The sequence below is a fragment of the Gymnoscopelus braueri genome (assembly GCF_963280865.1).
Source record: "Gymnoscopelus braueri genome assembly, chromosome: 3".
In the NCBI taxonomy this organism is placed as follows: Eukaryota; Metazoa; Chordata; class Actinopteri; order Myctophiformes; family Myctophidae; genus Gymnoscopelus; species Gymnoscopelus braueri.
Window position 1 is genome coordinate 54,076,148 of NC_137612.1, and position 144,179 is coordinate 54,220,326.

The window sequence follows — 144,179 nt, forward strand, 5'->3', positions numbered from 1 at the left end:
ATTGGTTGGGTAGCTTGTCAATCAAGAGCGGGGGCGGGGAATGAATGCTATTGGTTGTGTAGCTTGTCAATCAAATCATCCCACCCCTCCTAGAACATACCCGACTTTATCGTCAATTTTAAAATAAATGCGACCATAATTTACCAAAACGCATTATGATTGAAAGAAGACTTTAAACTAGTGACTGGAAGCATAGTATTTATGACTATGTTTATTAAGGTAAGAAAATCAAGTCTAAAGTTCGGCAAAAACCCACCCACAGAAGTCTTTCTGACACCAGCAGGGGTAAAACAACGAACCTACAGGCCACTTTCACTTCCTATGGACTCAGTTTCAAAGCAGGAAGCTGGGCCCTTGAACTCCTGAATATATAACATGTAACAAAACAGGAAGTGAACTCGACTAACAGACATGACATAGATCGCAACACGTGAGGGAGACTTAAATAGTGGTGGACCAAACCAATGAATACACACAGGGGAGGACAGCACTTAGAACGACCTAAAATCAACCACACAATTCCCAATCCCCCCCTCTCAATCAAGTCTCTTGGTATGGTCCTCTGCATAAAGCTGTCTCCACCCACGGCCCCATCTTTTGCCATTCCAGGGACAAAGAGCAAAAGCATTTGTACGACTTTACACAGTGCATATTCTCAATTAACAATACCAAACTAACTAGTTGTGTTTATGTATTAAGATTACTGCCAATACTAGACGTTAGAGTGAATGCAAATGGCAGTGTGAGTTTGAAGACTCTTATCTCAATGTGTGGCTGTGGTCACAGCCATCACAGTCAGCATCATGTTTATCAACATTATAACCTCTGGCGTGGTTCCCAACCTGAAAAAAATGCTCGTGGCCCAGGCCACTTTCGAACGCTTTCCAGATTTTCCAAATGGGCCCTGATCCGGAAAAGGTTGGGGAACCACTGATCCAGAATGGTGATGACACTGGACATTACATGTGGCACTTGTGCATGAAAACAACCTAGACAACAGATGTACAGGGCTAAAATTAACAGTAAACCAGCCATGTAAGCCAGCCAGGTCTGTAAGAGTGAATGGTTAAGATGTTACCATGGTTCCTCTCATTAATACCCCAAAGTTAATCCCTGAGCTCAAAACCAGCGGGACGCTGATGCAGGATGATCAGCCCGGGCCAAGATAATGCCAATCATAGCCGTGCATCCCCCCAGAGCGCTGAGCCAGGGGCCCAGTGTGCGTTTACTGGCTAATGAACTCCCTGGTACTGGCAGCAGCTGCTGACTGCTGATAAAGGCAGAAAGGAGCAGTTGTGGGAAAAGTACTCACTTTTTTTTTTTTACTTCAGTAATGCATTGCAATGTAGAAATACCCTGTTACGAGTGAAAGTCCGGAATTCAAAATTGGCTTGAGTAAAACAAAGTACAAAAGTATTGGAATCAAAATGTATACTGCTAAATGCCTAAACTGTACCAGTACCAAAAGTAGAAAGTACTCATGCAGAATGTTTCATTTCACAACTTTTCAAATGTATAGAAATCTTGTGGTTAGTGTATGTTTTGTGATAATAATGAAAACAAATTCAGCGTAGCGATAGTTCATGTAGACATCACTCTCGACTTTTTTTTTTATCGATTAGTCACCGCATGGAGACTTGAATTCTTATGTTTTTGTTTTTGTCGCATTCCTAGGCCAATAATTTGATGACCAGCGGACCGGTAGGCAGCGGTTCCGGAAGGAGACACAAAGGAGACTCTTTGTGTCTCCTACCGAAACCGCTGCCGGTCATCAAATTATTGGCTTAGGAATGCGACAAAAACAAAAACATATCCATGAATTTAAGTCTCTATGGGGTGAGTAATCGTTAGGAAAAAAATCATTTTGGAGGTGAACTATCCCTTTAAAGGTGCACTAAACATTCAGCCACTAGATGTCACACTTTTGACTGTTTCCCTATCATCATTAAAAGGCAGCATTTCATGTAGTCTGCAGTATCGTGACGCGATGACTACCTTACTTGTATGTTGGGTAAAGTACCTTACAACTAAATCAGATGGATAATGGATAATGCTTAAAGGACCACTTCACTCATTTTAGCACAATTTCTGTGTACTTGCTCTGTGTCTCAGAGGAGGGCTGTGGACAGTTCAGAAACCTGCCTACCAGTGACATCATTGACGTCATACTTTTTCTTTCTTTTTTATCAATGCAAAAACAAGGCTCCTATTTAAGCATGCTAACTTTCCAAGAAGAGAAAGGCTGCAGTTTGTTTCTTTTAGTATCAGAATCCCTATTGATGATGTCGTTGGTAGGCAGGTTTCTGAACTGTCCACAGCCCACCAATGAGAAGAAGCAGAGTGAGTAGATGGAAATTGTATTATATTGAGCATTAGTGAGGACCAGTTATGTGAAGATAAGGTTGGAAATGGGTGAAGTGCTCCTTTAAGGCTTTCTAAGGTTAAGGAAAGACCCACGGGCTGCTGGGTTCATTCATACTAATGAGCCCAAAGTGGAGAAAAGGTTGAGGGATTACCCGAGTAGAATGCATGTAGATCCACTGTCCGGGGAAAATGTGTCTGGCTAAATGGACTCATGAGACCATTAGGCATTTGCTTCAAGTAAAATGTTGAATACATTTGGAATTTGGATGATGGAAATTGCACTTATATTTACAAGCATAATAACCACTTTCGCACCTTATGCTTAACCTCATGTAGTGTAACTGCTGGTCTTATGCTATAGAATATTGTCACCGTCGGGCAGAAACCTCTTATCTCCATATTATAACTGTTTATGTTTTTTTCGACAATTAACGCCCTACTTGATCATACTACAGCGTTGCACAAAAGCATCAAAGGTAGATTTGCAAGGTCGAAAACGTGGCGACGCTTTTTGAGCTTGTAGATCTGCTACTTTTGCTATTTTTGAATTTACTTACTTTTTGGATTTGAATCCTGAAAAGTAACAGTTTTGGACATCGGTTTGCACCCGACAGAGACGATATGTATAGCTATCTTGATCTCTTTTAATGTTCCCTGCTCTCCCTCTCCCTGACCACTGGCTAAAACTAACAAATAACGGAAACTAGAATTGACAAAACATTTTAGTGAAATACTATACTGAAACTGTACTGTGAGTTTACAAAACTAACTAAAAGTAATTAAAAACATAGAGAAAATGTCCTTCGTTTTAAGTCATGCTTGTAGAGCGACAATTTTCACTGAGTTTTTTTTAAATCTCACCCCGGCTAACCCAGATCAAAATGAAAAACGAAAACGAATACTTACACTACAACTAAAACTAATACAAACTAAACTCAAACTAGGCCTTTACACAAAACAAAAGTTAAACTAAACCCCTCCGATGTGGAGGTGGACTATACACACAAGTTGGTGCTGATCACTGTGATGTTTTGTGAGATTAGCTACATGCTGACACAAAAATTTCACATATTACATACACACAGTACATCATTTACTTACATACATACATACTAGGGCTAGGCAACATATCAATATATCAATATGATGATGATATGAGACTAGGGGCCCTATTTTTGCCGGTGCCTTACCCGTTCACATTACCCGCTGCCCGTGAATTACGCACAAGCAGTGGTGGAAAAAGTACTCCAATTCTTTACTTAAGTAAAAGTACCAATACTGCAATTTAGATATACTCTGTTACAAGTAAAAGTCCAGAATTCAAAATGTACTTGAGTAAAAGTACAAAAGTATTAGTATCAAAATGTACTTAAAGTACCAAAAGTAAAAGTACTAAAATGTTTAAAAATAGCAGATCTACAAGCTCACAACGCGTCGCATCGCGACGCGTTGTGATCTTGTAGATCTGCTATTTTCAAATAGCCTAGGTATAAAATGGGGCTAAAGCGGTTAATGTATGTTTTATAATGTAATAATTTATATCTGCGAAGTAACTAGTAACTAAAGTTTTCAAGTAATTGTAGTGGAGTAAAAGTACAATATTTGCCTCTGAGATGTAGTGGAGTAGAAGTAAAATTATTGGAAATTGGAAATACTCTAGTAAAGTACAAATACCTCAAAATTGTACTTAAGTACAGTACTTAAGTAAATGTACTTAGTTACTTTCCACCACTGCGCACAAGGGAGCTGGCACTGTCCCTAAACAGAGTGAGCAGACAAAATTGGAATTGTAACACTATGAAATTTAAGCTGATAAATGGGTACTCTCTCTATCTGATTGGATGCAACTGGTGACACACCTGAAAATGTATTTTCTGTTTGGAGAGATGGGGAGACACCTGTTACTGAACAATCTATAACAATGACAACTAATACATAACTGAACCTTTTGAACAAAAACCTTTGTTTTAACAAAAGACTAAAGAATATCACTTACAGCACATATAAGCCTTATTTTATACCTTCAAAAATCGTCAAAAATCTAAAACAAATAGCGAATAGCTCAACCGTTCTGAGCCTGTGGATCTATTTAAAAACAATCTTTAAAAAATGTAAAAGAAGATGTATGTTATCATCATAATACTTCCATACTGCCCAGCCCATCCCATACATACAAAGAAATACAAAATTAAAAAGGCCTTTAATATGGTTGAAGTATCCATTTGACTCCAAATTTGGGCATGGTTTTAGCTCCATCCGAGCCCGAATGACTTCCATTATAAAATAATGCAAAACAAAATGTGGAAAATTGCATGCAGGTATCTTCCTTGGCCCACTGACACGACAGAACTGTGGCAGAGATTGGTGCAGCGGTGCTGCGAGATTAGTGAGGTCCTCTTTGTTTCCAGCCATCCACTACTTGCCAGACACTGCTCTTCTTGTTCCCCGATGGAATCATCTCGGCCAAATTGAGACTGGTTCGGAAAAGCTGTCTCAAAGGCTCAGGATCAATAGCCTGTTTGCGCAAGACTCTGAGACATTTCTCTTCCAGCTCCTGAATGGTTAGCTTAAGAGACACCTTCATCTCCAGGATCTCAATCCCCACTGTTTGAATCTGTTCCTCCAGATCTGTAATCCAATGCTCCGTGAAGCTGGACTTTAGATACAAAATCCGGTTCTTTTTCACCAGCTTACTTTTCTCCGTCTTCACAGTCATGTCCTTCATGGCCTTCTCTGTCCTGAACTTGTCTTTCTTAGCTTTACGTTCCTCCTTCCTTCCTTCCTCGTTGCTCCTCATTTGGGTCCTCAGCTCGCTCTGCTGGCACTGGATTTTCACGTTCCGCACTATCCATTTCTCCTCATCTGCCTTGAACTCCGCCTTGAGGAGGTCCATGTGGTCATTGTGCTCTTTTTTCATTTGCGTCTGTTCGTCCTGGCTCTTCATCATCTCCTCGATCTCGCCCTCTGCGATAATGAGTCTCGCGTTGAAGGTCACGCGATCCGCTTTCATCTTAACCCGCTCCCCCTCCCAGTTCCTCTCCTTTCTCTCAATCTCATTCCTGTAGCGCTGCTCCAACATCTCCCGCTCCATCCCTATCTGATTGTCTTTTAACTGCATCTCGTGGCAGAGGAGTTTCTCCACCTCCTTTCTGCTGGCTTTCTCCTTTTCCATGGAGGTCTTGGCCTTGTCCACTTTGTAAATGAGTTCATCGTGCTTCTTATCGACGGGCAGCTGTGCCTTGATGGCGTCAGCGAGCCTCTTCTGAAGGTCGTCGCCATGTAACTGGTGGTCCTTGTAATTGCCTTCGAGGGCCTTGACCGCCTGGTTCTGTTCGTCGTCGTCCCTCTCCAGCTGATGGAACTCGCGTAGCGACGCCTGCCATGATATTCGCTCCTGTGTGATCACATGATCGCTCATTATTGTCTGGTCTCCTGCTTATTCAAGACTGCACGGCTCACAATGGCTCATAGGTCGCTCAATCCTATTTCTAATTGAATGACGGGATTGTCGCGGAACTGGCGTATATAAACGTAAATGAGGGCAGCTCATACGTCACAACGTTGTTGTCAGAACGGGGAAGTGACGTAAGCCTGCTCTCATGTATAGTATAGGCCATTGGTTCTCAAAGTAGGGTCCGGGGACCCCCAGGGGTCCTTAGGGAGTTCCAGGGGGTCCCCAGCAAAATGTGTAAATATAGCATCAAAATAATTGTAACCACTTTAACCTTTTATGCTTTGGATATTCAAAAATAGCAGATCTACAAGCTCATAGCGCGGCACTCAAAATCGTGAATATGTGTTGAACCTTTGAATATATATATATTTTCAGGCAAACATTTGTAACTCAAATCTTTGCTTCTGGGGATTCCTGGAACTAAATATTCTGAGACGGGGGTCCGTCCGGAAAGTAACTAAGTACATATACTCAAGTGCTGTACTTGCGTACAGTTTTGTAGTACTTTTACTTTGAGCATGTCCATTTTTCATTCAATACTTTATACCTCTACTCCATTACATCTTAGAGGCAAATATGTACTGTACCTTTACTCCACTACGATTTATTTGAAAACTTTAGTTACAAGCTTCTTTGTAGGCTTCGGTTATTAATAGAAAACCGTACTTGAGCACAGTACATGATTAAATGAACTTAGTGAACTTCCACCACTGCCTATATATACTGCATGAGAGCAGGCTTACGTACATCACCTGTCATGGCGTTCTGACAACAGCGATGTGACGTATGACCTGCCCTCATTTATATACGTTTATATACAGCAGCTCAGTGACAATCACATCGTTTATTTAGAAATAGGGTTGAGTTTCAAATCTCTGTGAGCCGTGCAGACTTGTGAGCCGTGCAGACTTGAGTAAGCAGGAGACCAGACAATAATGAGCGATTACATCATTTCACAGGAGCGAATATCATGGCAGGCGTCATTACGCGAGTTCCATCAGCTGGAGAGGGACGAGGCCGTACAGGACAAGGCGGTCGAGGTCCTTGAAAATGAATACAGTACGATACAGTTACACGGCGAAGAGCTTCAGAAGAAGCTCAATGACGCCTTGAAAGCACAGCTGCCCGTGGACCAGGCGCATGAAGAACTCTCGTACAAGGTGGACAGGGCCAAGATCTCCATGGAGAAGGAGGAAGCCAACAGAAAGGATACGGAGAATAAACTCCGCAAGGAAATGCTGTACAAAGACAACATGATATCGACGCAGCGGGAGCTGATGGAGCAGCGCCTCAAGAACGAGATAGAGAGACAGGAGAAGTTGTGGGAGCGGGAGCGACTGCGGATGAGAATAGAAAACGAGACCAACAGCGAGAGACTCATTATCGCGGAGAAAGAGATCAAGGAGATGGAGAAGAGCCAGGACGAACAGGAGCACATGAAAAAAGAGCACTTTGACCAAATGGTCCGCCTCAAGGCGGAGTTCAAGGTAGACGAGGAGAAATGTAGAGTGGAGAACGATCAGATCCAGTGCCAGCAGACCCAGCTGAGGACTGAAACGAGGAGCCGAGAGAAGAGCTGGGCAGAGGATCGTAAAGCTAAGCAAGACAAGTTCAGGACAGAGATGGCCATGAAGGAGATGAACTGGAAGAATGTGAGACATAAGCTGCTTAAAAAGAACCGGACTTTGGCTCTAAAGTCCAGCTTCACAGAGCATTGGATTAAAGATCTGGAGGAACAGATTCGAACCATAGGGAGTGAGATCCTGGAGATGAAGAAATCTCTGACGGTGAACATACAGGTGCTGGAGGAGAAATGTCTCGTGATCTTGCGCGATCAGGCCGCCGATCCTGAGCAAGTGAAACAGATTTTCCGAACCAACCTCAGTTTGGGCGACATGATGCCATCGGCGAACAGGAAGAACAGTGTCTGGAGAGTAGTGGATGGCTGGAAATAAAGAGTTGTATGTTTTTCACAGACAACTTTGTTTTCCCCTCAGCGCCAAAGTTCTTGTGCACGCTCCGGTACTGTGGTTCTGAATGTAGGGTCTTGGGACCCCCAGGCAGGGTTGCCAGATCTGCTTATTATAATTTCCCTGCAAGATTTGATTTGAAAATAGCCGATCTACATCACAACAAGTCGCATCGCGACGCGTTGTGAGCTTGTAGATCTGCTATTTTCAAATAGCTGATGTATATGTTAAAGTGCTCATGTGGCTCATAGTCGCTTCTTTTGGGCTGGTTTTCCTATACCTGGTTGCTTGTTTCTCTCGCAGAATCTGGCAACACTGCCCCCAGGTGTCTTTGAGAGGTAAATGATTGATGGTTAGGACCAAATGGTCCCTTAAAGGTCTGTAAATCTGAGAGTGTACAAATGGAATCGAATGCACCTGTTGTGAATTTATAATTTCCTTTATTGAGAGATTATTGATTAGACGTTATTGGTGAATCTGTTGTTATTGGCTACAGGGCAACGTGCTACGTTTATGTTCATGTTTAGCCTATAAAGGATCCCTGTTACAGACACATGAATGAGCCTCTAGTCTTCCTGGAGTCCTGAACAAAGAAAATACAATACAGACATACAAGTAAAAATACATATCAAAGTATAAAAACAATATACAAGTAAAAACACAAATTAAAGTATAAAAACAATCAAAACAATTAATACAAAAAGACAAATTAACATTGTAAAAATCTAATAAAAAAGTCTAGTCAAATACAAACAAAATACACAATGACAGCTAAGTACTTGACAAGTTACTTGGCAAGATATCTCATAAAGTTTTTTTTTCAGGGTGCTACAAGAGCGCTGCAATCTCAGTTTTTTTTCAGGGCGCTACACAGTGCTACAGGATGCTACAGGGTGCTACTCGGTGCTACACGGTGCTACAGGGTGCTACACGGTGCTAGGCCTACAGGGTGCAACAAAGAAATATCCCCTTGAGCCCTATTTAACCCTTCCATTGTGTTTGGGTCAAATCTGACCTTTTTTTGTTTAGATATGCAAACAGTAACTTTGACTTTTTCTTATACAACAAGACTTCAAGATATACTCAGACACAGCTATTTTAACACAAAAGAAATTGTCACCATTTGAGTAAATTCTGAAGGTATCTTTAAAAAAAAAAGAAGGTAACTACTGTGGTGTGTTACGGTTCAAATATGACCCGGCAGATAATATTAGAACATTGTAGGTTGCTCCGTGGATCAGATTTGGGGAAACCTTCCCCCACAGTGTTGAAGTTAGAGGTAGGTGCCAGTGCTTTGGGAGCTGGTGCTGTTCTGCTGCAGAAGGATGCTTAGTTGGGACTGCAGCTTTTAGGCACGGTGCCTGTGCATACAGTGGTGGAAGTACCCCAGTGGTTCTCAAACTTTTTCATGTCAAGGACCCCCAAAATGATATGTATTTGGCCGCGGACCCCCATCTTGAATATTTAGTTCCAGGGACCCCCAGAAGCAAAGATTTGAGTTACAATTGTTCGCTTAAAAAATAGATTTAAAGGTTTGCACAAATGTTCACGATTTTTCAAAAATAGCAGATCTACAAGCTCATAGTGCGGCACTCGGTACCGTGCTATGAGCTTGTATATCTGCTATTTTTGAATAGCCAAAGTATAAAAGGTTAATTTATTGTGATGCTATATTAACACATTTTGCTGGGGACCCCCTGGAACGCCCCCCCCCCCAAGGACCCCTGGGGGTCCCCGGACCCCACTTTGAGAACCAATGCTTTACTCAAGTAAAAGTAGCAATACCACTATATAAAAATACTCTGTTATTACAATTTAAAAGTACAAAAGTAATGGCATCATCAAAATGCTTAAAATAGCTGTGTCTGAGAGGATATCATGAAGTCTTGTTCTATAAGGAAAAGTAAATGCTACTTTTTGCGACTCTCTCAGGGCCTAATTCACCATATGGGCTCTTTAGGGGATGGGTGGGGTTTTTTGGGTAAGATCAAGGAAGAGGTGTGTGTGTGTGTGTGTGTGTGTGTGTGTGTGTGTGTGTGTGTGTGTGTGTGTGTGTGTGTGTGTGTGTGTGTGTGTGTGTGTGTGTGTGTGTGTGTGTGTGTGTGTGTGTGTGTGTGTGTGTGTGTGTGTGTGTTGTGTTGTGTTGTGTTGTCAGTGTGAGTGCGGTGTGTGTGCAATAAATGGACACACTGAATTAGTAGTAGAGCAATGAAATCAATATTGTCTGTCTGTCTGTCTGTCTGTCTGTCTGTCTGTCTGTCTGTCTGTCTGTCTGTCTGTCTGTCTGTCTGTCTGTCTGAATAATGAGTCTGAAACATGAAATGTGGAACATTTGAAATGGTCTGAAAACTTTCCTTAGCACTGTACGAAATGAAATGTAGGCCTAGCTATATTTGGATCAGTATTTTAGCCTAGTTATGTTTATAGGTTGATCTGGGAGCATACTACTATTTGTTGCATGGTCAAATCTTCTCACAGCTTGACATGATACAGACATGATACTATTACTGAACATTACACTGACATGATACCGACCATGATATTGACAAGATAATGACAAGATAGCCTACTGACATGATACTGACCATGATCCTGACCATGATACTGACAAAGAGTTACTGACCATGACATTTGGCCACCTTGACGACCTTGCAGGATTATGCAAAGGCTAAAATGTAACTTGGATAGCATGTTATGTAACAGATGCCAGGTCATTGTTGGCCTGGCATCCTATAGTGTGTATAGTTTCAATGTAGGCTGATGATAGGTTCTTGGTTTACGTATGTATTAGTTATTATTATATTATTGGTTTACTATGTATTACTTTATCATTAAATTACTATTTTTATGCATTTGGTGTATTATGATGTATTATGATGTAATATCTTGTGTCCGTGTTTACTGTAAATCGCTCTGGACTAAGAGAGTCTGCTAAATGCCTAAACTGTAAACTGTAAACTGCAATATTGACATGATACCGACCATGATACTGGCATGATACTGACAAGACACTGACAGTGATACTGACAAGAGATACTGACCATGATATTGACATGATACCGACCATGATACTGTCATGATACTGACAAGATACTGACAGTGCTACTGACAAGAGTTACTGACCATGATACTGACAAGAGATACTGACCACGCCTTTACTTTAAAAAGGAAAACTTATAATGACCATATACTTTTACCACCTGATAGAGCTTATAGAGACCTTAAAAATGACAATATAAAAGTCAGTTTAGCCAAAAATGTCACATACACCCTTTGTGCTCCAAGCCCTCAATAGCCTATAGGGTCTTGCATGTGCAGTCTTGCACATTTACTTTTCAATAAACTGGAGATTAGAAAAGACAAGACTGGAAATGTTTGTCGGAGTACTAATATTAAATTGCATTTAATTGGTTCACTGGGATGGATGCCTAAAATATGTGCACTTGGCAGGACAAGACTGACTTTGCATACCTTGTAAGTTTGGCTTTCAATAAATGCTGTTATGATCAACATCCTAGCAGGACCAAGCAACTTAGATGATATCTGCAACAAGCTCCATTGACAGCTTGGATTTTGTTTATAAAACATAAAATTAAATAAATAAATAATCATAAACTGTGTGTTTGAGTTTGGAAACACTTTAGTGTTAGTTAAACTCAAATCATTCAATGCAATAATTTACTCACATGTTTTACTTAAGTAAAAGTATCAATACTGCATTGTGAGCTTGTAGATCGGCTATTTTCAAATGGAAATATATACTGAAGTGGTTAGTGTGTTTAGTAATAATAATCAAAATCTACAAACAAGTAACTAGTAGCTAACATTTTCAAATAATTGTAGTGGAGTAAAAGTACAATATTTGCCTCTGAGATGTAGTGGAGAAGAAGTAAAAGTATTGAATATTGGAAATACTCCAGTAAAGTAAAAAATACCTCAAAATTGTACTTTAGTACAGTAGCCTACTTGAGTACATGTACTTAGTTACTTTCCACCACTGAATCATTTGGGAGTCCTTGGTCCTCCTTGGTTGGTCCTCCTTGACATGAGAACGTTTTAGAAGAACCACTCACTGCCTTGCATTGGAAGACCACAGGTTGCGTCCAAGTCCTAACCTACCCCATGTCCTAACCTAACCTACCCCCCTACCCCCCCCCCCCCCTCTCTCTCTTTCTTCTTTTGTACATATTTTTCACTCATAAGGATAAGGATAATTCCTTTTAACAGGTCGTTCATGAAAGTCCTTGCGGTCTTGTTTCCAATGAGAACCTGATGAGCAATCATCATACCAGTAACCTGTAAACTGATTGTATGACATTCTGTATAGTAGTGTGTATATCTGTCTGTCTCTTATATGTCATCATGATTTGTTTGCATGGGGTTCTCATCTTAAACAAGCTCAGTGCTTAATGAGTTTTCCAGTTTAGTAGACCTTGTATTGTGAACTTGTACTTCCATGTACTGTTATGTACTGTCTGTGCTCATGTCTTACTAAATAAAGTACATCAATCATGCCAGTAGGTGGCGCTATGCCCTTTAAAAGCAAAAACAAATCAAGGTGGCGGGGCCAGTGTTGCCATGTTTGCTTATTATAAGCGACTTTGGGCTGTTTTTTCTGTTGCTTGTAAATATTGATACTCACAGTTTTTTTATTTATTTCTTTTTTCAAGTGTTGTTGCTTTGGACCCCCAAATGATATTATGTATCTGAAAATATTTTGTGCCAGAGACCCTATACAAGATTTGTGTAGTTAAAATGTCTTTTGAAACTATAAACAGTTTTTGACTCTAAGCAAGTGAAGTGGTAAAACTGCTTGCTTCTTTTGGGCTTGATTTCAATTCATCAGAGGTGTAAAGTAACTAAGTACATTTACTCAAGTACTGTACTTAAGTACAATTTTGAGGTATTTTTTTAGTTTTTAAATTCTTCAGTACTTTTACTTCTACTCCACTACATCAGAGACAGCCTGTAAAAGTACAATAGCCTATTGTACTTTTACCCCACTACAGTTATTTGAAAACTTTAGAGTTACTTTGTAGATTTTGATTATTATTACAAAGCACAGCCTACATCAAGTAACCCTATACATTTTGGCCATTTGAAAATAGCCGATCTAGTACAAGCTCACAACGCGTCGCATCTGCTATTTTCAAAAGATTTTCATACATCTTATACATTTGAAACCTGTGAAATGGGAAAATGTACTTAAAGTACCAAACGTAAAAGTACTCATTATGCAGAATTTCTGCATAATGAGTACTTTTACTTTTGGTATTTTAAGTACATTTTGATACCAATACTTTTGCACTTTTACTCACATTACATTTTCACAGTTTCTACATTTCAGTATTAATACTTTTAAATGCTTAAATTGAAACTCAAATTGAATGCTTTTTCCACCACTGGTTTTCATAGGCCTGGTTGCTTATTTCTCTCGCACACTCTGGCGACACAAAAAAAAAAATACAACCAACCACTGAAGAAGAAGAGCACTGTTTCCGGCGGAAACGGCAGTGCAGTGTTTTTCTGTAGTCATCGTTGGCGCTAACAGCTAGCATAGCAGCACGAAGAGAGAGAGAAAGAGACAACTTTCAGCACAAAGAAAGAGATATTTTTGTAGTTTTTTTTTTGTCGCATATAACCTACTATAAGACTTGTTAAAGTCGTCGACATGCCGCAGGAGAACCTAGAAGAGGAGGGTCTGCCCAAGAACCCAGACCTGAGGATAGCCCAGCTGAAGTTCCTCCTCACCATGGAGGGACACAAGCAGGACGTCTCAGTGAAGACCGAGCTCATGGACTCCATCAAAGTCAACAGTAATACTTCACTCCAATGATCCATTAATAACATCTAACCTGTGTTAGATTGTAGCTGTTTGTGTGTGTGATCAGATCATCAGGGGTGGGTTGGGGGAGATGAAGGAAACGTGGGCCTCTTTACATGTTAGTCTTGTTAGCTGATGCAAAACGTCAGTTGATGTCAGGTTTATCCGAATAAAAATAGCTAGATTGGGGTATTTTTATTTTGTAGCCTTGGATCAAGACCATCATAGACTCTATAAAATACATTTATGATTGATCGTCCTGATCCAAGGCTACCGGTATAATCTTTTTGGGACATTTGTACACTGTCAGAGTTATGGGGGTTCTTGAAATTAAAAGGTTTGAGAACCAATGATCTAGGAATAAATAACTATTCCACTAATAATTGTTAAAGTGCAGCTACAAGTTAGTCAAATAATAATGTAAATAGTACAGTAAGAGTATAAAACAGTAGTGCAACATCAACTGGAGCATTCAAAATATGATTGTTAGACATGATACTGGTCTGTACTGTACAGTATGTGTACTGAAACTCTGATCAAAACAGCCATTCTTGTTACTTTCTCTAGTTAACTTGTCTTATATTTTGTAATAAACATGAAGATTAAACTATCATTTAACTGGGGAGTCCCTGTACCTCATGTTGAGAACCACTGGTCTCTAACAGATGGATATAGTATATCGTTAGCCTCGTAGCATAATTACCTAACTCATACTTTTAAGGTTTTCAGGAGAGACAAAACTATCTTCCTTTGCTGAAGTCATGTTTATCTGCCTTTTATTTATTGCTGCCTAACTTTACTCTACTAACACTGCTGATTCACCCTGCCTTATTGCCTATGTTAACTTCTCAGCCTATCAGCATGCTTGTTACATTCCAAAATGACTATCTAACAAGCATTCTGATTGGCTAGTTTGGACATAGGCAATAAGGCACAATGAAGCAGCAGTGTTAGTTAGGAGAGTAGAGCTAGGCAAAAATGTCAATTTGGCCAAAAAGTGACTTAGGCAATTATGCTATGAGGCTAACGATATGTCAGGTGGAATGGAAACTTTGTCTGTCCAAAACTGTTACATTTCAGGAAATGGGGGTTTTAAAAGAACCTGTGTGTTCCTATGGATAGAATGTAGTTGTTATTTAGTCACAAGCTTTTGTTGTTACTTTTGATTGGTCCAATATTCATACTATTTAAAGACGGACTTTAACTTTAAAAAAAATCAGATCTACACGCTCACAATGTGTTGTGGTGCGACACGTTGTGAACTTGTAGATCGGCTACTTTTGCGCGACACTCTTGTACGTAGAAGTATGTATTATTACATATCGATACCTTTATTGATCCCAAGGGGGAAATTCGCCAGAGACAGCACAGCAGTATAAGTTACAGATAAAAGGCGAAGAAGTACAATAGGTGCAGAAGAATATCGTCACTCACAATATAGACGCCAAAGATAAAAAAAACACAAGCAGTAGAAATATGCCAGACAGCGTCAACAATTTAGAGATGTACGATACAAATGTTTCCTTACCGATTCCGATAATTCCCATAACTTGCGTGTCGGTCCGAAGTACCGACCGATCCGATACCAGTGAGTAATTAAAAAAAATATAGGACAGTGGTTCTCAAAGTGGGGTCCAGGGACCATCTGGGGTCCTTGTGGGGATTCTAAATGGACCCTTACAGGTTTGTAACTCTGAGAGTGTACAAATGGAACCACTTGGTTCCATTTGTACACTCTCAGAGTTATGGAGGTCCTTGAAATTAAAAGGTTTGAGAACCACTGATCGAGGAATATTAAAAAAAAAAACATTAATAATTGTTAAAGTGCAGCTACAAGTTATTAAATACAAATGAAAACAGTACAGTGAGAGTATAAAACAGTCTTACAACATCAACTGAAGCAATCAGAATATGACTGTAAATGATGATAAATAAATGTGATAAATGACATGGTATCAGAATGGCATAGACTGGCATACTCGCCGATACCAGCATTTTAGGCAGTATGGGCAGCCTTTCCGATACTGGCAATCGTTATCGGAACGACTCTAAACAAAATGGTCTTTGTTCTGTGGCGTGTGTGTGCTTTAGACATGGCTCCCTACTATGAGGTCCTGTGCAAGGACCTGAAGTGGACGCTGGACGGCGACCTGCTCAGTAAGATGAAGAAGGCCAACGAAGAGGAGCTCAAACGCCTAGACGCGGTCCTGGAGGACGCCGAGGAGAGTCTGGGCGAGAGCGAGATCCGAGACGCCATGATGGCCAAAGCCGAGTATCTCATCCGCATTGGAGACAAGGTAAGAAATAGTACTATTATGGTCAACGCCCCCATGTGCAAGTTCAGAGCAATTCGCTCTATGCACAGCAGCCTTATTGGAAAGAAATTGGGCCTCTTCCTTCACAGGTTTTACTAATGATACTAATTCTCTGGCTCTGTTCCATTTAGTGTAGCACAGTGGACCCCCATAACTCTGAGAGTTACGGGTCCATTTGGTTCCATTTGTACACTCTCAGAGGGTCCCTGGACCCACTGGTGTAGCAGTGTTTCCAGTGAGCCAACATGCATGTTGGCTCAGAATGCATGTTACATGCACAATATCAGCACCCTGACTCTGTTTGATCAGAATGGAACAGAGCCTTCATTAGTATCATTGGTAACTCCTGTGCAGGAAGTATGGAAGAGGCCCAATTTCTTTCCTATAAGTCTGCTGTGCATAGAGCCTATTGGTCAAATCACTGAGGGGAAAATGCGGTTTCCAGACTGACAGAGGTTTCTTCATTTTATCTTTATTTTATGATAGGATGGGATTGTAGGATCATCTTCATATTATAGAAGGGTATTTGAAAGCAGTATGATTAAAGCAGTTGTTCTCATACCTTTTTTCATGACAAGGACCCCCTAGCAACTTGGTTAATAAAACTTCTAGAGCCCGTCATCTCAAACCGATGGCAGACTTTGTTTTGGTCCGAACCCAATATTTGCAGAGCCCTAGCCCAACGATGTATTGACTGACATTTTAGTCACAATATCAATTCTTAATCATTTATAAACGTGCCCTTAAAGGAGAATTCCGGACATTTTAAGTGTTATCTTTGATGTGTCGTTACTCACCTACCGACGTAAACAGTGGCATTGTTTATTTCCAGATATTCCCCTGTCGTCATATTTTCAACCTCCTCCGTTGTCATAATGGGAGCGCGTGTCATAGGGAAATTCGTCTATTATAACCGATGCAAAGTTATTTTTTTCTCTACTACTACTCATTGTGGAGTCTGATGATAGTCAAACATGCAGTGAAAGTTCCTGAGAGGCTACCGCTAATGACGAACGAGCTAACGCTAGTTGCTTGTTTCTCTCCCAGAACCTGGCAACTTGGTGTTGCCATGTTGAGAAACAAGCAACTAGCGTTAGCTCGTTCGTCATTAGCGGTAGCCTCAGGAACTTTCACTGCATGTTTGACTATCATCAGACTCCACAATGAGTAGTAGTAGAGAAAAAAATTACTTTGCATCGGTTATAATAGACGAATTTCCCTATGACACGCGCTCCCATTATGACAACGGAGGAGGTTGAAAATATGACGACAGGGGAATATCTGGAAATAAACAATGCCACTGTTTACGTCGGTAGGTGAGTAACGACACATCAAAGATAACACTTAAAATGTCCGGAATTCTCCTTTAATTGAAGTTTTTCAGAAATGGAACATTAAAAAATGGCCAGGTCTTTTGATTTTTTTTTGAAAATGTTCACATATAGATTGAAAGTGGTTAAAAATCAGGACATATCGGCTGCATAATGCTGCCTATACGAATGTCGTCAAATAATGGCTGATATTTCGATCTACATGCAACTACTGCACGGTCCAGACCAGCAGCTTCTAGAAATGCTCCAAATTATGTTTAGAGGCTTCCTGTATGTAGCACTAGCATTTTTTTTACAGCAGCCGTGCTGACGGAGATGTTCTTGTCCTTGCTGTGTGCTTCCACAGGAGGGAGCTCTGACAGCCTTCAGGAAGACCTATGACAAGACGGTGGCCCTGGGCCACAGACTAGACATTGTCTTCTACCTGCTGAGGATCGGCCTGTTCTACATGGACAGTGACCTTATCACACGCAACTCTGAAAAAGCAAAAAGGTAAAATAAAAAGTCTGAACCTGGCAGTGGTGGAAAAAGTACTTGCTTGTTTTACTTAAGTAAAAGTATCAATACTGCAATGTATTGTACAAAATTGTACTTAAGTACAGTACTTGAGTAAATGTACTTAGTTACTTTACACCACTGGAACCTGGCATTTATTTTCACACCCAAAATGTACTTGGTGAGCAGACGGCAAACGTCATCATCATCTGGGTCGGACTGGATCCTCGCTTATGGCCTTCTTCCACCGGGAACGGTCCATGGCCACCTCAATGGTCGATGCCAAGTGCTTTCATGTCAGCCAACACTGTCATCTGCCAGGTCTTCTTAGGCCAGCCAGTGGGTCGAACTTAAATCGACATTACTTTCTTCACCCAGTCATTCTCTTCCTTCCTTCCTACGTGTCCGCGCCATCGCGGTCAGCCTCTCCCCAACACATCCACTATGGCCTCCACTCCACTCCCATCCTCTGTCTCTGCTCTAGCGCTCATCGTTCTCTCCCTCAGTGACACACACCGCACATCCCATATGATCGTCCTCAATCTCCGCTCTGTTCTGCTATTTTTGATGCTTTTGTTTGACGCTGTAGTATGATCAAGTAGGGGCATGAAAAACACCAAAAAGTTAAAACATTGGTGCGAATAGGTTTCTGCCCGACGTCATGCATTTTACAATATACACTATTTAGAATAGGTTAAATGCATTGACTGCACATTTATAGCTAAAAATTGCATTGACTGCACATTATTAGAATATAGTTTCTTATGTATATCGTCGCTGTCCAGTGGGAATCAGCTAGCTCCATTTTTATTTTTATTTTCATAAATCAACGCTATTGAACACCCTTTACGAACTCCACTGATGCGTGTGACCGCAGTGCACACAGAGGAGAGGAGGAGCTCTGCTGCGTGTGGATGATAAACAAACTAACTTTAACGAGGCAGGGTTTTTTCTCCGTAGTCTGTTAAAACTATGCACTGCAGTGTACCTGTTCATCAAGCTTAGCACTGACGCTATATATAAGTGTCATGAAGCATCAGGGCATTAATTCACACGTTGTGATGCATTGGAGCTTGGAGATCCATTGTTGGCTTAGCCCCAGCCCCCATTTGAAACCTCTCCCTCCGCTGTGATTGGAGCTATTGTCAGGCGTCAGCTGTTCGGACAAAACTCCTAACTCCACTTGAGCTGGATTTGGGTAAAGTGGTGATGATATCACTTTACATGCATGCAAGTATCTGACAATATATATATTTTTTAAATATAAGGCTTTCTTCATTTCCTGAAAAACATATATTTTGTTTTTTCATTTCCTGAAAAACATATATTTTGTTTTTTCATTTCCTGAAAAATGAGCGTTTTGGAGTTAGCTGATTCCTGCCGGACAGTAGAGATATATCTGTCTGATGTATTGTTGCTGTGTTGTCGTTTGTTATGCTGTTAAAGGGGAATTTTGGACTAAAGTTTTCTTACCTTTTCTATGACGTTATGATATCTTAGGATGAATGGTACAGTAGAAAAATTTCATAACTCCACCCCTGAGCCGCCACAGCTTAAAAGGTGCGCGGATAGGCCTTAGGTTAGATCACATATTTTAATAGCTTTTTTTTGATTTATTTTTTATGAGATCTGACGTTCATAGTGACAGAACACTATGCAACCAAAAAAAAAAAAAAAAAAAAAAAACAGAAGTCTCGCTAGACGAGATTGAAATCTCGAGATTTCAATCTCGTCTAGCGAGACTTCTGTTTTTTTTTTTCTTTTTTTTTTTTTTGGGACAGTGTTCTGTCACTATGAACGTCAGATCTCACCAAAAAAATATTTAAAAAAAGCTATTAAAATATGTTGAAGAGGATCACAATTGAAATGAGCCGTCTGGCCTTATTGTGTTTTCATCCTCTGTGATACAATGACGGTATGTCGGAAAGTGCTTTTATGTCGCCAAATCAATCAATCAATACGTTAATGCGAGTGTGACAGTACATGTACGTGTAGAACGAGTGTCTCTGGGTGTTTTTTGTTGTTGAAAACACGCTCTTGTTTTGTTCCCCCTCCCAGTCTGATTGAAGAGGGTGGCGACTGGGACCGGAGGAACCGCCTGAAGGTCTACCAGGGCCTGTACTGCGTGGCCATCCGGGACTTCAAGCAGGCGGCCGAGCTCTTCCTGGACACCGTCTCCACCTTCACCTCCTACGAGCTGATGGACTACAAGACCTTCGTCACCTACACGGTCTACGTCTGCATGATCGCCCTCAAGAGGCCCGACCTCCGGGAAAAGGTTAGGCCACGAAGACGGTGCAGTTTTGACATTTTGACGTCTCGTTGTGACGGATAGTCTCGTTCTACCCGTGTGTCAGCTTAGAGTTGTCAGCGGATCATGACATTTTACTTGACGATTAATTGCCAGTCACACAAATAAGTGCGATTTAACAATGTAATTGTGTTTTTTTTTGGCATTGAACGTTGGAACATGAAAGTTACATTTTCTGTTTGGCTTTTAGGCTTTGTAAACAAATCGCACAGGGAAGATATGACGCATAACTTGAATATTACAAAGAATTGACTGACGATGATCAATACCAATAATACAAATAATACTGTGGCCAAAATAGGCCATAATATTTAATAATTTAAATTAAAAAAAATTAAAAAAAAGTTGTGAGCTTGTAAATCAGCTATGTCTGCAATTAATTGAAAACGTTTGAATATGTATGAATGCTTGTTTTTTCAACATGGAAACGCAATGAGACGATTATGTAATAACTGACAGGCCTATCGTCGTGTCAGATTGTCTGTGTGTCGGCTGGCAGTGTGTAACGTTCTCTCTCTCTCTCTCTCTCTCTCTCTCACACCCAGGTCATTAAGGGAGCAGAGATCCTGGAGGTGCTCCACGGCCTGCCTGCCATTCGCCAGTACCTCTTCTCTCTGTACGAGTGCCGTTACTCTGTGTTCTTCCAGTCTCTGGGTGAGCAGCACGGTTTCCTTTTCACTGGCAAAAAAGCTTCTCAACCCCATCGCCACAACGCAAACCATCCTTTATTACTGGTTGTTCCTTTTGTTCCGGTCTCCTCGACACATTTATTTAGAGAAGAATTTGCTAGTCATGTTATACAGTTGTTTATGTTATTGTTCACGTATGCTATGTATGTAGATCCGCTCGTGCATCTGCTATTTTTGAATAATCTTTAAAAAAAATAACCCCCCCCTTTTCTTCTGGGGGGTCCCCGGCACAAAACCTTTTTCAGATTCAAATACATATCAATTTGGGGGTCCTTTGGCACAAAAAAAGTTTGAGAACCACTGATTTAGACAGACACTAGGTTTGATATTTATCTAGTATTCTGGTAACTTGGTAGCACTTAACCCATTCAGACCGGGAACGCATCTCTGTCATTTTTAGATCCCTTTGACTAATCAAAAATAGCTTGTAGCTTGTAGATCTGCTATTTTTGAAAAATATATTCTTTAAAGCAAACTTTTGTAACTCAAATCTTTGCTTCTGGGGGTGCCTGGAACAACATATTTTGAGATGGGGGTCCGCGGCTAAATACATATTATTTTGGGTGGTCCTTGACATGAAAAAGTTTGAGGACCACTGATATTGCAACATAAGTTAAAAAAAATAAATAACTGTTGTTTAAAAGACATTTGTAGAATCCCCCAGAAGCAAAGATTTGAGTTACAAATGTTTGCTTTAAAAAACATATCTTCAAAGATTTGCACAATTTTTTCAAAATGTTTCAAAAATTGCAGATCTACAAGCTCGTAGCGCGGCACTCAGTGCTATGAGCTTGTAGATCTGCTATTTTTGAATAGCCCAAAGAAATCTTAAAATGACACCGATGCATCCCCGGTCTTAATGGGTTAAATGGTTCTCTTTGCACTCTGTATTGAGCATTGTTTTATGCGGCGCTGTAGCCACGGTGGAACAGGAGATGAAGAAGGACTGGCTGTTTGCCCCTCATTACCGCTACTACGTGAGGGAGATGAGGATCCAGGCCTACGGCCAGCTGCTGGAGTCCTACCGCTCCCTGACCCTGGGCTACATGGCCGAGGCCTTCGGGGTCAGCACAGAGTTCATAGACCAGTACGTCTTCCACACACACACACACACACACACACACACACACACACACACTAGAACCCGACCGATAGTGGTGGAAAAAGTTCTCAAATTCTTTACTTAAGTAAAATATACTGCAATATAGAAATACTCTGTCATAAGTAAAAGTCCAAAAGTATTGGCATCAAAATGTTCTTAAAGTACCAAAAGTAAAAGTATAAAAATATTTGAAGAGGATCTACAAGCTCACTACAAGATCTACAAGCTCACAACGCGCCGCGAGCTTGTAGATCTGCTATTTTCAAATAGCCTACTGTATGTATAAAATAGGGCTAAGGTGTTTAATGTATGTTTTATAATGTAATCATTTATATCTGAAAAGTAACTAGTAACTAAAGTTTTCAAATAATTGTAGTGGAGAAATTGGAAATACTCAAGTAAGTACAAATACCTCCGAATTGTACTTAAGTACAGTACTTTGAAGTGGTCAAACTAGCAATGTGTTCGGAAGCATCTTCAATAAAACCCTAATGGTCTCGGTCTCGAATATTTGGTAAAAGCAAAGGTTAAAGCCTCAGTCTGTGATGTATTCACCTGGTATGTAGAACAGCAGGAACAATAATGACTAAAGCATCATAATTTTACATATTATGTTAAACAAAACTAGTGGGGGGGGGCTCCTTTCACACTGTTTCACAGATCACACATTAGGACTTGGCCATACGAAATATTTCAGTCATGAGATTTTATTTTTGCTTTAATACATGCGCCATCGGTATCGGCAGTTATACAGCTGTTCAACCACTTTCATTCTTTCTTGTCCTTTTGGGGCATATAGTTCTTGGTGAAAATGTTCATTTTTCAAAAATGCTAAAAGAAATTGCAGATATACAGGCTCACTGTAGATCGGCTATTTGTGAACATTTTGGAATAGGGCTTAAGTGTTCAATTTAATTAGTTTCTGATTAACTTTTAAGAATGTATTTTATTTAAAGTTTCTGGCATCGGTCATGCTCTAACACACAAAATCTCATGCCAGGTGCATGGTAAAACTGATATAAATGCGTGCTGCCAGTGTCACTGCATGACGGAGACCCACTTAAGCTTAGAACACTCCAAATGGCTCACTAGGTGGATGATAGAATCCGTGGCTATTCGTTTGGTCAGTGTTCTTTTTTGCACTAAGTAAAGTTGTATGTTTCCACTCTGTCCCTAGGGAACTGTCCCGATTCATCGCCGCTGGTCGTCTCCATTGCAAAATTGACAAAGTCAACGAGATCGTGGAAACCAACAGGTAAATTAAGCCTCTTTTCTTTTCTTTCTTACGACCTACATTTTTTAGACACTCAGTCAATCAGGTTAAGCAGATTTCCTAACTGTTGCCGTTTTCCTCCCTAGACCTGACAGTAAGAATTGGCAGTACCAGGAGACCATTAAGAAGGGAGATCTGCTCCTCAACAGAGTCCAGAAGCTGTCACGAGTCATCAACATGTAAACCCCCTGAGGCGTGGCCTCTTTTTCTTGTACTCATCCAAGTTTGTCTGAAATAAAGTGAACCTTATGTTGTGTATATAATAAAAAAAATGTTTTCTCTGGACATGTTTTTATTCAAGTCTTTTAAACTCTCTGCAAGCTGCCCCGTTATATGATCTAAAGCAGTGGTTCTTAAAGTGGGGTCCAGGGAACCCCAGGGGTCCTTGAAGTGGTTCCAGGGGGTACCCACTCCCCAGTCAAATGATTGATGGTCAGGAACCAAATGGAACCAATTTGGTTCAATTGACCATGGGGGTCAATGGCCTAACGCCATTACAGTAGGCTAACCCTAACCCTCAACAGTGGGATAAAATCAATATGGTAACGTCTTATGCAAATGCGCCATGCGGTGGAATGTAAACGAATCGCTAGTGCAGTCTGGATCTGTCATGACCTTCATGGATGAACTTCAACCTGGTGTTTGCACTTTCTCCACTTTTGACCCGTTCATTCATCTACATACACTTTCGGATTTCAAATATAAAGTTTTTGACCCTGGCGAGGGTGGGAGTTGAAAGTGTGACTTCTGCTTGAAATGTGGCTGCTCTATCCATAGCTCAGTCAGAAGAGCTCTTGACTTCAGACCACAAGATCATGGGATCGAATTCCAGCACAGAAACCTTGGTATCTGAGCAATCTGGCTCTCACAGGTCTACTATCTTTTTTCGCCTTTATCATAAACGTTGCTGGACAATAGAGGAAATGCATAATGTATTAAATAATATAAAGGTAATATCAAATACATTGTAAAAAATGAGACATGACGCTTTATTAGCAAGACAGTCTTTTATTATAGTATTCCTCATTTTGCTGGTTTCCCCTGAAACCCCTTTACTGTTACAGAGTAGAACTGCGTTAGAATCTTTGCTGATGATGTGGCCATAGCTGAATGGTTAGTGAGCCTGCCTGCCTGACAAGCCATAAATCCCATGTTTGATCCCAGGCCTCAGAAATATGTCAGTGTCCCTGAACAAGACACTTAAAAGAATAGTTCACCCAAAAAATACTTATTTTCTATCAATTACACACTCCATGAAGCCTTCAATTCATTCAATCCTGAGCACAGACTCAGACATATTGGTTGGATGCATGGTGCATATAATAGGCTATTGCATTGTAGATTAGTAGGCGATAATTCCAATATTCACTATACACTCATGTTTAAGCCTAACTGAATTATATATTTATGGACTTGTATATAAATTGTATATATGTTTGGACGACTTGTGCATTTAATTTGTCGGCAATACTTTGCCACGCTTTCTCCCTGGATCAATTTTTTGTGGCCGTGTTTCCTTTCTTGCTTATTATACATTTTACTTCCTCGTATGATTCCGGGGAGACATCAAATTTCTCTTTTGGGTCTTGGGTCAAGACCCAGGTTCCCGGGGAGACATCAAATTTCTCTTTTGGGTCTTGAGTCTTGGGACTCAAGACCCAAAAGAGAAATTTGCCATCACCTGTACTCGTAGGGGAATCTCGCCTGCCCTAAATGTAATTCCTGGGAACGCCACTGTTCCATGAGCTGCTGCAGTGCTGCTGTTCAGCCAAAGAGAAGAACGCCGCTCTGGTTTTGGGCTCCATGATTGGTCAAGTTCAAGGATTCTGCTATCGACTTTCATGGTCTTTTATAGGAATACGTGAAACCTGGCTTTACCATCCTAGCTCGACAAAGTCGCTCCTTTTCAGCCTGGCTTGGCGTTCATGGAACGGAATAAACCAGGCTGTACGGACCAGACTTTGTCAAACCTGGATTTGACTTAAATCCAGGCTTATTTAATTCTCCTTTCGTGTAATAGGCCCCCGGTAACACAGTCCTGTGTTGCACACACTAGTCCGTCACAGAATAAGGTGTCCAGGGGCTGTACTGCCCATCACAACATTCTTTATACTCATGCCTCTGCCATCATTCTAGGCAATAGTCTAAAAGTATGATGGCACCTTACATTGTATTTCAAAGGCCAAATCCCTCTCCCACACCACTGTCATCTGTATGACAGGGCAGGTCTGCCTTCATTATCACATTGCTTTTTCATTGGAAACCAAACTCATAACAGTTGTTCCCAGAACCTGACCAGTTTTTTTTATATCTTTATCCACACAGAATTTTACTTGATTGTATAAATGAGTCATTTGTTTTAAATTTGTTTCAATCCCTGCTTGTTGGTTCCTTGGCCAGGGCTAGCTTGTAAAAGGTAACTGTAATCATCAAAAGGGACTTACCTGGTTGGAACAGAAAAAAAGGAAAACATTAAATTGGAGAAAAGAGGCAGAGACATAATTTCATATAAATAGCAGTATAAATTATTTTTTTTATTTACAGAAACTTGTTACAAAACAAATAGACTATACAATCTTTCTTTAAATATTAAGTAATTCTAACCTAACCTGTTTTGTTCATGAATTACATAGCAGCCAATACATAAAAGTCCAGCTGATCAAAATTATTTTTGATAATGTATACAAAAAAAAAGAAAAAAAATCTATACACGCTTTTACATTATATGAATGGATTTCTTTTCCTCCCAGAAGCAAGCTCTGTTCTTTCACTTTTAACATTCCAAGTCTATGGTGCTTAACTTCGCAATGTTTCCATGTGCATGGAAACGAGATGCAAAGATGTCAGTGGAATCTGAGGGTAAACAAAACACTTTGATTGAACATTTTACGTACAAATCATAGTAAACCAAGGGGCTTAAGCTGCACACCTAGGCCTACAAAAAACCTTTTGATGTAATAATGTCTGGAAAACATTGATAATCCAAACTATGAAAAAAGAAAAAAAAACGTTTTAACTAGTGTTTTATACCGGGCAGCTGACAAGCTCTCAGGTTTTTCTTTTTACCACATTTAGGGTTCATAGGCAGATTTGAAAAGCAAGCTTCCTAAACATTCAAGTAAGGTGAAACTTAACCCAAACACACTGTCCTCAAAACAGTCAGGGTGAAACAAATTCAGGCACTTTCTTATTTAATTATTTCTTTAAAAGCTGCAAACTATTTCCTTATAAGCTGTGATTCAAATGACTAATGTTTGGCAACGATGATGCAAGCGGTTTTCACTGTTTCCAAGTGTTCCTCTTCCTTGCAATGATGATTGCTTCAAGTCCCTTCAGCCTTTACAAAAAAAAGGAAATAAGTGCTTCAATCACGAAATGGGGTTTAAGGTCTTCCATCTAGAAAGATTATATGATTGAAGAGTTCACGGAAAATTTGTTAAACAAACGGGCACAGCTTTTAAGCCTGCATAACATTTTAGAATCACAGGCAAATTGGGTCACAAAGATTTTTTTTTTGTGTGTCGATTCATAGGCAACGTAAAAGGTATTGAGAAAGCACACGAGTGAGACCTTGACTTGAAGTGAATAAAGGTATCTTCTGTCAGACACATGCTACAGTGGCAACACTTCACCTTTTTTGTTTCGTTTTTTTCCTTATAAGGTTCCCAGTACACAATTCATGAGATGCTTCAACGTTTACTTATAGGCGTATTGCATTATATAGACTTGGCAGTGAACCACTTCAAATAATCAAGCCTTTTGACTCGTCATCTTGTTTACTAAATAAATAATAATGACTTTTCAATTGTACCAAAAATCCATGTGTACGAAAATGCCTGTGCAAAAATACATATCTCAATATGTACAATTTGTTAACAAAATATGTATTCTGAAATAGGGATACTTCAATACTTGTTTGATAAATAAGCTACGAGGAGGGGGGGGGGGGGAAAGAAGATACAAAAAGAAAATAGTCTCCTCCGCTCCCAACACTATCTGACATCAGTGGAGGTTCAGCGAAACAACAGGTGTCACCTAAAGTATAAACATTCCCTGTGAAGTTATCACCATGAATCTCGCACCAAAAACCCAACACCCGAACACATGTCAGCGAGAAGAAAACTCGGAAGTGATGGGGGAAGTATTGCCAGATTTAAGAGAAAAAGGAATACGAGAGTAAAATGTCGGGCTTTCCTTCCCTTGTGACCAAAAATCTCCCATCACACACCGGCGGCGTCATATTCTGATGGGACATGGAAACCTTTGACAGCCAAAGCTGGAGTAGTGGTTACACCTGCAACGAGGGTTTGGGAAGCTAATAAGCGGCCTTTGGCTAGCGTTGTGGGGAAACTAAGCACTGCCTGTGGAGCAAGTATTTATTTAGTGCTGTTCACAGTTGCGGGGTAGGTCTACTGTGGCTGTCCTTTTTGCACACGGAAAGAAAACATTCAGGAAATAAACAGGTGTACTCAATACCAAACGATCTCTCGGAATAAAGATTCAATTGAATGAATGGGCACGTCAGGTGTCCTGTTTCACATTTGCATGCACGACTGACTGTCTTCGCCAAATCTACAAAGACTCTTTGTAGTTCAGTGTAAAAAGCTCATAAGAAAAAACATAAAAAGGTTAACACTTGCATAATTATTTGGGGTCAGAAAGAATCGACTGGATCCGTGCCTCGCGGCTCGTCTCTGGCTACCGTACGTAACCTGAGGTTACTTAGAAATGTCACTAGGAGGAGGAGGAGGCGTTGGACTAATGGAGAAGGGAAACGACAGGGCAATAGTGTGGGTTCAAACGTAGTGACCGTCAACTCCGACCGCTGCCCGCTCCCTCCAAGGCTTAGGAAATCAGGCGTTGGGGGCGTCAATAAGGTTTAGAGTTTCCAGTAGTCCAGCAGAATCTGACATAAGAAAAAAAAAGTCGTACACGTGCACACATTCTCTCACACACACACACACACACACACACACACACACACACACACGGAAGAGATCGGGCTTGTTGGCTCCCCAGTTACTCAGTGTCACGGTGGCTTCCTTTTCGGTGGGGCTTTGCACTGGCCCTTTACCTGAACCCTATCAACTCTGAACGAACCACAGGTTACAAATCCCATGGCTGCTGCTGCCGCCATCGTTGCTCCTCCTTCCAAACCGGACGGGAAGACCTGTCAGAGAGCATCAGGACAACACTGAGATGGGCAGGGTGCTGGCTTACTCCATCAGACCCCCCCCCCCCCGGGCACAAACGCCTGCCGTTTTCCTCACACGGAAGGTGGCCCCTGAACCCCACCCCACCCCCCTACACTCACATGGCTTTGGGAGAAAATAAGTTTCAATGACCACGACAAAGTTGACGTAACTGGGCTGTCCAGATCATCTCCACCCTGAGGATCGTGGGAAGCTGAAAGCAACGCAGATTTTGTTTCTAGAAGGCCTCGTGCAGTCTGGAGCAGCGCGCCGGCTGCCCCCCTCCTCCTCCTCCTCTCTGTCTGCCCACCGGTTCCACACGCAGAACCCCAACACCGCTGTCAGGGACGGGCCTTTGGCTGGGGAGGGGAGAGAGGAACGCAAATGGGTGTTAAAAGCGATCCAGCAATCCAACTCTATGCTGTCAAAAATAGGCCTTACTATAGTGTCATGAATAGAGCCCGACCGGCCTTTATTTAACCCATTAAGACCAGAAGAAGCCGATTCAACAAATGTCTTCTAAATCGCAACAGTATTCTGAAAAAACGTATGTTTCCATGTCAGTGGTGCCCAAACTATTTCATGTAAAGGACCCCCAAAACGATATGAATTTGGCCGCGGACCCCCATCTCAAAATATTTTGTTCCAGGGACCCCCCCCAGAAGCAAGGAATTGTGTTAAAAAAAAATCGTGGCTGATCTACAAACTTGCAACGCACAAGAATGAACATTATTCTTTTCTTTGGAATGTATAAAATTATTAAATATGTCAGTAATTTCTTTATATATTTATTATATAGTTACTTGTCATATCTGCCCTGTGCAATTTTTTATGGTAATCTAGGACTCTCATCAGTCCAGCTGATTTTCATAAAAAAGTCATCAGAAATGTGAGAAAAGCCAAAAACCCACCTGATGTATGTGAGAGTTGTTGGGGAGCCCCGGGGTCCCCGGAACGCTCCGGCCATGCTTCCCGTGGATGTTGTTGATGGCGGGCGACTTGGTCACCTTGGGCCTGCCTGGGCCTGGTCCCGTTCCTCCGCCACCACCTCCCCCCGGCACCCCTCCTCCTCCTCCACCACCCGCGCTGCCGATGCCGCTGGAGGCCGGCGAGCTCTTGCGCTTCTTGCCCTCCAAGCGGCCGTCGGACGACGAGGTGTGGTGGCCGAAGCCGCCGGCGTTGTGGTGGTCCGACAGCGACTGGTGGTGGACGAACGGCCCCAGGGAGAGGGTGGAGTCGCTGCTGTTCATCACCACGCTCATGCGCTTGATGGACTCGGCCGGGCTGGCGGAGGGGGGCCCGCGGGCCGGCGGCGGGCCCGAGGAGCCGCCGCCGCCTCCCGCCGGCCCCCCCGCCGAGGAGGCCTCCGCCTTCAGACTGAGCGAGTTGGTCCGCACGGTGGGGCCGCAGTTCAGCCCCACGCTGTGGACCCCGCTGTGAGAGGAGGACAGCGAGGAGGCGGAGGCGGAGGCGAGCGGGCCGTGGTGGTAGGAGGTGCTCCCTGAGCTGCTGACGGCCGCGCAGTTCTTCTTGAAGGAGGAGGAGTAGTTGGCGTTCGACGAAGACAACGACTCGGCGGCGCCGTGGGACGAGGAGAGGAGGGAGCTGTTCTTCCTCTTCTTCCCCGAGCTGAAGCTAGTGGTGCTGCTACTGTTGTTGGTGTTGTTGGGCCCGCCGGTAGAGTTGGGGGTGACGGGGGCAGAGGAGCTCTCCCTGGGCCTGAAGGAGGACGACTTGTTGGTAGTGCTGCTGCTAGAGGTGGAGCGGGACTTGAGCGCCCGGCCCGAGGCGGCGACGGAGGGAGCGGACGACGAGGAGGAGTGGGCTGAAGGCATCTGCGGCGACGAAGACACTTGTCGGGCCTGCGCGGTGCCGTAGGCCAGCTGCTGCTCGGCCCCGCCCTGTGGGGAGCCGCGGGTGTTTAAGGTGGTCCCGTAGGAGAGCCCAGACTTGCCCTCGTAGGATTGGCTGTTGTAGGGGGGCTGGGGCGGCGGGGTGGCAGGGGGCCCCAGGAAGCCCGAGGAGGGAGTGCTACCGTGGGAGTTTGTGCTTGTCCTATGGGCCGGTGCGACGGAGGAGGAAGAGGAGTTCTCCAAGGCCAAAGGGATTTTCCTACAAATATAAATGATCAGTTTTAACTATGATCACCCATCACGGTCTGATGAGCTAACAAAACGGGTCACATATCGTTGCTGTCAGACAGAAACCTCTCCATATTTTTAGTAAATTAACGCCCTACTTGATCATACTACAGCGTCACACAAAAATATCAAAAGTAGCAGATCTGCAAGCTCGAAACGCGGCTCGAAACACGGCTCGAAGCGACACGCTTCGAGCTTGTTGATCTGCTGCTTTTGATATTTTTGAATTTCAATCCTGAAAAGTATCGGTTTTGGCCATATGAGGGGTTTCCACCCGACAGAGACTATATGCAATATCAACACAATGGCCATTAACTCTTAAAACTGCCAGGGTTTTAAAAAAAATAGTACTCAAAAACTGCCAGCAGTTTACATGGTAAAACATAGGAAAAATGTTATTTATTTCTCCGTTTATTTTTTAACATTGAAGTGAATGGAGCAGCAACTTTTTGGAAAATGCTATCTCCTGGTTCTTTGTGAAGAACGGAAAAACGAAAAAACCAAAAAAATTAAGAATTTTCGATTTTTTTTATTTAGTTTTTTATTTATTTAAAAAAAAAACGTTTATAAACGTTTTTGGCAGGCAGAGAGTTAAGAAAAAAATTTAACACCTTTAGCAGTGGCACATGGCATTTCTTGCCGTCCGTCAAGATCAAAAGAAGCCACCCTAGAGTCATTCCAGACTAATACAAATCTACCCCCCACCCACACACACACAAATAATCAGTTGCACAAGATAAAGAGATCTTGATAATTGAGCCAGAAAATACGTACTTCCACATTTGAGAGTTGACATGCTTGTCCATCATGGCGGTCAGTGCACATCGCATCCGGTCCCAGCGACGGTCAAACGAGTAGCAGCTTCTGCCAAACAGTCGACTTCCGAAGGTACAGTACTGGAGGAACAGAGTCCAGGTGTTTAGTCTGCCGTTTTATCTGAGCTTTAGCCCATTCAATCCGGGAAACGCATCAGTCTCATTTTAGATTTCTTTGGCTATTCAAAAATAGTAGATCTACAAGCGAACGGCATAATATCAGTGGTTCTCAAACTTTTTTTTATGTCAAGGACCCCCAAAATGATATGCATTTGGCCGTAGACCCCCCTCCCAAGATATGTTGTTCCAGGGACCCCCCAGAAGCAAAGATTAAAACATAGCAGATCTACAAACTATGAGCTTGTATATCTGCTATTTTTGAACAGCCAAATAATGGTTAAAGTAGTTACACAGATGCGTTCCTGATTTTAATGTGTTAATACAATTATTATCTACATATATCTACATTACATTTGAAATTATTATCTACATACATCTACATTACATTTGAAATGACAATTCAGGAACTGGAACTCAGAACTTCAATTTACATTTTCCTGCTATTTATTTTCAGTAGCAGGAAATTACTGCTTCATGCATGAGCTTTGAAGAAGGTTGCGGTCCTTAAAATCAAAGCCTAGTCCCTGAAGAAATGCATTAAAAACAGACCACTTGTGCTGCTAGTTCTGTGTGTGATGAGAGGGTTGGATTCATCTCCTCCTCCTCTTTGTCTGTGTAATGACCAGGAAACAGTTACTCCAACATTACTGTTGGTGACGTAAGCTGCGATTGCAACTTGGCCAAGGACACAGGATGAACTTGTCTCTCTACCGTTACACTGGCTAGTTTGACAAATGCTAATAATTGTTGTGTACCTTACTACCTTTATGCAAAACCAACCTACGCTATGCAGAAATCTGAAATCAATGCTGGTTAGCCAATTAGTGGTTTAAGCAGAAAATAAGTACGTAGTCCAGTAATGATGTCACTCGACCTCACACTAATTGCAACAAAAACAAACTGATTTAGTGTCATATATATGTATGTCCTGTATAAGAGGGAAAAGCTTACGAAAGCTGCATTTAAGTGGCCCGTTCAGAACAGGCATATGTCCAACGGGCACAATTCACAGATTGAATGTAACAACAAAGAGTTACTGAGGCAAACATGACGCATGTGACAAAAATATATAGCCTACTATAGTTATTTTTTTTATATTGATGCACTTTAGGATTGGCTAAGTGATGAAACATTTGCAACTCAAATCTTTGCTTCTTCTGGGGGATTCTCCAAATCCTGATGTTGCTATAATATCAGTGGTTCTCAAACCTTTTTCATGGCAAGGGCCCCCAAAATTATATTTATTTGGCCACGGACCCCCATCTCAAAATATTTTGTTTGAGATAAAAAGATTTGAATAAAAAAAATGTTAGCTTAGAACATATATATTCAAAGACTTGCACAAATCTTCACGATTTTTCCAAAAATAGCAGATCTACAAGCTCATAGCGCCGCACTTGGTGCCGCGCTATGAGCTTGTAGATCTGAGCTTGAATAGCCAAAGAAATCTAAAGTGACACGGATGCGTTCCCGGACTGAATGGGGTAAACAGCCAAGTGTTTGCATCATGACTGGTTGACTTACCGCTGCCGGCCGTGGGTGATAACCTGAATAGTGGCAGTCCAGTTTGTCCGAGCCCTCCTCCCGCTCCTCGTTCTCCCCCTCGTCGCTGGAGGGACGGGAGAAGCCGTCGGGGGCAGCCGGGGGATGGTGCGTCGACTCGTGGACCAACGAGGGGTCTCCGGGCGGACCGCCGCCTCCGTGACTGCTGTTTAGTCTGACAAGAGTGGAGAGGGAAAAGAGGTATGATGAGGATTAGTCACCTGACGTACTGCAGGTCATTCAGATTGAGCCTTGGGACAAGACTGACAAGAGATTTCTACTAGCATTTGTATTATCGCTGTCTGTCTTGGTCGACACGGCCAACATATCCACTGTACGTTCCATGTTTAATGGTCCTACAAATCCATCGTTACATGAACATTAAGTGCTTACCCTTAAGTCACGGATGTTACCCATCAAAACGGGCCACTTGTGTTCTGAGATATTCTATATTGTTCGATAAAGAAGTCGGTATAAACGGTGCCTGAATTTCACTGTAAGTCGGTATTACACCGACGGGATTTAAATGCTACTGGATTTTAAGCGGTCAGATGGGTGGGCATGCATTTTCTGAGCACGTTTATTGTAGTGATCAATCAATTGATTGTGTTCTGGTTTGGATCAATTGGAGCCATTTGTTTTTCAATATCACAATGCGTTCAAAAATAGATATCTAAAATAATTGCGATTAGGCGATTATGTAATAATCGTGACAGCCCTAGCTGTGTGAATATTTATAGCTCCCGTACCATCATCATCACCTGGAAACCATTCTGAAACTCACTGTTCAGCTGTGATATTTTCTTTCCCTTGTACTTAACCTGTCTATGTTGCAATTATTCCCATGAGCGACACACACACACACACAGACTGTAGAGGATTGAGCTGGGTTATTCCAGAATGCTTGGATATCTCTCACAGCCTAATTACATTTTGAAAGGCGCTGAATGTTGCCGTAGTATTCTGTAAAATGTTTTGCATGTTAACACTAACATTAAGCACCTTGTCGAGGCTGTGGGCTTGACGAGTCACGCACAGTGGGTGGTTATTTAATTGCAGTCTATTAATTTCTTAAAGGTTCAGGACGCCCTGACCCTGTTTCATCAGAAGACACAGTGAGTGGAGTGGGGACTAGGGAAATATACAGTATTTACACTCGACACAGACAGAAAGGTTGTATGGAGTAAGATGAGAATTCTGATAAAGACTAAAACTAAAAGCAGGTGCAGGTGTGAAAATAATCAAGATTCCGCAACGACTTTTTACAGCCCAACAGACACTGTAAGAACAGTGAAACCACGGGCCATCGATAACATAGCAATAGCAAACGTATCCAGTGAGCAAATATGTAATGAGTTGCGGCAAATATTTCTTTTCAAACCCAGGAACAACAAGAAACAAGAAACAAGAAAACTGCAGATTTCGCTGCCAAAAATAGCAACAAGCTACCAATGCACAAAACTATGAAGACATTGTCTTATATTATTGTTCCACATCACAAGCAACCAATTTATATGTTAACATCTAAAAGCCAAAGTGGTTTTGGGGTTCATCCCCATTTAAGTACACAGCATCCTGCCAGTGCAATAGGCTACAGAAGGTGGTAGGGTGAGATAGCGGCATTGAGAGCATCCTGACACTAACTGCCATACAGATACACCATTCGTACCAAAACACAGAAGACAGTTGACTGGCAGTCAATGACTGGCTGGTGGCTGCTATTTATATGTTTTTAAAAAATCACTACATAATGTTATATCATTGCCCTAAATGGCAATATACTAACAAGGAAAGGATGATTAAAATATCATTATTACACGGCTTGGTTGAATGCTCGATTCTGATTGGTCAGTCATCGGTCATCATTTCTGGATAATGACCGATGAGCTCTATAACGGGCCACTGTGTAATCTGAGACTCAGAGCACCTGCTCGTGCCAACCTGCGCTGCTTGGTTTTATGCTTTATCCAACATAACAGCCATGTAAACAAACAACCAATGTCATTTACAACTAAACGTTGCTCTCAAGAATCTTTTTGAAAACATTTGAAGTGAGAAATAGACGATGCAATAACCGAAAAGTGATTGTATTTGATCCACTGCACTTCCTTGTTTATCGTGGCACAACAACGGGGGAATACCAAAACGCTCGCCCCAAAACACAGTCGCCCCGGGGCAAATCCGGCGGTATTACAGGCAAATCGGTGGTATGTAGAATGGGGGGCGAGTGTGTTTTGGGGCGAGTTTTCCGGTTACCTTGGAATACTGTCATTTGTTTTTGCGAACTTGTCCGCCCAGCCCAATACTTATGGAATACTTACATTGCTGTAAGCAAGGAAATACTTCGTTTTGTTGTTACTTTTGGGTAAATGTATTAAGTAGCCGTGTAATAAGTGGGATAATGCATGGGGAGGTGGTCATTATTGAAATTTAAAGCCCTTCAGGGTGATTATGCACCTCATTATCCCTTGCTTATGTGTGTATTAGCCTTGATGACCATCTTGACTCTGTATCAGAAATGACTTTGGACAGGTGGAAAACTTTAATTAAACTTGTGAGTGACGCATTACTTTACCTGAGTTACATCTTCTGATAGTTGTACTTGAATGTTGACGTGAAATAATAACCCTGTTTAGTGGCGTATAAGGCTCATTTGCCAGGGATCCTTTTAACGTTGGTCCCAAATTCAGTGTGAACAAGGGGTTAAGCTGCTACACATCGTCAACAGAGGACGAAGAGGTCCTTACCGTGGAAGACCGGAGTTGTGAGGTTTGGGCTTTCCGAGTGGCAAAGGCTTAGTGGCTTCCGGTGCAGGGCCGTTGCCGTGGGCCACCTGGTGGGGCTCGTGGGCAGAGGAGAGGCGGGGCGAGGGGTGGGGGTCCCTGAGAGCGGGGGTGGGCTGCTGGGAATGGGGGTGGTGGATCTCCCGGTCCCGTTCCCGGGCTCTGTTCTTGTGCTCGGCCAGCAGCGTGTCAAAGCGCTTCCTCCGCCCCGGCACCGCCCTCCGCTGGCTTAAGGAATGTGTCTGTGGGGGGGGGGGGTAGAGGTAAACACTTAGTAGAGGTCAAGATCAAGTGCATGCGTAGCTGTAGAGCGTTTTACCGCCAAATCTATGTTAGGACTGATTCTGGATCAGCACTATGGGCGTGTCTCAAAAGCTGAATGTTGAACGGTGATATCGTGGGACGAAACTAGTGATACTTTAATGTAATTAACTACCATGCTCATTTGATTTAAAAACAGGCCTTCCCGGCAGCAAAGGCTGTAGTGTTGATTTCGTCGACTAAAACTATGCCGAAAAATGATTGTCGACTACCTTTTTTCAATGACGAAAACGAAATAAAAACGAAAGCCACGATGATTAAAACTAAGACTAAATATACTGACAATTTCGTCAACAAATAAAAACTAAAAGGTTAGTAAGGGACTAGTGGAGAAGAAATCCAGTAGAACTAAAAGACAAGTACTTTTATGTTCGGTTGCGCTCCGGTGTTGCGCTCTGAAAATAGCAGATTTACAAGCTCACAACGCGTTGTGACCTTGTAGATCGTCTATTTTGAGCATGCAACTAAGTGTAAAATCAGGCATTACGGCGCGATCAAGGCACCGCCAAAACACATTTTAGTCTACTATATCAACTGTAGTGTAGTTGTATTTAGTCGACTATAATCTTATGATAATTAGTCGACTAAAACTGGACTAAAAGTAAAACATTTCAGATGACTAAAATATGACTAAAACTAAATGGAATTTTATTCAAAAGACTGACTAAAACGAAATCAAAATGTTTTGTCAAAATGGACACTTAAATGAATGGAGAGAGGAAACCTCTTCAGACCCAACATGGCTGACAACAGTTACACGGAGGTACCCAGGGGATACCTCACATTGGGTACCTGGTGTCCTTCAAGAAGGTACCACATGTGGCGGGAGTCAAGACAAAGATAAATTGAGCTTGTAGATCTGCTATTTAAAATTTAAAAAAATCATGAACATTTTGTGCATATCTTTGAATATATATTTTTTACATTTGTAACTCAAATCTTTGCTTCTGGAGATTCTACAAATGTCTTCTAAATCCTACCATTTTTTAAAAACTTATGTCGCTATAATCAGTGGTTCTCAATTCGGCCACGGACCCCCATCTCATAATGTTTTGTTCCAGGGACCCCCAGAAGTAAAGATTTGAGTTGAAAAGGTTGAAGAGAGTTTTAAAGATTTGCACACATTTTCAAGATATTAAAAAAATAGCAGATCTACAGCTTGTAGATCTGCTATTTTTGAATAGCCAAAGTATAAAATAATGGTTTAAGTTGCATTCCCGGTTTGAATGGGCTACGTTGCTCTTTTAAGCTTCAAACGGTGAGGCCTCATGCAGAGAGAAGGAACGGGCCCCGTTACCTTGCATGTGAGGGATCTTGTGCATGGTTTCCGAGCCGTCATATCCACAACGCCACAGTGGATATCTGGATTGAACTCGCGTTCTGATGGTGAAGGGCAGAAGAGAGAGAGAGCACGAGATTGAGCAAGGTGGGAGGGACAATGTAATGAACAGGCATTGCAACATATCTGCTGTCCCTATACACACACACACACACAACCTGATGCTCAGCAAGGACTTTGGATATGAGCTTTTAACCACTTGAACCCCAGCATCACTATTTTCTGGGGGGGGGGGGGTAGAAGAGCGGTTATGGTCTTCTACCATAACCGCTGCCGGTCATCAAATTATTGGCTTAGGAATGCGACACAAAATATATATACATCCATGAATTCAAGTCTCCATGGGGTGACTAATCGATAGAAAAAAAGTCAAAAAATTGTGGTGGTTCTGAGCTTCTAATTGAGCAAATATTTCATTTTGGACTGGAAAATGTCATCATGTGATGCAACATAAAAAAGTGCTCCTCGGAGCACAGGTCTCCGCTAGGTCAGGTAGGTTAGTGTGGGCCAGCAATGTTCCTACAACAAGCGAAAAAAATTGTGACAAATTTGGGGCAGAGGTTCTGAATTGGCATCCAGGGAGTGTGTGTGTGTGCACGGTTTCGCTGCGATCAAGCTCTGGACAGACAGACTTTCGGCCTGGCAGAGACAATGACGAAAAGGAAAAAAAAAAGATAACAGCAGATAACAAAACGAGACGATGTGCGATCCTCTCCGTCTAACCTGACAGTCTCTTGTAGAGGTGACGTCTGCTACTGGCGTTGCTGTCCTGCTTCTTGTCCGACAGGACCGACGAGAGGTGGCCCTTGCCGTTGGGGATCTGGCCCGGGGCCAGCACAGGAGGCTTTGGTATGGAGGGACAGTTAAGGCCTGGCTTGAGGGCTGAGGATGAGGAGGTGGTGGAGGAGGTGGTGGAGTTGGGGGCGGTAGTGTTGGAGCTCACAGTGGTGCTGGAGGCGGGCGTGGAGGAGGCGGTGGCGGCAGAGGCGGGGGCTGAGGGAGCCTGCGCCAGCTTGGCCGACATGTCCGACTTCAGGTGCATCTTCTCCACCTTGACGGCTGGGGTGAGGCTGGAGAGAGAGAGAGAGAGGCAGGAGGATACGTTGCCGTTATGTGATGTTTGTAGCAGATCGGGATTCAAAAAATGTTGTGTGGGCAGATGCTGAATGCCAGATAGGACCAAACCAAGGTGTTTTACAGTTCCCTTGACGGGGGATTCAAATTTCAAGTCTACATCTGGAAGGCCAGCGAGAGCTGAGGGATTAACACATTCCCTGCCAATCACGTAAATCTATGTTTTTTTTTTCCCCCCACACAGAACAAACCAGGATATAACGTGATCCAAAGATGTACTGCTCCATTCACTTCCTGGTTGAAGTATTTGGGAAATATTCTGTATCTCGGCTCCTGTGTTTTAGTATGTATTTTTGGCGAGTATTTTCAACGGCGTATAACAAGCCAACGGGAGTTTTCTGGAAAAACTTATGTTGCTATATCAGTGGTGCTCAAACTTTTTCATGTCAAGGACCACCCAAAATTGGGTGCATTTGGCTGCGGACCTGCATCTCAAAATATGTTGTTCCCAGGGAACCACAGAAGCAAAGTAAAACATTTTTGCAGATCTACAAGATAAACTTGTAGATCTGCTATTTTTGAATAGCTCAAGTATAAAATAATGGATAAAGTTATCCATTAGTGGCATCTGTGTCTTAAAATGACACAGACGCTTTCCAGTTTAAGCGGCAGAGGAGATCTAACCCAGGGAACGAAAACACAGAAAAGTGCAGTGACTGAGGGATTTCGGAGACAGGACAGAAGGCCTAAGTTCAACACTAGCCACAGCAAAGCAATGCTGCTCCGGGCGTTTTGGTGTTCGTTTTTAAAGTCGACGCAGCTTTGCATGGAGCAACGTACATCTTGCCGTCTTGCTGCAGCACCCTGAAGGGGGGGAAGTGGGTCCTTCGCTGGATGCCTGGCAGCTTCTCTTTGGCTGGTTTGAGGAGTTTGGAGTTGGAGGGGGTCGCCGCGGTGGAGCCGGCCGTGGAAGGTGGTCGTCCCTGGACCCCTCCTCCTCCGGCCTGGACCCCAGAGGACCCCGTGCTCAACCCGGGCCCGGCCCCGAGGCCACTGCTGCGGTTCCGGGCTGACAGAGGGAAGGGTGAGGCGGAGGGTGGCTTGATGGCCGAGCTGTGTCTTCTCTCTGCGGAGACGGGGGAGAAGAATGAAAACAAACTGTTTACAACCAGTGGGGTTACTTAAGTAAAAGTATCAATACTGCAATATAGAAGTACTCTGTTACAAGTGAAAGTCTGGAATTCAAAATGTACTTGAGTAAAAAGTACAAAAGTATTGGTATCAAAATGTACTTAAAGTACCAAAAGTAAAAGTACTAAAATATTTGAAAATAGCAGATCTACAAGCTCACAACGCGTCGCGATGTGACGCGTTGTGAGCTTGTAGATCGGCTATTTTCAAATAGCCTAGGTATAAAATAGGGCTAAAGTGGTTAATGTATGTAATGTATATCATAATTGATCTGAAAAGTAACTAGTAACTAGTAAAAAATAATTGTAGTGGAGTAAAAGTGCAATATTTTCCTCTGAGATGTAGTGGAGTGGAAGTAAATTACAAATACCTCAAAATTTTACATAAGTACAGTACTTAAGTAAATGTACTTAGTTACTTTCCACCACTGAGTACAACCATTTTAAAAACGCCGAATGGGACAAAAAAAAGCCAAGGACACAAAAAGCGGCAAAAAAGCCAACACTCAAACTACTGGACAAACAATACTAAGATACTAAATTAAAATATCAAAATACTGTTTAAAACGGTTCATGATAACAAATAAATGAGGTGGGGGGCCCAAGGATACGACAGATGGGAGGATGCCACTCACGAGAGACATAGCAGAGCTAAGGAGAGAGCCGCTTGCAACCCTCGGGGCAGGCCACCAGGGGGACGAATTTAGCTGAGACCAATTAAAATTTCGGTGGAGCCATGATTTTAGGTCAGCTTTAAACTTGAATGGGGAGTTTAGAACTTTCAGGGCTGTTGGTAGAGCATTCCACTTGAACAGGTTATATTTGAAAGATCATTCAAAGTATTATGTAAATTTGGATGAAATCAATATCAATGTGAACCGTCAGTCAGACGAACACCGAGACAGATAAAGGTTGCCTCAACAAAAGCGGGTTGCCTCAACAACAAATAAGTACAAAGGATTTGCAATCCAATCCAAACTCAGAAAGAACTAGCCCTTGGGGTTGAGAGCTTGATTTTCTGTCTGAGCCATTTGAGTAGAGCAGCCACTGTAGAAAGTGATGCAAGTCAACACTTGGAAAGCTTAGGACAACACCGAATTGAGAAAGGACAGACAGAAATAGCATCCAAGGTGATACGGGGCCAATTGCTCTCATTCAAAACGTGATATCTTTTACCCGCCCTTGGAAAAATATGGAAGCACAGCAACGGCTTGCAGCGTCACCAGACATGGGCCGTTGTTGTGAGTCGACAGGAGGGACAATAGATAAGTCAGGTTTTAACCACTTAAAACTATTCTTAGTAAAACGGACCGAGTTGCAATTGTACTTGGTACACTTTTTTCCCCGCTCTACACCACATTTCTTCGGAGATCGGAGCTTGGTAGATCTGCTATTTTCGCAGAACATTTCCCCCCAGAATAGGCATGCTGGGGCTCAAGTGGTCAAGGTAACCATTAAGCCTAATGTATGCTTCAGTGCATGATTGTGTCTTGATAGAATTAACAGATTTTCAACAGAAAAACATGACAAGGTCATGTCACAGCATTTAGTCGAGGTATTATACGTTTATGTAACTAGGTTGCCCAGACTAGGTAAGCCAAGCTTAAATGGCATTGGCACACACATGATTTCACGCTATTCAGCTGCCTAGACGAGGTATGCAAAGCAAAGCTTAAATAAAACAGGCACAAATGATTTCACACGGTTTTCTGTCGTCATACTCTCTCCACCAGCCACGCCTGCGAAAACAGGGACAACAGACAAGATATTCATGTCCAGAATGGCGATTTAAGAAACACATTGTGTCAAAGTTTGTCTTGTTCTTGTTCAAAACCACTGCAGCTTCCATGGGAGCCTTGAACCTTGGCCAGAGAACAATGACTAGATTAAGTGGACCTCGTCTTGTGTCATCGGTGGGTCACACTGACACACAGGCATCAGCCACTTCTGTTGCTCTGACTAGATGTGGGGAGAGAGAGAGAGGTCTGTTGGCACTAATCCCCAAGTAACCAGTGCTGGAATAGGCTCTACGCACAGCAGCCATATTGGAAAGAAATTGGGCCTCTTCTTACTTCCTTCACATGTGTTACCAATGACACTAATGAAGACTTTGTTCCATTCTGTTACACCAGTGGTTCTTAAAGTGTGGTCCAGGTACCCTCATGGTTCCTTAGGGGGTTCCAAATGGCCGCTTGCGGGTGTGTAACTCTGAGAGTGTACAAATGGAACCAAATGGACCCGTAAGGGTCCATTTGGTTCCATTTGTACACGCTCGGAGTAATGGGGGTCCTTGAAATTAAAATGTTTGAGAAACACTGTGCAACACTAAATGGAACAGAGCCTTCATTAGTATAACTGGTAACACCTGTGAAGGAAGAAAGGAAGAGGCCCAATTTCTTCCAATATGGCTGAAGCTCATTTGCAGGTCAGCTCCTATTAATGGCCCAGCAGATGTCACTATTTCACCTTCTAAAAGGGCAGCCGGCTGCAGAACAACATACTCTCAATAGAAGTGAACAAGGTTTTGGCCGGACTTTTACACTTGATTGCGTTCACTTTCTAGGGCTTCTACTGGTTCTACCGAGTGAAGACCCGCCCTCGCTGCGTTCGCAGCCAATAGCAGTCGTTGATTATTAGCAGGGTTGCCAGTTCTGCTCATTATAATTTCCCCGCAAGATTTTATTTGAAAATAGCCGATCTACAAGCTCACAACGCGTAGCGATGCGACGCGTTGTGAGCTTGTAGATCTGCCATTTTCAAATAGCTGATGTATATTGTTTAAGTGCTCATGTGGCCCATAGTCGCTTCTTTTGGGCTGGTTTTCCCAGACCTGGTTGCTGTGTTTCTCTCACAGAATCTGGCAACACTGGGGGGGGGGGGTGGCAGTTAGTCATGTAAAAGACTCCTCTTTACTCTACGACACAAATGAACCAGACTTTAGAGTGTAAAACATCAAAGGGATGAATGCGACTAGTGAATTTGTGAGCACACGCCTCGGGATCGCTCGCCGATCATAGCCGAAAGAGTGCAATTATTTATTTTGTGGGTACTAGCGACTGGCGGGAGTCAGCAGGTGTAGGGCCGGGACGGTATGGAATGTCTATTACCGCGGTGAAAAAAGCAATGTATCAGGGTGGTTAAGCCCATGATACAGCCAAGTGTAAAGACGAGTAATTTTATAGACTCTTCTTTACACTACCACACAAAATGAACCAAACTTTAGTGTAAAACATCAAAGGGATGAATGCGACTAGTGAATTTGTGAGGATACGCCTCGGGATCGCGCGTTGATCCTAGTCAAAGGAGTGTAATTATTTATGTTGTGGGTAGCATCTGGTGGGAAGACAGAAAGTGGAAGCCCCTCCATGCAAGCGCGGCGAGGTATGGGCCTACTTAGGTGAAACTTTGCGGTGTACACACACACACTCCTATACTTCCTAACCCTTCTCCACCAGTCCATTAACCCATTAAGACCAGGAACACATCTGTGATGGTTTTTTTTTCTTTGGCTATTTTTTTTTTTAAACATGAAAATGTTTGAATATATATATAATTAAAGCGAACATTTGTAACTCAAATCTTTGCTCCTGCAGGATTCTACAAATGTCTTCTAAATCCTAAAAAAAAAAAGTTAACTTATGTTACTATATAGTGGTTCTCAAACTTTTTCATGTCAAGGACCCCCAAAATTATATGTATTTGGCCGCAGACCCCCCCCCCCCCCCATCTCAATATTTTGAGAAAGGGACCCCCCCCCCCCTAGAAGCAAAGATTTGAGTTTAAAATGTTCGCTTTAAAAATATATATACATATTCAAAGATTTTCACACATTTTCAAGATTTTTAAAAAAATAGCAGATCTAAAAGCTCATAGCGCGGCACTTTTGAATAGCCCAAAGAAATCTAATATGATACAGATGCGTTCCCGGATTGAATGGGTTAAGTGCCTTTCCACCAGACTCTCGTTCCTACCAGACTGGTGTGCTTTTGAGGCCACCGGTTCCCCAACTCTTTTCCATTTTACAACCTATCCAAATCGTGGCGCAACACTCCACTTCTCCCCTCTCTCTCTCTCAATCCCCACTCCCTCCTTAGCAGCAGAACTAGTGATGTGTCGCTCATGATCGATTCGTTAAAAAGAACTAGTTCATTTGCCGTGAATGTGAACGAGCTCGTTCACTTTCTGAAACCGTTACGTTCACGCGCGACGTGAAAAAAAAACGCTCCCGCAATGGTGTTTTACACACATTATAAAACATACATTAACCACTTTAGCCCTATTTTATACCTAGGCTATTTGAAAATAGCAGATCTACAAGCTCACAACGCGTCGCATGATCGCGACGCGTTGTGAGCTTGTAGATCGGCTATTTTCAAATATGTTAGTACTTTTACTTCTTTAAGTATATTTTGATGCCAATACTTCTGTACTTTTACTCGAGTAAATTTTGAACACTAGAAAATAGCGCTACTGAACGAGAACGAATCATTTGAACGAATCATTGCCGTGAACGTGAACAAAATCGTTCGTTCACTGAAATGAACCTTTTTTCCCACCACTAAGCAGAACACCCTGAGGCCTCTCTCTCTCTCTCTCTCCCTCTCTCTCTCCCTCACAGTCTAGTCCCAGCAGTTGTCAACAGCACGCCTGCATGCAAACTCACACCAGGAAAGCCCAGCGTGACGCAATCTCCGCACAATGCTCTGCCAAACCCAGAGGGGGCAGCGAGCCCAATTCCAGTGGTCCTGGAAGTGGTATTAATCCATTAAGACCGGGGAACGCATCCGTGTCCTTTTAGATTTGAACCACTTTCACCATTATTTTATACTTTGGCTATTCAAAAATGGCAGATCTATAAGCTATGAGCTTGTAGATCTATTTTTTTAAAATGTGTGCAAATCTTTGAATATATATGTTTTTTTAAAGCAATTTGTTTTACTAAAATATTTGCTTCTAGGGGGGTCCCTGGAACAAAATATTTTGAGATGGGGGGTCCGCAGCCAAATACATATCATTTTGGGGCTCTTTGACATGAAAAAGTTGGAGAACCACTGACATTAAAGCAACATAGGGTTTTCAGAAAGCCGTTTTTTTTGCTGGATTTAGAAGACATTTGTAGAATCCCCCCAGAAGCAAAGGATTGAGTTACAAATGTTGCACATATGTTCACGATTTCTCCCAAAAATAGCAGATCTACAAGCTCGTAGCGCGGCACTTGGTGCCACGCTACGAGCTTGTAGATCTGCTATTTTTGAAGAGCCAAATAAATCGGAAAATGACAGATTCTTTCCCGGTCTAAACGGGTTAAAAGACGATGGAGAGAGATAGAGGGGGGTTGTAGAAGGAATAGGAGGAGTCTTGTTGTTCCCATTCATGCAGTCAAATAAACAGTTGGCTTGACACTATATGGGGAATCCCTGGCAATGGGAGGGACAGAAAGAGAGGGAAATGATACAGTATTGTAACTGGAGACTCTGGAGTGACAAGAGGACTTGAATGTGGATCTTACTAGACCCGTCAGAATTATCACCTAGTCGCAATAATGTGAGATAATCAACATTTTTGTGCATCATAATCATTTGCAAGTAGATTTTTTTTTAACATTTCCCCCCACAAAATAGCAGAAACAGCAGATCTACAAGCCGCAATGCTATTTCTTTGTATATTCAAGTCACTTATCTGCCCTGTGCAACTTTTGTTTACGATGCCTAAAAGCCAAACAGAAATGTATCTCTATTTTGTCTGTCGGGTGGAAACCTCATATGTCCAAAACTGTTACTTTTCAGGATTGAACAGTAGCAGTCAGATCTACAAGCTCAAAACGCGTCGCTTCGTGTCATTGAAAATCTGTTTAGGACTGATTAACCGATATTGCATATACTTTTATTTAACTCGTGCAACAAACTGGCAGTGACACATGCTAGCCCTATTTGAGCTTTTTTTTTTTTTTTCCAAAGGGACCGTCTGCAGCTCTCAGACTAGATGTAACACATTCATTAGTTCTATAAGTGCTTCATTCCAATAGGGGATGCATGCTATTTTCTGCTACCACAGCACAGTGACAGCTGAACCATCCAGGATGGTTCCGTATGGAGGTTGATCCAACTTGGTCCAGAGCTACAATATTCATATTAACTTCCTCTATCACAGATCCAATGTTGCAACGAACGGCTTATGGGGTAAACGTATTCTAAACCCCCGAAATGAAAGGCTTTGTTCTTAAACCGTAGCTGAGAGAGAAGACGACTAGGAAACCACAAGGCAGTGGAAAAGGAAAACATTTCCAGAAAGACAGATGACTGTTTTAACTGCACTTGATCGCTGTCCATCTTGTAGGCTGACTGTCTGTAATAAGATGGTTGGTTTAATTTGCTGCGTTCCAAGTACTGACACCAGTTAACCCATTAAGACCTGAGGCCGATAAAAAAAAAAAAATCTAAATCCTAACGCTTAAAAAAAAAAGTATATTCAAAGATTTGCACACATATTCACGATTTTACAAAAAATTGCAGATCTACAAGCTCATGGCGCGGCACCGAGTGCCGCGCTATGAGCTTGTATATCTGCTATTTTTGAATAGCCTAAAGAAATCAAAAAATGACACAGATGCGTTCCCGGTCTTACAGGGTTAAGCTACATATAATGATACAGTTGCCGTGTCCAAGCGAGACTTGGGACGTGCAATACTTTATTAAAGGTAGGGTCAGAGATATTTTTTGGTTAAAACAAAAAGTATTTTGTTAAAAGGTTAAATCACTATATTCTGATAGTAATCATTGCCAGAGTGTTTGTTCAGTAACAGGAGTCTCCCCAGCTCTTTAATAAACAGAAAATATTTTTTTTGGTAGGTGTCAAAATCTCAGCCAATCAGGAGAAAGTACCAATTTTTAAGCTTCATTTTTATAGTGTTCCAGTTAAAAAATGTTCTGCTCATTTCTTTGTGTCATCACTTCAAATTTCACTTGTTTAATATATCCTGATTGAGTTCTCTATCCTTATTGGATGTATTTTATGTTTAATAAAGAGCTGGAGAGACAAGGAGACTCCTTTTACTGAACAAATACAAAGCTCTATAGCAATGAGTACTATCAGAATATATAGCTATTTAACACTTATTTTAACCAAAGAAAATCACTTACCCTACCTTTAATTTGAGTAAATATGATTTCACAGTACTATCGCTCGCACATCACGGCAAACACTCCAAGGGTACCCGTTTACAAAGAAAACTCCCAAACACCCATCCCAGGTCACGGCTGCGTCTGAACGCGGCGGTAACCTGCCGTGCGCTAATCTGCGATATGCCCATCCAATATACACCTTACTGAAAACATGGCACTAGCAGTCCACACATGTTATTCATCTCCATTGTCAAGGTCATGAATGTTACGCTTATTAGCGTTTTCATGATTTATTGATTTATACTGGTTGGGGTTGTTTACAATGCTCTGCAAACTTTGCCTGCGGCAGATCCAACTCAAGGAACACGTAATTCAAAAAATTTGTGCTTGTGTATGTGTGCAGTCCAGGCACAGTACGCCTGTGTGAGCCGCGAGGTAGACAAGTCTTTGTTCAACAGCTTCAGAAAATGAATGCATAAAACAACGGCAAGCGCTCGCAGCTTTTCCCAGACTCCGGTGGGCTGTCGACCCAGCTGGGAGGCTGCCCCGAGCTGAGAAGCTTCAAGCACAAAGACCTCGAGCAGGTCGATGGACGGGGGGGGTTGTTTCGCGCCGCAAAAAAACACGGTGGAATGAATCGAACAGAGACGACGCCGAAATCTCCCATCATAGCACAGCACGGCACTGCACTGCATGGCGTCTTCTCATGGTGACATCTGAGAGAAGAGCGGGGGAGAGGGTGTGCGTGAAATAAATAAATAAAAACATGGCGGCAGCAGCACACAAGAGGGGGCTCCTACTGCGCTTAGCTGCATAGTGTCTGTAGTGTACCTGCCAGGGAGACGAGCGCACTGTAGGGCTACTTCAACTCTGGCCATCAGCAAGATACCTACAGTACGGTGTACAAGATATCCATGCTTTATCTTTGCTGTTAATCTGGCGACAGTCACACCATTTTAATTGATATCAATTAACCCATTAAAACCCGAGGCTGATGCTACAAAGGCCTTCTAAAATCAGTAGTTCTCAGTGGCAAGGACCCCCAAAATGATATGTAGCCTATTTGGCCACGGACCCCCACCCCCCCCCCCCCAAAAAAAATTGCAGCTGTACAAGCTTGTAGATCTGCTGTTTTTGAGAACCACTGTTCTAAACCACTGTTCTAAAGCCTAAGAGTTTTCTGAAAACGTATGTTGCTACATATATAAGCTAAAATCTTAAATGACACTGATGCTTTCCCGGTATTAATGGGTTAAGTAGGGCTGGGCGTTGCCAAAGTGGGAGATTTTCTTTAACCCATTAAGACCTGAGGCAGATTCAAAACATTTTCTAAATCCTAACAGTTTTTTTAAACGATTTTTCAAAAATAGCAGATCTACAAGCCAGAGGTCGCGTTAGTCCGATAATTGCCGGTTTTGACCGATTTTTTATGACAATGACCGGAAAAAATAAACCTCTTCGGACATCCTGACCGGTTGATAATGACACGGCAGTTCATTAATTATCACCGCAAATTAGGCACATTATAAATCCTCTGCTTTGCAAGCTCTCACGCGCTCGCTCTCTCGCTCTTTCTCTCTCTCTCTCTCTCTCTTAACAGCGTGCGTGTGTTTCTGGGAGAGAGAGAGAGAGGTAGAAAGAAATTGTGTGTCACACGCTGATAAGTGACACCTATTTCCTGTTAACAATAACCAGTGTAAAATGTGCTGCATTGGGCGGTAAATGGGAGACACTTTATTGTGAAGGTACAACAGGAAGAAGAGAGTTGTTGTTGCTGCTGCGTAGTTGTTGCTGCTGCTGCGTAGAAACTGCGGTCTCGGCAGTCAGACAGAGACCGCGGTCCGGTTACAAGTTACATTATATAAAGTTGTGTATTTAACAGTCAGTCACACACAAGTTGTGTCATTTAGAGTTAGAATATGTCACAGATACTAGGCTACTACAAGGGCACTTGTGAGTAAAGCAAGTTGCTCTACTACAGTTTAACATGATGAAACATCCAACACAGATGCGTAAATACTCTCCACAACAGCTATAGGCTACTGCAACTATGGCATCGAGGTGAAACATGACGTTAATCATAATCGTGGACCTATTTTTAACTCTTATGAGGTGGACACGTTAAAACGTTACCACTTTGAACTGAATAGCTCTATGAGGAGACGACAAGATTCTCACAACTCATCAACTTTCCCACGGCTGTCCCAACTAGACTGGACGGCATCCACTGTCTAACTATACAGTATAACCTCCTGTGAGTGAGTAGTGGTCTATAATTTATTGCCCTAACAGGTCAGCTGATCCACGTTAGGATTAATCTGAAATGCCCATTTTTGTGCAGTGCCCTTTGATTAGAAAATGCATTCAAACGCAATTGATTATTGAGAAACCATTACGCACGCAGCATGCGCAAATGGTAGTGTATGTAATTAATGTATTTGTGTAAGATGACCCTGCTATTTAAAATGTGTATATTATGATGGTTCATGTTCAAATAGCTCAATCCAAAAAATAATGCTGTAGGCCTAAGTGTTAGGCTGTATTTACGCACCTGCTTGTCATTAATGCATAAAAGTTATTATGACCGTTATTTTTATGTCCGATAAATTTGAATCCTTCCGGACATTGGGACCGGCAGATTAAAATCCTAGCGCGACCCCTGCTACAAGCTCATAGCGCGGCACCGAGAGCTTGTATATCTGCTATTTTGGAATAGCTAAAGAATTCTAAAATGACACAGATGCGTTCCAGGTCCCAATGGGTTAAATATGATAAGCAGATTGAGAAGACCGCCTACCGATAAATGTCACAATCTCTGTATGAGTAATCACATGTCAACATGTCTAGTTGACAGTGGCTCAGGAGGTAGAGCGGCTGCTTTGAGAATCGGAGGCTTCCCGGATCAATCCTCAGCCGTCCCCTGGGGTTCGTGTCTAAGAGTCCTTGAGCAAGACACTGAACACTGGAATTTTGGCTCCGAGTGCCACAGCCAAAATTCTTTGTAAAAAAGAAGTGCTTAGGAGCCGAGATACAGCCTTTTTCAGTAAGAAGTTAAACAAAGAGTGAATGGAGAAGCAAATATTCAAATCATCATATCTTGGGTTCTGAACATGTTTTTTTTTACATTTTAGACGTCCAGTGGCACTCGGGGCTTATATCACGTCGGACGTTTTAGACGTCCAGTGGCACTGAATGAGTTAAGAAGAGAAACGCCACAGACGTTCTTCTGCTGTGCATTACATGTGTTAAAGGGCCGACCTGATTTCCCGGACATTTTCCAGAGTTCATATCAACCCCCCCATCTTAAAATATGTTGTTCCACGGAGCCCCCAGTAGCAAAGGTTTGAGTAAAATATTTTCGCTTAAAAAAATTTAGATTCAAAGACTTGCACACATTTTCAAAAATAGCAGATCTACAAGCTCATAGTGCCGCACTATGAACTTGTAGATCTGCTATTTTTGAATAGCCACAGTATAAAATAATGGTTAAAAAGGTTACACAGCTGCGTTCCCGGTTTGAATGGGTTAAAGATTCCTCGCGGCTTTCTTTCGGGAGGTACCCTCATACACCAAGGCCATTGCTCCTATGCTGCGGTTATCATTCCACTTGGGATGTACAATCCCTGTGGCAAATATTGAAATTCAATCTGATGACTGCAGGTCTCGTCCAGATGTCATGTCATCCGTGATTTGGATTGATCAGGCCAGAGGTATCCTATCCTATTTGGAGTGCTCTGCTATGTGCTGTTGACAGTTGACACAGTGGCGGTGATGATGATGACAGCCCTGCTGGGAGCCGTGCGCTGCTGTGCTTCCCTCTAGTGGCACACCCGGAGAACAGTTACTACCGTTTAGGCCGCAGGAAATGACTCCACACTCGTCTACAAACAATCGAGTAAATAAATACTTGAAGCTGCGTCTAGGAGGTGAAAAACAAAACAAAAACAAAACCAATGTGGGATATGGCTGAATGAGTGCTAAAATGCTCTCAGACTCGGGGCCTTGTCAAGAGTGCAGTCGTACATGAATGAACTTGCAACAATTCAGCAGGAACAAAATCAAACCGCTCCATGAAGACGGGGTCCTAGACAATTCCCACTGAATACAAACATGCCTACATAAAACCATCACCCTGTCTAACCTGCCTCCTTGCCCTCACTCAAACAAGCTGTGGAGGGAACAGACGGCTAATTGCTCCGTGGTGGCATCTCCGTGAAAGTTTGACCAAGTTGGATGAGAGGGGGGGGGGGGGGGTATATCAAACGTCAAAGTTTTTAACGAGATCCACAGCAAACGGATCCCTCGACTCACAAGATACATAATTCATCAAAAGCTCTCCGGTCAAAGCTGTCTGTTTAACTAGGCTCACATCCTGAGAACACGACCCCCCCCCCCCCACCCTCTCCCCACCTCCCAAATAAGTTTTACATCACTAGAGAGAGCCGACTACTTAGGGAAAGCGTTGCGTGATAAAGCAGTGCATTAGCAGGCGGCGGGCGCATGCACAAGCGCGCAAGACTTCGATAAATCAAACATTAACAGGAGAATTGTAAACACACGCAAGGCAAACGGAGCGGACCACGCCCACCACGCCCCTGGGTTATTGCAGAGAGACAAGTGTTGGGAGAATGGAACGGAGGTCAAAAATACACCCCTGGGTGTGCTAATGTGTTCAATTTTACCACACACACAACTCTGAGAGTTGAGCACACATTCCCCCCTTCCCTTCATTGATCTAACGTCTCTGTCCTGAGGCTCGGCTCTCCTCCCCTCCAGTCAGCGATAAAATGTAAAACTATTAAACCAAACCGTGTCAGCTCTCACGGACAGCGTTTGCATGAGTGATGGAAAGACAACTGCAAGTGTGTGCACACACTTCAGCGTGTGTGTGTGTGTGTGTGTGTGTGTGTGTGTGTGTGTGTGAGAGAGAGAAAGAGGTGTGCACTGCACGCATGTTTGTGTATGCATGGATTAAAGCAAAAATTAAATGTCACGACTGAAATAATTTTGTTAGGCCTAATAAGCCATTTGTGAAACAGCGAGAAAGGAGCACCCCCACACAAACTAGCGCTGTGTTTCATCAACAATTAGCACAATATGTAGAATGGTGGTGTTTTGCCATACAGCCAACCAGCTAAAGAAATTGCAGATCGATGCTCAAGTCGGCCATACCAGCCCTGACGAAAAAGGAGTAATTTTGTGTTTTAAAACAAAATGCCAGACTCCAGAGGGTTTTAACCTTTTGCTTTTATAAAATATCTGAGATCATTAGGATTTTCTAGAAGATTGAACATGCATTCTATTGCTAGTTTGACGAATAACCGAAAATAGGCTGATCTACAAGCTTACAACACGTCTAAGTTTGGTGCATGACTTCTACGGAATCCAAATGACGGAAATCAGTCGTGGTGACTGAGAACTTAAATCCATGTGTGTGTGTGTGTGTGTGTGTGTGTGTGTGTGTGTGTGTGTGGGGGGGGTTCAGCCGTAACAGATCTGCAAGCTCGCAAGAGCTTGTAGAGCAGAGTCATCCTGGGATAAGTATAACTCGGGCTTTAGTGTGAGTGTGAGAGACTTACCGTAGTGTGCCTGGAAGGCCTGGGGCTTGACTACCTGACTGCAATGGCTGCACATCACCAGGAAGAAGTCGTCTTGCGCGGGGCACTGGCCAAATATGGGCATGTCTGTACGCACAGGGACAGAACATAGAGCAGAGAGGGGCAGTGGTCAGGGAGAGGCAAATAAAACGAAGCCCACATTCAACCTGGTGTTTGTTTCACTTCTCGGGCTTTGAATTTTTTTTTATAAAAATGCTGTTGGCGTATACAAGATTATTATACACATGTACACATGATGATGCTCTTATAATTTCTTATAATTTTGCACTCTTGATTTAATCATTATTTTGTTGTTATTATCTATGCTGCTGCATTGTCTGAAGGAGGCAAAACTAAAATAAGTTTTACTCTTATGTACCTGAACACAAGACGTCACGAAACAATAAAGTACAAACTTGAACTGCTCTCGTCATTCACTGCCACAATTAGGACGCATGATCTCAAGCTGGTGAAGGTGCACTTGACTTTGGCCATGCCCAGGCCAGTATACAGAATAGTCATCAGCCAGTGTGTTAACAAATACAGCAAAGTAAGCGTGACACAATTCGACACCATTTCAAAGGAAATACATGCAGGATTAAGATCAACTGACGGTGAACCAAGTGCACACATTTTGCACACATTTTTTGTTTACAAAACAATTGAGACTGTACGCGCATCTGCCGGTTGCATGTTATCAATTGCCAACATATTCCCAAACCTGTTGTTTTGAGGAGGGCTGTTTCGGTTCGTTCACCGTCCTGTGTGTGTGTGAGAGGCTGGTGAGGCGCTCCCGAGCGAGACACTGGGCGAGCAGTGCCGTGGAGCTGTTGTGGAGCCCAGTGTGTCTCACGGCTAATCACAGTGACTGGAGGCAAGGTTTTGACGGCTGTTTTTTTGTTTTCTAGTTTTTCACTATTAAATTGTTACACACAACAGAAACTAAGGAGTAGATAGGAGAGTTTGGAGGCCAACGATTCAGGAGTCCCGAGTTGGTGTTGGCTAGACCGCACTCACAGTTAAGTTAACATCTTAAGCCTTCTTCCACCAAACGTTTGTATGAATGCGCACTGTGATTCTCAACCTGGTTCTCAACCTTTTCAGGCTGTGACCCCTCAAAATAATCATATTCTAACTGGGGACCTTCCCACCCTGATAAGCACGAGTTGAGGCATTACATTTTTGTTCGACTCGGTTCCACCGATAAATATTGTGAAAATAGCCGATCTACAAGCTCACAACGCCGCGCGTTGCGAGGCGTTGTGAGCTTGTAGATCTGCTATTTTCTGGGGACCCCCCAAAAATCATGTGGGGGTCCCAACCCACAGGTTGGGAACCACTGTGATAAGGGATCTACACACACACGAATGCAGGGCACTGCCATGTCCCTTTTCAGAGAGAGAACGTGACCTGCTGTTGATAAGGAAAGCATCCAGCCAGCAAGCCAAAGGTTACCCACAGTCAGAGAATAAATGTCTCTCTTTTCACCACTATAAGAGCTTAAAATGAATGAATGAATACGCTTTTGTTTACGCGTCTCATCTTACGACCCAAAAGCACAATTATTAAACGTTACATTCACTCAATAACTGAAAGTTGCCTGGTAAAAACTGTTTTAGATAGGAAAACATTTAAATATTCAACAAAAAGAGCCAACATAAATGTCACCTATTATGTTCTCTTCATTTGCCTATTCCAAGCATTCTCTAGTCAGCAAATGCAAATACCATGTGTACCAAAAAGCCATTTAAAAGATGTTTCCACCTCCCAGTTTGATCCCCAGCTCCTCCTGGCTTTGTGCCCGAGTGTCCTTGAGCAAGACACTGAACCCCCAAGTGCTCAAGTGAGCACAGATTGGTGCCTTCACTGCCTTGAATGATTTCCTCCACTGTCGGTGTGTCAATGTGTGTTTGAAGGGATGAATGTAATGTGCTTTGGATAAATGCTCTATATAAATGCACCATCTACCATTTAACTCATTGACCCATTCAATCCGGGTACGCATCTGTGTCATTTTAGTAATTTTTTATACTTTGGCTATTCAAAAATAGCAGATCTACAAGCTTGTAGATCTGCTATATTTTGAACAAATGTATATTTATTTATGTATTTTATATGTATTTTATTTATATATATATATATATATATATATATATATATATATATATATATATATATATATATATATATATATATATATATATATATATATATATATATATATATATATATATATATATATATATATTCTTTTAAAGGAGAATACCGGACAAATTAAGTGTTGTCTTTGATGTCTCGTTACTCACCTACCGACGTGAAAAGTGGCGTTCTTTTTACCATAGATTCCCCTGTCGTCATTTTTTAAACCCCCTCCGTTGTCATAATGGGAGCGCGTGGGTTAGGGAGATTCGTCTATTATAACCGATGCAAAGTTGTTTTTTTCTCTACTGCTAGTCTGCTGTTAGCTACTGCTAACACTTAATTTGTCCGGTATTCTCCTTTAAAGCAAACATTTTTAACTCAAAGTCTTTGCTTCTGGGGGTCCCTGGAACTATATTTTGAGATGGGGTCTGCGGCCAAATACATATATTTTTTGTTGTTTGGTTGCTTTATCAGTGGTGCTCCAACTTTTTCATGTAAAGGACCCCAAAAAATTATGTAATTTTTGGCCGCAGACCCCATCTCAAAATATGTTGTTCCAGGGACCCCCCAGAAGCAAAGATTGGAGTAACACATTTTCACTTAAAGAAATATATATATATATATATTCAAAGATTTTCACAAATAGAAGATCGAGTACTGCGCTAGGAGCTTGTATATCTGCTATTTTTAACACATTGATTGCCTAGATCGAGTCAACTCGTTTTTAGAATCCATCGCTTGATTGCCTAGATCGAGTTAACTCGTTTTTACATTTTTTGGGGAAAATTCCACAAGGGGCGACCTAACACAGCTTTGGAATGATCGATCGTCTCTCAGAGAAGAACAATGTGGATGTGACGTCATTCCAAAAAACGTCACTTCCATCCGCCCCAATGATGGGATTTTCAGAAAAACGGCTGTAACTCAGTTTCTTTTTTTTCCATTGAAAACCACCCGTTTTCAGCGGACCAAAGCTCCAAAATGGCGGATCGCGGTTGGAAACTTGTTGTTCCCATGGATACACAGATCCTTCCGTCTACTCACAGGAAACTTTTTCCGTGTGTTTTTTTTACACAATGTCGGTTCCACGGCGTTTCAAATATCATCGGATTGAGGTAATTATACGCCGGCACGGGGATAGAAAACTATGTTTAATATCTTGGCAGTCAATGTGTTAAATAGCCAAAGAAATCTAAAATGACACAGATGCTTTCCCGATTTCACCTTCTGGTACAACCTTGTTAGTCATATTCATGTGAATGAGGCGGCTGTCAGCAGATTCCTTTCCACTGGGTGACAACAAACACAAACAAAAACAATCTGAGGATAATGCCGCCTTTCACCAGAATGTCATCAAAATTGATCCTGGAGCACAGAACCCGCAACCACCTAATTAAGGAGGCCAATTAAGAGATTGCCTAGAGCTGTGTGATTAGACAAGTGGAGGAGAGTCCCTCTCCAAGCACACACACACTCTCCACTGAGGCAGTCAAGGGTCCTTCAGACATCATCGGTGGAATCTGGAGGGGTTGAGGGCCATTAGCCCGAGGAGGCCATTAGAAAAAGGGCCCAACTGGTGGGTTCTCTTTGTGGGAGATCTTATACAGTCTCGTGTGGAAGGAGCGACGACTCGAGCCCCACTGCTACTTGACACGTGTCAAGTGTCTCAGACTCAAGAGTTAAAACCACTTAAAGGGGTAGTTCACCCCCCAAATAACTTTTTTTCTATTGATTACTCACCCCATGGAGCCTTGAATTCATGGATATTTTTTTGTTTTTGTCGCATTCCTTCCTTTATTATTTGATTATAATAAATTTAGCCCCATTGATTCCGGTAGGAGACACAAATGCATTTGTGTCTCCTACCGGAATCAATGGGGACACATTTATTATAATCAAATTATTGGCTTAGGAATGTGACAAAAACAAAAAAATATCTATGAATTCAAGGCTCCAGATGGTCAGTAATCAATAGAAAAAAAGTTATTTTGGGGGTGAACTACCCCTTTAAGCCCCATTCTATACTTCACTAGTTTGGTGATGTGCGAAAATAGCCGATCTGTAGATCTGAAATAGTAGATCTGCTATTTCAGAATTGTTTTGCCTATAATGACAAGCCCAAAATAGGGACGCCAGGTTTAAAAAGGCTTTATTTTCACATCTATTGGGATCGGCCGCAGGGAAAGGCAAATGTCTTCGGTTAATGGACAAAGGGGGTAATAAATCATGATGGGGTTGAGTGGGGATGCACACAGACAGAACTTGATGCACATACAGTAGCTGAGAGTCTGCCTGTTCTGTAAAGAGAAGTGGTATGGAGGAGCGGTGAACGCCGCGCAACAATGCCTGTTTTACGTGGTTTAAGCTTACAATTAAAGCAGAGGCTGGAATCTGCTTCCCAAGTTCTGTCCAACTTTTGGCATTACACGTGTGTAAAAGTGTAACGTGCGTCCCATTTTTACACTTTCAGAGTTAACACTCAGCTTTGTACTTTGCCTACAAGTGGGGGGGGGGGCACAAATGTCCAAAGGTTTATTCGTTATATTGAAGTTCGGATGTTAATTAAAGGGTTCAGACATTTGCTTATTATTATTTTTGTAATTGTCTCATGCCTTGCACTACTCCATTCTGCACTTTTCCAGCCAACAGGTTTAGAGAGGATAAGGAAACGGTCTGTGTGTACATAGGGCTGTCACGATTACAAATTTAAGTTGACGCTTAATTGTCACTCAAATAATTGCGATTAACGATTTAATTGTGTGTTTGGCATTGAACATTGGAACATATGAAGCATTTTTTTAGGCTTCGTACTCAAATTGCACAGGGGCAGATTTGACAGATACATTTTATACATGTAAAAAAGCAGAAATAGCTGATCCACAAGCTTACGAGTCACGAAGTGACGGGGTTGTGAGCTTGTAGATCTGCTATTTTTAATATTTGAAAATGTGTGAAAATATTCCAACATGGAAACGATTATGACGATTATGCAATAATAATTGCGATTAGCTCAAATAATTGCGATTAGACGATGATGTAATGATCGTGGCAGGCCTATGTGTGCGTGCATATGTATGTACGTTGTGCAAATTACCAGATACAGTAGGCGAGCTCTAGGCCAGATCTGAGCACAGAGCAGTAAATAGAAACTAGAAAGGCTTTCCACAAATACTGCGGGATGATCAACACAAGTTAAAGTTTAATGTTCAGGATATATATCCCGGAGCGGTTGGCAGATTCAATCGAAGGAGTATAGGAGGTGGAATAACGTGGATTAACTTATCATACTATCAAGGGGGATTTAGCATAGACCGCAAGTTAGCTTGGCATCACTAGCAGTGTTGAGCTGGCCATAGCTGAATGGGTAGAGAGCCCGCCTAGGAAGCAGGAGGCGATCAGGTTCGATTCCCGGCACTGGCAATGTGTCGAGGCGTCCCTGTCCCTGAACAAGACACTTAAGCCCTAAGTGCCCCCTACCCCCGCGCTCAAATCTGACCACTTGGGCAGCAATCAGCTGCGTGAAGCTGAAAATTACAATTCCCCTGCAGGATCAAATAGGTCAAATTCTTCTAATTATTAGTGCTGCCAACGACAGGGCAGCTACATTAAAAGACGACAAACGGTGAACATTAACCCTTTAAGACCTGAGGCGATTCTTTAAAAAAAAAAAAAAATCCTATTCCTAACAGTTTTTTGGAAAAAAAAACAAAACACGATTTTTCAAAAATAGCAGAACTACAAGCTCGTAGCGCGGCACTCGGTGCCGCGCTATGAGCTTGTATATCTGCTATTTTTTAATAGCCAAAGAAATCTAAAGTGACACAGATGCGTTCCAGGTCTTAATGGGTTAAATGATGCTTATGACGAGGGAAATTTCTCCATACGGTCAGTTATTTCCATCATCAAAGAACATGGGACTCCTCCGTCACAGACCCGATATGTCCACAGAGACAGCCCACGTCACAATGTATGTCGAGTTAGCCTCTACCCCCGGGCTACTCCGGGACCGTAACGGATACGCTCCATTCACCGAGTGGCTGCCGCGACCATATGCTACCATCATAACGGCACGATGTCACCTGCCCCAAAAACATTTTTTAAACTAAGTTTTGAAGGTCAATTAAAAAAATCCACCAAATGATCAAACCCTAATAAATGGCTTCGGGGCCAGCCCTACCCTATCCTACCCACAACAAGCAAACCCTAATTATGCTGAGATGCAAACTTCTTTTTTTTTCTTTGGAAGTGTGTCCTCAATTAACTCAATGCTTCTCCCAGTTCCCTCTCTGAAACGCACTGGGATCCCAATGAGCGGACACGGGTTTCCTGGCAAAAGAAATCAGCAGGAGGGGTCAAAACCAAACTCACTCCTAGCTGCTACTGTTGTTCACTGTGGGCTGTTCCTTCTAACGGGGCTCTCTGGGCAAAAAAAAAAAAAGAGGAAAAAAAAGAGGCCTCTGCACTCTGCATTCAGTGCACTGGCACCCACTGTACCGCTGAAATGGCCTGACTTGAAAAGTGGTAGAACGCCATTGTGACGTGTGTGTGTGTGTGTGTGTGGGGGGGGGGGGGGGAATTCTCACTCTCCCCATTTTCGTCTTGTGCGGAGGAGATGAAAAGAGAAAGAGAGGAAGTCGAGGCACACAGGAGAGATAGAGAATGAGAATTGGGGGGGGGGGGTACATAAGCAAGCAGGGAGAGCGAGAAAGCGATGAAGGAAACATGAAGGAAAAACCCAAAGCAGGAATGGGTGAAAGAAACGGAGCAAAGATACAGGCCCGGGCCAGACAAAGAGAGCGCAGAGTGGAAGACCTGTGCACAAGGAGAGAGAGCATAAAGCCTGTATGAGACAGAACGAGAGTCCAGTTAATTTCTGCGTCCTCATCCGTGGCAGTGATGAATGATCTAGGTGCAGCAGTAGCAGCTCTGGCTGCTTCTCAGTAGCACACAGGCTGGCTGTACACACACACACACACACACACACACAGGCCAGCAGAATCTGACCTGCGGCTGACATTGGCACCACGCTTACCCAGCTAATGTGACTTTGACTCCTGCCACTGTAAAATTATAAAGTGAGCCTGATCTCGAGGAAGGAATGAATTAGCTGCTGGTCACGTTCACACGATGAGCTGTGTGAGTACGTGGTGTGTGTGTGTTTGTGTATTTGCGTGTGTGCTGGAATGGCTGTTATACCAGGGGAGATATCTGGTGGTGAGTCACGGCAAAGACATGTAGTCATCCACTCGTAATACCCGCGCTCCATACCGATTCTTAAACAGCCAGACAGAGCGATGAATAATGTTGTAAGGGAGAACATGCTGAGGCCACAAGGAGCAAACGGGGAGAGAATGAACTCAGCGACACGGATGACAGTACTGTGGAGAAGCAGTCAGGTAGCTGGAAGGGAGCTGTGAGTCGCTGCCTGGGACTGCAAGAGACATTACATTACAGCCTTGAATCTAAAGTGACCCATCAGTCTCTCCGCCTTCTGCTGAAAGCCATTCCCCTTGACCTGAAGACAAACATTCTGTCCATTTTCTAAAAGCATTATTGCTTCAACGTGAAACAAGAAAACAGACTTTTACTGTAATCCTTCCTGACATTCTGTATTGAACCAACTGCACGTCTATTGTTTGCCAATAAACATGTGAATACTACGAGTTTACATTCTTGCGGTCATGGGAAACCTTAGAGGCACCAATTATTTGCTACTGTACGTAAATTGCGCAATAGCCTCACTGTGTGTGTACACACAAGCCCCATTGTTAGCCAATGCACCGTTACATGCGTGCCCTGACAGGCAGACATCCCTACAGTGCAACATCGCCCCGTACAGAAGGAAAGTAAAGGCTGGACGCACATTGATGACATCACAGGTGTGGGTCCTTTCATGGCTGTTCTATGTGCCATTTTGCCAACCCGACTCTTCCATGTATTTCCAGAAGGGTTCAAATGGAAACCAAAGAATGTAATTCAAGCTAACATTTTGATGTAACCCCCCCCAAAAAAACACATTTGGTCCATCCTGTCAAACACTGAATACATTTGAGGCCCAAGACCAGATGATGCATTTGAACAATTTTCTCACTCACTCACAAACTAAATTTTTTTTCTAAATAACTTTCTAAATTCTTGCCGGCAAGGAATACTAAAACATGTATTTGACGGCATACATCAAAATCCATTTACTGTATCCAACCATGAGATGTTACATCTCACAGTGTAGTAATGTTGTGTTTACTAGTCAACTGCTTTCCCGGTTTTAATGGGTTAAAAGCCAGGTGGCGTGTGCGTGATGTTGTTGTAGGTTGGTTTCAGCTTATGACGCATGCTGCGTGACACCCTCTTGTTTTCTTACATCACTAGCAGCGTTTTGAATTTCAATGCCCAATAAGGCAGGAATAAATAAACAAATCTAATATATTATGTAGGCATTTAGCAGACGATCTTTATCCAGAGTGACTTATGTAAACGCATACATCAAAATGCAGAGGGACAGTGTAGTGCCTCAGTAAACTAGGATCACAGGTAAACCAAGAACCTAGCAATAGCATCAGTCAATATACCAAAGTACAAACATTATAATCTGTACATTGAACTTGAAACAATAGCAACTTATTAGGATACCAGGTAAATAATGAACCTGGCATCTGCCGAAATAACATGCCATCTAAACTACATTTTAACCTTTGCATAAGTCTGCATGTTCGTCAAGACTAGGTCAAGTGCTACGGGCCAAGGTGGAGTCTGAAGAGTTGAGTCTTCAGATTACGGCGGAAAATTGGGAGTCAATCTGCAGTTCTAACGGCAATGGGGATGTTTGTTCTACATTTTGGGAGCCAGAGGGAGAAGAGTCTGGGACGTGTGTCCATGTAATAGTATAATATACTATCAATATGAGGTTATATCAAGAAAAAGATCAGTCCTGTCACATTGCAAATGGTGTAATCATCATTCATTCCCTCCCTATCGATGCAACATGTTAGCTTGTAAATCAGCTCAGCGGCAAACAATAAACCTGGGATCTGTGGTTAGATTGGAGTGCAACAACACACAGGCACTTTGGGTAGTCAACAGGTAATACGCATTCATACAATTTTACATTTAATATCCATAACTACCATGCATAACTTGTGCCAAATCAGATTTCTCATGCAGAGGAAAATGAGTGTTGAGGATATCTCATGCTTGGGCCGTGGGGTCAAAATGTAAGAACATCAGCTCATGTCATCGTAAGAAATACACCCATTTCTCCAAAGTCATATTCACATAGTTTATAAGAATCAGAATTTCTACTCCCCCATATTCCCCATGTCCATTTATCAATGGAAGCAGTGGTGTGTTCTAGTTTTTTTTTCAAATGGATGAAATGGTTAGTAGAGGGCTACGCTTTTTCCCCCAAAAAATCGGCACGTCACACTACGTATATAGCGTAACATGGTAGAACACACCACTGAATGGAGGCATTGATGAAGGAAAGAACACTACAATGGCTTTCCTTTAGGGTTAGGAGAGATGCAATAGAGTGGCAGTGCTTTTTAACGGTCTAATATTAGCAACGATGTTGTCAAAACTGGTATAATGTAGGCCTATCTATGGCCAACCACACATACAGCAACACCCCAAATGCCGTTAATAGAACAACAACAGTAGGTCATTGTTACACTTAGGCCAAGTCTGGACTGGGGAGAGTTTAAGTTGTTGCCATTAAACTTGTTTTGGTTCCAGAGAAAATAATAATAATCAAGTAAATGAACAGAATAATAAGCTACCATTTAATTGACTGTGGCTCCTTGTTGAAGTCAATTCACGATTCAATAAACTGGGATATTGGCATCTCAATCATTAATCCAATCTGTGTGTGTGTGTGTGTGTGTGTGTGTGTGTGTGTGTGTGTGTGTGTGTGTGTGTGTGTGTGTGTGTGTGTGTGTGTGTGTGTGTGTGTGTGTGTGTCATACTTGTGTAGATATGTGAGAACCACCAGATTAAAAAAATACGCCTTGTTGGGTTAGAAAATAAAAGAACTCACCTTCTCTGTACAGACGCATGGCTTCTCGATCTTTCCCGAGGTCTTTCAAACTTTCCTCCGAATCAGCAGCACCTATAAAAACGAGCAGTGGTGGAAGAAGTAGTCACATTTTGTACTCAAGTAAAAGTACCAATACCACAGTGTAGAAATAATAGTCCGGTATTCAAAATTGACTCAAGTAAAAGTACAAAAGTATTCTCATCAAAATGTACTCAAAAGTACCGAAAGTAAAAGTACTCATTATGCAAAATGTCCCATTTCACAAGTTTTCGAAATGTATAAAAAATCTTTTGATAATGGCAGATCTACAAGCTCACAAGAACACATTGTGAGCTTGTAGATCGGCTATTTTCAAATAGCCCAGTTAGATAGGGATGAAGTGGTTAATGCATGTTTTGTAATAAGAATAAGAATCTACAAAGTAACAAGTAACTTATGTTTTCAAATAATTGCAGTGGAGTAAAAAAGTACAATATTTGCCTCTGAGACGTAGTGGAGTAGAAGTAAAAGTACTGAAAAATTAAAATACTCCAGTAAAGTAAAGATTCTTCAGATTTGTACTTAAGTAGAGTACTTGAGTACAGGTACTTAGTTACTTTCCACCACTGATAAAAAGAAAACGAGGCAATCCAGTCAGTCAGCAGCACTTCAGATAAATAGTTGCACTTGCTTTGCCTTGATCGCCTGACTCGTGCTGTTGCTACCAGTAGCAGTTTCTTCATATCCCCATTCCCCCCCCCCCCTCAAAAACTGCATGCAATGAAATCGGGGGGCTATTAAACCAAAACAAAAAAAAAGCCCCAGCGCCAACAAACAGATCCGATCACGCTGTCTCGCCGGGGGTAAAAAAAAAAAAAATCGGGATCGCGGCGATCGGAGCGGGTTTTTCGCAACTCACCGTCGTTGCCGTGGAGTTTGGCGGCGTCGACCCAGTTGCTCCAAGGCTGTCCCAGCATTATCTCTGGACTAGGCAGCGCCGATCGCCGCTCCGCAACAGTCGCCATTGCTGTGGAGCTGCTGCCTAGTGGTGGTGGTGCTGCTCCTCCTCCTCCTCCTCCTCCTTCTCCTCCTCCTCCTCCCCGCTGGATGTGCTGCTGTAGCTGGAGCTGCTGCTTGAGCTGCTGCTGCCCCCTGCTGGTGGCCAAGGCCGACGACACTCTGCTGCTGCTGCGCTGCTGCTGCTGCTGCTCCCCCCTGACGTCATCATCGGCCCTTTCCGACATTCTTTCCGCTACAAAATGTAACAAAACAAGGAGTCTGTCAGCGCGGGGGGGCTATTCTTTTTTTCACTTTTTTAAAAATGACTATTATTTATTTATTTATTTGCGCGCGGGGCAACTGCTTTTTTTTTTTTTTTTTTGCGTAGGGGCTTTTCTTCTATGTGAAGCAAGCAAGCCGCCGACGCATAAAAATCACCGATCTACAAGCAAAGCACCCCCCCCCCCCCCCTCCACACACACGGCACCGTCCTACGACGGAGGAGTAGTAGTAGGCTCATCAGGACATGGATTCATTCATTCATTGACCCAGCCACACGCATGTCCCCCCCCCCCCCCAATCAGTGGTTCTTTAACTTTTTCAGGTCAAGGACAACCCAAATGAACAAGATGTTCTGCAATTGACCCCCATATTAAAACATGTACAAAAGTAAGAACTAATGTAAAAGCTATATGTGTTTCAATTTTGGGAGTTACATGGAATAGCCTTAGTGATGGGTTGAAGCTGTGTACATCTCAGGGGAGATTTTAAAAAGTTAAATAATAATTCAGGAGTAGTTTTGAGTAAAACATTTTCCCTTTTATCTTGCAGCATATTTTAATAAAATAACATTTTTAATTAAAATTAATTTTAAAATGCATTTGTTTAAAAGTATTGTAAGAGATAGGCAAAGGCAAAGAATAAGCATTGTGCTTCAGCCTATTCCTTTTTTCGTTCGTTGAATTTGAACGTTGTTGTAAGTCCACACAAGTGTGTTTTGATTTGTTTTAAACAAAGACAGAAAATAAACCATTCATTCATTCAATATTCCAAACTGTTCTTTCAATATCTTTTGAAAATAGCATGCTCATTTAAAATAGCCAATGCATATTGGGTTAAAGTGGTTTAACTGATGTTAAGTTTACAAGGCAGCTTCTCAATCTCAATGTGTGTAACACTGTCATATGATACAACAGAGTAGGCTCTATAAAGGCTTCAGGAGAGGCAGATTGGGCACCTAAACATTGTGGGCTCCTTAATGTTAAATTGTTTATTTCTTTCCCAAAATAAAAAAACAAATAAAACATTTGGGAAATGGTCTGAAGTAATGTAAAGTATCCATAATTTGAACATGCTTGAACATTTGACATTTAATGCCATGACCACCCCCCGCAACAACAAAAACACTCAACGTGTGGCCAGGCAAAAGAGGACCGTTCCCAGTCTGCTCTGTCACAGTAGATTACAAGGCAGCTTATGGTGCCGAGCTGTTGACACAAGCGGGGAGTGTTTGTGTGTCTGTGTGTTGGGGTCTTTCTATCCCTCCCAACCCGCCCAGCCCACCCGGTTGCATTCTGTACATTCTGAACAATCACAGATAGTACCGAGATAAAACGTTGAGAGGGGGAAGGCAAGTGTTCGGCACTTTGCTCACCTTTCAATTTACATTCCGGGAACTATAATGATGCTAAATATAGGTCATTACCCAACAAGTGCAAGTAGCCACGAATATGCATGTTATAAAATCTCTATCTGCAGATTTGTGTCACAATTTCGCAATTACAACTCAAAATGAAAGTTCATGTTTGGCAATGTCTTGAGGCTTTGGAATGCATCTAGGTGAAATGTGCAATTGAGACAATTTTAGACAGTAGGCGATAATTATTATTTAGTGTAAGAACTGCATTATGCAGTGTCTAGAGACCTTTATTTTGGAACATTCCTGCATATGCCAGCATGTAAAAGAACAATATTTATGAAAACATTGGTCAGTCATGTGCCATTATAATCCAAACAAAAACAGACATTTATTGTTACTCTGTTAGTGTTGGATTAAACGGGTTGGAACAATAAGTAATTATGTATTGATATGATTTAACCAGATCTACTCCCACAAGGAAGATCATAGATAGAAATGAACTGCTGTCCTGTAATTGCAAGGTCGACTTTCATTTTGTTTGTTTTTCATGTGATACTGATATCAGGAATCTTAAGTCTCACCCCTAAACTGTCTTGACAAATACATAAAACCTAGATGTCAAGAAACATGGGTAATTCCCAGTGAGAGAAATTAAGGCATATGGTTTTGCTCAAAATATTAATTGTAACAAAACAATTACCATAACATAATCGTAGACATTCTCAGCACACTTGATTGTTACATTATCTTAACCTTGTACTTATCTATGTTGTTTTTCTTTTAGTAACTTACTATCAGTTCATCATTCATTCACTGTTCTTTTCACCCAGAGCAATGTGTCTTAACAAAACAAGAAAGTCACTTGATGCGTTCTCAGAAACTGGCAACATCAGATGTTGCGTTTAGGATATCTCCCTACTTCAGTGACAATAAATGTGATGTTACATTGTTTGACATCCTGTGCGAGTCCAAATTGAAGAGACCGCTGGTCTGTCAACTTCAAATGTACAGTTGACACTGTCAAACCCTAAAACCGAGTATTATTTTAACTCTGAAAGTGTATGTAAATTAAATAACCCGCACACCAACTTCACTTACATAATAAGAACTTTTATTAAGGCAATGTTTCGGTTATGGACTTTCTTCAGGCATTGAGCAGGCCTGGCCTGGCCTGAAACAAACCCGCTCTGAATTGTAAAGAAGAAGAAAAAAAGCAGCAACAGAAAAGAAAATAAATCTTCCGTTACTTTTGTCACCACTTATTCTGCCAAGTGCCAACTCATGCCTGAAGAAGGTCCATGACCGAAATGCTGCCTTAATAAAAGTTGTCCTTATTGTGCAAGTGAAGACGGTTTGCAGGTCATTTAATTTTATTCTATACATCTGATGCACCCGTCCCTGAGCTGATCAGGAGTGCATGACTTTGCTTCAACTCTGATTGTGTGAAAGTGTCCAAATGGACATTCAGGATTGCAATTGTGTGGGAATCTTGGTGTTGCCTTTGAACCTGAAGTAAATGTCCAAATACAAGGTAAGGAAGGTTGTCCATTTCGGTTTCATGTTTTCTTTTCCAGAATAAGAGTCCTCATGAATAAAACAAAACTACTTTCTTCTGGTGACATATAAACAGTTGAATATGCCTTTATTTACTCTCATCTTGGTTATTGCAGCTCCTTGTAAACAGGTCAGAAATGGATCCATCCATGCCAACTACAGCAGAAAGGCTTTTAACTTTAATCACGCAACATGAACACGCCACCTTAATTTGTGCATCTTTACACTGCCTGTTCCACTTCTATCAGTTTTTTCCTTCTCATTTTCAGTGTAGCCCTTTTATTTTCTCTTTTATTGCAAATATAACATGCAATGACTATTACTCTTTGAGATATGGGTAACAAAGCAGTTGGAATGGCACATAATTCACAAATAAAACACCAACATTACTGTTACCTAAAGCAGGCCAAATGAACAGGCCTAGATTTGATTGAATGAAAAGCAACACATTCTAAAAGTCCCACAGATAACATGTAATATCCACAGTGTAGCCACAGTCATGTAATAACCAAAACTATCTGAACTCCAGCGTGACAGCATTCATAACAATTCATGTACACACGTACGTACGGTATATGTTTTGTTTTAGTAGCCCCACATGTATAGTGAATGTCTGATATTGACCGATTGCTGAATGTGTATCAACATGACTTTTTTTTCCTTCTCCCCTTTCCTGATGATTACAAAACAGAGAAAAAAATATACCTCCTTAGAAATAATAAACTACTTGGAGTAATGAATGCTGTTAAAGGATGATATATAGTGAAGGAAAGAAAAAGTAAATAATATACATCACTATGGATGGCCAATTTAAAATATTAGATCAAAAAGGCTGATGCGACGCATGGTGATGCAATGGTTTTGAGCTTATAGATATAGCTATTTTAGAAATTTGTTGTACAACGAAGTACATAGGGCTTAAGTTGTTAAAGGATAAGGCCGGCACACATTTTTTCCTTCTTTTTCTCAATGTAACCTACAAAAAGACCAAAACCTATAATGCATTTCTCCTATTTATAATTATGGCCCATCTACCCAACCCCAGGTATAGCTTATATCACCAATCAACTCCACTGTTGACCAAACAAAGACATAATCCCTTTCCAATCACTAGCCATCAATAGTAAGTCACTAAAGTATGTGCCCTACAAATCACACTGCTGCGGTGAAGCTGCACTACAGAAAAGGTGCACATAGCATCGTCTTCACATTGACAAATTGGCTGCTTGTGAGCATGTCAAGTGCAGCGGAGTTCTGAGATGGGGGCGTGGCCAAAGTGGGACTCCACTATGAACCAACGCGATTGGTTCATACTGGATTGTCCCGATCCCGATTCGTCGTACAGATTTTCAACCGAGCAACACCTGCCTTCGAAAGCGTCACCAGACCCTGAATGCTAGGCAAAGGATTCAGGGGGTGGAGCCAGGCTAAGGTAGGCCTACATGTGCAGGCGCACATGTCTGTGTGTGTGGTACTGGCCACGCTGAGACAGACTGTTCACGCTCCCTTTGCCACATGAACTTAACTTCCTCCGTGAAAGTTTAAGAAACTTTCATCGTGACAATAGCGAAAAGTTAATCTATGTAAGGAAACTGTCGCAATACATAAGAAACGGTGGCTCTCAACAGCCTGTGGGTGGAACGGTGTGGTGGATGGCTGGATTCATCTTGCCGTTGGTAAGAAAAAATATCACATCTAATACCCCACAAGTATTGTTGACTTCAACCTGCAAGTGAGAAACTCAAAGTGGGCAAGTTGAGGCACAGCTGTTAAACTGGGGGAAACAATCAATTGATCAGCCCCAATGTGTTTGAGGTTCTGACACAAAAGCACGTCAGAGAAAACGAAGATGTAGTACACAAAACACCCGAATCACAACAATAAATCAGTGGAGTTTTTCAACATAAGAGGAAGAGAATTGCAGGGCCAACCTTGGTGGCCAGTTCCAATGGCTACTGGAGCTGTGTGAAGAGGTGCGTATATTTTCCTCTCGGGTGCACAGTTTGACTCGAGTGTAATATTGCTCCTCTTATCAAAAACGCTCTAATATAGCCATTCAATTTAGTTTGTTCAGTGCATGTATGTTTTTAGATAGGTGAGTCATGAAGGAGGGGGGGGTCACGAGCCATGGCAAAGTCTTTTTGGGGGGTCTCCAGTCAAAAAGGTTGAGAACCACTTGTAGCTAAATCCCAATACAAAAGTTTCTGCCTCCTCTGTTTATGGACCACCCTAAAACGCTGTCACATCATTGAGTCGTTTCAGGAAATTCCTGCAATTCCTGCATTCATCATTATGCAGACTAAAGAAACCGTTTGTTTGCTTATTGTTTAGTTTTTTTTAACAATACCGTTCTATGACTTCTGAATATGAGCTATATCTGGTTTGGCTAGAGGGAAAATTTTTTTTGGTCTTGGTCTTTTCTTTGAGTCTAAATGACGATATAAATTAAATTACGCCGGACGTATCCTGTAACAAATCCACATAGAACTTTCTGTTCAAATGTTATCAAATTCTGTACCAAAGTCAAATATCACTTTTTGCCAGATTGCAAACTTGTGTAAATAAGCACACATTTCTCTTAATTCTCCCATGACTACAGAATACGTCTGGTAGTGTATGTATGGTATTAAGCCTGGCTGGGAATAGTAGCGCAGTTTGTTGTAAGCTCATACCTTGTCAAACAAACGTGAAAAAGGGAACTCAGTCTCAACTCAATCAGCCGATCCTCATCAGTTTGGGTGATTGCTGGCTGCCACACAAGCTGGTGAGAAAAATCTGGACACACACACACACAGGAGATGAGTCAGTATCAGTTTTATTGTTTTTGTAGTTCTTCTTGACACGAGTCAATAAGCGTTTAGGCTGTCTGTCTAGGCTTTCCCTGGGTCCGCTCGTGGAGGCTTTGGACCTCAGCTCACTACTTATGGAGGTCCTCGCCGCTGCACATTAATCCAATCCAATAAGCACTATCCTTGGTTAACCACTCACTCCCGCAGCTCAGTAATCCCTTCCACAGATTGGGAGCTGGGGACAGCAACAACACCAGTGAAACCGTTTAGCCTTTTCATCATTATTCTTTGGTGTTTGTAACTGGCACGTATTCAGAGAACCGGCCAAGGAAATCATATCATCAAGCACAGCACATAAGCAACCTTTGAATTTGCTTAGTTAATCAGGGTGCATATTAACAATGACAACTTCATTTGAATGCTTGTTCAAATCTTAATAAACACATTTGTCACAAGGTTTGTAGATTATGCCAAAAGGGCCCAGTTTTCTTGTGGCTCGGGCCTCGGACTGGTTCTGGTTCCCTCCAAATTTGACAAAGTTGAACTTGAACTTTTCCTCAATTGCCATTTTCTACCTTTTTTATCCTTTTACCCCACATGAATTATTGTAGAGAATCATCTGACTGCATAAAATATCTCAGCCCATGGGCTCAAACTTGTAATAAACCTAAGTTAGCAAATAGTTACATTAAGTATAAAAAAAGACATGTCACACGTCATGTGTACACATTCAATTACACGAAAATAAACTCTGCATTATAGTTAAATTAATGATATTAGCATATTAGAAAGGGTGTATATGTATTCACAGAAAATACATGTTGACATTGACAACCCGAGTACATACTAGGTCTACGTTGCATAAAATAGCTACGTATGCACCCTTAAAATACACACGGGCATATTTGAAAACCAGATCAATCAGAGAACCCTTGTGAACTTGCTAATTCTGCCTTGGATGGTGCTGGAGTCAACCAGGACTAAACCTGTGTGATATTCAAATTCATGTCACATCACGTGCACCTTTCAGTTTTAAGCAGTGAAGATAACGGTACTGTTGAGGTTATTGACATTTAAGGTCTTAAGTGACGCAGACTAGATATAGATAACTGCTTTTAAAAGATGTCATTAAAAAGGAGGACAAAAAAGGGCAATCAGCCGGACAGTTTGCAGTCTAATTGAACAGCATATCATCATAACAAAAGGTAACATTTCGCTTAATGCATTATAATATAATCAACATAGGCCAAGTTAAAGCCTTTACACAAATGGGTAAAAGGAACACCACACACAGTCATAATATAAGTCAAATGAAGAGGTCTACTGTTTGTTTACAGCACAGCAGCACAGCTTTACACTGTGTGCAACAACCATAGACACAGTGTCAAACTTGATAAGTGTATGCAAAACACTCATTGCATGGCCTGCATTTTATTCCAACGTGCATTGCACTGATGTACCAAGAAAATCGAGGAAAAAAAGCAATCACCAAAGAAAGGGTGATCACAGACATCATAGACTTTGGCACCAACAACATGCACTAACTTGACAGGTCAGGCTAGGCTAGGCTAGGCTAGGCTAGGTTAGCTTAGCTAGATAGCCCACCAACATTAGCAACCAAAGGTAGCAGCAACAAGCAAGCCAGACACAGCCAGAGCTAGTCTTGTGTTGGACTAGCAATGCAGCAAGCAGAACCTTTTTCCCCCCAACGCCCCTAAACATGAAGCAAAACAACACATAAAACACGTGACAACCGTAAAAACACAAAGCTACTCATGAACACACATGTTCAACAGATGTGAAATAGGAATATTATGTTTTTAAAACAACTAAGTTCCTGCTTAGAATGTGGTGGGAAAAAAAATGTTGACTGTCACTTAACTTGGAAGGGAGAGAGGAGTGGCTAAATTAGCTTGTTGGGGCTAAAGCCAGAGTTATACTTCCACCGTGGGGACGGTGTTGCGCGCCGCTAAAATAGCAGATCCACAAGCCTCCCACAAGCTCGCGAAGCGAGCTTGTGGGAGCTTGTGGATCTGCTATTTTTCGGCCATGTCTGTTTCAACGGGGGTTAGCGATGGGAAAGCTAGCCTAGGCTGGCTAAAAAAGAAAATCCCACACAGCAACCCCAACCCAACAACACGTCATGAAGAGTCAGTCATCTTTGAAATAAATGAAGTTTATTCACCTCTTTCTTACCGGGGGGACGGCGGTGGGAGGATGATGTTGTGACAGGCCGGTGTGCGCTTGCTGGATGTGTGGCGGCCGTTATAAAAGAGAGCGAGGAGGCTCGGATCGGATGCACTGACTGGTGGGGTTCAGTTCCAGTGCTGCTTGCTGGTGGTGGTGACTGCTGTGGAGGTCTTCTCACCCAGGAGCGGCCATGTCTGTTTACCGCACGGCATTCTGGGTGGAGAGGCCATGATACGTCACTTGCCTGGGTGAGGGAGGGAGGGAGGAAGTTTTTTTCAAACGTTTTTTTTTTAAATATAAAATTATTCCTACTGTATGCTGAATTCATTTGTGAATAAATAAATTATTAATATTAGCTGGCGTCGTCCTACTTTGCACGTTTTTGTTTTGTAGTATGATTCATGTAATAAATATAAAGCCCATGATGTTTGATCTTAGGTCGGAGGACCCAAAAATAAATAAATAACAACAACAATTATTATTATTATTATTATTATTACCCTTATTATTATTATTATTATTATTATTATTATTATTATTATTATTATTATTATTATTATTATTATTATTATATTTTTAATATCACAATATTTTTGACAGATTTTACTTTGACAACTCTCTTCTACGATTAATATAAAAACCCAATTGATGAATTAGCTACTAGGAAGGTAAATTGGAGAGCTTTGTGGACTTCTCTCAGGTCAAACAGAACATGGGTCTACTGTATGTTTGGCTCTAGTCTAGTTAGAGCAGTGGTCCTGTGGCCTGGAAGGATTTTGTGCCATCGACACCCAATCAGTGGTGGTAAAAGGGTAACCGGAAGACTCACCCCAATTCCCAAAACACACTCGCCCCCATTTGTTTTCGCGGGCCAGCGGTTCTTGTATTCTTGTATTTGTTTTACTTAGGATATGGTTAGAAATCAGGGTTGCCAGATCGGAATGACAGTTTCCAGCCCAAGCAGCCCTTAAAACCAGCCCATTGCAATAAAAACCAGCCCACATGCACTCTCATGCACGCGCGCGCAGCGCGCGTGCATGAGAGTGCATGTTCGCGCTATTTATCCCAGCCCAATGAGTTTTAAAATAGCCCAATTGGGCGGAAAACCGCCCAATCTGGCAACACTGTTAGAAATATAAGTTTAGGTTTAGCCATAGTTTTACTAAGTTTAGGAATAAGGCTAGGTTAAGAGAGTTACGTCACTAGCATAGACTCCCATTGTAAGAATGGAATGCGGAAATGCTCTGTCTACGATATATCAGTGAGGAAGTTCCAATGTTTGGAACTGCAGCCACTTTGCGGCAAGATCAAAGCGTGACGTGACTCTCTCTTATACAACTCTGGGGTTAGCCATAGTTTTACTGAGGTAAAATAAATTTAAGAATAAGGCTAGGTTTAGGCATAGTCCTGGGTTCGATTCCCGCCGGGGACGCTGGGGACGCTGTGGGCGCTGGAGGCGTGTTCTCTCCTCCGCGTCATCAGTGCCCATACCCTAGGTGGGGTTGGCGAAAGGGCCTTTCTGTGTGGAGTTTGCATGTTCTCCCCGTGTCTCCTAGGGTAGGTACCCTCACAAAAAACATGCAGTAATACTGGTCTCTATACTGGCTCCCAGTCAGCCGGGTCGCCTGATGGAGGGAATAAATAAAGCGATAGCCAGAACTTCAAAGTCCTTCTGGTACTTTTAATCATATGCACGGACAACAGCATACACAGACGCGTTTCGGCGTCAAGCCTTCCTCAGCGTGTATGGCAATGTAAACATTAGGGACAGTTAAATAGACAAAAAAATCGGTCAGTCTAAAAAAGGCTTGTTCATAGGCCTCATCATAAATGAGGATTACAAGCTTAGGCATAGCAGGCACTGGGTGAAAAATGTTGGGGGAAAAAAAAAGGTTTTACTGAGGTTTACGTTTAGGAATACCAGGTGAATACCGCCGGATTTCCCCCGGGGCGACTGTGTTTTGGGGTAAGCGTTTTAGTATTCCTTTCACTCACATTTTTTACTTATAAAAGTATCAATACTGCAATGTAGAAATACTCTGTTACAAATAAAAGTTCTAGAATTCAAAATTTGCTTGACTAAAAGTACAAATGTATCAAAATATACTTTAAGTACCAATAGTAAAAGTACCCATTATGCAGAATGTCCCATTTCACAGGTCTCATAATCGGCCTCAAACTCTTTTGAAAATAGCAGATCTACAAGTTCACGACGCGTCAAGATGCGACAAGTTGTGAGCTTGTAGATCGGCTATTTTCAAATAGCCAAAGTTTAAATAGGGCTGAAGAGGTTAATGTATGTTAATGTACGTTTTGTAATAATAATCAAAATCTACAAAGTAACTAATAGGCTAACTCAAGTTTTCTAATAAATGTAGTGGAGTAAAAAGTACAAAATGTTTCCTCTGAGATGTAGGCTAGTGGAGTAGAAGTAAAAGTATAAACAATTGGAAATACTTGTATGTATATAGGGGTTAAAGTGATTTTGATACTATTTAAACACATTTTTCTGGGGACCACCTGGAACCCCCTCGAGGACCCCTGGGGGTCCCCACTCCCCAGGCCCCACTTTGAGAACCACTGAGTTAGATAGAGGAGGGGCCACCATGCCCTCTTCCTGTTGTTTATTATTACGTTTATGAAATGAATTAACACAATATAGTTGTTTTCAGTGAAAAGTAAGTACATTTTACTCAAGTACTGTACTTAAGTCAAATGTTTATTTTTACTTTACTTGAGTATTTCCAATTTTCAGTACTTTTACTTCTACTCCACTACGTCTCAGAGGCAAATATTGTACTTTTACCCCACTACAATTATTTGAAAACTTTAGTTATTACTAGTTACTTTGCAGATTTTGATTATTATTACATAAACATACATTAACCACTTCAGCCCTACATACATTTCAGCCATTTGAAAAATAGCTCACAAGCTTGTAGATCTGTTATATTTTCAAAGGATTTTTATGCATTTTACACATTTGAAAACTTGTGAAATGGGACATTCCGCGTAATGAGTAGACTACTTTCCACTTTTGGTACTTTAAGTACATTTTGATAACGATACTTTTGTACCTTTACTCAAGTACCTTTTGAATTCCGGACATTTACTTGTAACAGCGTATTTCTACATTGCAGTATTGATACTTTCACTTTAGTAAAAATGTGAGTAAGCCTACTTCTTCCACCACTGGTTGTTTTGTTTGTTTTGTTTTATTTCATATAATCTCCGGTTCTACACTCAGTCCAGTTGGCGGCGGTAATGCCCTTAATAGCTGGTTTACAAACGTTCAATATGAACACCAAAGAAGAAGAAGAAGAAGAACTTCCTGTTAACTCTATGGTTGTTTCAATAAAGTTTATTTTTAGTGTTGCCATGTGGGCTTATTATAAGCAACTTTGGGCTTCTTTTTCTGCGAAGTTGCTTGTAAAAATTGATAGTTGCGGGTTGTGTTTTTTTGGGCTTGTTTCTAAGTAAAGTAAGTAAGTAAGTCTAAGTGACGCGTAGCTGCTTATTTGGGCTTGTGACTGTTTCTTAATGTTGTTTAAACCAGTGGTTCTCAAACATTTTCATGTCAAGGAGCCCCAAATTAATATATATTTCTATATCTCTAAAACCGATCAGAAAATGTTTTGTGCCAGAGATCGCCTTACCAGATTTGTGTTGTTGAAATGTTTCAATAAAAATATTCCACATTTCTCAAAATGTTTTTTTTTTTTAAACAGCAGATCTACAAGCTCCCAACTTGTCCCATCGCTACGCGTTGTAATAGATACGATGTGCTGTATTCAAAGCTCTCATGTGGCTGCTTCTTTTGGGCTTGTTTCTCTCGCAAAACCTGGCAACACTGTTTATTTTATTTGCATTGCTTTGTTGCTGCAGACTAACCATGGGAGCTGTGACAGACGGTAAGAGACATCATGGTGGATTTATTATAGTTTAATCCCTAACTGTCTGTAGAGAAACGTGACGAGGGTCATGTTGAGCACACTGTGGACGATACACGAAGCAGAGACACGTTATTAGGGTTTTAATGAACGTTTAGCTAAAGCTAAAGTGACCATGCTAGGTGGCTAACGTTAGCCTAGCAGGGTGTAGGAGTGAGCACGTAAATATTGCCAGTGGTGGAAAAAAGTACTCATGTTTTTTTACTTAAGTAAAAGTATCAATACTGCGATTTAGAAACACTCTGTTACAAGTAAAAGTCTGGAATTCAAAATGTGCTTGGGTAAAAGTACAAAAGTATTGGTATCAAAATGTGTTTTCAGTACCAAAAGTAGAAAGTACTCGTTATGCATTTCACAAGTTTTCAAATGTATAAAAATCGTTTGAAAATAGCAGATCTACAAGCTCACAATGTGTGAGCCATTGTGAGGAAATATGTATGTTGAAGTGGTTAATGTATGTTTTGTAATAATAATCAAAATCTACAAAGTAACTAGTAATTAAAGTTTAAAAATAATTGTAGTGGAGTAAAAAGTACAATATTTGTCTCTGAGATGTTGTGGAGTAGGAGTAAAAGTACAGAAAATTGGAAACACTCCAGTAAGAATACCTCAAAATTGTACTTAAGTACTGTACTTGAGTAAATCTACTTAGTTACTTTAGTTTACACCACTGATTATTTGCACATTTGACATTTAAGGCGTAATATTTCTACAGTTGCTACAAATGGCTACAAAACCTGTGGCTAGCCAGTAATTATGGGCATAAACAAGAAGTTGGAGGGTAAATGTAGGTCTGATAATGATGTAGCGTGTGCATGTTCACATCATGTTCACTTTACATGACTTCAGGATATTTTCCAAATTATTAGGAAAAAGTAGCCAATTTACCATTGAGGTGACCATGATGTTTAAGTGTCCACCCCTCCTGTATCCGTACCTGCTTGCCTTTTATTTGACGTCCATCGTTTTGTTCACCTTCTGTCGAGGAGGTGAAGTCATTCATTGTTCTCCTTCTTGTCTAGATGAAGTGATCAGAAAGCGTCTCCTCATTGACGGCGATGGAGCTGGGGACGACCGACGCATCAATGTCCTCCTGAAGAGCTTCACCAAATGGTGCAACTCACCCGGGACCCCGGAGGAAGGGTAAACATTGGAGACCCTTTGAATTAGGGATGGGACGATAATCGCTATTATCGTTTATCGTGATTTAAAAAAAACACTCACAATAATGGTATCGCGGAGGTTTAAATGTATCGTGAAATTGTCCTCCTCCAGCTTTTGTTGAGCTGCAAATTCAGTCCCACTTAAACCCTCTATACTTGATAAAAACGGGCCTGTGAAGAGTGCATTTGGTACGCTCTTATTTCACTCTACACAACTCGATTTGCCAAAAATAGCCGATCTACAAGCTCACAACTAGGGGTGTAACGATACGTTTTAACAACGATTCGATACGTATCACGATACTTGGTTGTCGATACGATACATGAACGATACAGGTTAATTTAGAACGATACGATACGTTTCGATTCAGCGATTTAGTCGATACGATACATGAACGATACAGGACAGGTTAATTTAGAACGATACGATTCCATTCAATGATTTAAAATCGATATAGTAACTATTTATTTACCCAAAAATTCTGTGTGAAAAATAAATACCTGGATACTGGATATAAACCCCTCTTTCTCTTTTTTTCTTCTTAAAAGTACTTAGTATTGATATAATTGATTATTTGCATTGCAGAACGATTCGATACGATTATTTGCATTGCAAAACGATTCGATACGATTCAAAGTCAAACGATACGATATTTAGCTGTTTGCATATCGATATAGTAGATCGTTGAAAATTCAAAACGATGCATCGATGCAGTTACTGTATCGTTACAGGCCTACTCACAACGCATTGTGAGCTTGTAGATCGGCTATTTTTGGCGAAAGTTCCCTCCCGAATGGGGGTTCAAGTGGTTAACAAAAGTGGCATTTTAAGTTTTAACCCATTTAGACCTGAGGCCGATTCCAAAAACGCCTTCTAAATCCTGATCTACGTTTTCTGAAAAACGTATGTTGCTACATACTGTACATAGCAACAGGAACCCCAAAAGGGGTTCCCGTCCTGAAAAGTATAGTTACAAATACCGGTTCCAGCCCACAATGGGTTAAGCATATTTTCATGATCGCGATAATATCGCTAAGCACAATAATGTTTGCCACAATAATCGTGACATGTCATTTTCATACCGTCCCATCCCTGCTTTGAATACTTAGTTATTTTCTCGCGGACATACAAAACGAGCGGTCAATAATATTAACAGAAAGAACCACATTGACCTAACCCTCCTAACGTGCCATGGTGTCTGATGTGCTACATGGTTCATATCGTTGCTGTCGGGCAGAAACCTCATATTTCAACTTTTTTGTTTGTTTTTGTAAAAGCTTGTAGAGCAAAAGCTACTTGTGTACTTTTGTGGTGTTTCTAATGTACCTTTTATCGAAAGGATAAACCCCTTGAGATGTATCATCTCGTTTTCGAAAAGAGTACAGTAAACGGACCAATAGGACAATACATCCATGCATACACAGACAAATGCAAAACAAAAGCCCTCCTGTAACTAGCCACTCCCACCCCACATAATCGTTCACAAAATGACAAACGTCATGCAAGAACAGACCGTTACATTATGCAAGCACATGCAGTAACATGCAATAACATACCCATGTCTGTGGGTTTTATGTATATATTGAACCACTGAAAAATATGAACAAGGGCTTGTGACTAAATAATAACTACTTTTGAACCATTGGAACACAGGCCGTTTTGGATATACAAGGTTTCCACCTGACGGCAACGATATCCTGCATGGTTGAACTGCTTCAGAAAGTCTGGAAAGCTTGTATGCCTCCTTTTAATATGTCGCCATCCCGAAAGGATTTCTTGTGTTTAGCAAGAATGTGACACACACATGATAGGAGGCTGTAGTGGTCGAATTAACTTTACCACCAGCTTTGTGATAACAGACCGCACAGTTGTTAAGGATGAGGCATACATTTTCCATTTATTATGGGAAAGAAAGTATCTTCCCATTTTGCATGCAGTATGTCTTCTGTCTCTTGGTGTCACCCGAACTCACTTCCCGATCTCATTCTCAAAACCTGTCTTGTCTCATTAACCGTGGTTTAAAAGGTAGCCTAGTAGGCTACAGTACTTACAGGTTACAGTTCACAATGGACCATTTGATATGCAATAAATGCAGTCGGGGCCAGGGCCATTCCTACCTTAATTTATGCTATGCCATTCAGCAGCTTTTGTCAGAGGGTATAAATAGTTGTTTTTGAATTAAAAACTCAAAACTCGGACATAAGGGCGGCTGTTCTACAAATTTTGTTTGTGAATATTTATATAGTGCGGACTGGGAAAAGCTGTAAATCTGGGTGGGCTACAAATGGATAAATGAACACTGACGATTTGTATCATGTGTTTATGTATGTGCAGGTTCACGCAACACCAGAGGATGCTCGGCACGTTAGCCCAGTGTGAGTTCTCCATGGGGAAGACATTGATGGTTTATGACATGAACCTTCGCGAAATGGAGAATTACGAGAAAATATACACAAATATAGGTGGGTTAACAGCTCGTCTATATAGTTTGACTTGTCATACTCTACACACACACACACACACACACACACACACACACACACACAACTCATTTAGAACTCAATTGAAACGTGTATATGAATGAATTGTAATTATCCTGTGTCAATGAATATGGAGAAGTTGATGTGTGCTTGCCTTTAAACACAATGTAACGTTCTCTCACCACCCTCTGTTTACACGCTATAGAAGAAAACATCACATCTGCACACGACAAGATATCAGAATGCAAGAAGGAGATTCAGAGGGCAAAAAGAATACGAAAGAATCGCCAAGGTGAGACGAGCATGGCAGCTTGACAACAACCTCTATCGATATTTAGGGATGACTGTCTACACAGAATTTGATTAATATCCAGTAGTAGTGCCTATATAATAACCAAGTGGTAAAGGCAAATTATAGAACTGACAGATAAGTTAATTCAATTATTTTACGGCAACGCAGCTTTGAAATCCAGGAAAAGACAACACTTATGCCATATCACAATTTTGATAATCCCAGACGATAATCTAGGCCTGTCACAGTTATTGCATAATCGCCTAATCGCAATTTCTTGAGATAATTGCAATTTCTTTTGCATAATCGTCATCATTTCCATATTAAAAAAAATAGTGGAAATATTAGATTGACAAGCTCAAAACGTGTTGAAATGCGATGCGCTTTGAGCTTGTAGATCGGCTATTTCTACTATTAATGTTTTTTGTGAAAGTATAAAATTATTAAATATGTAAATTATTTGTCATATCTGCCCTGTGCAACTTTAGTTTACGAAGCCTAAAAGCCAAACAGAAATGTAAGTTTTATTCATAATGTTCCAATGTTCAACAACACAAACACAATTAAATCGCTATTATTTGAGTGACAATTAATCGTCAAGTAAAATGTCACAATCGTGACAGCCCCACGATAATCTAGTCTCATATCACAATATTGATATTGCCCAACCCTACATCCACTCGTGCAAAGTTCTGAATGAAATCATTTACAGTGCTTTACAGTTCACTGTTAAGGTCTTTACACACCGGGGCGATTTTTTTCATGCGAATAATATGTTTTTTTAAAAAACCTTATAAAGTCAATGCAAGCTTCCACACCAGTTTCGCGGAGCGAAAAAAAGTATTTTAATTATTCGGAACGAGTCCGAATTTTGTGTATATTCGCATATTCGCCGGTGTGTAACCACCTTTACAGTGGTGGCACCACGCGCACTAATATTTTCATTTGGTGATTAAATTGTAATGAATACCTCTCTTTTCCAGAATATGACGCTCTGGCCAAGGTTATTCAGCAGCACCCAGATCGACATGAAACACTAAAGTGAGTTTACCTCCGGCAGATGGGATGGGTTTTGGACATTTTTAGGAATGATGCCTGAACTTCTTGTTTGATTTTGTTCTCCCCACAGGCAGTTGGAGGCACTTGACAAGGAACTTCAGCAGCTTTCCAACATCAAAGAGAATGTGGACGCGAAGGTAGGGCCAAATGCGTGTGTTTCCCTTCAAGTCCAACTAGTTAAGTTGGTGTTAAGCTGGTAAATGTGATATATTTTCTCTCTCTTTTCCCCATTCAGTTGGAGTTGAGGAAGAAACAGTTCCATGTACTTCTTAGTACCATCCAGGAACTACAACAGACATTGGAGAGTGAGTAAACGGCAACACAATATCCCATCCGCATGATTAAGTCTGCCCCCCCCCCAGCAGAAACGGGCATTAATCACAGATTCACCGTAATAGCAATTCTCCTCTTGTGTCAAATAAAATAATGCTGAAATAAGGCAAAATCAATAGACTATAGTGCGGCTGCGTGTACAATTAGGTGATCAATGTTATTATAACTTAATGGATTCAAGCCGTCATGGAGCGATTCTTTAAAATGTTTTCTAAATCCTAACAGTTTAAAAAAAAAAAAAAAATCAAAAACGCTATGAGCTTGTATATCTGCTATTTTTTGAATAGCCAAAGAAATCTAAAGTGACACAGATGCGTTCCAGGTCTAAATGGGTTAACCCATCAAGACCTGAGGCCGATACTACAAATGCCTTCTAAATCCTCCCATCTGAAAATATGTTGTGTCAGGGAGCCCCAGAAGAGAAGATTTGTGTTAAAAAAAAATCTAATTAAAAGAAAAATCAAACACTTGCATGATTTTTCAAAAATAGCAGATGTACAAGCTCGCTGTGAGCTTGTATATCTGCTATTTTTTGAGAACCACTGTTTTAAACCACTGTTCTAAATCTAGAGTTTTCTGAAAAACTTATGTTGGTGTATACTGTAGCTAAAATCTAAAATGACACTGATGCTTCCACGGATATAATGGGTTAAAGCAGCCGTTTGGAACTTATTTCAATGAATAAAACATTATTTTAACCATATAAATTACCAATCTGTGTGGAGGACAGAAGTATGTTAATATATACTGTAACGAGCACATCTGCAGTGGGTTGGAAATGGTCTGCCTCTCTCCAAAGAAAGAAGGAGACATTTTGATCCTGGTGTCGGTAGGACTAGGACACCTACTGGGTGACGAGTAGCCACAAACCCATTTAATTTACCAACACATTTTGCAGAAGTGACTTGGTCAATTCACTATTTTGCACTTTCTGTTTGGATGCTAAGCTACATATAATTTTCTCAGTACTTGCACTTTGTGCAGTGACAATAATGTTGAATCTAATCTAATATAGTCCATTCCAGGCAGTGGAAACGGGTCTGGTTTTGGGACATTATTCACTTTGTGCTGATCTGCACTAAATCTATCAATTCTGTCTGGCTTGGGGACCAGCAGGAATTTAGAAGCCTAGCTTGACGATGTTATGCGCGAATGTTATTTTGGAATCCAAACATTTTCACTTTTCCAGAGATTTTAAAAAGTCGTCTCATTGACTGCGTGGCCCCCGATATCATTATAATTTTGGCATACAGTGACACAAGTGAGAAAAGGTAATTCAAAGTTTCAATCAGACTTATCATGACTTGCCGCGAGCAGCAGTGAACTGAGCAGTACATTTACCCCTCAAATAGCTTGCTGTGTCTCATTTTATTGGTTGAGTCCCGACCCGACTGCTACTTGGAATACTGCAATTATGATTCCAACATGGATGAGAAGAGCTAAACTAACTATTAATGTGGAAATGGGCTTTGCTGTTCAGATGCTTGTTCTCTATTCCTGCTGCTATTTCAAATGCACAATAATCCACTGTTCAGTGACAAAACAACCGCGGGTCCTTAAAAATTATTAAAAGTTTGTAAAATAAAGTCAGGGTAATTATGGTCTTAAGTTAAATGTACTGCAATTTTGCTGTAGGTATAGAAGTTTCAGACAGTATTTTTAATGGGGAAGTGGAGTTCTGCTTTTTAGTTTTAAGTAATAATTGTTATGATGTAAGGATAGTATGACCTATTATATGCCTTGCTATTAATTGTTTTGTGTTCTATTTTCTAGATGATGAGAAATCGGACAGTGATGAAAACAACCAGGAAGCCCCCATGGAGAATGGTGAATGAATGTGTGGCAGAACTCCATGGAACAAATCAGGACCTTTTAAATGATAAATTTTTGTCCGTTTGTTTTTATATCATGTCATGTGTATTTTTTTCTGAATAAAGTTAATGCATACTAATGTGCTTGTTTTGATATAAGTGGTGAGATATGCCATTCTCATGGTACGATTACATTATTTGTGAAACACTGGTGTTTTTAGGGAATTGATTTACAGACTTCACGTTGTCATAGAAGACATGATCCTGCACCCACATCTATAAAATGTGTAAAAGTAAAACTGTAGTGTGGGGTGATGCTGTTTCACAGATTGGGACTAGACCTATTTGAACATTTCAGTCTGGAGGTAGGTTATATTTTGCTGTAAATCCATGGACAGTCTCTCAACCCCACCGCTGTTAACCACTTAAACCCTATGGTTGACCGGAGTACCTCAGGGCTCTATACCAGTGTATTTTCTGTTATTGTGGGGAAAGCATTCGCTGAGAATAGCCAATTGACAATCTGCTATTTTCTGCGAAAGCTTTCCCCACAATAAGGATGCTGGGGTTTAAGTGGTTAATGCCTCCATTGCAGACCTCAAGGCAATCTAATGTGTTCACTTCCTGTGACAATATAAAGTGTAAAAAAGTTAATGTTATGACTGAGTACATTTTACACATTCAGTTAATGATTTTGCTGTGTAGCTTCAGTGTTGCTGTTTGAAATCTAACAACAAATTAGACCCTGATTATATAGGTCTTCAAAAGGCTACATGAGACAGAAATGGTTTACTCAAGACACAAGGCCTACCATTCAAACGGTTATTGCCACATGGTAGTATTTATACCCTTTATCATTGACGAAAAACCCTTCATTGCCAAATTACATTGAAAAAGACAGGGACCATTAGAGTGTCCTTATGCTGGTTTGCCATCTGTGATGGATGGCCCTTCAAGGTCAAGTTGATGTGTTATCATTACAACTTCTGAGGCTATATGTGTGGCCCTGACCTCTTTAACCACATGACAATCATCTAGCATCCCTATCAAACATCTAGTTAAAAATAGAGGAACCTTTAACGATGACGGATCTACAAGCTTAAAAGGTTGTGAGCTTCTAAGTCAGATATTTCTGCTATTTGATGTACAACACATTATGTAGGGTTAAGTATGTAGTGGTTAATGGAGGTGAGTTAAGTAGAAAAGGATTGTTACTGTTTTTCAGTTCTCAGCTCTACAAATTAGATGCACACTGGTGCTGTGCCACCCATGCACCGAAAATGGCAGATTTCAAGCTCACAAATGGAAGGGTATGTTTTTGTTTTCACAAACTGATTGTCAATTGGTGTCACGTTCTACTATGGTTATTGATGCTGATGCTGTGCAGTCTTTGCTGTTGTGTCCTCTCTCATCATTCTCATGTCTTCTGTAGCAGTGGTCTCCAGTGATTGCAGTTAAAAAATGATATTTACAATGAATCCATATAGCAAATACTTGTGTCACCTGTTTCACAGACAGTGGTGTGTCCATTGCCCAAGGTTTCACACTAGGGATGGTTGAATGGTGCAAAGATATTGCAGTAGCCATGAATACACCACCAGGTGGCATCTGTTCTCAATCTAAGTTCTATCACAGCACCACCAACATACAGTTGCCTGTCATCTGCTGCTCTGAATAACACAGCTCAACTAGACCAGACAATGAAGGATTATATAGAAGCTATTATAATCTTAGTTTCTGGTTTGTTTTCAAGTGGCCGATTTATTGATTGATTGATTCATTGATTGTGAATAACGTATTCATAATTCAAATTCACACAATCCAGAAAGTGCACAAGTATGTCAAGTTTGTTCACATGTGTTCGTATTTTCTTGTCCATAGAGATGCTAAGTAGGCCTTTAAGCACTTATTAATGTATTACACATGTTAACCTGTTGTTGACTGGGACATGGGTTCATGTCAGCTCTGATCTTGTAGGCCTACTTGTCACTTTGGATAGGAGCATGTGCTAAATGCCTATAAATTGTTAATCTGTTTATATATATATATATATATATATATATATATATATATATATATATATATATATATATATATATATATATATATATATATATATATATTATATATAATATATATATTATATATATATATATATATATATATAATATATATTATATATATGAAATAAGGGCATCCCTGTATTAAACTACTAGGGCATCGTTATTTTAGTCTGTAGGCTTACAACCTGTTAATTTGACTAGGCTATTTAATGGAAGCAGCCTAGTTTTAGCTTTCTTTTCTCCCTGACAAGACATGACAATTAAGTTTCAATAAAACTGTTCCAGTGAAATCCAGAGAAACGAAAGTGAAACTTAGGAAGCCTATTTAAACGGCGTCTAACCCACAGAGTGTACCATTGCTGTTGCGCATCTGTGATGATCAGTTCTGGTTTTTTAATAGATTGATCATTCTTTATAATTATAACCAATAAACCGTCGATCATCATGAACATCCTAAACGATCATTTCGAGGAGAAGGTGCGTCCCTGCATAGACCTCATTGATTCTCTTCGCTCCCTGGGTGTGGAGAAGGACCTCGCGCTTCCAGCTATCGCCGTGATAGGAGACCAAAGCTCCGGGAAGAGTTCTGTGCTGGAGGCGCTGTCCGGAGTGGCTTTACCCAGAGGAAGTGGTAAATGACCCCTTATAGTCCATGAGCCAGACATGATTTCATTATCTAAAGAGTGGGCAAAACCATACCTATATTAAATTGTTCATAGGGTCAATACGAGTAAATAAATATATGATAACCTCTCCACAGGAGCAGCTTTTTCATGGTTATCACACATTTTGTTATTTTCCCCATACGTACAAGACAGGTGAAAAAATTACAAAATTTAAAAAGGAGTTATCATAATGAAACTTCCTGAGTTGATTACTTACATGAAGACAATGATTTATCGTATAACAAGTTTTCTGAAATTGTATATTTAAATATGCAAATTAGGCATTTAGTCCATGAGCCAGAGCCCCAAAATTGAGCCAGATATTGAATATTCCCTCGTTAAAAACCTTTGACTCCAACATCTTAACAAAATGAAATAAGTATGTTGACTCTGGCTTTGTCCAATGTTCCAATGTTGATTCTGGAAAGTTATGCAAATGTGGGCATATTTTCCTAATGCCTAATTTGCATATTTAAATATACAATTTCAGAAAACTTGTAATACGATAAATCATTGTCTTCATGTAAGTAATCAACTCAGGAAGTTTCATTATGATCTTTTTTATTTTATTTAATTTTTTGACCTGTCTTGTACGTATGGGGAAAATAACAAAATGTGTGATAACCATGAAAAAGCTGCTTCTGTGGAAAGGTTATCATATATTTATTTACTCGTATTGACCCTATGAACAATTTAATATAGGTTTCGTTTTGCCCACTCTTTCGATAATCATTGCTCAATTTTGGGGCTCTGGCTCATGGACTATTATACAATCTTTGCACTACAAACTAGAACAAGTGCTCCTCGGACTCGGAGCACAGGTCTCCGCCAGGTCAGGTGGTTATTGTGGGCCAGCAATGTTCGGAATATGCCTAGTCACGTATATTTTGTAGTAATATTAAAAAAATGTTTGAAATAAGTCGGCCTCATCCTGGTGGCGCTATAAAAGACAGATGTGAAAAATGCTGGTCAAAGGTTCTTCCTAGTGTGCATACAAACTCAAAGTTTTACGCAGATCGGTGCAGTTATAGGTAAAAACACGAATCGGTTACAGCGCCACCATGGGGCTGATTTAAAAATGTTCTTCCTCGGCCTCCCTAGTGGGAATGTGTGTGCAAAATTGCATGGAAATCAAACGCTGTGTTCACGATTTGAGGCATTTTGTTCAAAACGGAGCATCCTGCAAAATGTGGAAGCCAATCTTAGCCAATCAGGATGGAATATGAAAAATCTGAAAGACCTGTTTAGTGGCCCTCATTTATCAACGCAGTGCAGCCCAAATAATGGGCGTACGGCGAGATCACCGCACCTTTCGGCATTTATCAATATATCCTGCAGTGGGCTTCATCCTACCTACCGTACGCTGAAATCTCACGTCTGGTCACGAGCAGTTGTTGACTTTGGCTGCGCCCGTATTTCCATCCTAGACCTGCGGAGCATCATTGTCTGACTGTCTGACAGGCATCTGGACACATATATCCACTCCAAAATGTATATCTACACTATAAAATAATCCCTGTGAAAATATAACATTTTATAAAGTAATTTAAACAAACTGAATTAACAGTCATTCAGATAAGATTGCAGATCTGGCTGCATTGAAAATAGCAGATCTACAAGCTCACAAGCGTTGCATCGCGACGCATTGTGAGCTTGTAGATCTGCTATTTTCAAAATATACGAGCGCTTTTGCGTCGCGGTCGGGACTCCCGACCATCTTTTCATGGACAGTGAGGTCTACAAACTTACAGTAGCTTGTCCTATGGTATGGACAGGGCTGGATTAAATGTTTCATGACGTTCAGTTTTACCACACATTAAAAGTCTTTGTCATGGTCCTTCAAACGTGTATAGAAAGTTTTAACAAAAAATTCCACTCCATTGATCCATGGCAGGTGTTTTTCTCTCACATTTCTAAAGCTTTTTCAACTGCAATGAAAAAAGAAATCTTTGCCTGCGGGTGTCGCTGGTGAGGGATTTTGCCTGTCAATCATCGCCTCTGCTCCGCCCCCCTCAAAGGAAAGGATAGGGGAGGGGAGGGGCGAGGAGGAGAGTGGGCGGGATTAATCGGCTGTGACCTCACTGCCGAAGGGCCAAGGTCAGATTACTTTTCAGCCTAATTATTCAGAAAACCCCAGACCACAGAAAATCCACTGAATGTTCAAAGTTCAGATTTTTTGGGTGTAATTGAGGTCATAAAACCCCCAAAACATAAAAATTAAAACAAGTGAAAATGAATGTATGGAGTTATGTCATAGAGAGTTATATAGGCTACAACCTGGCTGGGTTAAGGATATAAACCTGACGCTCCAATCTCTTATAACGTGGGTGGCGGCACGGGATCACTGCAGTCTGCAGACCGCCCGAGTCTCATGGGGAATATAGCCTACATGACTGCTTTAGTGTAACTCGAACGCGCACTGCTCGGTATGGGGTAAATAAATATACAAACGTATTCCATTCATGGCGATGTGATTGGTATCATAATATGTCATTCATGTAGGCTACAAGCCTACGTGACTGACAAAGATTGTACAGACACAGTTGGGCGTGTGTGTGTGTGTGTGTGTGTGTGTGTGTGTGTGTGTGTGAGTGAGAGAGAGAGAAAGAGAGAGATAGAGAGAGAGAGAGAGAGAGAGAGAGAGAGAGAGGCGTGTGTGCATGTGTGCGTGCGTGTGTGTGTGTGTGTGTGTGTGTGTGTGTGTGTGTGTGTGACTTGACAGGCAGCGAGGCGAGGCGAGCCGGCGAAACTCTTTCTTTGGTCGTATTCTGGTTCTTCATGTCGTAAAATCGGGGTGTTTCGAGAATATTTAAGGGCGTGATATTTAAATGACGCTCGTTTTCAGACGTGAGATTTATCAAGGCTGGGACCAAATGTACGCTCGGATCGGCTGTGTAGGATTCGTTGATAAATGTGACTTCGACGTTGGCGTACGGCCGAATATATGGAAAAATATACGACGGTTTATACGCTCCGTTGATAAATGAGACCTCATTTATCAACGGAGCGTATAAACCGGCGTATATTTTTCCATATATTCGTCACACACGCATGCACACGTCTCTCTCTCTCTCTCTCTCTCTCTCTCTCTCTCTCTCTCTCTCTCTCTCTCTCTCTCTCTCTCTCTCTCTCTCTCTCTCTCTCTCACATCGCCATGAATGGAATACGTTTGTATATTTATTTACCCCATACCAAGCAGTGCGCGTTCGAGTTACACTAAAGCAGTCATGTAGGCTATATTCCCCATGAGACTCGGGCGGTCTGCAGACTGCAGTGATCCCGTGCCGCCACCCACGTTATAAGAGATTGGAGCGTCAGGTTTATATCCTTAACCCAGCCAGGTTGTAGCCTATATAACTCTCTATGACATAACTCCATACCATAGGACAAGCTACTGTAAGTTTGTAGACCTCACTGTCCATGAAAAGATGGTCGGGAGACCCGACCGCGGGACTCCCGACGCAACAGCGCTCGTATATTTTGTAAATAGCAGATCTACAAGCTCACAATGCGTCGCGATGCAACGCTTGTGAGCTTGTAGATCTGCTATTTTCAATGCAGCCAGATCTGCAATCTTATCTGAATGACTGTTAAAGCAGTTTGTTTAAATTACTTTATAAAATGTTATATTTTCACAGGGATTATTTTATAGTGTAGATATACATTTTGGAGTGGATATATGTGTCCAGATGCCTGTCAGACTGTCAGACAATGATGCTCCGCAGGTCTAGGATGGAAAAACGGGCGCAGCCAAAGTCAACAACTGCTCGTGACCAGACGTGAGATTTCAGCGTACGGTAGGATGAAGCCCACGTTAGGATATATTGATAAATGCCGAAAGGTGCGGTGATCTCGCCGTACGCCCATTATTTGGGCTGCACCTCGTTGATAAATGAGGGCCACTGTGTACCGATTTGCGTGATGTTTGGACAAGGTTCGGCTCTGGCATCCAGGGAGTGTGTGTGCACACAGTTTCGCTGCAAACGGCCCAACTACAGGAGATTAGCTACTCAAGACACGCACACACACACACGCGCGCACACACACACACACACACACACACACACACACACACACACACACACACACACACACACACACACACACACACACACACACACACACACACACACACACACACACACACACACACACACACACACAGGGTGCAAAACATAGGGCGGATTCAGACTGGGTCCGATTGGTTCGAACCGTTCTCGAGTACGATTGGCTTCTCCCAGCTGGCCAGCATTCACACTGGCCAACATTCTTTCGTACTCGAGTACATTTCATTTAGCAGTAATGGTAAATATGTGCCTCATGGGGGCGCTGTTGACTATGGGGCTTTGGGAGATGCAATGTCATTTACAGAAGAAGAGTCACTTGTCAGAGTGCAGAGTGAATAATAAAGTTTGACTGTGTTCCTGACGTTGTCTTGAGTTATAATAATAACAACAATACACAACCAAAGCAGTGTGTGTGTTGGTCTTTGAAACCTCAAAATGGAATGTCGTCTCTCGCGTCTCTGTTATTATCAATATGATCGTGACGTCACTGATGCATCCTTGGTATTTTAGCAGTGACGTCACGGGCTAATCCTTGGTATATTTATCCTTATATACACGTTCACTACACATGTGTTTTTTGTTTATGTTTTTCCACGGCTCGCGCTACTCAAACACTAGCGGGGTTATTATTTCTTGTCAACATTCAAGTAGAACTATGAGAAGGTATAACCCAGCTAAAATAATGTGTAGTTATAAAAAATATATAAAGGATATATGATTAGCAGTCCACTTCCTTCTCTTGGTACGGATGGATTCACACTGCAACGTTCCGTTCCTGAGTCCGCAGCAATCGGACCCGAGACTACCTCCCCAGGTGGTTTCGGGTACGGTACGGTGATGCGTTACAGGGAACGGTTTGCTACGTTCACACTACCACAACATCTGCCATGTGGTCCAGGGTGCGCACCCGGGACCATAGTCTGAATCCGCCCATAGTCTCGGCAATGCCTTTCGGCCTGGCGGAGACTTTCATCTGCGGTGGAAAGGCGCGAGGTTAGGTGGAGACAATAAGCTCCAAATTGCAGCCTACAGAAATCTTTTTTCTATGCTTTTTAAACTAAAACCAGGAGAAGAGAATATATTACGCCTATTTTAACATCCCCGCCTATCACTGGTTGCGTGGTTACATGGGTTCCCTCTCCTGGTTGAATTGGTCCGTTCCCATCTGAACTTGTATTTTTAGAGCTGGAGAGATGGATACATGTTGCTGAACAAACATAGCAATGACTAGGCCTACTATCAGCATATAGCCTACTACAGCTTTAACTTTTTAATAATAATAAACGTGTTGTTTTAAAATGATAAAATGAATATCAAATATCTAAATACTGAGCTCATTCAAGTCTTTTGACTTAAAACGTAGGCTACTTGAAATGCCTTAGCATAGCCTGATGTTTTTCCTCCTCAGTGATTTCCTACTGCTTTATTTATTACTGCACTTCATTTTCTATAATAGCCTACTTTATATGCATGCTTATTGCTTGCTTTTGTGAAACAGCCCTTTTTGCACACGTCATGTTTTTATTCTGTTTGATTTTATTTTCTTCAGTTTTATGTAAAGCATGTGACCTTTTTCCAACTCTTAACTCCTTCCCATTAAGGTATTGTGACAAGATGTCCTCTTGAGCTGAAGATGAAGAGAGGGAGAGATGGAGAGAAGTGGTATGGGAAGATAAGTTACCAGGACCATGAGGAAGAGATAGAAGACCCCACAGATGTGGAGAATAAAATCCGTGAAGGTGGGCTCACTTTGGATTGTCCTATTGTCTGGCAAACTGATATTGTGTTTCCTTTTTCATTGTTGTTCTTTTACCATTACCTTAAACATCATATACCATATTATATCTCCATTAGCCCAGAATGAGCTAGCAGGAGTTGGAGTGGGGATCAGTGAGGATCTTATCAGTCTGGAGATCGTCTCTCCTGATGTTCCAGACCTCACTCTCATAGACCTGCCTGGCATTGCCAGGGTGGCTGTGAAGGGACAACCCGAGAACATTGGGGAGCAGGTATGCTACTGCAGCTCAGCTTACTGCTACATTAGGGCTGGGCAATTAACTGTAAATATATCAAAACCGATATTTAGAACCAGTAACTAATTTCATCTCGCTCTTGTAATCGATTAATCGAGAAGCAGGCTTCTGGGGGAAGTATGTGTAGCTATATAGCATTCAACCATATCTTCATATACGCTTTTCAACATTGCTTTGATTGTTGTTTAGAAAAGTGACAATTGAATTGTGGAAAGTTCAGAAACCTGCCTACCAGTGACATCATCAATGGGGATTCCAACCTAATAGAAACTACAGTATTTATCTTCCTGGAAAGTTAGCTCACTGAAATAGAAGCCATTTTTCTTACATTAATATAAAATAAAAGTTTTAAATCTTACTGATGATGTCACTCGTAGGTAGGATTCTTGACTGTCCACAGCCCTCTGAGACGCGAACGGCCCTTTCCTGGGAAGTTGAAGCGCAAGGGGGCGGGGGGGGGGGAGAGTATTATGGAAAATATTATATCCAGTTGGGTGAAGTTTAGACCATTTATTAGGAAGATTTCAGCAGAGCAGCAGCATACACAGATCAGTATAGCCAGGCCTCCTGGCCTGACCAACAGCCCCTTGGGGCACAAGCCTCTTGAGCGCCCATCTAAGGTATGTACTAAAGATAAGAGCGACACAAACGTAGGTTCACAAATACAAATAGCAATGACCATGTATAGAATCACAGGACAAATTATATGCTGACACAGAGCACATGTGAAAATAGACCTTTGTATCAGTTGTTGAATGACAGGAACAGAAGCTGTGACAAGATCGCTGCTGTGTGACTACAATTTCTAAGGCCCAAATGAAGATAGATACATAAATGATTTAGAACAGGTTGGCATTCTGAAATATCCATTACAAGAGTCAGTGCACTGAAGTCAAGGCACAGACTACTGTGTTGTTGACGGACAACGGATGCACGCCTATGAGAAACAACAAAAATAAAACCAGGAAAAACAGTTGCATGCATTAGCGCAAGATGAGGATAAAGGAAACATTCAGTCTAAATGTCCAGTTTGCTAATTCACAACTACTACTAGGCTACTACTTTTGTATTTGAAACTTTAAATTTCTCTAAATATTACAAACTTTCAGGACAGCCTAAGTACAAATATCATTTATGAAAAGGCTACTATAGGCTACAGTGAAGTCGGACTGAATAATGACTGAAACGTTTTTTTCTTTTTTCACTCTCTTGGTGTGGGGATTATCTGGCACAGTAGTTGTGAATTAGCAAACTGGACATTTAGACTGAATGTTTCCTTTATCCTCATCTTGCGCTAATGCACACAACTGTTTTGCCAGGTTTTATTTTTGTTGTTTCTCATAAGCGTGCATCCGTCCGTTGTCCGCCAACAACACAGTAGTCTGTGCCTTGACTTCAGTGCGCTGACTCTCTCCCCACCCGCCACCTTGCGATTCAACTTCCCAGGAAAAGGCCGTTCGCCTCTGAGACATGGGGTGTGCACTGCAGACAGAAATGATGCCATAATATAATGAGCATTACTGAGGACCAATTATATAAAGATAGGTTGAAAATGGGTGAAGTGGTCCTGTAGATCAGAGCTGATCCAAATACAAAGACAGGTTTATCAAAATGACACACAGGAATGTTTCTTCTCAGATAAAGAGACTGATAAGGACATTCATCAAAAAACAAGAAACCATTAACCTGGTAGTTGTTCCGTGCAACGTGGATATAGCAACGACCGAGGCGTTGCAGATGGCAAAGGATGTAGACCCCGAAGGCCAAAGAACTTTGGGTAAATAATAAATAGGTTTTGCTGCTCACATTTGATAAAATGTCTCTTTGGGTTTTAGGAAACACAGACATTTGTTCTCTAGTAAGTCTCTCTCCCTTACACTCTGGGTATACAGGCATCCTCACCAAACCTGACTTGATTGACAAAGGCACAGAGGAGACAGCGGTGGACATTGTTCACAACGAGGTCTTCCCCTTGACAAAGGGCTACATGATCGTCAGGTGACAAATGCGCTGATTCTCTCTTTGCACCGTAATGTGTGTTATCATGTACATACCTGCTGATATGTTTATGCACCTTATGTCTAACCTCATGTGCATACTGTACGAGCTGGATTGTGCTATGTGTATGATATCTACACTTAATCTACAGATGTAATGTAGATAGATATCTTAGATTTCTCCTCGATTAGCCCTATTTAGAACCTCTCCCTCCGCTATATAGCTCCGAGATGAGGTCCTACGCAGCTCGGTGCTTGTAGTGGGTGACATCGGCGAATATTTTTCAATATGCATGATTCTTACCTTTTCTGCACATCGTATCCAAAAAGTAAAGGTATTTCTGCCTTGCTCTCAGATGTTTTAACTTTTAGCGGAAAATAAAATCTAAGCGACGGGTTGAAACAAGCGTTTAAATCGCTTAAAATATAAGCCTGTAGCCAGTCAACCCCCGTCCGCATGCGCAGTACTGCTCCCATAAGATTGCATTGGAAAACATGGCCACAGGCTGACATTTTAAGTGATTTAAACGCTTGTTTCAACCCGTCGCTTAGATTTTCTTTTCCGCTAAAAGTTAAAACATCTGAGAGCAGGGCAGAATACCTTTACTTTTTGGACACGATGTGTGGAAAAGGGTAAGAATCATGCATATTGAGAAATATTCGCAGATGTCACCCCTCACATGCACTGAGCGGCGTGGAACCTCATCTCTGAGCTTTACAGCGGAGGGAGAGGTTCCGATTGGAGCTACTCCTCGATTTTCTTTCTTTTTTCTCTAGTTTGATTTTGTTATTTTTCTCCTTGGATCTCCATGCCCCCTGCCACACACTCCCTCTTATTTTCTTTCTCTTTCTGAAAAAGAAAACAAGTACAAGCACAAAAACAAGTTTCACCCACTTTGTTACACCTGTAAACCTGTGATGTGTCAATAAAGTCAATTCTGATTCTGATTCAGGTGTCGGGGTCAAAAGGAAATCACAGAGAAAGTGTCTCTGAGGGAGGCCTCGGAGAGAGAGAGGGACTTTTTCAAAGAACACGAGCACTTCCGGTAGCTGCCTTTCTCTTTAGTCATCACAATGCTTTCCTTGTCGTCTCTGTCGAGTGGAAACCTTGTATGTCCAACAGCTTTTCAGGAAAGGAACCTTTGTTCCAATGGATCCAATGTAGTTATTATTTAGTCACAAGCTCTTCTTGATACTTTTCATTGGTTCAATATTGATAAAACCCACAGACTCTCTTAACCACTTTCACTTATTTAAAAAAAATTTAAATAGCAAAAAATAGCTGAACAACAAGCTCACAACGTGTCGCAATGTCACTCATTCAGCTATCTATTTATACAGTACTTTAGTTTTACACTGTTGTATGATGAAGTAGGGCATTCATTTAGGAAAAAAAAGAAAAAAATCATAAAAAGTTGAAACAAGGTTTATGCCCCACTGTGACTTACTCTACCTGTTTTAAGGTTCTTGCTGTACAGGTTGTGATACCGTATATGATCAGTAACTTCCCCATTGTTTCTTTCTACAGCTGTCTTTATGAGGAAGGCCATGCCACCATTCCTAAACTGGCTGAGAAACTCACTCTGGAACTCGTGAATCATATTCAAGTGAATCCTTCTTAGTAATTCCCAGCAACATTTTGATAAATAGACTAATAATCACAGCCTACTGTACACATATTAACTTGCATGCTGTATTTAGGTCTTGGAAGCTGACCGTTGCTGTCCCCTTTGTTGTTGTCTCAGAAATCCCTGCCTCGACTTGAGGAGCAAATAGAGGAGAAGTTGGCACAGACCCATGCAGAGCTGGAGAGATGTGGTACCCCCATCAGATCCTTCAGAGAGACTTTGCTTCCTCATTAATGTGAGTCCCTTCATGTGATGCAACCCTGAACCTCGACTGTCTCTCTGATCTGTAGCTCCCTCCACCTTAATATTCTTCATGTATATCTGTAGGCTTTTACAAATGCCACAGAATTAAGATAAATATTATTTAGGGCGGGTGGCACAGAGATAACATTCCTGCCCACATGGAGACCAAGCACTTGGGTTTCCTACGTCTTACCTCCTCAGTGATGCTTCCCAATCCTATATTCTGTGTTCTTCGAGCAGGCATAAGAGACTTGACACGAGGAGCAAAATGGCAGACCAACTTCAACTTCAACTTCCTGTAGGAGGCGGAGCTATGTTGTAGGAGATAAGTCCGATCAGAATAAGGACCTGAGATGCACCCTGGGGGTTCGAATCCTCTGCGGTTCAGCCGGCTTGGCTGTGCGCTCCAACAAACACAATGGACCCTTCCCTAAACCCCACCCCAAAAGCGATTGTCCAATGCTAGCTTAGCAACCGTTGTTAAGCTGGCATAGGTCTGGCAAGCTTCCGTCACCTGTCATAGCTGTCAATGTTATTTCGCCCGCACACACACAATCATTTGCAACATAATAGCAAGATTAGGAATACCACGATAACGCAATGGTGACTATAAACCAGAAACAGATTCCACGTACCCAAAATCAGAAATCTGCACTTAAACTGCAAGGCTGCATGGCCGTGTTGTTGAATACACACAGTTTAACGTCGGGAAAGTTACACGCCTCACTCGCCCAGGTGGTGTCAATAATACTAATCACCGTAATCGTAACAAAATTCAGAATCACAGCGCTGCCTGTTTCGGATTCCGCACGTTAAAGTATATTAATTCATTTGCTCGTCTATTTATTTACTGCTACTGTAGTCTTACCCTGCGGTACATGACAACTCCTGTTACAGTCATGGATCAACTTCAACATAGTGTTTGCACTTTCTCCATTTCCGTACATCTATATAAACGTTCAGATTTCAAATATAAAGTGCTTACCCTATGGTAACGGATGTTACAATTATGTAGGGGACTCTCAAAAGTACCCGCATATTCTGTATTGTTCAATAAAAAGCATTTTAATCTGATTGGTGACCATTTTCTCATAGAGTTATAATGTATCAGAGTGCAATACACCTACCAACCGATAGGGTCGCGCAGTTGAAAGCATATGGAGAAAATGGCCACCGATCGGATTAAAATGCTTTTTATTGAACAATACGGATGATACGGGTACTTCTGAGAGCCCGTACATAAATGTAACATTTGTGGCCATGGGATAAGATAATATATTTGAAATATGAACGTTTATGTAGATGTACGGGCTGTAAATTGAGAAAGTGCAAACACCAGGTTGAAGTTCATCCATGACGGTCGTGACAGACGACCGTCGTCTATCCATGGCTATTACTCCCTCTTACATTTCCCGTGTTTTTAGTTTATTGAAATAATGTCATGCACATTTTTCCAGTGCATTTTTCCAGTGCATAGCCTAGATTCAGAGGAGATTTTAAAGCTCTTGCTCCTGAAATGATCGATTATTTTTAAGGGGAAAAGCCGTCATTTAACATGCAAGTTAATGGGTGAGAAGCGACTAGTGACAAGTGACTAACCTCGCACCATCAGTCACAGAGTGGAGTGGGTGGGGCTTAGCGAAGGGTCCATTGGCCATATTCACGGGTCGGAAGCAGGGAGTGAGATCTCTGTCGCTGTACCGCTGCATATGTAACATCTTCCTGACCTTGACATCACAAACTCAGTAGTTGGCATAACAACTTAATTGGTAGAAAGAGATAAAGGAATGATAATTTAAATTACATTCAAATGTGTTCAAAGTCACCTGACTGTAAATACAATGTATAGTATAATATTTTTGATAATTTTAATACATTTTATTTTCATTTGTTTTCCAGAAAGTGACAGCTTTCAGTCAGGATGCCATCAATCTGACTAAGGGAGAGGAGCTAAAATGTGGTGAAGAGCTCAATGTGTTCCCCATGCTCAGAAAAGAGTTTCAGAATTGGCAGGAGCACCTCGACAGCTCAGGAGAGAACTGTGAGTGTTTCTATTCAGTGCTGGTTGTGTTCTGCCCACAAAGATCTGGACACATGAACAGAACATTTAAATGCATGTCAATGTGTTACAGTTAACGAGTGGATCGAGAGAGAGGTGGCTGAATATGAAGAGAAGTACCGTGGAAGAGAACTGCCCGGGTTCATCAACTTCAAAACCTTTGAGGTGATGGTGAAGGACCAGATCAAAAAGATGGAGGAACCAGCAGTCAAGAGACTTAGGGATGTAGGAGGTATATAATTAAACCCAAAAATCTGTTTACACAGTAGGACATGGTCCTTCGCTAGTTCAACTGGCCTCCCTGCACAATCAACCCACAAAGTACAAAGCACATTAATGTCTGTCTGAAATTAATCAGACAGACTAAAGAAAAGCACAAGAAATAATATTTGTTTTTGTGATTTCTTTCTTTCTTTCTCTTTCTTTCTTTCTATACAAAGTACTGTCGGCAATTCAAAGCTGATCTGTTGTATTGTTGTTACCTCTAGATGCTATTAGGAAGGTATTCAACCACCTGGCTCATGGTAGCTTTGATGGATTTCCTCACCTCATGAAGACAGCCAAGGTAACCACTGATCAACAAACCAGATCATGCTTTATATGTGATAGTTGCGTGATAGTTGTTTTCTGTACCGTTTCCCCCATGTTTCCTTTTTGCCCATGTCGACAGAATAACTTAAAGTTGGTTTGTTTTCCAGACAAAGATCGAAGCCATCAAGCAGGAAAAGCAGACCTTTGCAGAGTCCACCATCAGGACCCAGTTCAAAATGGAGATGATCGTTTACACACAGGACAGAACCTACAGTCAAAGTTTGATCCAAATGAAGAAGGAAGGGGAGGAGGATGAAGTGGAAGTGGAAGAGGAAGAGGAAGAGTTCCGGGAAAGGACCACCATTTACTCCTCAGATAAGCATGCCACACTGCAGGAGATGATGTTGCACCTCAAGGCTTATTTTAATGTAAGTTTTAAGTTATTAATTTACTGTAAGAGGTTCGTAAGAAGTCATACACATCAGAGAGAACACCATATGGAGTGTCACAGGTCTGATCATTGGCATCACTCACTGTCCGCTTGTCTTCTGGTCTGCACCCTCCAGATTGCCAGGCAGCGCCTGTCGGACCAGATCCCTATGGTGATCCTCTACTTCATGCTGCAGGAGTGCGCCTCTCAGCTGCAGATGCAGATGCTGCAGATGTTGCAGGACAAGGAGAACGTGGAGGTCCTGCTTAAGGAAGACGGCGACATCGCCAGCAAGAGAGCCTCTCTGCAGAGCCGCCTCAAGCGCCTGACTCAGGCCCGCAGCTACTTGGTGGGCTTCTAGAAGACCTGACGCAGGCCCGCTGCTACCTGGTGGGCTTCTGAAAGGGGGGCCGGGGGGCCTAACCCACGTTGTTGTTCTCTCATATCATCGCTGTCAGATGGAAACCTCATATGTCCAAAACTGTGTTCTGTGTTCTGATGAATCCAGTGTTGTTATTATTTAGTCACAAGCACTTGTTAATACTTGTCATTGGTTGAATATGTATAAAACCCACAGACAGACGTAACCACTTTCACTTAAAAAAGAATCAAATAGACAAAGTAGGGCTGGGGCATTAATTTGAGAAAAATAAAACATAAAAAGTTAAAATATGAAGATACAAGGTTTCCGTCCGACAGTAACGATTATGGCATATGCAATCAATTATTTGTATTCCAATTTTTTTTTACAATTTTTTTTACAGGAAAAGATATCATTATCCAACTTCTGTCAATGCTTTTTTTTTTTTTTATCTCTCCAGCTCCCAAGAACCACCCACCCCCAGCATTTTCAGCCTTTTACAAGGTTTTTATTAATTAGGCCTATATTAGCTATAGTCTATCTCAGTGTTTCCCAAACTGGGAACCAAATTATTAGCTTAATGTGCAACTTTGTTTTCTCCCTCAACAGTACACAAACCAACATACAGTATAAGTGTATACATACAGGCCAGGGTATCTGCACATTTCTAAAGTTACAATTGAATGGCTTTTAAGACCTTTTTAAACCAAATTGGCCAAATTGTCAAATATTACGTAAGAGTCAAACTATATGTAATGCCTACAATTCCAAGTGCTTGTCAGGGTGAGGGGTCCCCAGTTCAAATATGGTTATTTTGGGGGGTCGCGGCCTGAAAAGTTTGGGAACCCTTGCTCTATCTGGTATGTTAATAAAGATAGTCACTACTTTAAGCACTTGTATTTGCACGTGTTAACCTGTTTGTTGACTGGGTTCATGGCAGCTTTACTCTGATCTTGCACTTGTCATTGATCTGGATAGGAGCGTCTGCTAAATGCCTATGTATTGCAAATTGTGTACCTGATAGATAATTAGCGTATATTGGAAATAAAGATTTCCTGCATTAAACTAGGGCATCATTATTTTAGTCTGATGTAGGTTTACAATCTGTTAATTTGTCTGTGATATTTAATGGAAGAAGCAGAAGCATCGTATAGTTTTAGCATTCTTTTCTTCAGGGCGTTTGCCCTGACAAGACATGAAAATTAAGTTTCAATACAACTGTTTTATCCTCAGAAAGTAGCCTATTATAATAAATGTGTGTTTTTAAACCTGTAAAACTGTAGGTAAATGGCAGAACCTGGAAACACCAGACAATGACTTGAAGTATAAAAGAGCGATCTTTATTATGGTACATAATATACTCAGCAATATAAGAAGGAAAATTACAATAAACACCTTTAACCACTTAAACCTCAGCATCCGTATTGTGAAGAAAGCTTTTGCTGAAAATAGCCGATCGACAAGCTTACGTGTCGCGCTGCGATGCATTGTAAGCTTGTCGATCAGCTATTTAACAGAAAAGATACTAGCATAGAGCCCTGAGGGACTCCGCTCAACCATATGGGGTTTAAGTGGTTAAAGACATGTGAATTCTCCACCCAAGAGACACTGCAACTTATCAGTTCCTACCACACTATTGTCACTGCAAAACCCATGGTCACCATTAGGGGGAACTGTGGACTTATGGCTACCCGGTCCGCCTGCACTGCCCCCACTCTATTAAAAGCACACACAATAAAATGAAGGCCTATATACAGTAAACATACACAATTACACTATGCAAGTGCTGTTGTACAGTATGTCCACAACCATTCTGTAAAACACCACCATTGCTTTTTTATTATCGTTTTAAAAACATTTAAAAAATGTGAAAATTGCCTCCTTGAGGGGGTCCCCAGCAAATTTAGCTATTATAGCCCGTTTAGAAATAGTCGATCACAACACGTTATCAGCTTGAAGATCTGCTTATTAAAAAAATATATTTATTTTACATTTTACATCTTGTATGGTTCCTGGCACAATATATTTTGCGTGGCCAAATACACGTTAATTTGGGGGTCCTTGACATGAAAAAGATTGCGAACCACTGATCTAGATATGTTGATGACAGATCAGTGTTCCCTTAGGAGAATTTTTTTTCATTTTGACTGTCACAACACAATCATAGCCTTTTTATTACATTTTTTAAATTTTATTACCATTTCTTTTATACCAAATTATACATTTAGTGGTGTATGCTGTGATGGTAACTTTCAACCTTCAACGTTTTTCAGGCCAAGGACCCCTTAGCTGAGAGAGATGAAGCAGGGACCCCCTACTGCATTGTTCACAATTGTGTTGTATAGATACATTCACTATCAGTGGTGTAAATTAATGTTTTTTGTACATATCCGACATTTAACCACTTAAACCTTCAATACTAAAAATTGCTGATCTACAAGCTCGCAGCATGACGTGTTGTGAGCTTGTAGATCTGCTATTTTCAGCTAACGTTGCCCTCAGAATAGATGCTAGGGTTCAAGTGGTTAATGTAAAAAATAAACACATCCCATCAAGCTGTTGAAGACCCCTGGTCTAGGGGAACCATGGTGCAACATGACGGAGTGGGACTCCCCTCTTCAGTGCCCAAGAATCACCAGCCACAAAGCATTTTCAGCCTTTTTCAATAAAGGGTTTTATTAAACTACAGTGGGCCAACAGCCGAAACAAAGAAAACTTGAAACTACATGAACCCAAACTTAATGAATTTTTTACACATTGTTTTGAAAATGAATGTAATAATTTCAAAATGAACTAATCTAATGGGTTAAGGAAGCACTACTTAAGGTAGGGTAAGTGATTTGCAATTATTCAAATAATTGCAAAATGGGTCTATGTTCTGATAGTGCTCGTTACTATAGAGTGTCCTGTCCATATAAAGAGTCTCCATGTCTCTCCAGCTCTTTATAAAACAGAAAATGTATTTTGTAGTTTTTTTGTTTTTTTTTGTAGTTTCATTTCCAATTTTATCCAACCAGGACAGAGAACTCAATCAGGATATAGATTAAACAAGTGAAATTGGAAGTGATGACACTAAGAAATGAGCAGACAAATTTTTAACTGGAACACTATACAAATTAAGCTTAAAAATGGGTACTTTCTCCTGATTGGCTGAGATTTTGACACCTACCGAAAAATGTATTTTCTGTTTATTAAAGAGCTGGAGAGACGGGGAGACTCCTGTTACTGAACAAACACTCTATAGCAATGATTACTATCAGAATATAGTATTTTAACCTTTTAACAAAATACTTTTTGTTTTAACCAAAAAATATCACTTACCCTACCTTTAACCACACAAAAAACATGCAGAGAGGAAACCCTCAAACAACCATTGTGCCTTCATACAGATAATACAGTACATTATACTGTATATGGAGAAAAAAAATTAACTAGTCTACAACAGCAGAGACTGTATCACATAGGTCCTTAACCAACCGTGCACTAAAGTTTTCCTTGATTGATATAGCAATACCAATATATAAGCTATTTGATTAGCACGCCAAACCAACAATTTGTCAAATATGACAGTGGTTCTCAGGTGTCTGGGGACCCCCAGGGATCCTTAAGTTGGTTCCACAAATTAATTTTTTACTCAAATCTTTCCTCCCTGGCAATCCACGGCCAAATAAATATCAAATCGTCCTTGACATGAAAATCTTTGATAACCACTGAAATTTGACGGCTGTATTTGTGCTACATGAAGATAAAAGCAAAAGAAACCAATTCAGGTCATGAAGCCAAACATTTGAACCAATTAAACCCTATACACTTACAAAAATAGCCAATCTACAAGCTCGAGACACGCCAAAGTTGTGAGCTTGTAGATCTACTAATTCCGCTGACTTTCTATAGCAAATTTTAACCTAGATTTGACAAATTTCTTGCCTATTTTTGCAGAATCTTGACCTGTAATCACTTTCCCAAAATAGGGAATATAGGGTGAATGTCGTTAACAGAAACTTATCTGCAAAGTTTTGCAGATATTAGAACTCCAGCAAGCGAGTGCGAGCCTGCATCAGGCGCTTCAGCCGATTCTGCAGTGTGGTTCTTCTGTCATTGACACCAGAGTCCTCATGCAACAGGAACTCCGTCTTGTCCTTGTCCTGCAACATCTGCAGCATGTCCCTCTGCAGCTGAGAGGCAGCCTCCTCCAATATGTGGAAGCGGATCACCATAGGGATCTGGTCTGCCAGACGCTGGCTGGCAATCTAGAGCGGGAGAAAAACAAGACAAATCATAACTGTTAAAATGGCAGTATTGTGATCCTCCCTCTATGGATTCACAAATTCACAAAATTTGAAATTATTGTCAACATCAGGAACACTTGCAGTTATTGTAGTAGACCATGAATGGATGGAACAAATATAGTAAATTAAGTATTGAACGCATCAACTCTTTTCCCAGTACATATATTTCCAACATGAATTATTTACCAGACATTGGTATTAACTCAAGAAATCCACACATGTAAAGAAATTAACTCAAGAAATCCACACATGTAAAGAAATTACAAAAGTAAAGTCTATAAATAATTGTATGTGGTATAAAGTGGAATAGCACAGGAACAAAGTATCAACACACCATGAAAAAGCTGTATACTTAGGCAAGGAAAGGCAAGGCATCATCTGAAATCCATAAGTAACTAGAAACAGTGCTCCTTGGAGCACAGGTCTCCGCCAGGTCAGGTACGTTATTGTGGCCTCCTGGTGGCGCTATAATAGGCCAATGTGAAAAGGGTGCCATTTATTCTTAGGTCTTTCACGGCAATCAGACACTGCACTCATGATTTGAGGCATTTTGTTCCAAAAATGTGTTTTGCTAAATTAGACCTGCTGGTGGCGCTATAACAGGCCAATGTGAAAAGGGTGGCATTTCTTCCTCGGCCTAGTGGGAATGTGCGTGTGAAAATTCACGGAAATCGCAAGCTGCGTGCATAGTTTGAGGCTTTTTGTTCAAAACGGACCAATCCTGCAAACTTTGGAAGCCAACCATAGGCAATGAGGATGGAATATGGGAAATCGGACATATTTGTGTTGATCACATGACTATAGAGATACTGTGTACCGATTTGCATGACGTTTGGATAAAATCTGTAGGAGTAATGTAAAAAAAAAAAAGGGTTTTGCACAAATCGGCCTCCTGGTGGCGCTATAACAGGCCCATGTAAAAACAATTGGGGCAGAGGTTCTGAATTGGCATCCAGGGAGTGTGTGTGCACAGTTTCGGAGCGACCGGGCCAACGGTGCCAGAGATTAGCTGCTAACACACATAGGCCGTGTTGTGACCCTCCAAAAAGTGCCTAGAAAATGAATTTCGTTCCCACGTCTTGGATCTACTTTTTCAATGCATTTTTGCATAGACAATACCCTTGTGGACTTCGGGTTAAAATACCTCCGCACAAAATCCTGCAGTATTTTTTCACAAGCCAGAAATGTATATTAAAGTGAATAACCAAAAAACGAAAATCTTGTGCTGCTATTTTTGCTTGTAAAATATTGAAAATGTATTTTGGCAACACAAAATCTTTCTCAAATGTTATAAATACGTGTACCTAACATCTGAAACAAGTATTGGTGCCTTAGTGTACTCATGTTTGAATTTTGATCATGAAATGTAGAAAGAAAACGCTTCTACTGAAGTGATTGGTGCCCAGCACAATGAAACATACACATAGTACATTTAGCTAAAAGCTTATATTTCATACATAGAAAATGTCACAACCTACTGTGTACTGAAAGGTAGGAGAAAAAAAGCAGCACTCCTTGGCCCAAAATAGCTGAAAATCAGCCCCCTAGATTGGAATAATGCCAAAAATGGACTAGAGTAAAATAAATACACTAAAGCTCCAAATTATTACAACATATGGTATGAAATATTTATTAAAATACCAAAGTGTGTCACAGCATGTGTCATTTGTACATCAACCCTCCCACCCACCCCCCAGATCAGGCCTTCTGTGTCACTCACAGGTATGAACAGAGAAATGTTGGTTGACAGTGCAACAATAGTATACAAATATGACAAAATATGAAAGTGCAGACTGCATCTCCTGTGGATGACCACTGATCACACCATTGATGGATTAGGGGCACCAACTTGACTCAATGAGTATGTCTTGCAGCCCTGCATCACCAAATCTTTTTCCTAAAATACCTATAGGACATGTTCAGAGATGTTGCACTTGGTAGGGCAGTGAAAAAACAGCTGGGGGAAATCAGGGGTCAACCTCCACTTCAATTTATCCTGCCTGCAACATAAAATGTTAGGGAAAGATGAGCACAAGTGTATCAATAAAGATGTATTAACAATGATAGCCAATTTAGTTTAAATATACTCTCATAGACGTTTTTGTGAGGGAATACATCTATAATATACTTTTCAGCATAAAGGTTTTTGTTTTGTTTCCCAGAACTGTCAAAGACACACATGGTATTTGAGTTACCTGTAGTTTGAAGCATCAAGATCCTCATGCTTCTTCACTGTGTTTACGAACATCCTTCGTAGCTGGTTTATTTTCAGCACCTCTTGGTCAACTATAAGCCATGGCGGATGACTCTCACAGAAGATCTTGTAGTGGTCAGCGAAGGGTGGTTCATTTCCCCCCCCCCACACACACACACACACACACACACACACACACACACACACACACACACACACACACACACACACACACACACACACACACACACACACATTAACCATTTATTTATGTTCACATACAGGGACACAAATATTATAGGTGCAGTAAGGTTACATTCACATAATCCTGGCATATGTCTTCACGATACAATAAACATGTCACTCAGTACTCTATGGGTATAAGTAACACCGTCTCTGCCATATATGGCGGCTGCCAATTACAGCACAATACTTTGCCAACCTTTTTGCCTCCTTTTTGGGCATCCAAAGTTGTTGAAACCCTCTAACAGCCAGTATGTGGGTATGTCCTATAGGCTGCCAAATATAAAAACAAATAGTCTGCACCTAATAGCCCAGCTCTGAGATGGTATGTAGGAGTGGTTGGTATTTAATGACCTTTGTCATAAAGGCTTCCTCTAGGCTAGAGTCAAAGGTGCAGGCTATCTAATACAGACACTTCCCTGGACTCTTTATCAATCACAACATCTGGTGTATTTAACGATGTAAAGATGTCTGAGTTATCACAGAGATGGAACATGGATGAAATGACACACGAATGTTTAAAATACAGTAATAGTGACAAATCAATATTTGACAGTCCAATATTGACATGCATGTTTTGTTAGCTTATGGGCTTTATCAGCACTGGTGAGATGCAGTGGTGGACATTCACTTGAGTACTGTACGTATTTTTTATGTACCTGTACTTTCAGTGGTGGAAAGTAACTAAGTACATTTACTCAAGTAGGCTACTGTACTCAAGTAGAATTTTGAGGTAGTTTTACTTTCACAACGCGACGTGTTGTGAGCTTGTAGATATGCTATTTTCAATTGATTTTTTTCATGTGATAACATAAAAATTGATTTCAGTCTCATGTTAAAATGTGTCTCCCCCCAAATAAATCTATTGAAAATAGCAGATCTACAAGCTCACAACGCGTTGTGATGTGTTGTGAGCTTGTAGATCTGCTATTTTCAATGCTTTTATCTGATAATACAATACATTATTTCAGTCTCATGTTAAAATGTGAGCCCCCCCCCCCCCCCGTGTGTGTGTATGTGTGTGTGGCTCACCTGCTGACGTTTCTGTTTGAGAGAGTTGATCCTTCTGCCGTTTTCCTCTCACATTAATCACATTAATGTATTTTTGTCAATAACACGCTGGTAGAATGTTGCATGAAACCCAGCGTCCTCAGGAGGCTTGTAAGAACCCATATCCACACAATGTTGAGGTTTATAAGTAACGTTGACGCACGTTCTGTAGTTGCCTTGAAACATTCAACCAGGTGTTTGCACTTTCTCCATTAACGGCCCTTACATCTACATAAACGTTCATATTTCAGATTTAAAATGCTTACCCATGGCCATGGATGTTACAATTATGTACGGGCCCAGAGAAGTACCTGTATCTTCCGTATTGTTCAATAAAAAGCCTGTTAATCCGATCGGTGGCCATTTTTACCATATCCTTTCAACTACGCGACCCTATCGGATGGGAGGTGTATTGCACTCTGATACATTATACATCTGTGAGAAAATGGCCACCGATCGGTTAAGAATACTAATTATTGAACAATACGGAATATACGGGTATTTCTGCGGGACCATACATAATTGTAACATCAATGGCCATGCGGTAAGCACTTTATATTTGAAATCTGAACGTTTATGTAGATGTACGGGCCGTAAATGGAAAAGTGCAAACACCTGGTTGAAGTTCGGTCGGGACAGACGACCGTCGCGTATCCATGGCTTGTTGTACATGTATCCCATCTTGTCCGTGTAAACTCCTGAACCTCTTCTTTCTGGACAGACATACGATTCATATAGCATCGTTTCGAGTCCTTTTGCCGTGCTTTTGAAGGATATTTTCATTGTTTTGACTTATTTTCTTCAGACTGTACCCCGTTGCTATGGCTGTTGTTGCAGGAAATGGTGGAAATAGAGGCGACCCCATTGGTTGTAACGGGAATCACGTGCCAAAAACCGCACCACCCCTTTGAAAGTATTACGACGCTGCTAAGAAAATAGTACCGACTTTTAAACACTAATTATATAAATACTGCGCCAGGACAGATGTCGGTAATTTTTTTTCTTACTTACTACCAATAGATCTTTTTTAAGAAGCAGAGATTATTTAGGTCCACTTGATGGGAACGAAACTGAACGAAAAGGACCTAGCCAACATGGCCTAACAGACAGGACGGACGGACAGACGGACGGAGGTGAAAACATACTCTCTCGCCATAACTTTCGGCCTGGCGGAGACAATTAGTATTTCTACATCCTATCATTGCAAACCAACATCAGCTCGGTTAGTGCAAATTGATGGGCTATGAAAAAGGTTGTTTTGTTACCAAGCAGTTACACAAGTAACATCTCATAAATTTGTAAAAGCAAAGAGCTCTCAAGACATTCGCAACCTGATTGTTGCTCAGCATCAGAATGGAACTGGTTACAGTATTTATTATTTTAAATAATCTGAATATTCCAGTAAACACCGTTGCGGCCACTCTTCGCAAGTGGAAGAAGCATCACTTTACCATCAACAGGCCGCGCACAGGAGCTCCTCGCAAGATTTCTGACCAGGGAGTCAGAAGGATGGTCAGAAGAGTACTCAAGGAGCGAAGGACCACTCGGAAAGGGCTCCAGAAAGACTTGGAGGCAGCAGGTACAAGTGTTACAGAGAAAATAGGCAATGTACTCCCCGCCAAGGCCTCTATGGATGCTCAGCCCGCCAGACTCCATTCCTCAAGAAAAGGCATGAGGAAGCTCAATTAAAGTTTGCTAAACAGCATTTGTACAAGCCTGTGGAATACTGGGAGAATGTTGTCTGGTCATACGAGACCAAAATTGAACTTTTTGGCTGTCATACTACACACCATGTTTGGAGGAGAAATGGCACTGCACATCACCCAAAAAACAGTATACCAACAGTGAAGTTTGGAGGTGGAAACATCATGGCATGGGGTTGTTTCTCATCTCGTGGTACTGGCAGACTTCAAATAATTGAAGGAGCAATGAATGGCCATGTATCAGGATATTCTGGAGATGAATCTGCTGCCATCCACCAGGATGATGAGGATGATACGTGGCTGGACCTTCCAGCAGGACAACGATCCAAAGCACGCAGCAAAGTTGACTCTCAAATGGTTTCAGAGAAAGAAAATCAAGGTGGCCCAGTCAATTAAACTAAAGAATAGGGTTCACCAAAGGGCACCAAAGAATCTTCGAGATTTAAAGACAATCTGTGCGGAGGAATGGGCCAAAATCACACCTGAGCAGTGTGGGCGATTAGTTACTGCATACAAGAAGTGTCTGGAAGCTGTCATTACAAGCAAAGGCTTCAACACTAAGTATTAAATTAATTTCAGTTAGTGTGTTCAATACTTTTTTCCTGCATTATAGCACTAAATAATGCATAATTATTATTTATGGACTTGAATGTTGTGACTTCTTTTCATGTGTGGATTACTTGAGTTAATACCAATGTCTGGTAGAAATTTCCTATGAATGGCATCTTTGGAAATAAGTGTACTGAGAAAAATCTTCATGTGTTCAATACTTATTTCCCCCATTGTACATGTAAATAAAAATGTGACATGTTTAATATGTTTTCTCTGGGCTGAAGATGCAAGAGAGGACTTACTTCATAATAGGATTTCAGGTGAAACATCAGCTCTGACAGGGTGGCCTCCGACCCGAGGCAGGTTTTGCTAGTTAGCTGTTTGGAGAGTGCGGCAAATGAACTTCCAGAGCCATTCACAGCCTCATAATCCAGCTTCCTCCTCTTTAAGGCACTGCTGTATGTTCTGTCCTGGGTGTAAATGATCATCTCCATCTTGAATTGGGTTCTCAGCATGGATTCAGCAACGGGCTCTTTCTGCTGCTTGATACTTTCAATCTTTGTCTGGATAGCAAAGCAAATGGCAATAAAATAATAGTAAAGTAATAATAATCACTATAATACAAGGGTGGGCAACTTTGATGAAGGAGAGGGCCACTATATTTCCGCACTCACTCCAGAGGGCCACTTTGCGTACAGAAAACTATCATCTCTGTATTTAAAAACAAATCTCATAGCAAAAATAACCGATCTACAAGCTCAAAACGCATCTCAGTGCGATGCGTTTTGAGCTTTTAGATCTGCTATTTTTGCATTTTCTTTTATTGGAATCCTGAAAATTTACATTTATATTTCATTTCAAATGCATTTAGTTATACTTAACCCATTTAGGGCGGGAACCCCTATTTGTAACTATACCTTTCCGGATGGGAACCCCTTTTGGGGTTCCTGTTGCTATGTACAGTATATAGCAACATACATTTGTTGTAATTTTTTTTTTAATATTTGTTTTTCAGAAAACTTCAGGTCAGGATTTAGAAGGCGTTTTTAGAATCTGCCTCAGGTCTAAATGGGTTAAGTTAACATTATGAACTTAAACACAAATACATTGGACATAAAAAAGATAATAGAATTTTAATACTAGTCATTAAGCTACTAATAGAGACTGAAATAATTAAAGCAGGTCATGTTTGCATGTTTGGAATTGTAACAGCTGAAATCAATAACATATCAGTATTGTAACAGCTGAAATCAATAACATATCAGTATTCTAATATTAAGTTAACTGTGGACTGCATTAAGTGAAGGTGGGGGCCGCATATGGCCCCCGGGCCGCCAGTTGTCCAAGTATGCTATAGTACATAAGTATTTGTGACAATGATACCTTAGCAACTTTGATGAGGTTGGGAAATCCAACAAAGCTCAACTGAGCGAGCTCAATCAATGCTTTCTTCACAAAATCTATAAAGCAAATAGAAAACATAGTGAACAAACTGAAGATTATGAAAAGCTATTGTGACTAAATTATGACACCAAACACATCACGTTACCTGCGATATCCCTGAGCTTCTGGACAGCGGGTTCCTCCAGAAGTTTTATTTGCTCCTGCACCATGGTCTCAAAGGTCTTGTAGTCGATGAACCCAGGCAACTCTTTTCCACGGTACTTCTTTTCATAAGCAGCCACTTCTTTTTCAATCTTTCTGTTGACTGCAATATTAATAGATACGTGGGATCAGAGCATAAATAATGTTGGTTGTGACTGGGCCATTGATAGTTTCTTGGATAAGAGAATCACTTGATCTTATAATGGGAATGTATTATTAATAATGAATAATGTACTTACAATTTATTCCAGATTTGTCTATGTGGTCACTCCATTTCCCAAACTCTTCTCTGAGTATAGCAAAGACATTGTCTCCACATTTTACTTCCTCCCCTTTGGTCAGGCTAATGACATTTCGAGTAAATGCCATCACTCTCTAAAACATAGGAGAAGGGGTAAGTCAATAGAATGAAAGTTAAAGTCATTTTATACATTTATATTTTATCATGTAACATCACACAGGTCACGTTGTTACCAGGTTCAGTGTTGCCCACAAGTTATGTGTTCGAATTTGTGTTACAGTACGTCGAACCACACAAATGGTTACCTGGTTCAGTGTCACCCCAAAGACGGTCATGAATAACAATAAGCATACTCACATCAAAGAGGAAGTGCAGTCTCTCTTCTGGATCAGAGGGGGGCCCACTTCCACATCTGTCTAGCTCGTTTTGTGTTTCTGAGAGTTTCATTGTAATCTCTTTCGCCAGTGCAGGCAAGGATCTCTGAACATGGGAATGAGTAGAAAGAGACATTTGTTTATCGTGGACCTCATACTATTTCATACTACAGTACAACATGATTTAAGACATTTCCGTGATCAGGTACTTAATGTAATTTTTTGGAAATTAAGGACAATGAACAATGCACCTCGATATGGTTCACCAGCTCAAGGGTTAATTTCTCAGACGTTTTGGAATGGTGGCTTGACCATCATCATACAGTGTTCTGTTTGATGAGAATGGGAAATAAGAAAAACACTTAAAATGTACAATTAAGGCATTTACATCTCTTATAGATCTCTTATTCAGATTGACTGCAAGATCAGAGTGTAGCAAGCATAAATCATAATCAATTCAAGAAAATAAAATGGTAAGATTACAGATAAGTGCTGCAAAGTAACTTTGATAGCAGGTAGACATCAACTCTAGCATCTGTCTGAACAAATCTAAATAATGTTCATAGCATATGTGATAAGTAAAAAACACATCTTCCATACCGGAATATATTGATAATCAATATTTCCAACCATCATGGGTCATCAATAATGATGAATGAATTTGGATGATTTAATGAATTAGGGTTGGGTCGTCTCAGGTTTAACGAGCCGGTCCTGTGTTCAATATGTAAACCAAACGAAATGTGTCATTATGAGAAGTTCAGGTCATGTGCCAAGAGGAGAAGAGGAAGGCCAAAGAGGAGGTTTATGGATGCGGTGAGAGAGGACATGCAGGTGGCTGGAGTGAAAACGAAAACAGATTATACTCTGTGGTGACCCCGATGGGAATTAACCCATTAAAATCGGGAAAGCATCGGTGTCATTTCAGCCATATTTTACACGTTGGCTATTCAAAAATACTAGATGTCTAAGCTCATAGCATGGCACGAAGTGCCGTTTTCAAAATTGATTCCAAATTTTTCACAATTCTTCAAAAATTGGTGATTTTCACAATTATTCAAAAATAGCCTCACGAGTCACAACGCGTCGCGGTGCGATATGTTGCGCGCCGTAGTCGGCTATTAAGTGGAAGAAAAGTGGTTAAACTGATTTTGCTACTATATTTATCTCATTTTGCTGGGGACCCCCTTGAGGACCCCTGGGGGTGCCCGGACCACACTTTTTTGAACCAGTGCACAAAAAAAAAAAAACACCTCTTGTAGGTCTTACCACTTCCTCTTGGTAAAGCCACTCCGGACAGGGCCTCCAACACAGAACTCTTCCCGGAGCTTTGGTCTCCAATCACGGCGATGGCTGGAAGCGAAAGGTCCTTGTCCACACCCAGGGAGCGAAGGGAATCAATGAGGTCTATGCAGGGACGGACTGTGTCCTCAAAATGCTGCTGCAGCAAGGAGGATTTCTGCAGAGATCAGGAAGTTACATCTTAACAATGTTAACAAACACCACCTAGAATAATACCATGATACAGTGTACTGCATTGGGATTCGGAGAAATGACCGTGCATGGTTTTATCCACATTGAGTATTCACTTTTCTCAAGTACTTTACTGTTAAACTTGCATGTACCCATGAAGCCGTTCGTTTGATGGCTTGGCTATCTTTTTGTTTGTTCTGAAGTGTAATATTTGAAGCTCGTGATAGTTCATTTTCTTTTGTTTGCTCTTGTGTTTTCTCTATGGTCCTATGATAATTTAATGTAAATGGTAATAAGGGGGGCAAAATAAGCCTTGTATTCAGCCCATACCTTTTTGGCCAAAAGTAATCTTGTTGACTTAATTGTACTGCATGTTCAACTGTTACGTTTAAAAAAATTCTTGACCGAAATAAACAAAACTTACTAACTCTCTTACAGAGAATGCAGACCGTTAGCTTGCTTGACTGAAGCAGAAAACAAAAAGAAGGCTTCTTGTCAGAATTGTTCCTACTGACAACAGGACCCTTTAAGTTATCTTCAACGTTGCCTGTAATGTAGCAGCACCTGCAAAATCTTGCACACCAAAAATAGCCTATCTCGAAGCCTGCAACATGTTGTAAGCTTATAGAACTGCTATTCTCTGCAGAATATTCACCTATTATGACATGCCCTAAAAAGGATCCTTGTGCAAAAGAAAACAGTATCTATCATCATTCTTTCAGTTCATCACTTACGCAAAACAGAGTTGCATAATTGTATAGTCAGATGGAGAATACATTGCCTCAAAATATACTTCGATATTTAAAAAAATATCATTTTACACCTTTTCAGCCTTTTTTTATTATTATAACTTTAAAGCCACTGGAATATGAACTTAATAGTAAGCACCTACTGTAAACAGTATTAAAACATGCTTTTAAAATTCTCTCTCATGTAGTGGAGTAAAAAGAAAAGCAGAACATTTGCCTCAGAGATTTAGGCTAGTGGAGTAGGCTACAAGTATAAATTATCAAGAAATGGATATACTCCAGTAAAGTAAAAGTCTACTTCATAAGCCTACAGCACATAAGTAAATGTACAGTACTTGGTGTTCAATCACATCAGCTGATTGTGTAAAGTCAATCTTTCACAATGGTCATTCAGTAACATTGCAAATGTGTTTCACTGTTGAGAGGGAGACGTCAGTCAAAACATGAATACAGGTATCCATGCTCTCAAGCCTGCACAATCATGTGGAAGACAGACAGTAGGCACACACATGATTATATCCAGGGAGTGTCAGTTCAGAACAGGGTATTATTCGAATGCACACCAATTCTGTTTTAATAAGAGGACTTGGCACACACACACACACACACAGTACATTTACTTAAGTACTGCATTTGAGTAAAATGTTTAGGTATTTGTACTTTACTTGAATATTTCCAATACTTTTACTCTCCACTACATCTCAGAGGCAAATATTGTACTTTAACTCCACTTCTATTGTTTGAAAACTTTAGTTACTTCTACATTTCGGCCATTCGAAAATAGACTATCTACACGCTCACAATGCATCGACACATTGTGAGCTTGTAGATCTAGCTATCTTTAGCTAAAGATTGTTATGTATTTGAAGACTTGAAATGGGCAGTGAGTACTTTTACTTTTGGTACTGTAAGTACATTTTGATGCCAATACTTTTGTACTTTTACTCAAGTACATTTTCAATTACTTAAATAAAAATGTGAGTACTTTTTCCATCACTGCGAGGAAGATACAAGGAAGTTATTCAGGCACCTACATTGTCACACATCAGCGTACAAAATAATCTGTCCACTTACATGATCATGATTGGTCTTCTTGGTCTTGGAGGAGCTTGAAGGAGAGGAAGTGTTCTTCTTCATCGTGGCTTTCTTCTTCTTGGACTTGACCAGATTGTCGGTGGACGTCTGGACGACGAAGAGAAATTACAGTATATTAGTCAACCTGAACATCATCAAAGTTAATATAAGACCAATAAAACAGGCCTTCCCTTGAGATCAGACTATACTTAATGTGAGTTAGAAGATGGAACACAGGTAGGCTACAGCAGCTGGTTGAAAGATATCAGTCTGATCCCTTATGTCAGGGGTGGGCAAGATTTATTTCCAGGGGGCCATACTGACTTCGATAAAGTGAGTGAAGGGCCACACATTGTACAATTGAAACACATGGTGCTGAATTATGTTAAAACTGCATGAATTTGGTAGACAGTAACCTACCTTACTACAATAAGGTACTTGTCTTCACAATAATATTCAGTTTTCTTTTACTGTATCACTCTGGTGTACTCTGGCCTTACAATAAAAAGATGACTTGCATGAAACAATCCACGTCAATGCCGTATCAACTTTTAAATTAGCCTATACATTTAGACAGTATCTTATCTTGTTCCACTCCATAGGTCACTGATCAAACACATTGCATTAGGTTATAAATATGGACTCAAGGTTGACTATTTCACTGTTACATTATAAACATAAAATATTTGAGTACATACGGATGGAGGAATGCAAGTAGGTATAGTACTCAAATAGTACATTTTAATTACTATTAATTGGAGTCGAGTTAAATAAATTTTTTTCTCTTTTGGGGGGGGGGGGGGGGTTTAGGACTTGGCGGGCCGGATTAAGATGGTGAAAGGGCCGGGTCTGGCCCCCAGGCCTTATGTTGCCCATGTGTGCCTTATGTGGTTCAAGGTGTTATGTTTAGTTTCTTCCCCAGGGAGAAAGGCAGGGGGATGTTTTGATACTGTAGAAATCAGAACTTAGCATAAGTTTCACTTTGGATTTACCTTAACTGCAGGAATCCACACCATAATTGTTTTGTAATAGCCTTTAAAATAAATCAATTTAGGCTCAGATAGTGAATGTAAAATAAGACTTGCAATTTGACACACTACAGCAGCTGGCCTCGTTGAAAGATCTGTCTGATCCCTTGTGGTTCTAATGTGTTTAATTTCTTCCCCTGGCGGTAGGCAGGGGGGAAGTTTTGACTCAGGACTGGAGAAATCAGAATTTAAGCATAAGATTCACTTTCAATTTAACCGAAAGTAAAATTATGACAGTCATGGATTAACTTCAACCTGGGTGTTTGCACTTTCTCAATTTACGGCCCGTACATCTACATAAACGTTCAGATTTCAAATATAAAGTGCTGATCCCATGGCCACTGACGTTATAATTATGTACGGTCCATCAGAAGTACCCCTATATTCCGTATTGTTCAATAAAAAAGCATTTTAATCCGATCGGTGGCCACTTTCCTTGATTTTTTTCCATACGCTTTCAACTCCGCGACCCTATCGGTTGGGAAGTGCATTGCACTCGGATACATTATAACTATGAGAAAATGGTCACCGATTGGATTACAATGCTTTTTGTTGAACAATACGGAACATACGGGTACTTCTGAGGGGCCGTATATAATTCTAACATTTGTGGCCATGAGGTAAGCACTTTATATTTTAAATCAGAACGTTTATGTAGATGTACGGGCCAAAGAGTGAGAAACAACCATGGATACTTTGGCTAGGGTGGTGGTGGTTCTACATCAAATAAAGTCAAACAAATCCACATCACTACACAGTATTTAGCAGACTTAAACATATTACAGTAACATATTGGTCAACTATAATGAAACATTAAAACAGGTCAATTGTAATAAAACTCCAAATTCCAAAACAAACCTAAATAAACATTATAAAACACAAACTTCACTCACTTGTTTTCACACAGATACACAATATATGAGGGGGGGGGGGTCATTTACGACAGCGCTACACTACTCGGACGCTCGCGGACCCACCCGGTCCGCCAGCGCTACGCCTGGTGTGCGCTCGGCGTTGCGCACGGTAAACGCTGATCAAGGACGTCACGTGGAGACGTCGGGTCGCGACGAGCGGACGCTCCGGTCGGCGGGGCGTGGAGACGTTGTCACGCTAGAAATCTGACATGATTTGCTACCTGGGCAGTCACCCTGCGAAGTCCACAGTCCAACGTCTCACCTGAGTCTGATTAATTAAAATGAGCCACAGCAGTGAACAATCACCAGGCACTTATTGAGTAGGGCAGTGTTTCTCAACCTGTGGGTCGGGACCCCCAGGGGGGTTCCCACATGACAGTAAAGTGACTTAGTTTTAGGACTTTTAAGACCTTTTTAATACCAAAAATTTTTTTTAATGAAAAAAGAAATGTTTCTGCATCTAAAGTAATCAACAAACATTGGCCAAATTGTCAAATAATATAAAAAAGAGGCAAACATTTTGAAAATAGCACTTGAGCCTCCTACAGCAAGCATGCTTGAAGGAAAAGTAAAGTAGGTCAATTATGTGTGGTTACTAAAAGTAGGGAAAAGCGGTGGTGGAAAAAGTACAAATTTGTTTTACTTAAGTACAAGTATCAATACTGCAGTGTAGAGAACTACTCTGTTACAAGTAATAAAATAATATATTTAAAACATCATATTTGAACTGGGGACCCCCCAAAATGTATTATATTTGAACTGGGGACCCCTCCACCCTGACAAGCACATGGAATGTAATAGCTCCGACGGAACCTCTCCCTCCGCTATGCAGCTCCGAGATGAGGTTCCTCGTTATTTCCTACCGTTTGCGGTCGACATTGTCGCACATTTTCCACTATAAATGTTTCTTACCCCTTTCTGCACATCGTATCCAAAAGGTAAAGCATTTCCGCCACTCTCTCAGATGTTTTAAGTTCTAGCGAACCATAAAAGCTATCCAACGAGTTGAAGAAAGTATTTAATTTGCCTCGGTTTTCATCCGGTTACATGTTTTTAAGACATTGCGCAAGAGTTGCGCCCGTAGAGATAACATTACTGATTCGCCTACTGGTCAAATGTTGAATTGCATCTTCTAATGCAAAATATTATGGAACGGGATGAAGACCGAGGCAAATTAAATACTTTCTTCAACTCGTTGGATAGCTTTTATAGTCCGTTAAAATGTAAAACATCTGAGAGAGTGGCGGAAATGCTTTACTTTTTGGATACGATGTGCAGAAAGGGGTAAGAAACGAAAAGAAAATGTAAAGTGGAAAATGTGCGACAATGTCGACAGCAGACGGCAGAAACTAACGAGGGACCTCATCTCGGAGCTACATAGCGGTTCCGTAGGGGCTAGGAATGTAAGAGTTGAGGCATTTAATTTTCGGTTCCACAGATAAAATATTTTACAAATAGCAGATCTACAAGCTCACAATGCCTTGGGTTTTGAGGCGTCGTAAGCTTGTAGATCTGCTATTTAAAAAAAATGTGGACAATTTGGCCAATGTTTGACCAGTTTGTATATTAGGCTATAGTTTGTTGATTACTTTTGATGCAGAGTAAGTGGTCCTTTTTCTTTTCTTTCTTTTTGAGGTATTGAAAAGATCTTAAAAGTCCTTAAATTGTCACTTCACTGTCATCTGGGGACCCCCCCAAAAATCATGAAGAGAAAAAGGGTGAGAAGGAGGACCTCTCTGGCTCTCTCATTCAGAATATCCGTCTCCATATATAGCTCTCTGCTGCCCCCCAGTGGTCGCAGCTTCAGATGACCTTACTGCATCAGCTGAAAGTTAAACTGACTGATGATGTCAGCAAGCTCATTTTATTCACAATGACATTTGTATTTGTCACCTGCACAGGTGGACATGGTGGGAGGTGTACAGGTCTACAGAAGTGAGAAGAAAGGTGGAATACTTACGGTTAGTCCTCTTTGAGTTTAATCAAGAGTATTGTGACAATTAAATGCTTACATTGTTTGAATTACAACAGCATTTCTGTCAGTAAAAAAATATAAAATATGTTCATATCTGTACTCAAATTAAATTAATTCATTCTGTACAGGGATGATATTAAAATAATGAAAATATTCCTGTTTCCCTAAAAGGTATATAACAATAGCAATGTTCTCTACAATGATCATATGATCGATAAATTACATAAATAAAGATATTTAGATAATAAAGATATAGATGATTTTTTTTAAATGATTCTTGTCAATCCACATTTTAATCTATGGAACATCTTCATAGACCTGTGTGGCTGTGAGCTGCACTCATGGTGCCCCAACCTGAAGAGGGCGCTATTGGTCCAGGATGTCTCCTCACTCAGCAGCCAGTCAGAAACTGTCTAGTGGCATCCTAATAGCCTAATAATAATAATTATTATTATTATTAACAGTAGTAATATTAATATTAGGCTATTATTATTATTATTATTATTACCCTTACCCTTATTATTATTATTATTATTATTATTATTATTATATTTTAATTTAGACCTTAAAGTGCATGCTGATTGATTGTATCATACATTGAAAACAAATTAAGTAAATGTGAGAAGACTTTTTTTCTCTTTTTCTCTCTGTTGTGCTGAACTTTTTGGAAACCTTTTCATGATAAACAATGATGGATAGTTGTTTCCCCAAAGAGATGAATACACAGCTTTCATCAATAATTATGACTAGACTAGGCCCAATCCGAGGTATGAATAGAAAAGGTGGATTCAACAGACCACTGGACTTCGTTGCTTGAACGGAGGAATGAGTCGCATAATACTTCAGAAATAAACCTTTGATAGCTTCTCCTAGGGCTGTAGTCGAGACCACCTAAAGCGAGTCCAAGTCAGTACCAAGTCCGAGGGGGGGCGAGTCCGAGTCAAGACCGAGTCCGGGAGGCCAGGGAGGGGGTCGAGTCCGAGTCAAGACCGAGACCGACGGGGGGCGAGACCAAGTCAAGACCGAGACCGACGGGGGGCGAGACCGAGTCAAGACCGAGACCAGATTTTTTTTTTTTATATAGGTACAGAAAACAATCTTGATCTGAAACACTGCAATTATATGTTTCTGACTTTGGAAAAGCTCAAAATTAGGTATGCCTGGCCTACTACAATGAGCTCTATTCAATAAGTATGCATAATGTGTGAAAATGTGTATTGTCACTATGTGTAAATAAATGTACATGGCACTTTTATGTAAAAATATTACAAAATGTTTGATTCATTCAAATATTTATTTGAAATAACAAGTAAGTAACATAGCCAGAACACAATGCTTTTTGCTAAACACAACTGTGCTGTACAAGCTCATTTTAACCACAAAAAAGAAACAAAAACAAATCACCTTTAACCCGTTAAAACCGGGAAAGCATCTGTGTCATTTTAGATTGTTGCTATACAGTATATAGCACCTTAAAGGTTCGATGACATTCATTTTCACTTTTTTAATTGTGTTATGTTTTTTGGGGGGTTTTATGACCTCAATTACACCCAAAAAATCTGAACTTTGAACATTCAGTGGATTTTCTGTGTTCTGGGGTTTTCTGAATAATTAGGCTGAAAAGTAATCTGAGCTTGGCCCTTCGACAGTGAGGTCACAGTCGATTAATCCCGCCCACTCTCCTCCTCGCCCCTCCCCTCCCCTATCCTTTCCTTTGGGGGGGGCGGAGCAGAGGCGATGACTGACAGGCAAAATCCCTCACCAGCGACACCCGCAGGCAAAGATTTCTTTTTTCATTGCAGTTGAAAAGGCTTTAGAAATGTGAGACAAAAACACCTACAGTGAATCACTGGAGTGGAATTTTCAGTTAAAACTTTTTGTACACGTTTGAAGGACCAGGACAAAGACTCTGAATGTGGTGTAAACATGAATGTCATGATACCTTTAAAGGTATCATGACATTCATTTTCACTTTTTTTTATTTTCAATGTTTTATTTGGGGTTTTATGACCTCAATTACACCCAAAAAACCTGAACTTAGAACATTCAGTGGATTTTCTGTGGTCTGGGGTTTTCTGAATAATTAGGCTGAAAAGTAATCTGAGCTTGGCCCTTCGACAGTGAGGTCACAGTCGATTAATCCCGCCCACTCTCCTCCTCGCCCCTCCCCTCCCCTATCCTTTCCTTTGGGGGGGGGCGGAGCAAAGGCGATGATTGACAGGCAAAATCCCTCACCAGCGACACCCGCAGGCAAAGATTTCTTTTTTCATTGCAGTTGAAAAGGCTTTAGAAATGTGAGAGAAAAACACCTGCCATTGATCACTGGAATGGAATTTTCACTTAAAACTTTTTGTACACTTTTGAAGGACCAGGACAAAGATTTTGAATGTGGTGTAAAAGTGAATGTCATGAAAGCTTTAAGTTTTTCAGAAAATTCTTAGGATTTAGAACATTGGTTTAGAACAGTGGTTCTCAAAAATAGCAGATCAAATACATCTTGTACATCTGCTATTTGAAAAATCTTGAAAGTGTTCTTCAACAAAAATATTTCTTCTGGGGGTCCCTGGCACAAAACATTTTCAGATGAGGGGGGTCCGCAGCCAAATATCATTTTGGGGGTCCTTGACTCCTTGGCACAAAAAAGTTTGATAACTACTGATTTTGGAAGGCATTTGTAGGGCCTCAGGTCTTAAACGGTTAACACGACTGCCTGACTGGAATGTGTAGCCATAAAATTAAATCAAAGTGATAAGTACCCGTATCTCCGTATTGTTCAATAAAAAGCATTTTAATCCCATCGCCGGCCATTTTCTTTTTTTTTGTAATGTATCAGTGCAACACACCTCCCAACCATTAGTGTCGCATGGTTGAAAGCATCGGAGAAAATTTGGAGAAAATGGCCGGCGATCGGATTAAAATGCTTTTTATTGAACAATACGGGAGATACGGGTACTTATCGCGGCCCGGATCGCCTTATAACGTCCGTGGCTCAGGGGTAAGCACTTTATATTTGAAATCTGAACGTTTATGTACATGTGAGAGTTGGCAATGTAACACCACTATAAAGCAGGGACTCTAAGCACCATGACTGTCATGGTATGACAGTCAAGTTTCAGGGCTACGCAAACAGATGAGTTTAACTTCATCAATTCATTACATCGTCCCAAAACTCCCCGCCCCACGCACCTTTTGAGCGGGCCACCCGCGGCCGCTCCATGGTCGCTGGATTTTGACCCGGGGCGATTGTGTTTTAGGACGACAGACCCCACATTCAACCCGTGTGCGCGCCGTGTGCGCTACTCGGCGCAGAGAAAGAGTGTTTTCGTCACACAGTGAATGAGCTACTTTTCCCACCACTGTCTTATTATTAATTATGACATTATTTTGCCATAAATGAGCGTGCCTTGTTTCATAGACTGAGTGTTGCTCTCTCTCTCTTTCTTCATTTATTATTATAATGACCATGAGCGGTCCGGTGTTTATGTATTATTATATTATTTATTATTATAATGACCATGTGCGAATGCGCGATGACGTCATCGTTTCTCAAAATCTCCGGATTACATGTCCACACAGATCCACTGAAACGCATGTTTTGGAAAACCTTCACTTATTTATCCGTTTACAAAAATATCCGTTTTAGCGGCCAAAAACACCGTTTGCGTGTGGCTGAAAGGCCCAAACGCACACAAAAATGTGTGTTTAGAAAAAGATCCATGTACGTGTAGCCTAGGCCTTAGATGGTAAAGAAAGAGCAGCCTATGACTACGACACGTGTTGCCTTTTTTTTATACTATATACTTTTTATATACTGAGATAAATATAGAATAATATGCGTGTCGACGCATATCCTGTAGTAACAGACACCCGCAATCTAGTTCGCTGACGTTAAGTCCGCATGCGAAGCATGCACAAGACGTAGGCAGCGGCGGGGGATAGGTGTGGTGAGCGGGGCGGCCCGAAAATCTGGCTTTGCCTTGGGCCCATTCTGAAGTTAACACGGCCCTGGTCAAGTCTACTGGTCAAGTCTACTTGTTTGAGTGAGAATATATTGTGTTTTCTCTCTCTCTCTCTCTCTCTCTCTCTCTCTCTCTCTCTCTCTCTCTCTCTCTCTCTCAAAAATTAGTGAGTTATATCCAAAAATTTGTTTTACATAAGTCGGCCTCCTGGTGGCGCTATAAAAGGCAAATGTGAAAAATGCAGAGCAAAGCTTTTTCCTTGGCCTCTAGGGAGTGCACATACAAAGTTTTACACAGATCGGTGCAGTTGTAGGTAAAAACACAATTCGGCCTGTTATAGCGCCACCACGAGGCTGATAAAAAAAATGTAAGTGGCATTTCATCCCCGGCCTAGTAAGAATGCGTGTGCAAAATTTCACGGAAATTGCATGCTGTGTTCATGATTTGAGGCATTCTGTTCAAAACGGAGCACTCCTGCAAACTTATTATATGAAAAATCTGAAAGACCTGTTTCGTTTAATGACTATAGAGATACTGTGTAAGAGAGTAATAAAATACACCTTTCGTTACATTAGTATGCTGACAGGTGAACAAAAGAAAGGGGGCGTGTCCATTATGACAAACAAAAGAAAGGGGCGGGGCCTATATGACGAACAAAAGAAAGGGGCGTGGCCTATCGGCTGGGGGAGTGGTTAGCGTGGGAAAAAGGGGGGTGGCTAGCGTGGGAAAAAAGGGTGGTGGGGGCTAGTGTGGGGAAAAAGGGGTAATGGTGGGAAATTTGAATGGATTAATGTTTACCGGTGGTTATAATAGAGGAGTGGAGGGATTCTCAGATTCTCAGTACTTCTACACTCAGATTCTCAGTACTTCTACACAGAAGAAAAAAAAAAACTAGAAAATGTGCTCCTCGGAGCACAAGTCTCCGCCAGCAGACCCGTGCTATTTTAATAGCACGGGTCGTCTTGGTAGAACGGGTCGTCTTGGTAGAATGCGCGTGGTTTTTGGTGTTCTATAGCATTTTGCATTTGGTATCCTTAGCGTAGCAGGAAATCACACACTGGTTTGTTTACACAAGCCACCTGGCTGGTGCCGTGCCAATAAATGCATAAACTTCTTATTTAGTCTACACATTTTTACAATATTGGAGCACATAAGAATCTATGTCTCATATTACAGCAACGATACATTTTAATCTAAATGTAAAAAAAAAATAAAAGAATCATGTACATTTTCATATAATGTTTTCTATAGCTACAGGGAGCCACAAGGGAGGGGCTAAAGAGCCTCATGTGGCTCCAGAGCCGCAGGTTGCAGACCCCCGCTCTAGCCAATCAAAGGCATTGGTGTCAACATATTGACACGTATCACGTGGAGCTTGACCAATGTTAGCTTGGCTAGGGGCCATGCTCACACACGGCGGGACGAAGCGAAAACATACTCTCCACCTACGGCGGAGACAAAAATATCTTCCAAGGTTAACACGCTGTATTTGCTGGGAGGAGATAAAACCAAGCTTCAGGATATTCTTATGGAGCATATTACCTTTCTCATCAATTCAATGTATGAACGACGGTTAATGACAAGACGTGATTATCTAAACCTGTCATCCATACCAGGCGGTCCTTACAACACTGCTGTTGATGTTGTGGATATGATGTGGGGCAAGGGTGTGGAAACCTGTGAAAAGTTTATGTTGATGTTACAAGAAAGCCATATACTATCCCGCTTTCCTCAGCTCACGTCCTTGAGCTGGTTCCCGCCTCAAGAAGGTTAGTGTTGTGGCTAGCGTGGGAAAAAAGCGTGGTGGGGGCTAGCGTGGGAAAAAAGGGTGGTGGGGGCTAGTGTGGGGAAAAAGGGTGGGTAATGGTGGGAAATTTGAATGGATAGAGAGCGAGTGGAGATAAAAAAATGTATTATTAATGTTTACCGATGGTTATAATAGAGGGGTGGAGGGATTCTTGGTAAACCGCGTGGAGATGAATCATTCGGGACGTATCACCAGAGCTTCTTCGACATTGCAAAGGAATATTGAGCAAAATTGTTGTCTTCCAGGGATTTTTATGATCTTACTTTATTTATTTGTTTATGTATTTACTTTGATGTTATAACTTGAAATTGCTTTCAACCGTCTGTGGAGCGTTATACGTGTTATGGTTTCAATGCCATTAAAAATATAGAACACAGACCGTCTAGTAAACAAATCCTTTTAACCTTTCTTCATGCCTACAACAACTTTAGAATCTGTCTAGAATCTAACCCTTCTAGTACATTTTTGTTTTATATGTCGTATGATATTTCTATTTCACAAGAAACATGGACATAATGCTAGCTTGTGACTGTTAAAAATGTGTTTTCACGTTAAACATGTATGCGGTTAGAATATACCGTATTTTCCGCACTATAAGGCGCATCTGAGTATAAGGCGCACCTTCAATAAATGTATTTTCATATATATTTTCATATATAGGGCGCACCGCATTATAAGGCGCATCCGCACTATAAGGCGCACTGACGGTGCGGCTTATAGTGCGGAAACCAAGGGAACCAATATTTATACATATATAAGGCGCATCGGATTATAAGGCGCATCCGCACTATAAGGCGCACTGACGGTGCGCCTTATAGTGCGGAAAATACGGTATTTTTTTCATTGAAAATGCCCTAAACCTGAAGATAATGTAAAATGCTAACCATATTCAATTTACAATATATTCACCAAAACAATCCAACATATGAACATGTTGACATTAAAAACGGTTGTACAGCGTTTGACATTAGATCATTAAACCGTAAACATTTATTCATATATCATAATAACTATAGTTGGGTTCCGATTCCGGGGATAAGTTTGAGAGGACTTCTCCCTGTATTCTTTGGACAAAAGCTGAGCAGCTATTCAGGAACTCATTGTTGAGATTGACTGGACAATAGACAACTATTGAAAGGAAGGGGGCAAAAGGGGGAGAGGGAGGGCTTTTGATAATGATAATTTTGAAAATTTTGTAGGCTACTCCTCACCAGAGAGGGAAAAAACTTTTGTAGCATCAATTATCTTATAGTGTGTAATGTTAGTGTTGCGAACGTTCAGGGCATACTTGCCAGCACTGGCCTATATATGGAGATCCCCAAATGGAGACAATCGACCTACGAAGTCGTCATAGAGACCCAAGACGTGTCATAGATACGGAGTCTGACAGCAGTGAACCCTTCCCAGAAACTCCATATATGGAGATAACCGTCACGTCCAGGACTGATGTCCTGATCCCATATTTGGGCATAACTGACATAGGTAGCTCCATATGAGGAGATGTCTGACATCTGACTATCCGCAGTGATGTCAGGGGCTACCCACAGCGGGATAAAACACGCCGGATGTCATGGTTGAAGGGACTAGACCCATCTGCACTAGACCCAGTCTTAACCTTTCCAGAGCAAACCAACATCGATCCAAGCAGGATTAGTTCAACTGACAACCCAGTGTTCAGCGACGCTCGAAGATCATCTCAACCCTCTCCAGTGTATTAGGTCGACTAGCTGGCCGTACAAACCAGCTAGGCCTCACAGTGGCTCTTGAGTCCGGTTGTAAACAACCAGCCGATTATCAGTTTTATAATTCAAGGCTTACTGTTGGGGCAACACGCCAAAAGTCACAAGGAAAAGGAGACACCAGGGGCGGCGAGAGGATTCTGAGCCGGCCGTTCGGAGATCATGCAGGAGGGGACCCGATGGAAGGGGTACGGGTACCCACGTCTGCACTAGACGCCTCCGTGAATGAGCTGGTGGTGGGGCTGCGACAGGAAGGAACGCTGAGAGAGCTCCAGCAGCAGATCCACCAGCAGTCCCGACCACTCCCAGAACTGTCGGGAGAAATGAGACCTCATGATATAGACTCAAGCCGTCCACGGCCCAGCCCTGACGACTCACAGGGGTCACTGACCCATCTCTACGCAAGGGGAGAGTGTCCTAACGTAAGTGGACCTCTCGACGCATCACGGGGGTCACTGACCCGTCTCGACGCAAGGGGAGAGTGTCCTAACGTAAGTGGACCTCTCCACGCATCACGGGGGGTCACTGACCCATCTCGACGCAAGGGGAGAGTGTCCTAACGTAAGTGGACCTCTCGACGCATCACGGGGGTCGCTGACCCGTCTCGACGCAAGGGGAGAGTGTCCTAACGTAAGGGGACCTCTCGACGCATCACGGGGGTCACTGACCCGTCTCGACGCAAGGGAGAGTGTCCTAACGTAAGTGGACCTCTCGACGCATCACGGGGGTTACTGACCCGTCTCGACGTAAGGAGAGGGTGGCCTAACGTCTTTGAACCTATCGACTCCCTACCGGAGGGACAGACCCGTCCCCGCATGGCAAGAGGGTGCCCGGACGTGTTGGGACCCATCATCTCTTTAACGGAGCATCGGGCCGGTCCCAGCACGCAGAGACCCTTGGCTCCGATCGCGGTGCCCCTCACCCGTCATCATGCGGAAGGACGACCCAGACTGGTGCACCGGAGCCGCCCGCGGGTGTCACCACTCTCTGGGCGACATCCTACTACCTACTATACCAGTGTTCGCCACTCCGAATCCTAGAGAGTTCGCAAGATTAAAGGGAGCATTGAAGGATGCCTTCCCTCCCAACACATCAGACAATTCAAGTTCCGCATTCTATGCGACCATCTGAAGCTTGAAGACGCCTTCTTAGTGGCGGAGGCCCACGCAGACTCATCGCACCCCTACTCAGAGACTATGGCAGCCCTCTCGGAACAGTTCGGGCAGCCTCATCAAGTGGCGATGCAGGGCATCGCCGAGCTCATACAGGGACCCAGCATTCGGAATGAAGACATAGAGGCATTCCGAACATTTACTCTAAAGGTCTGAGGCTTGGTGGCCCTATTATCAACATCCGGGAGAGAAGGAAGAGCGGAGCTGAGATGTGGAACCTACGTCATTCAACTCTTAGCTCGGCTTCCATATGATTTAAGGGTAATATTCCAAAAGTCCGCCAACAAGAACCGGATTCGGACCCCCTTCCTGCCGGACCTGGCAGAATGGCTCTTGTTTGAAATGAGGATGAGATGTAAAGGAGCACAGATAGGCGGTCACCAGGAACAGAGACCACAGCGCGACCGGCACAGGACGACGCGTGTCCCGAGCCCCCGATGGGACGTTCGGCAACCGGAGGTACGCAGTCCACGCCACACTGCTCGGACACACAGGATCCGAAGTCCACGGAGAGCTACCCAGCCGTATAGGAGACCAGTGAACATAATGATGACTACCACAACCTCGAACCATGCACAGGCTCAGAGACAGGACGGAGGCATGAAGAGCAGAAGATATTGCCCATACTGTAAACAGGAGAATCACACACTGAACTACTGTGCTGGGTTCAAGCAGTTAACAATAGATCAGAAACAGCGCTGGATCAAGGACGCAGGGATGTGCTGGAGATGTGGAAGATCTCACAAGGCCAAGAATTGCGACTTGCGTAAGAAATGCTCACAATGCAACCAACCCCATCTGGACATTCTCCATGATGTACAAACTCGGGAGCTGGCAAAGAGACGTGAGCCTGGGGAGGATGGACACCCGCAGGTTGATAGACGAACAAAGGTCGAGAGCCAGAACGACCAACCAACAGCTAATGACGGATCACAACCTGTGACCAAGATAATGCATACTACCAATGAATAGCAATCGCTAGGATACTGCAGTTCCAGACCCAATGTCCAGAAATACGCCTCTGACGGGGCGGCAGAGTATATGCCGTCCAGCTCTAGGTGGAGAGCTGCAGTAGGCATAACTTGCCTTGCACTGAGTGAGTGAAGTCAAGTTCTAACTGAAGCCCACACCATGGAGGCCAAAGGAAAGCCCACAGCTAGACACGTGAATCTTAAAACTTGAGAGCCTCACGGGGCAGCGGCAGGGACCAACCCCATGTACAACGACCTTGAGAACATGAAAAGCATTATCAAGAATATAATCCAACCTCTGTGAAGGAACCTCACCCAACTATCCTCATGGGGCAGGGGGCTCATCACGACTACGTAAATAAACCTCATCTAAATGTCCTCATGGGGCAGCGGGCTCATCACTACCTCAAAGTAATGTATGATGGGTCAAAACAGACAAAGACGGAGGCACAGGCATAGGCAAGGAAATGTTCTCTGACCTTGGACGTATTCCCACAGGGAATCCGTGGGGCGGCGTATGCCAGAGAACGTTCTTGGATTTTGTACGTATTTCCACAGGAAATCCGTGGGGCAGCTGTTGCGAACGTTCAGGGCATACTTGCCAGCACTGGCCTATATATGGAGATCCCCATAAATGGAGACAATCGACCTACGATGTCGTCATAGAGACCCAAGACGTGTCATAGATACGGAGTCTGACAGCAGTGAACCCTTCCCAGAAACTCCATATATGGAGATAACCGTCACGTCCAGGACTGATGTCCTGGTCCCATATTTGGGCATAACTGACATAGGTAGCTCCATATGAGGAGATGTCTGATACTATCTGACATCACCGCAGTGATGTCAGGGGCTACCCACAGCGGGATGAAACACGCCGGATGTCATGGTTGAAGGGACTAGACCCATCGGCACTAGACCCAGTCTTAACCTTTCCAGAGCAAACCAACATCGATCCAAGCAGGATTAGTTCAACTGACAACCCAGTGTTGAGATCATCTCAACCCTCTCCAGTGTATCAGGTCGACTAGCTGGCCGTACAAACCAGCTAGGCCTCACAGTGGCTCTTGAGTCCGGTTCTAAACAAACAGCCGATTATCAGTTTTACAGTTAGATTATGACCGTTAAAAATACGTGTTCATGTTAAACATGTAGAGTAACCTAGAATATAGGTTTTTAATTGAAAATGTCCTCACTCACTATGCTCATGTTACACACCCCAGGGGTGTGGCTTAGGAAACCATATTTATACTTATATATTTTTAAACTAATTTGCAGGTTCACCTGAATAAACAGGGTAAACGGTAGACAGAGTCCGATGACTGATGTCATATAGTACTGACGTCACACAATGACATCACAAGGTCATCATCACTCAAGCTCAGTCCCTGTCACCTTCTCCCGATATGCACATATATGCAGTGGTGTAAAGTAACTAAGTACATTTACTCAAGTAACTGTAATAATGTCTGTATTTGACTATGGGGATATACTGTATGTGCATGCTTCATGCATGCATATACAGCATGCATGCTTCACTCTCCACACTGAAGCCTCTGGAAGCAGTCTACCACAGTGCTTTGTGTTTTATTACTGGCAATGATTATCTTACCCATCACTGTATTTTATATGATAAAGTGGGCTCTTACGTGGACCTACCAGAGCAGTAAACAAGGAAAAACAAACTTCAGGACTCTCTGAAACTGGTGCGATTGGTCTGGTCTCAATAGGGTCATTTTGGGTGCTTCTTGAGGACACACTACATAGTGACTGCACCTGTTTCATGTAACACTATGTTTATTTGCATCTGTGAAATTGTAACGTGATTCAAATGTTTGTTATTGTTTCTCATTATGTATGTATTTTATATGTTGTTATCAGGGCGTCCTTGAAAAAGAGAGCTTGCTCTCAATGGGCTTCCCTGAATAAATAAAGGAAAAAGAAAGAAAGAAGTAGCCTACTGAACTTAAGTAAATGTTTTAGGTATTTTTTTTACTAGGCAAATATTGTACTTTTACTCCATTACAAGTATTTGAAAACTTTAGTTACTAGTTACTTTGTAGATTTTGATTACACAATATACTTTAACCACTTAAGGCCTATACATAAATGTCGGCCATTTGAAAATAGCCGATCTACCAGCTCAACGCTTTGCGATGTGACGCGTTGTGAGCTTGTAGATCTGCTATTTTCATAATATTTTTATACATTTGAAAACTTGAAATGGGACATTCTGCATAATGCATTTTATGCAGAATTTTTGATGCCAATACTTTTGTACTTTCAGTCGAGTACATTTTAAATTCCGGACTTTTACTTGTAGCAGAGTATTTCTATATTGCAGTGTTGATACTTTTACTTAAGTAAAACATGATGTGAGTATTTTTTCCACCACTGACATATGCAGGAGATCCTGGGCATGGTGCACCTGGGTTCTGATAAAGCGGATAATCAGCCTCTCCAGTGTCTTCATGAGGTGAGAGGTCAGCGCTACAGGTCTTAAGTCATTTAGTTCACCATGGCGCCCCTTCTTAAGGTACCGGAACAATACATGAGGTGTTCCACAATGTGGGAACATATCAACATGAGGACTCATATATTAGAATCTGCAGGTTGATTTTTTTAATATATATATATATATATATTTTTTTATATATATTTTTTAATCCCTTGATTTTGTAACCCTTTTTTCACCCGGTGCCAATTTGCTAAGTGATCCTGGGCACTACACTCCCCCCACCAGCCTAGGGAGGCCAGGGCCGAGCTCATGCCTCCTTCAATGCATGAGAGCCAACTGACCTTCTTGTCACCTGACAGGGGGGAGTTTCCCTGGTTGGACGTAGCACGTGGAAGGAACACGTTATTCCAACCAGTTCCCTTCCCCTCCATCAGGCGCCCCGGCTGACCAGGGGGAGGCAGTATAGTGACCAGGATTACTACATGTTTTTGTGAGGGTATTAACTACCCTAGGAGACACGGGGAGAACATGCAAACTCCGCACAGAGTAGGCCCTTTCGCCAACCCCACCTAGGGTATGGGCGCTGATGACGCGGAGGAGAAGACAGGAGAAGACAAGGCAGGTTGAACAGTATTTTGTTATTCGAGGAAGCCATCGGAGTTGACACATATTAGACAAAGACAAATGATATGAATGTATCTCTTTATCCCTTCCTGACACTTCTGTCCGGTTGATGCTAGAGACTGATCTAGATATGACATGCACAGGCCTTGGTTATTTGTCTCATGCTTTTGTTACTTGCGCTTTTTTCCCTTGAACACAATTTTAAATTTGTAAATCTAGGTTCATTGTTGATCTGATATCCTAAAGTTTCAATGTATAGATTATTATTTTTGACAGGCTATTGTTTAGACTAATGCTGGGATACAGGGGTTATTTTTTCAAAGAGTTGAATCATATAACACTGCCAAATGTATGACCATTATAGTCGCAGATAATAAAGCAGGGGAATTCATAGACTATCAAATTATTATTATACAAAAACAATTTCAAACAATGCTTAAGTTAGTAAATCAGGGGAACATCCGCCAGGCCAAAAGGCATGGCGAGAGAGTACGTTTTGCCCCCTGTCCGTCCGTCCGTGTGTCCGTCCATCCGTCCTTCTGTCTGCGACCAGCTAATCTCCGCCACCGTTGGCCCGATCGCTGTGAAACTGTACAGTGCGCACACACACTCCCTGGATGCCACAGCAGAACCCCTGCCCCACATTTTTCAGATCAGCCTGTCATAGTGCCACCATGAGGCCGACTTTTGCAAAACCCATTTTGTATATTACTCCTACAGATTTTGTCCGAACAACACGCAAATCGGTACACAGTATCTCTATAGTCATGTGATCAACACAGATCTGTCTGATTTTCCATATTCCATCCTGATTGGCTAAGATTGGCTTCCGAGATTTGCAGGATTGTTTCGATTTGAACAAAATGCCTACTTAAGTAAAACATGATGTGAGTATTTTTTCCACCACTGACATATGCAGGAGATCCTGGGCATGGTGCACCTGGGTTCTGATAAAGCGGATAATCAGCCTCTCCAGTGTCTTCATGAGGTGAGAGGTCAGCGCTACAGGTCTTAAGTCATTTAGTTCACCATGGCGCCCCTTCTTAAGGTACCGGAACAATACATGAGGTGTTCCACAATGTGGGAACATATCAACATGAGGACTCATATATTAGAATCTGCAGGTTGATTTTTTTTATATATATATATATATATATATTTTTTTATATATATTTTTTAATCCCTTGATTTTGTAACCCTTTTTTCACCCGGTGCCAATTTGCTAAGTGATCCTGGGCACTACACTCCCCCCACCAGCCTAGGGAGGCCAGGGCCGAGCTCATGCCTCCTTCAATGCATGAGAGCCAACTGACCTTCTTGTCACCTGACAGGGGGGAGTTTCCCTGGTTGGACGTAGCACGTGGAAGGAACACGTTATTCCAACCAGTTCCCTTCCCCTCCATCAGGCGCCCCGGCTGACCAGGGGGAGGCAGTATAGTGACCAGGATTACTACATGTTTTTGTGAGGGTATTAACTACCCTAGGAGACACGGGGAGAACATGCAAACTCCGCACAGAGTAGGCCCTTTCGCCAACCCCACCTAGGGTATGGGCGCTGATGACGCGGAGGAGAAGACAGGAGAAGACAAGGCAGGTTGAACAGTATTTTGTTATTCGAGGAAGCCATCGGAGTTGACACATATTAGACAAAGACAAATGATATGAATGTATCTCTTTATCCCTTCCTGACACTTCTGTCCGGTTGATGCTAGAGACTGATCTAGATATGACATGCACAGGCCTTGGTTATTTGTCTCATGCTTTTGTTACTTGCGCTTTTTTCCCTTGAACACAATTTTAAATTTGTAAATCTAGGTTCATTGTTGATCTGATATCCTAAAGTTTCAATGTATAGATTATTATTTTTGACAGGCTATTGTTTAGACTAATGCTGGGATACAGGGGTTATTTTTTCAAAGAGTTGAATCATATAACACTGCCAAATGTATGACCATTATAGTCGCAGATAATAAAGCAGGGGAATTCATAGACTATCAAATTATTATTATACAAAAACAATTTCAAACAATGCTTAAGTTAGTAAATCAGGGGAACATCCGCCAGGCCAAAAGGCATGGCGAGAGAGTACGTTTTGCCCCCTGTCCGTCCGTCCGTGTGTCCGTCCATCCGTCCTTCTGTCTGCGACCAGCTAATCTCCGCCACCGTTGGCCCGATCGCTGTGAAACTGTACAGTGCGCACACACACTCCCTGGATGCCACAGCAGAACCCCTGCCCCACATTTTTCAGATCAGCCTGTCATAGTGCCACCATGAGGCCGACTTTTGCAAAACCCATTTTGTATATTACTCCTACAGATTTTGTCCGAACAACACGCAAATCGGTACACAGTATCTCTATAGTCATGTGATCAACACAGATCTGTCTGATTTTCCATATTCCATCCTGATTGGCTAAGATTGGCTTCCGAGGTTTGCAGGATTGTTTCGATTTGAACAAAATGCCTCAAATTTTCACATTTTCCACGTAGATTCTCACTTGGCCCAGGAAGAAATGCCACTTGAAAACTTTCACATAAGCCTCATGGTGGCGCTATAACAGGCCGATTCCCGTTTTTACCTGTAACTGCACCGATCTGCGTGAAACTTTGCACGCACACTCCCTAGAGGCCAAGGAAAAACCTTTGCCTGCTTTTTTTTACTTGAACACAATTTTAAATTTGTAAACAGAATCTAGGTTCTTTGATGATCTGATCATAGAGTTTCAATGTGTAGATTATTATTTTTGACAGGATGCTAGGATACAGGGGTTATTGTTTTTAAAGAGTTGAATCATATAGTTTTTTCAAATAATTTGAATGCATACATTCATTATGATGGACTTTCAAATTCTTATTTTTTTTATTGATTTATGCATTGTTATTACTTGCATTTAATAGCAGATGGGACTTATAAGGGCCCAAATGTGTTCTAAGAGCAGCATTCAATTTCATTGGTCCTCGTGCCTATTCAATTTCATTGGTCCCCTAAGCGGGGTAGGGGTGGGGTTAGAGGTGGGAGGCGGGTTCAAAGGAATTTTGAACTGTGCAGCGGCAGCCATCTTGTTTCACCCTGCTGCAGCTACTGTTAACTGCCTACTGGTCCTCTTCTCTGCTCCTGATAAATAAAACTCCTGCTCCCATAAGGTAAATCTTTTAAACATTAATAGGTTTGATTAAGCTATGGTTTGCTAGCTAACTAACTAAGCAAGGTGCTGATTGTTTTGATTAGCCTAAGCTAAGGTTTTCTAGCTAACTAACTTAGCAAGGTGCTCATTTCAGCTTAGTTAAAAAAGACAAATAAGAGCAATAACAAGACAGAAATTAGCTGTTGGTTTTAAACGTGCCACTCTGCCTTGAAATGCAATGTTATTTAATCATTTTAAAACATAGCTAGCAAGCTAATAAAGCAACTTCTACTACAAGGCAATGCTGTGCCCTAAGAGCAGCAATTTAACTTTGTTCTATGCATACCATCTAAGCTGCCCTGAGAGCAGCATTGACAACGTGCCCCCAGAGCAGCAATTTAACATTGGTCTATGCATATTATTAAAGCTGCTCTGAGAGCAGCATCGACAAAGCAGCAATTTAACATTGGTCTATGCATATCATTTAAGCTGCTCTGAGAGCAGCATTGACAAAGTGCCCCTAGAGCAGCAATTTATCATTGGCCTATGCATATTATCAAAGCTGCTCTGAGAGCAGCCTTGACAATGCCCCCAGAGCAGCAATTTAACATTGGTCTATGCATATTATTAAAGCTGCTCTGAGAGCAGCATCGACAAAGCAGCAATTTAACATTGGTCTATGCATATCATTTAAGCTGCTCTGAGGGCAGCATTGACAAAGTGCCTTAAGAGCAGCAATTCAATATTGGTCTATTCATATCATTTAAGCTGCTCTGAGAGCAGCTTTGACAACATGCCCCCAGAGCAGCAATTTAACATTGGTCTATGCATATTATTAAAGCTGCTCTGAGAGCAGCTTCGACAAAGCAGCAATTTAAGATTGGTTTATGCCTATCATTTAAGCTGCTCTGAGGGCAGCATTGACAAAGTGCCCTAAGAGCAGCAATTCAATATTGGTCTAAGCATATCATTTAAGCTGCTCTGAGAGCAGCATCGACAAAGCAGCAATTTAACATTGGTCTAAGCGTATAATTTAAGCTGCTCTGAGAGCAGCATTGACAAAGTGCCTTAAGAGCAGCAATTCAATATTGGTCTATTCATATCATTTAAGCTGCTCTGAGAGCAGCTTTGACAACATGCCCCCAGAGCAGCAATTTAACATTGGTCTATGCATATTATTAAAGCTGCTCTGAGAGCAGCTTCGACAAAGCAGCAATTTAAGATTGGTTTATGCCTATCATTTAAGCTGCTCTGAGGGCAGCATTGACAAAGTGCCCTAAGAGCAGCAATTCAATATTGGTCTAAGCATATCATTTAAGCTGCTCTGAGAGCAGCATCGACAAAGCAGCAATTTAACATTGGTCTATGCATATCATTTAAGCTGCTCTGAGAGCAGCATTGACAAAGTGCCCCCAGAGCAGCAATTTAACATTGGTCTATGCATATTATCAAAGCTGCTCTGAGAGCAGCCTTGACAAAATTCCCCCAGAGCAGCAATTTAACATTGATCTATGCATATTATTAAAGCTGCTCTGAGAGCAGCATCGACAAAGCAGAATTTAACATTGGTCTTTTCATATCATTGAAGCTGCTCTGAGAGCAGCATTGACAAAGTGCCCCAAGAGCAGCAATTGGATATTGATCTGTTTATATTATTTAAGCTGCTCTGAGAGCAGCGTTGACAACGTGCTCCCAGGGAAGAAATTTAATATTGCTCTATGCATATCATTTAAGCTGCTCTAAGAGCAGCATTGACAAAGCAGCAATTTAATATTGGTCTATGCATATCATTTAAGCTGCTCTGAGGGCAGCATTGACAAAGTGCCCTAAGAGCAGCAATTCAATATTGGTCTATTAATTTCAATTAAGCTGTTCTGACAGCAGCCTTGACAAAATGCCCCCAGAGCAGCAATTTAACATTGGTCTATGCATATTATTAAATCTGCTCTGAGAGCAGCATCGACAAAGCAGCAATTTAACATTGGTCTATTCAAATCATTGAAGCTGCTCTGAGAGCAGCATTGACAAAGTGCTCCAAGAGCAGCAATTGGATATTGATCTGTCTATATTATTTAAGCTGCTCTGAGAGCAGCATTGACAACGTGCTCCCAGGGCAGAAATTTAATATTGCTATATGCATATCTTTTAAGCTGCTCTGAGAGCAGCATCGACAAAGCAGCAATTTAATATTGGTCTATGCATATCATTTAAGCTGCTCTGAGAGCAGCATCGACAAAGCAGCAATTTAACATTGGTCTATGCATATCATTTAAGCTGCTCTGAGAGCAGCATTGACAAAGTGCCCCCAGAGCAGCAATTTAACATTGGTCTATGCATATTATCAAAGCTGCTCTGAGAGCAGCCTTGACAAAATGCCCCCAGAGCAGAAATTTAACATTGGTCTATGCATATTATTAAAGCTGCTCTGAGAGCAGCATCGACAAAGCAGCAATTTAAAATTGGTCTATTCATATCATTGAAGCTGCTCTGAGAGCAGCAATGACAAAGTGCCCCAAGAGCAGCAATTGGATATTGATCTGTCTATATTATTTAAGCTGCTCTGAGAGCAGCATTGACAACGTGCTCCCAGGGCAGAAATGTAATATTGCTCTTTGCATATCATTTAAGCTGCTCTGAGAGCAGCATTGACAAAGCAGCAATTTAACATTGGTCTATGCATATCATTTAAGCTGCTCTGAGGGCAGCATTGACAAAGCGCCCTAAGAGCAGCAATTCAATATTGGTCTATTCATATCATTTAAGCTGCTCTGAGAGCAGCCTTGACAACATGCCCCCAGAGCAGCAATTTAACATTGGTCTATGCATATTATTAAAGCTGCTCTGAGAGCAGCATCGACAAAGCAGCAATTTAACATTGGTCTATTCATATCATTGAAGCTGCTCTGAGAGCAGCATTGACAAAGTGCCCCAAGAGCAGCAATTGGATATTGATCTGTCTATATTATTTAAGCTGCTCTGAGAGCAGTATTGACAACGTGCTCCCAGGGCAGAAATGTTATATTGCTCTTTGCATATCATTTAAGCTGCTCTGAGAGCAGAATTGACAAAGCAGCAATTTAACATTGGTCTATGCATATAATTTAAGCTGCTCTGAGGGCAGCATTGACAAAGTGCCCTAAGAGCAGCAATTCAATATTGGTCTATTCATATCATTTAAGCTGCTCTGAGAGCAGCCTTGACAACCTGCCCCCAGAGCAGCAATTTAACATCGGTCTATGCATATTATTAAAGCTGCTCTGAGAGCAGCATCGACAAAGCAGCAATTTAATATTGGTCTATGTATATCATTTAAGCTGCTCTGAGGGCAGCATTGACAAAGTGCCCTAAGAGCAGCAATTCAATGTTGGTCTATGCATATCATTTAAGCTGCTCTGAGAGCAGCATCGACAAAGCAGCAATTTAATATTGGTTTATGCACATTATTTAAGCTGCTCTGAGAGCAGCATCAACAAAGCAGCAATTTAACATTGGTCTATGCATATCATTGAAGCTGCTCTGAGAGCAGCATTGACAAAGTGCCCCCAGAGCAGCAATTTAACATTGGTCTATGCATATTATCAAAGCTGCTCTGAGAGCAGCCTTGACAAAATGCCCCCAGAGCAGCAATTTAACATTGGTCTATGCATATTATCAAAGCTGCTCTGAGAGCAGCCTTGACAACGTGCCCCCAGAGCAGCAATTTAACATTGGTCTATGCATATTATTAAAGCTGCTCTGAGAGCAGCATCGACAAAGCAGCAATTTAACATTGGTCTATGCATATCATTGAAGCTGCTCTGAGAGCAGCATTGACAAAGTGCCCCAAGAGCAGCAATTTGATATTGGTCTGTCTATATTAATTAAGCTGCTCTGAGAGCACCATTGACAACGTGCTCCCTGGGCAGAAATTTAATATTTCTCTATGCATATCATTTAAGCTGCTCTGAGATCAGCATCGACAAAGCAGCAATTTAACATTGGTCTATGCATATCATTTAAGCTGCTCTGAGGGCAGCATTGACAAAGTGCCTTAAGAGCAGCAATTCAATATTGGTCTATTCATATCATTTAAGCTGCTCTAAGAGCAGCCTTGACAACATGCCCCCAGAGCAGCAATTTAACATTGGTCTATGCATATTATTAAAGCTGCTCTGAGAGCAGCATCGACAAAGCAGCAATTTAACATTGTTCTATGCATATCATTTAAGCTGCTCTGAGGGCAGCATTGACAAAGTTCCCTAAGAGCAGCAATTCAATATTGGTCTATGCATATCATTTAAGCTGCTCTGAGAGCAGCATCGACAAAGCAGCAATTTAACATTGGTCTATGCATATCATTTAAGCTGCTCTGAGAGCAGCATTGACAAAGTGCCCCCAGAGCAGCAATTTAACATTGGTCTATGCATATTATCAAAGCTGCTCTGAGAGCAGCCTTGACAAAATGCCCCCAGAGCAGCAATTTAACATTGGTCTATGCATATTATTAAAGCTGCTCTGAGAGCAGCATCGACAAAGCAGCAATTTAACATTGGTCTATGCATATCATTGAACAGCATTGACAAAGTGCCCCAAGAGCAGCAATTCAATATTGGTCTATTCATATCATTTAAGCTGCTCTGAGAGCAGCCTTGACAACATGCCCCCAGAGCAGCAATTTAACATTGGTCTATGCATATTATTAAAGCTGCTCTGAGAGCAGCATCGACAAAGCAGCAATTTAACATTGGTCTATGCATATTATTAAAGCTGCTCTGAGAGCAGCATCGACAAAGCAGCAATTTAACATTGGTCTATGCATATCATTGAAGCTGCTCTGAGAGCAGCATTGACAAAGTGCCCCAAGAGCAGCAATTTGATATTGGTCTGTCTATATTAATTAAGCTGCTCTGAGAGCACCATTGACAACGTGCTCCCTGGGCAGAAATTTAATATTTCTCTATGCATATCATTTAAGCTGCTCTGAGATCAGCATCGACAAAGCAGCAATTTAACATTGGTCTATGCATATCATTTAAGCTGCTCTGAGGGCAGCATTGACAAAGTGCCTTAAGAGCAGCAATTCAATATTGGTCTATTCATATCATTTAAGCTGCTCTAAGAGCAGCCTTGACAACATGCCCCCAGAGCAGCAATTTAACATTGGTCTATGCATATTATTAAAGCTGCTCTGAGAGCAGCATCGACAAAGCAGCAATTTAACATTGTTCTATGCATATCATTTAAGCTGCTCTGAGGGCAGCATTGACAAAGTTCCCTAAGAGCAGCAATTCAATATTGGTCTATGCATATCATTTAAGCTGCTCTGAGAGCAGCATCGACAAAGCAGCAATTTAACATTGGTCTATGCATATCATTTAAGCTGCTCTGAGAGCAGCATTGACAAAGTGCCCCCAGAGCAGCAATTTAACATTGGTCTATGCATATTATCAAAGCTGCTCTGAGAGCAGCCTTGACAAAATGCCCCCAGAGCAGCAATTTAACATTGGTCTATGCATATTATTAAAGCTGCTCTGAGAGCAGCATCGACAAAGCAGCAATTTAACATTGGTCTATGCATATCATTGAACAGCATTGACAAAGTGCCCCAAGAGCAGCAATTCAATATTGGTCTATTCATATCATTTAAGCTGCTCTGAGAGCAGCCTTGACAACATGCCCCCAGAGCAGCAATTTAACATTGGTCTATGCATATTATTAAAGCTGCTCTGAGAGCAGCATCGACAAAGCAGCAATTTAACATTGGTCTATGCATATCATTTAAGCTGCTCTGAGGGCAGCATTGACAAAGTGCCCTAAGAGCAGCAATTCAATATTGGTCTATGCATATCATTTAAGCTGCTCTGAGAGCAGCATCGACAAAGCAGCAATTTAACATTGGTCTATGCATATCATTTAAGCTGCTCTGAGAGCAGCATTGACAAAGTGCCCCCAGAGCAGCAATTTAACATTGGTCTATGCATATTATCAATGCTGCTCTGAGAGCAGCCTTGACAAAATGCCCCCAGAGCAGCAATTTAACATTGGTCTATGCATATTATTAAAGCTGCTCTGAGAGCAGCATCGACAAAGCAGCAATTTAACATTGGTCTATGCATATCATTGAACAGCATTGACAAAGTGCCCCAAGAGCAGCAATTTGATATTGGTCTGTCTATATTAATTAAGCTGCTCTGAGAGCAGCATTGACAACGTGCTCCCTGGGCAGAAATGTAATATTTCTCTATGCATATCATTTAAGCTGCTCTGAGAGCAGCATCGACAAAGCAGCAATTTAGCATTGGTCTATGCATATCATTTAAGCTGCTCTGAGGGCAGCATTGACAAAGTGCCCTAAGAGCAGCAATTCAATATTGGTCTATTCATATCATTTAAGCTGCTCTGAGAGCAGCCTTGACAACATGCCCCCAGAGCAGCAATTTAACATTGGTCTATGCATATTATTAAAGCTGCTCTGAGAGCAGCATCGACAAAGCAGCAATTTAACATTGGTCTATGCATATCATTTAAGCTGCTCTGAGGGCAGCATTGACAAAGTGCCCTAAGAGCAGCAATTCAATATTGGTCTATGCATATCATTTAAGCTGCTCTGAGAGCAGCTTCGACAAAGCAGCAATTTAACATTGGTCTATGCATATCATTGAAGCTGCTCTGAGGGCAGCATTGACAAAGTGCCCCAAGAGCAGCAATTGGATATTGATCCGTCTATATTATTTAAGCTGCTCTGAGAGTAGCATTGACAACGTGCTCCCAGGGCAGAAATGTAATATTGCTCTATGCATATCATTTAAGCTGCTCTGAGAGCAGCATTGACAAAGCAGCAATTTAACATTGGTCTATGCATATCATTTAAGCTGCTCTGAGGGCAGCATTGACAAAGTGCCCTAAGAGCAGCAATTCAATATTGGTCTATTCATATCATTTAAGCTGCTCTGAGAGCAGCCTTGACAACCTGCCCCCAGAGCAGCAATTTAACATTGGTCTATGCATATTATTAAAGCTGCTCTGAGAGCAGCATCGACAAAGCAGCAATTTAACATTGGTCTATGCATATCATTTAAGCTGTTCTGAGGGCAGCATTGACAAAGTGCCCTAAGAGCAGCAATTCAATATTGGTCTATGCATATCATTTAAGCTGCTCTGAGAGCAGCATCGACAAAGCAGCAATTTAACATTGGTCTACGCATATCATTTAAGCTGCTCTGAGAGCAGCATTGACAAAGTGCCCCCAGAGCAGCAATTTAACATTGGTCTATGCATATTATCAAAGCTGCTCTGAGAGCAGCCTTGACAAAATGCCCCCAGAGCAGCAATTTAACATTGGTCTATGCATATTATTAAAGCTGCTCTGAGAGCAGCATCGACAAAGCAGCAATTTAACATTGGTCTATGCATATCATTGAACAGCATTGACAAAGTGCCCCAAGAGCAGCAATTCAATATTGGTCTATTCATATCATTTAAGCTGCTCTGAGAGCAGCCTTGACAACATGCCCCCAGAGCAGCAATTTAACATTGGTCTATGCATATTATTAAAGCTGCTCTGAGAGCAGCATCGACAAAGCAGCAATTTAACATTGGTCTATGCATATCATTTAAGCTGCTCTGAGGGCAGCATTGACAAAGTGCCCTAAGAGCAGCAATTCAATATTGGTCTATGCATATCATTTAAGCTGCTCTGAGAGCAGCATCGACAAAGCAGCAATTTAACATTGGTCTATGCATATCATTTAAGCTGCTCTGAGAGCAGCATTGACAAAGTGCCCCCAGAGCAGCAATTTAACATTGGTCTATGCATATTATCAATGCTGCTCTGAGAGCAGCCTTGACAAAATGCCCCCAGAGCAGCAATTTAACATTGGTCTATGCATATTATTAAAGCTGCTCTGAGAGCAGCATCGACAAAGCAGCAATTTAACATTGGTCTATGCATATCATTGAACAGCATTGACAAAGTGCCCCAAGAGCAGCAATTTGATATTGGTCTGTCTATATTAATTAAGCTGCTCTGAGAGCAGCATTGACAACGTGCTCCCTGGGCAGAAATGTAATATTTCTCTATGCATATCATTTAAGCTGCTCTGAGAGCAGCATCGACAAAGCAGCAATTTAGCATTGGTCTATGCATATCATTTAAGCTGCTCTGAGGGCAGCATTGACAAAGTGCCCTAAGAGCAGCAATTCAATATTGGTCTATTCATATCATTTAAGCTGCTCTGAGAGCAGCCTTGACAACATGCCCCCAGAGCAGCAATTTAACATTGGTCTATGCATATTATTAAAGCTGCTCTGAGAGCAGCATCGACAAAGCAGCAATTTAACATTGGTCTATGCATATCATTTAAGCTGCTCTGAGGGCAGCATTGACAAAGTGCCCTAAGAGCAGCAATTCAATATTGGTCTATGCATATCATTTAAGCTGCTCTGAGAGCAGCTTCGACAAAGCAGCAATTTAACATTGGTCTATGCATATCATTGAAGCTGCTCTGAGGGCAGCATTGACAAAGTGCCCCAAGAGCAGCAATTGGATATTGATCCGTCTATATAATTTAAGCTGCTCTGAGAGTAGCATTGACAACGTGCTCCCAGGGCAGAAATGTAATATTGCTCTATGCATATCATTTAAGCTGCTCTGAGAGCAGCATTGACAAAGCAGCAATTTAACATTGGTCTATGCATATCATTTAAGCTGCTCTGAGGGCAGCATTGACAAAGTGCCCTAAGAGCAGCAATTCAATATTGGTCTATTCATATCATTTAAGCTGCTCTGAGAGCAGCCTTGACAACCTGCCCCCAGAGCAGCAATTTAACATTGGTCTATGCATATTATTAAAGCTGCTCTGAGAGCAGCATCGACAAAGCAGCAATTTAACATTGGTCTATGCATATCATTTAAGCTGTTCTGAGGGCAGCATTGACAAAGTGCCCTAAGAGCAGCAATTCAATATTGGTCTATGCATATCATTTAAGCTGCTCTGAGAGCAGCATCGACAAAGCAGCAATTTAACATTGGTCTACGCATATCATTTAAGCTGCTCTGAGAGCAGCATCGACAAAGCAGCAATTTAACATTGGTCTATGCATATCATTTAAGCTGCTCTGAGGGCAGCATTGACAAAGTGCCCTAAGAGCAGCAATTCAATATTGGTCTATGCATATCATTTAAGCTGCTCTGAGAGCAGCTTCGACAAAGCAGCAATTTAACATTGGTCTATGCATATCATTGAAGCTGCTCTGAGGGCAGCATTGACAAAGTGCCCCAAGAGCAGCAATTGGATATTGATCTGTCTATATTATTTAAGCTGCTCTGAGAGTAGCATTGACAACGTGCTCCCAGGGCAGAAATGTAATATTGCTCTATGCATATCATTTAAGCTGCTCTGAGAGCAGCATTGACAAAGCAGCAATTTAACATTGGTCTATGCATATCATTTAAGCTGCTCTGAGGGCAGCATTGACAAAGTGCCCTAAGAGCAGCAATTCAATATTGGTCTATTCATATCATTTAAGCTGCTCTGAGAGCAGCCTTGACAACCTGCCCCCAGAGCAGCAATTTAACATTGGTCTATGCATATTATTAAAGCTGCTCTGAGAGCAGCATCGACAAAGCAGCAATTTAACATTGGTCTATGCATATCATTTAAGCTGTTCTGAGGGCAGCATTGACAAAGTGCCCTAAGAGCAGCAATTCAATATTGGTCTATGCATATCATTTAAGCTGCTCTGAGAGCAGCATCGACAAAGCAGCAATTTAACATTGGTCTACGCATATCATTTAAGCTGCTCTGAGAGCAGCATCGACAAAGCAGCAATTTAACATTGGTCTATGCATATCATTTAAGCTGCTCTGAGAGCAGCATCGACAAAGCTTTGTCGTCATACTTATGTTCTTTTCTCACTTTAGCTATCTGGATGACTTGGCAGATGCAGGGAGATTGAAGGTCTCCCACTCAGCCTTGACTGATACAGAGGCATTGGAGAAGGGCCTGGGACAGCACATTTCCATTGATG

At 41.5% G+C, this 144,179-nt stretch overlaps 5 protein-coding genes across 5 annotated transcripts; 3 read left to right on the top strand and 2 right to left on the bottom strand.

Annotated features, from left to right (window-relative positions):
- The first annotated feature begins 13,319 nt into the window (after positions 1 to 13,319).
- Positions 13,320 to 23,413, top strand: psmd6 (proteasome 26S subunit, non-ATPase 6). The gene is made up of 8 exons (XM_080425118.1): positions 13,320 to 13,604; positions 15,704 to 15,909; positions 17,605 to 17,750; positions 19,812 to 20,031; positions 20,610 to 20,718; positions 21,672 to 21,840; positions 23,033 to 23,110; positions 23,215 to 23,413. Exons 1-8 carry the CDS (start codon positions 13,460 to 13,462, stop codon positions 23,309 to 23,311), a joined length of 1,170 nt encoding a protein of 389 aa, XP_080281244.1. The 5' UTR covers positions 13,320 to 13,459; the 3' UTR covers positions 23,312 to 23,413.
- Positions 23,414 to 28,447: 5,034 nt separating this feature from the next.
- On the bottom strand, positions 28,448 to 71,878 carry atxn7 (ataxin 7). Its single transcript, XM_080425112.1, has 13 exons — positions 71,694 to 71,878; positions 69,381 to 69,483; positions 63,436 to 63,768; positions 62,538 to 62,609; positions 52,346 to 52,450; positions 39,296 to 39,581; positions 38,105 to 38,451; positions 37,340 to 37,422; positions 35,686 to 35,963; positions 32,921 to 33,113; positions 31,236 to 31,357; positions 29,232 to 30,432; positions 28,448 to 28,679 (listed from the first exon to the last, which is right to left on the bottom strand). Exons 3-13 carry the CDS (start codon positions 63,758 to 63,760, stop codon positions 28,662 to 28,664), a joined length of 3,030 nt encoding a protein of 1,009 aa, XP_080281238.1. The 5' UTR covers positions 63,761 to 63,768; positions 69,381 to 69,483; positions 71,694 to 71,878; the 3' UTR covers positions 28,448 to 28,661.
- A 3,648-nt stretch (positions 71,879 to 75,526) lies between these two features.
- Positions 75,527 to 82,916, top strand: thoc7 (THO complex 7). The gene is made up of 8 exons (XM_080424279.1): positions 75,527 to 75,598; positions 76,660 to 76,780; positions 79,136 to 79,263; positions 79,487 to 79,573; positions 80,557 to 80,614; positions 80,703 to 80,769; positions 80,868 to 80,937; positions 82,739 to 82,916. Exons 1-8 carry the CDS (start codon positions 75,580 to 75,582, stop codon positions 82,798 to 82,800), a joined length of 612 nt encoding a protein of 203 aa, XP_080280405.1. The 5' UTR covers positions 75,527 to 75,579; the 3' UTR covers positions 82,801 to 82,916.
- A 2,316-nt stretch (positions 82,917 to 85,232) lies between these two features.
- On the top strand, positions 85,233 to 99,057 carry LOC308081642 (interferon-induced GTP-binding protein Mx3-like). The gene is given in 14 exon segments (XM_080423213.1): positions 85,233 to 85,470; positions 91,173 to 91,310; positions 91,426 to 91,580; positions 93,243 to 93,381; positions 93,497 to 93,602; positions 94,555 to 94,647; positions 95,130 to 95,208; positions 95,347 to 95,420; positions 95,422 to 95,464; positions 97,372 to 97,513; positions 97,605 to 97,763; positions 98,020 to 98,096; positions 98,230 to 98,490; positions 98,629 to 99,057. Coding segments are annotated over 14 exon segments (1,878 nt in total). The 5' UTR covers positions 85,233 to 85,283; the 3' UTR covers positions 98,854 to 99,057.
- Positions 99,058 to 102,878: 3,821 nt separating this feature from the next.
- Positions 102,879 to 111,411, bottom strand: LOC308082034 (interferon-induced GTP-binding protein Mx-like; the record flags this gene model as incomplete). Its single annotated transcript, XM_080423645.1, has 7 exons — positions 111,356 to 111,411; positions 111,088 to 111,210; positions 110,729 to 110,864; positions 110,434 to 110,592; positions 110,268 to 110,344; positions 109,187 to 109,447; positions 102,879 to 103,103 (listed from the first exon to the last, which is right to left on the bottom strand). Exons 2-7 carry the CDS (start codon positions 111,175 to 111,177, stop codon positions 102,879 to 102,881), a joined length of 948 nt encoding a protein of 315 aa, XP_080279771.1. The 5' UTR covers positions 111,178 to 111,210; positions 111,356 to 111,411.
- Positions 111,412 to 144,179: the final 32,768 nt, after the last annotated feature.

Excerpts from the sequence above, each read along its gene's own strand:
- thoc7 (XM_080424279.1), top strand. Across the intron at positions 79,574-80,556 it reads AATACGAAAGAATCGCCAAG|AATATGACGCTCTGGCCAAG; the intron begins GTGAGACGAGCA and ends TCTCTTTTCCAG. Across the intron at positions 80,770-80,867 it reads AAGAGAATGTGGACGCGAAG|TTGGAGTTGAGGAAGAAACA; the intron begins GTAGGGCCAAAT and ends TTCCCCATTCAG.
- atxn7 (XM_080425112.1), bottom strand. The coding sequence starts at position 63,760 with ATGTCGGAAAGGGCCGATGATGACGTCAGGGGGGAGCAGCAGCAGCAG. Across the intron at positions 35,964-37,339 it reads CAAGATCCCTCACATGCAAG|ACACATTCCTTAAGCCAGCG; the intron begins GTAACGGGGCCC and ends CCCCCCCCACAG. Across the intron at positions 31,358-32,920 it reads ATCACCCACGGCCGGCAGCG|TACTGTACCTTCGGAAGTCG; the intron begins GTAAGTCAACCA and ends CTGTTCCTCCAG.
- psmd6 (XM_080425118.1), top strand. The coding sequence starts at position 13,460 with ATGCCGCAGGAGAACCTAGAAGAGGAGGGTCTGCCCAAGAACCCAGAC. Across the intron at positions 15,910-17,604 it reads TCATCCGCATTGGAGACAAG|GAGGGAGCTCTGACAGCCTT; the intron begins GTAAGAAATAGT and ends GTGCTTCCACAG. Across the intron at positions 17,751-19,811 it reads AACTCTGAAAAAGCAAAAAG|TCTGATTGAAGAGGGTGGCG; the intron begins GTAAAATAAAAA and ends TCCCCCTCCCAG.